The 141585-nt window shown below is 47.2% G+C and overlaps 6 protein-coding genes across 24 annotated transcripts; 3 read left to right on the plus strand and 3 right to left on the minus strand.

The window, feature by feature from the left end:
- The first annotated feature begins 2340 nt into the window (after nucleotides 1-2340).
- On the plus strand, nucleotides 2341-5387 carry PGAM2 (phosphoglycerate mutase 2). The gene is made up of 3 exons (XM_032758221.2): nucleotides 2341-2986; nucleotides 3090-3270; nucleotides 5184-5387. The coding sequence occupies exons 1-3, from the start codon at nucleotides 2573-2575 to the stop codon at nucleotides 5348-5350; spliced, it is 762 nt and encodes a 253-aa protein (XP_032614112.1). The 5' UTR covers nucleotides 2341-2572; the 3' UTR covers nucleotides 5351-5387.
- A 1006-nt stretch (nucleotides 5388-6393) lies between these two features.
- On the minus strand, nucleotides 6394-23649 carry DBNL (drebrin like). 4 transcript variants are annotated; one of them, XM_032758217.2, is made up of 13 exons: nucleotides 23486-23649; nucleotides 18083-18138; nucleotides 16186-16298; nucleotides 15184-15258; nucleotides 11194-11340; nucleotides 10285-10362; nucleotides 9864-10015; nucleotides 9664-9715; nucleotides 9161-9266; nucleotides 8656-8751; nucleotides 8447-8562; nucleotides 7956-8061; nucleotides 6394-7333 (listed from the first exon to the last, which is right to left on the minus strand). In XM_032758217.2, exons 1-13 carry the CDS (start codon nucleotides 23566-23568, stop codon nucleotides 7194-7196), a joined length of 1320 nt encoding a protein of 439 aa, XP_032614108.1. In that variant the 5' UTR covers nucleotides 23569-23649; the 3' UTR covers nucleotides 6394-7193. The 4 variants fall into 4 exon arrangements, with proteins under 4 accessions (XP_032614108.1, XP_032614109.1, XP_032614110.1 ...); XM_032758218.2 differs by having other exon boundaries at nucleotides 9664-9712; nucleotides 23486-23648; XM_032758219.2 differs by having other exon boundaries at nucleotides 9161-9242; nucleotides 23486-23648.
- A 6173-nt stretch (nucleotides 23650-29822) lies between these two features.
- On the minus strand, nucleotides 29823-61713 carry UBE2D4 (ubiquitin conjugating enzyme E2 D4 (putative)). 6 transcript variants are annotated; one of them, XM_058445392.1, is made up of 8 exons: nucleotides 61593-61690; nucleotides 49718-49781; nucleotides 45087-45118; nucleotides 44913-44990; nucleotides 38807-38912; nucleotides 36849-36942; nucleotides 34824-34865; nucleotides 29823-31686 (listed from the first exon to the last, which is right to left on the minus strand). In XM_058445392.1, exons 1-8 carry the CDS (start codon nucleotides 61614-61616, stop codon nucleotides 31653-31655), a joined length of 474 nt encoding a protein of 157 aa, XP_058301375.1. In that variant the 5' UTR covers nucleotides 61617-61690; the 3' UTR covers nucleotides 29823-31652. The 6 variants fall into 6 exon arrangements, with proteins under 6 accessions (XP_058301375.1, XP_058301376.1, XP_032614127.1 ...); XM_058445393.1 differs by lacking the exon at nucleotides 61593-61690 and adding an exon at nucleotides 61256-61343; XM_032758236.2 differs by having other exon boundaries at nucleotides 29823-34865; nucleotides 61593-61713.
- Nucleotides 61443-113827, plus strand: URGCP (upregulator of cell proliferation). Of its 11 annotated transcripts, none has more exons than XM_058445352.1 (8): nucleotides 61443-62015; nucleotides 77589-77710; nucleotides 81164-81395; nucleotides 99530-99556; nucleotides 99861-99931; nucleotides 105369-105419; nucleotides 105628-105666; nucleotides 108072-113826. In XM_058445352.1, exons 3-8 carry the CDS (start codon nucleotides 81322-81324, stop codon nucleotides 110663-110665), a joined length of 2856 nt encoding a protein of 951 aa, XP_058301335.1. In that variant the 5' UTR covers nucleotides 61443-62015; nucleotides 77589-77710; nucleotides 81164-81321; the 3' UTR covers nucleotides 110666-113826. The 11 variants fall into 11 exon arrangements, with proteins under 11 accessions (XP_058301335.1, XP_058301331.1, XP_058301358.1 ...); XM_058445348.1 differs by having other exon boundaries at nucleotides 77593-77710; XM_058445358.1 differs by lacking the exon at nucleotides 61443-62015 and adding an exon at nucleotides 68461-68478 and having other exon boundaries at nucleotides 77593-77710.
- Nucleotides 68047-69657, minus strand: LOC116812501 (tubulin gamma-1 chain-like). Its single transcript, XM_032758231.2, is given in 2 exon segments — nucleotides 68047-69554; nucleotides 69557-69657. Coding segments are annotated over 2 exon segments (1353 nt in total). The 5' UTR covers nucleotides 69576-69657; the 3' UTR covers nucleotides 68047-68220.
- Nucleotides 113828-117765: 3938 nt separating the features above from the next.
- MRPS24 (mitochondrial ribosomal protein S24) lies at nucleotides 117766-120768 on the plus strand. The gene is made up of 4 exons (XM_032758235.2): nucleotides 117766-117852; nucleotides 117933-118001; nucleotides 118259-118370; nucleotides 120344-120768. The coding sequence occupies exons 1-4, from the start codon at nucleotides 117814-117816 to the stop codon at nucleotides 120625-120627; spliced, it is 504 nt and encodes a 167-aa protein (XP_032614126.2). The 5' UTR covers nucleotides 117766-117813; the 3' UTR covers nucleotides 120628-120768.
- The last annotated feature ends 20817 nt before the right edge of the window (nucleotides 120769-141585 follow it).

A 141585-nucleotide genomic window follows, 5' to 3' on the forward strand; every position in this document is an offset into this window, starting at 1 on the left:
AGGATTGGTGGCTGTCAGTGGGAGAGACATGGGAAGATGCTCCCTCCACCTTCCTGGGACCACCTTGTTGACTCAGCAGCCGTCCTTGCCGCCCACCATGCCATGCCTTCCTGGATGGAGGCCCCAAGGGTGGCTTTTGGTTTTCCTACCCCTGTACCCCTCCAAGAAAGCTCTGGCACAGTGCAGAGGCCAGCAACTACTTGTCAAATGAATCAAAGGAGAGTCAAGCCGGAGCCAAGGGTCAGAAGCAGGGGCTTGCTTTCCCGAAGCCCAGCTCTTCTCTGGGCTCCCCTTTCCTTTTTGACACCTCCTGCTTGGTTGGCAGTGAGGTCTCCCAGGTCTAGGGGATCCTTGCCACCGCTTCTGCACCCAGCCCTGGCTAAGCGGCCTTGTTCTCATCAAAGCTGTTGAGATCTGCAGGATACTCAGCTTCTACTTCCACTCCTACACAGCTGCAAGTGACTTGAAAATATGACCATGCTTCAAAGTCTCCAGTGATTCCCACTGTGTTGGGACATAAAGCCCACCTCTCTGCCATGTGCCTCTGATGGTCGCTGCCCCAGCTTGTTTGCTTTCTATAGGGCTTGGGTCTTTGCCAACCGCTCTACCTGGACTGCTCTCCTTGTAGGACTCATCATAGCTGAGGCCTTTGCACTCTGCTCTTTCCACTCACATGTCACCTCACGGCTGTCCCTGGCCTCTCCTTTCCCATCTCTCCCAGTACATTATGGTCCTTATTCCTAGCATCTGGTGCTATCTACGGTAGGCATGTTTAGCTGCTGGTACGATCCCTTCTCCACTGAAATATGGACTTCATGTCTGTTCCCTGTGGGACTGCCAGAGCCTGGTCCTCAGTCATGTTTAGTTGGGCTAGTGAGTCGAAGGGACAAAAGAAGATGAGGAGACGTGGCTTCAGTCAGGACCAGTGTGGAATAGTGAGACCTGTGCATGGCACTGCTAGGAGGGATGGGTTCCACCTGCCAGCCCTGGGGGTCCTGGCAGCCGACAGGACTTTGCCCACTGGGACTTGTGTGCCAACCTCTGGGTACAGAGCCTTAGCTTCACAGGCCCCAAGCCAGGAGCCCCTCCCCAGGTGGGCCAGGAGGGATGGAGGGAGGCCTGTCGAGGGTTTCTTGCACACTCAGATCCAAGTCTCAGAGTGGTGGTCCCTCTGCTGGCCTCTCACCCACCCTCTCCTGTTATTAGAAGTGTCGCAGGTGACAGTGTGGTCACTGGGGTGGGAGGAAGTGGGAGGCCCTGAATGGGGCCCATGCCCAAGGGTCTGGCCACGGCCCCTTCATTAGGGCCCCAACTGTGACTTTATTGCTTATAGTTTCTTCCCTGCCCTGGTGGCCCTCATCCCCAAACCTGAATGCAGAAGTCTTGGTCCTGGACTCAACTCCATGCCACCCTTCAGCCCACATTGTGGGTTCCTGCTAAGCTGAGCATTTACCTAACAATCAAGACTTCTGACAGTCCTCAGTCCTACCCCCAACCCCTCTTGGATTTCTCTTTTTCTTTTTTTTTTTTTTTTTTTTTTTGAGACGGAGTCTTGCTCTTTCACCCAGGCTGGAGTGCAGTGGCGCGATCTCGGCTCACTGCAGGCTCCGCCCCCCGGGGTTCACGCCATTCTCCTGCCTCAGCCTCCCTTGTAGCTGGGACTACAGGCGCCCGCCACCTCGCCTGGCTAATTTTTTTTTGTATTTTCAGTAGAGACTGGGTTTCACCGTGTTAGCCAGGAGGGTCTCGATCTCCTGACCTCGTGATCCGCCCGCCTCGGCCTCCCAAAGTGCTGGGATTACAGGCGTGAGCCACCGCGCCCGGCCGGATTTCTCTTTTTCAAGGTGGTTTCAGCTAGGAGGGTGAGCGTGGCTTGGGCGAGGGCAGATAGGGCGGGAGCATGTGGCAAGTATGGATGAGACCTTGACAAAGAGACCCCAGAGGAAAGACAGGGACCCTTTCCCCTTTTGTCCTGGAAACCTGGCTCAGCCCCAGCCCTTGCCCATTCTGCTGCTGCTGCCTGGTACCTCCCACAAGGCCAGACTCCTCTCCGCAAAGCTGTGGCCTGCACCAGCTCCTCTGGCTCTCCTCCTCTGCCTGCTGAGGGCCCCCTCCCAGCCTGGCTGTCAATCACAGGAGAAAGGGGTTGGGATTTTGTTTGTGCCTCTGTCTGAGCAGAGAATGGCTGATGAGGCCACTGAGCCTTGCCCTGGAGAGCCCCTCTGTCCCTGCTACTCCCATCTCCCCTGGCCCAGACTTCTGCCCTTCATGCCCATCCCTGACCAGCAGCCCCACTCAGCCTGGGCTCTGGGTGCCAGCTGGTTACAGACATGCCACCTGAACCCAGGCCAGGAGCTGGTGGATGCGTGGGGCTATTTTAAGCACAGCTTCTTGGCCTGCACACTCCCCTGGCCCCCAGCCCCCAGCAGCTCAGCTACTGGTCACCTGCCACCGCCTGGAATGCTGATCGGCAGTTGGCTGGGGTGGGGGCTGGGAAGACACTATTATAAAGCTGGGAGTGTTGGGAAGCAGCCGTCCCCGTCCAGAGTCCTCTGTGGTCCCTGCTGCCACCATGGCCACTCACCGCCTCGTGATGGTCCGGCACGGCGAGAGCACATGGAACCAGGAGAACCGTTTCTGTGGCTGGTTTGATGCAGAGCTGAGTGAAAAGGGGACCGAGGAGGCCAAGCGGGGAGCCAAGGCCATCAAGGACGCCAAGATGGAGTTTGACATCTGCTACACGTCGGTGCTGAAGCGGGCCATCCGCACCCTCTGGGCCATCCTGGATGGCACGGACCAGATGTGGCTGCCTGTGGTGCGCACTTGGCGCCTCAATGAGCGGCATTACGGGGGCCTCACAGGCCTCAACAAGGCAGAAACGGCCGCCAAGCACGGGGAGGAACAGGTGAAGATCTGGAGGCGCTCCTTTGACATCCCGCCGCCCCCAATGGACGAGAAGCACCCCTACTACAACTCCATTAGCAAGGTGGGCTGCCTCTGCTGGGAAGGCCTCTGGGAAGCTGCAGGGTGGGGAGTTGGGTGGGGGCCCACTGGCTTGGGAGGGAAAGCAGCGTGCCTGTGTCCCCCAGGAGCGTCGGTACGCAGGCCTGAAGCCCGGGGAACTGCCCACCTGCGAGAGCCTCAAGGACACCATTGCCCGGGCCCTGCCCTTCTGGAACGAGGAGATTGTTCCCCAGATAAAGGCCGGCAAGCGAGTGCTCATTGCAGCCCACGGGAACAGCCTGCGGGGCATTGTCAAGCACCTGGAAGGTGAGGCCGCCTTCGGGAGCCTGGGCAGGGTGGGTGGGCAGCAGTCCCAGCTGGCTTATCTCAGCAAAGGCTCTCGCCCATGGACCAGGCTGCTTTCTAGGTGTGGGGCTCCACATCATTCACTGAAAAAGGAGGGCTGAGAAGCCATTTTTTAGTTTTGTGAAATGTTCCCCATTTCTGTGTAACTGGGACACACTCCACAGGAGCTGACCGCACTCGAAGCTCACTGTGTCCCGAGGCGGGGCAGGCTCCAAAGGTGGCATCTGCCCAGGGACACCCAGCTAGGAAACGGAGGGGCTGGGCTTAGAGCATCTGGCTCCAAATCTCAGCTTACTGTGGGGCCCTGGACAAGCCACCTCCATCTCTGGGCCTCTCCCTTTTCCGGGGTGGTGGGGAGCTCCCCCTGGTACTGACTGCCTCTTGATGTAGGCTTGGACCCCTCGCAGGGCCCTCCCCCATCAGGTCCTCAGAATCCCTGCATGAGCTTCACCACCTACCTCCCTCTGGTGCCCCTCTCTGGGCAAAAGAAAGACCAATCAAAAGAGGGGTGCAAGACTATGGAGTGGCCAGACTCTGGGCTTGCAGCTGGGCTCCCACTGAAGAGCAAGGGCTGACAAATGGGCCTAGGATGCAGGGGCACAGTGAGGCTTCACCTAGAGTGACTGGCACCTCCACGCCACCTCCCACCTTAGTATTCTGACACCAGGGCAGTCTCAATTAGCATCTGAATGACCTTAAAGCTTGTTGAGTCCTGGAAAGGCTAGAACGGTGTGCCCCAGACCTCCTGCTCTTAGGGCCTATGGGCGGCTGGCCAGAGCACCCAGACCAGCAGGCCCTGGAGACCCAGCCAGCCCCAAGCCTGTCCACTCCAAACATGGACACCTGGCACCTGGCATTGGGGCCAGGCAGAGGGAAGGACCACCTGCCTCCTCTTCCTTCTGGAGATTTCATGCAGCCCCATGACCCTCCCACAGCCTGGTTTGGGGAAAGGGGACGCACTTTTGGTGGTGAATTTGAGGGATTTCAGTGGGAGTCCCTGACTCCCCAGAGAACATTTTCTTAAACCCTCCTGCACGGAGCGGGGGTGGAGTGGCGCGAATATCAAAGGTCGAGCTGCTATTCCCAGCTCAGGGGCTGCAGGAGGCAGGCAGGGTCAGGTTTCGACCAGGCTCGGCCTCCCTGTCCCTCCTCCAGCTCCATTCTGCACTTGCTCCTCTGTTCAGGATGTCTAGAATTTAGAGCACTTTAGAAACCAAAGGGTGCCGGGCACAGTGGCTCACTCCTCTAATCCTAGCACTTTGGGAGGCTGAGGTGGGCGGATCACTTGAGGTCAGGAGTTTGAGACCAGCCTGACCAACATGGTGAAACCCATCTCTACTAAAAATACAAAATTAGCCGGGTGTGGTGGCACTCACCTGTAATCCCAGCTACTTGGGAGGCTGAGGCAGGAGAATCGCTTCAACCCAGAAGGTGGAGGTTGCAGTGAGCCATAATCGTGCCATTGCATTCCAGCCTGGGCAAGAGGAGCAAAACTCCATCTCAAAAAAAAAAAAAAAAGAAAAGAAAAAGAAAAAAAGAAACCAAAGGGTGAGTGTCCTTCCTGACCCTCAACTTCAGTCTGGCTGGAGTCACACTGGGCTGAGGGAACTGTGGACAGCACCACCACAGATCACAGCCACTTGGGTGGGGCTGAAGTCCCCATTTGTTTCACCACTGGGCTATTTCTGTAGGCTGCTTGGTCTAACTCAGTTACGCCTTGACCTTCGGCAACATTTCTGTGGCCTCGTTCTCAGGGCTGGGAAGGAATTGGTGCCAGGGGAACTGGCTCTGTGGCCCATAAAGGTCACATAGTGTCTGCTGTGTGAACAGGCTGGGGACAGAGGGGCTAAGGACACCTATTCCTTCCGGCATAGGGATGTCAGATCAGGCGATCATGGAGCTGAACCTGCCCACGGGGATCCCCATTGTGTATGAGCTGAACAAGGAGCTGAAGCCCACCAAGCCCATGCAGTTCCTGGGTGATGAGGAAACGGTGCGGAAGGCCATGGAGGCTGTGGCTGCCCAGGGCAAGGCCAAGTGAGGGGTGGGCTTGGGCAATAAAGGCACCTTCCCCCACAGCCTGGAGTCCAGCGCAGCCGTGCATGCCAGGCTCACCCCACCATCAGCTGTGGGGACTCCAGAACCAGGGATGCAGCCACCCACCCTCCCTGACTCCATACCTGTGTCACCAGGGGCAGGAGCCTAGTACCCACCCCTAGTCATCAGGACACTGAGCCAGGGCTGCAACCACTCCATGAGTTTGCAGTCAGGACAAGCCTGTGGTGACCCTGAAGCTTCAGAGCCACTTAGTAACCATGCTCTAGAATTGGCGTGCTTGGGGCCAGTTAGAAGAGGCCAAGTGACCCGGCTCTCCCCATGGGGAGAAAGGACCACAGCCAGGACACCGCTTCCCGGACAGCTTCCTGCAGAGGGCAGGTGGTCTTCTGCTGTCCTTGCAAACCCCGGGTGGCACTTTGAGCCCTGCCTCTTGGGTGGGGACAGGCAAGCCCACAGAGGGCCTCAAAGCTGGCAACAGCCCAAACCTGGGTCTTCCATGGGAGTGGAGGGGAAGTTCCCTCTTCATAGGAGAGGCACCAGGAAGCCCTGGAGAAAAGGGGAGAGGCCTGAGCACAGGAAGGCCAGGAGCAAGGTTGGGCTCCATGCAGCCTTCACCCCAGGCACTAGCAGGTGACGCCTCGAGTCAACCATGTCTGCCTAGCAGCTCTGGGGCACAGGAGGAGGGACCTAATTCCCTGGATGCTCAGTGGGTGCCAGGTACCTCATGCCACACAGTGGGCCATCCCATGTAGGCAGAGGCTCCCTGAAGCTGGGAGCAGGGCAGCCCTTGGCCTCTCCCAGAGGAAATGGAACGCAGGAAGGCTCCAATTTCAGTCCCATGTTAACATTTAGCCCCTTCCTGGTGGCTGATCATCATCAGCTGCAGTCTCAGGGTGAGGGTGCTCATCCCAGACACAGAGCAGAGGCAGACACCGGGCAGGTGGCGGGGTGCTATTCCCACATGGGAGCATTCAGGCTACAGCAGAGCAGGTAAGAGCTGCGAGCCTGTGTAGACCAAACTGGGAATTCGTGGTCCAAAAGCATATTTGTTCTTCAGAGACATGGATGAGCTGGGACAGAAAATAGGGGAAGACAACAGGCCAAGGCCACTCTGTGTTACTTTTCCTGAAGTCAGAATCAGTTGAGGCACACACTGGGGCCTGCAGGCATCGAGTGAGCCGTGTGGAGGAACATGTTGTGTCTGCTGTTTTCGAATACCCAGGGTGGGAGCTTGGCCATCCGCATCCCCACTTCCCATAGCCCAGGCAGAGGGACAGAGAAATGGAGTGGGGAGCACAGAGTAGGCTCCAACAAGACAACTTCCCTGCTGCCAAACCACCATGATCCACTCTGACTTTGGTCACAAACTCTGCTAAAAACAATTCTCTATGTTCACTGTTCCCAAGGGTCATTCTAAACAGTGGTGGCCACCACCCCTTAGAAGCAAGAGAAAAAGAAAAAAGGCAAATAAATGCAGAAGGCAGCTGGAGCCTCCCAGATGCCCCTGCTCAGGACCCTTCCCCACAGCTTGGCAGTGGCCACTCAGGGCTTGGCCACAGGCAGGGCTTGGCTCAGTATCCTGTCGGGGCAAGAGCCAAGCTGTCTGGGAGGGTCAGGGGGATGCAGGAAGGATGTGTGGGAATCACCAGGCCATTGCTGCATTTGGGATGACAGGCTGAGTCTGCCAAGCCGGAGGGAGCCCTGAGGCCTCATCCTCACTGGGGGTCCCATTCCTGGAAGAGTGCCGAATGTCAACTCCCAGGCCTCCTCTTCCAGCAATAAGGAAGCCATGTCTGAGAGGGGAAGGGCAAGATGTGCCCTCAGCCTCACTCAATGAGCTCCACGTAGTTGGCAGGGAACATGCCAAAATGGCCATCGGGCCCATAGCCACGCCACCAGCCTTCGTCGATCACCTCGATGCCTGTGATGAGGTTCTCGGGGTCAAAGGAGATCTCTGTGTCGTCAGCTGCAAAGAAGACGAGCCCAGATGCATATCAGGGGCTCCCTCCCACATCCCACCTGCTCGGGCAGCCCACGGCAGCCCCACCCTGCTGCAGCACAGCTTGCTGAAGCTCTGGTTCCTCCTCAGAAATATCCCTGCCACCCTGCTAAGCCTTGGCCAACAATGCACCCTGTCCCAGTGCTGCTCCAGTGACCACACCCCCAGGGCATACCCTCCTACAGAGCATTCCCGAAAAAGGCTAGAGTAGACACCAGCCTGCTCTGTGGGGAGCTTCCACCGCATTCTCCACGGCCTCCACCTAGGGACGCCTGGTGAACCAGCATCCAGGCCTGGCCCACCTCCCTGCTCAGACCCCATGTTCTGTGACAAGGATGGCAATTGGGATTCACATCGGTGGCCAGCAAATAGCTACGAGGAACACATGGGGAGGCCTGGGCTGTGCAGGACACTCCAGTGCCACAGTTGCCCCCACTCCAGAGGTGCTTCTACCCCTAAACGCACCGCCCACCCTCCTGTCTTCTCTTCCTGATACCCCCTGGTGCCATCTTCCCATAAAACCCCAGACCCTCTTGTCTCCTAACCTCAGGACCCTGTGGTCTGTGCCAGCCAGGCTGGGGCACCTTACCTGCCTGGTAGTCATACAGGGCACGGGCACAGAGCCCTTGCCCACTGAGCCCCTGGCCCTGAATGTGGTGGTCAATGTGCTCAGAGCTGGCACCTTGCTGCTGCACCTGCCCAGGGATGACAAAGGTGTTACCCCAGACTCAGCCCTTAATACCCAATCACTGTTCTGTCCCACATGGCTCAGGTCAAGCTGGGAGTATGCAGAGGGCAAGCAGTCTACAGGCTCGTGGGCTGCTGCTGTCCCCGCCCTACCAGAGTACAGAAGCCGCAGGACAGTGCACAAATCCCTCAGCCAGAGACTGCAAGGTCCTCTTCCCACCCAGCACCTCCTATAGAGTGGGGCTTGCCCTGACAATTTATAACACAGGGCTGCTCCAAAAATGCATGTGCTTTAAAACCTGTTGCATGCCCCCAGAAAACTCAGATGGCCCATGATAAGTGTTCCTGAGTATGCAGCCCCTTCCTGGCCCCAGCCCCACTGTAGGAACCCACCAGTGGGGGCTCCTCGTAGAAGGTCTCCTGCTCTGGGGGTTCCTCATACACAGCCTCCTCTTCTGCCTGCACCAGACATGGAGGAGTGCTGGGCACCGGCTCCTCAGCAGGGAGATCTGCACCAGGGAACACAGCAGGTTCTCACTCCCACACATCCCCCTTCTCCACTGCTGTCCCCCAGGGTCCCCATGGGGTGACAAGTGCCTTGCCTGCCCTGGGCCTTGAGACGGCAGCAGCTGGCTCTCTGCCAAAGTGGGTCTCTGGTTGGGTGAGCTGCTTCTGCAGGAAGGGGCTCCTCAGCTTGCCTGCAAACCCGGGTAAATATATACATCACTTCAGAAACACCACCTGCTGTGCACGTGCACAAGTGCGCACACACACACACACACACACGCACACGCACCCCACAGAACCCTCCACCCTCGTGTGCTTGAGGCAGTCTCATGGGGTTTGCTCTGGCTAGTGCAGGAACAGAGACCTCAGGGCCATGTGCTATGTGGTGACCTGGTAGACAGCGCAGCCCAATATCTTTTGGAGGCCAAACTGGTGACCAGTGTGGTCACTGATGAGGTCAACGGCCCCAGGTGTCCCTTCTCCTCACTCACCCCTGTCACCGATAACATCTGTCACTAGCCTTGGGGGAGCCCACATAGGACCCCAGGCTCCCCGTCAGCCTGCTGCTGCCTCATGGCCAGGCCCAAAGGGAGATCTCACCAGGCTGAGGACTGGAGATGGAGGTGGTGGACATGGCCCTCTCCTTCTGCTTGAAAATCTCCCTCGGATGCACGGCAGACTCCTGGAGGGAAGCACATGTTGACCCCTGCAGTGGGCAAAACTTTCACCACCTCTCCCCAGATCACAGCCCCTCCAGCTGTTGGCCCAGTAGCCCCTCAAAGGTGAGTGTGGGGCCAGGAGGCAAAACATGTTCTCAGGTGAGAAGTCATTTAAAAATAAAAAGTAACTTTAAAAAAGGAAGTAAAACACAGAAGCCGAGGGGCTCACAGGGCCTCCCCCAGGACCAGGTGTGGTCCAAGCCCGAAGCTTCCACCTTTGGCTTTCTTCTATACTGCCACCTCTTGAGGTGCCCAGACTCCAACCTGCCCCAGCTGACTGCAGGGCAGCCTCTGCCCAGGTCTGGGCTGGGCCCTCAAACCGAGATCAGGGACTTCTGTGTGTGGCCAGGACAGGTCCAAACAAGTAGAGCACCCCCATCTTACCTGCTCATCTCGGTTCCTTGAAACCACTTCTTGCTGCTGCTCCCACGTCCTGCTGGGAAGGGCCGGGTGGGGCACAGCTGAGGCACAGCCACAGCTTCTCATGCCACACCCCTTAGTCCTCCTCGCCTCCATGGGATGGAGCGGGTGCCCAGCAATGCCTCGGGGTGGGTCCCCCAGGCCAGCTTCTACCTCTGGCTCACCTCTGGGGGCTGGCCTCGCCACCCTGCTCCTGATAGCGCTGCTCCCGGCGTGCAGCCTCACGCAGCTCACGCTCCCGGCGCTCCTGCTCCAGCTGCCGCTGCGCCTCCTCAGCCCGCCGCTTTTCCTCCAGCCGACGGTTCTCCTCCTCCTTCTGCAGGGAGAGCCACTGCCCGCTCAGCCCTGTGCTGACACTTCAGCCTAATCCCCTGCCCAGGACTGGGTTTTAGGCACATGGCCAAAGGCAGGCACCAGAGCCAGTCGCTCATTAGCCTTGTGGCTTAACCTACCCGAGCCTCAGTGTGACCATCTGTAATGGGCACCAAGGAGAGTGGATGCTGCACGAGCTCGCTTGTGAGGAAAGCTGAGCTACAGCAAGCAGAACACTCCCACGTGCCCAGCACGCCCTGGGGCAGCACTCACCTCTGCTTTGGCCCAGAAGCTGTCTTTACCAACCCTTTTAATCTCAGACACAGCATTGGTCTTCTGGTACACAGAGCCCTGTAGGGGACAGCACTCATTACAGACCTGGACCCAGGTGGAAGGCCAGGCCCACAGGCACCAGAGGAGAGAATATGCTAAACTTGTGACAGCACAGGTGAGTGCTGCTAGGACTGGACCCAGCAGGGGCAGCAGAGCACTGCCCAGTGACCCTCAAGGAGACACACACCAAGATGACCTGAAAGAAGCCCAGGACACTGCCCCAAGGTGGATGCTCAATCCCAGACAACACTAGAGGGGTCTCTGGTGGTCTCTGGCCCTCATGGATGGGGGCCAGGGCAAGAAAGGCCCCCATACCCCACCTGCAAACTCCTAGCTGACTAGCACAAGAGCATCCAAGGAATCACGTCCAACCGCACATATGCGGACGCAGCTCCCAGCCATCAGCTCCACACAGCACTGGGGCCACGGGCCCACAGGTATCTCCTGTGACTCCAAGGGGCCTGCTCTGGTTTCAGGCTCCGCCTTGATGCCTCCTTTAGTTCCTCCATAGCGGCTACCTCCAGGGGCAGCCCAGGATGTGCCAGTGCCATGACCTTGAGGGCAGCCAGACTATCATAGCCATGCATCCTGCAGAGCCTCCACTCTGACCACAGAGGCTGGGCTCCAGAGGAAGGCTCCAGAACAGCTAGTCCAACTCCTAGGCAAGGTCAGAGGGCTATTCCTGCTCATCTGGTCAGTGGACAATCACCACAGCTCAGGGGTTACCATCTGCAGAAACTAAGCAGGCATGGGCCCAGCCAGCCCGGGTGCTGGGAATTGCATATTCCTGGCCCCCTGCCCTCAGGCCCTGAGTAACAAAAGGGCTGGCGATGGGCAGGCAGCACTCACCACTGGGGCCTGGGGTCCCGCGTCCTGGAAGCGGCCACTCTCCTTGTGAAAGCTGTAGTTGGCACCTGAAGCCTTGGCCACCTTCTCCATGATGCACTCTGGCTCCACATCCTCCTCGGCCCGTGCGTTGATGGTCACGTGGGCCCCCTGCAGCAGGAGCAGCACTTGAAAGAAGGGCTTTGCAAGCCCAGGAGATGGGCCAAACTCCTGTCAGTCCACACAGCACGGGCCACTACTACACCACACAGGACTGGAATCAGGAAACCAGAAGGCACCTGTCTGGCTGCTGAAAACTGAGGCACGAGTTCCCCTCAAGGGCTCAAACAAACCAACTTGGAGCAAACCCCTCATTCTTGTCCCAGTTCACGTGAGACCCTTGCCCTCCACTGTGCTATCCAGTGGTTCCTTCTGTAGCTGTTCCCTGCTGTATATCAGTAGACAGCCCAGGCATGATTTGCATCAAAGGCCTTCCTTCTAATCAATGAAAACTAGTTTTAAATGCCATCTGGAAGCCACAAAAGACCCTGAATAGCTAAAGCAATCCGAAGCAAAAAGTACAAAGCTGGAGGCTTCACGCCACCTGATTTCAAATTAAACTACAAAACTATAGTAAGCAAAACAGCATGGTACTGGCATAAACACAGACACATAGAACAATGGAAACTAACAGAGCACCCACACACACTTATAGCCAACTCATTTTTAACAAAGGTGACAGGAACATACACTGGGGAAAGGACGGTCTCTTTCATAAACAGGGCTAGGAAAATTGGATATCCATATGCAGAAGAATGAAACTAAATCTTCGTCTTTCACCATATTAAAAAAAAACTCAAAATGGATTAAAAAGACTTAAATGTAAGACCTGAAACTATGAAACTACTCAAATAAAACATTGGAGAGATGCCCCTGGACACTGGTCTGGGCAAAGATTTTTTTTGGGTTAAGACCTCAAAAGCCCAGGCAACAAAAGCAAAAATCAACCAGTTGGACTAAATCAAGCTAAAAGGCTTCTGCACAGCAAATGAAACAATCAACAAAGTAAACAGACAACCTACAGAATGGGAGAAAATAACTTCAAACTATCCATCTGACAAGGAATTAGCAACCAGAATATATAAGGAACTCAAACAACTCAATAGCAAAAAAATAATAATCTGATTTTAAAATGGGCAAAAGACCTTAACAGATATTTCTCGAAAGATGATATACACATGGCTAACTACATATGAGAAAATGCTCAACATCACTAACCATCATCAGGGAAATGCAAACCAAAACCATGATGGGCTATCATCTCACCACAGTTAGAATGGCTACTATAAAAAACATAAAAAATAAATGCTAGCAAGGATGTGGAGAAAGGGAAATTCTTATACACTGTTGGTAGGAATGTAAAGTAGTACAGCCATTATAAAAATAGTATGGTTTTTTGGGGTTTTTTTTGAGACAGAGTCTTACTCTGTTGCCCAGGCTGGAGTGCAAGGGCACAATCTTGGCTCACTGCAACCTCCACCTCCCAGGTTCAAGAGATTCTCTGCCTCAGCCTCCTGAGTAGCTGGGATTACAGGTGCCTGCCACCACACCTGGCTAATTGTTGTATTTTTTTAGTAGAGACGGGGTTTCACCATGTTGGCCAGGCTGGTCTCGAACTCCTGACCTCAGATAATCTGCCCACCTTGGTCTCCCAAAGTGCTGGGATTACAGGCTTGAGCCATCGCGCCCAGACAACAGTATGGTTTTTAAAACAGTATTTGTCCTACTAAAAGCAGAACTACCATATGATCTAGCAATCCAACTGCTGGGGATATATCCAACTCTGAAGTTCAGCACTATTAACAATAGCCAAGATACGGAATCAACCAAAATGTCCATCAATGGATGAAAGGGTAAAGAAAATTTAGTATATAAACATGAGGGAATATTATTCAGCCATAAAACAGAATGACATCCTGTCATTTGCAGCAACATGGATGGAACTGGAGGTCATAATGTTAAGGGAAATAAGCCAGGCACAGAAGACAAGTATTGCATGTTCTCACTCATATGTGGGAGCTAAAAAAGTGGGTATCATGGAGGGAGAGAGTAGAATGGTGGTTACCAGGAGTTGGGAAGGGCATGGGGGAGAGAAAATGAAGAGAAGTTGCTTAACAGATACAAAAGTACAGTTAAATAGAAGGAATAAATTCTAGTATTCAGTAGTACAGAAGGGAAATTATAGTTAACAATAATTTTGTGTATTTCAAATTAGCTAGAAGAGAAAAACTGTAATGTTCCCAACACAAAGAACAGATAAATGTTTGAGGTGATGAACGTGCTAATTACCCTGATTCATCATATACATTGTATACAGGTATCAAAATATGACATGTATGCAAAAAATATGTACAACTATTATATATCAACTATTATATATAAACTCTGGGCCGGGCACGGTGGCTCTCGCCTGTAATCCCAGCACTTTGGGAAGCTGAGGAGGGCAGATAACTTGAGGTCAGGGATTCCAGACCAGCCTGGCCAACATGGGGAAACCCATCTCTACTAAAAATACAAAACTTAGCCGGGCATGATGGCAGGCACCTGTAATCCCAACTACTCAGGAGGCTGAGGCAGGAAAATCACTTGAACCTGGGAGGCAGAGGTTGCAGTGAGCCGAGATCATGCCACTGCATTCCAGCCTGGGTGACAGAGTGAGACTCTGTCTCAAAACAAACAAAAAACAAAACAACAACAAAAAAAACTCTGATAAAAGAATGCCATGCATGTTTTCTACAAAAAGTAAGCCAATGATTTCTTCATGAGAAGCCAGACCCATGACCTCATTCACTGTTACTATACAGGTTAAGCATCCCTAACCTAAAATTCCAAAATCCGAACTGCTCCAATGAACACTTCCTTTAAGCATTATGTCAGCACTCAAAAAATCTCAGATTCTGGGCCGGGCGTGGTGGCTCATGCCTGAAATCCTAGCACTTTGGGAGGCCAAGGTGGGCAGATCATGAGGTCAGGAGATCGAGACCATCCTGGCTAACATGGTGAAACCCTGTCTCTACTAAAAATACAAAAAATTAGCTGGGCGTGGTGGCGGGCACCTGTAGTCCCAGCTAATCGGGAGGCTGAGGCAGAATGGTGTGAACCCGGGAGGCGGAGCTTGCAGCGAGCCGAGATCGCGCCACTGTACTCCGTCCTGGGCAACAGAGCGAGACTCTGTCTCAAAAAAAAGAAAAAAAAAAAAAAAATTTCAGATTCTGGAGAATTTCGGATTTTGGATGCTGAACTGCAAATATTCCCAAATCTGAAGAAATCCAAAACATTCCTGGTCCTAAACATTTCAAATAAAGGATACTCAAACCTGTATACTCGAAAAGCTGGGAATTCTCTTATCAGCTCCTAGATGGAAACTGAGGTATAGCTGAAGAAATGTTGGCAGAACGAGAAATCAAAATTCTGAGTCTCCTTTGCCAGAGAAATGCAACCAGAGAAATGCAAAAAGTTACCCGACAAGTGACCAACAAATGCTTTTGTTACAAATAGTTTTTAAAATTTAAAAAGGTTCTATTATAGGACTGACATAAATCCACATAGAGGGGGCTGGAAAGGAATGCATCAAAAGGGCACGTGTGTGCTAAGATGGTGGGCACTCTCCCCTTCCTCCAAATCCTGACGCTATTACTAAGCTGTTTAGAGGGATCATAAAACAAAACAGAACCAGGGCCCACCCCTCTCACGGCACCAGCTCCGGCATGGTCCTTTATCCTGCCCCACTGAGGCAGGCCCGTAGGTGGCCCTGGCAACATCCTGACCTCCCATGCACTCACTGACCCAGAGTGAAGCAGCCTCTGGTCATGCCTTGAAGGGCAGGCAGACAGCATTAGCTATGAGCACACTCCCAACTCCAGTTCTGATTCCCACTTGCTCGCACCCAGGAACCTGGGAGACCTCAAGCCTGTGAGGCCTGTTCCCAGTGAAGCGGGCCTCGCCTGGCCTTACCTTCAGGAAGTTGGCCATGGTGCTGACGTGGCTGGCGCAGGCTCCCTTCCGCACGTCATTCACGCCCTCGCCTGTCTGCAACACAAGTATGCCCAGATTGACCCAGGCCTCCCCCAAAGCCACTTCCCTCCCCTGGGGACCCGACATCTACCCTGTGTCCCAGAAAAGAGAAAACTGCAACCCCCAAAACAGAACCTATTCTTCTGACTGCATCACATGGGTGAGGTAAGTTCCCATGCCTCCAAGGGGCTCATGGACGCTCCCTGGGCAGGATGGCTACCGGCTTTCGCTGTGGGGGCATTTCATGAATTTTCTTTTTTTCTTTTTTTTTGGAGATGGACTCTTGCTCTGTGGCCCAGGCTGGAGTACAGTGGCGCAATCTTGGCTCACTGAAACTTCTGCCTCCTGGGTTCAAGCAATTCTCCTGCCTCAGCCTCCCGAGTAGCTGGCACTACAGGTGCATGCTGCCATGCCCAGCTAATTTTTTGTATTTTAGTAGAGACGGGGTTTCACCATGTTGCCCAGGCTGGTCTCAAACTCCTGAGCTCAGGCAATCCACCCACCTCGGCCTCCCAAAGTTCTAGGATGACAGGTGTGAGCCACAGCACCCAGCCTTCAAGAGTTTTCTTGATCCCCACCAAGGGATCAAGAAGGCCCTGTCCCTGTACTCCCAGGCTGCTAAACACTCCCTCAGGCTCCCTACTCCATCAGAACCACCACCCTCAAGAGCACGGAGCAAGGACTCCCTGTGACTGCTTTTAATCCATTTTGTAGGAAGAACCCTAGGCTTGGAGGGTGAATTCTGCAGAGCAAAGCCACAGTTATTCTTTGGGCCACAATGAATCTGTCAACTATTCTGCTCATTCACCAGCTCAGAGCTGTTCTATTGATCTACTACTAAGTCATGCCAGTAAAACACTTTGTTCCTGAAGTCAAGTCAAAACAGGAAAGAAGACAATGGGGTTTCCTGGGTCACACCTAGATGAAACGGGCTCCACATACCCAGTTGATGAGGACAAATTTGGGCAGTCCGGAGTTGGGGTCCTTCACTCTGCAGAAGGCGTACATCACCTTCCCACTGTTGAGCTCCTCCACCATCTCCTCCAGGCCACCCTCTGCAGCAGAGTCACAATGAAGGTCAGGGGTGGCCCTGACATTCCCTATTGGCCCTGGTCCCACCAGGAAGGGAGGCCGGGCTGCCTCTAAACCAGGGCTTCTCACCTCTACCTGTATCAGAATCTTTCTAGGGGTATGTTTAAAATCAGAGTCCTGGGAACCACCCTCACTAAACTGATTGATGAGAGCTGGGTGGGACCTAGGAGTCTGCGATTCTGACAAGTACCTCAGGTAATTTTTTTTACCCACACTCGTTTAAAAACCACTTCTCTAAACCCAGAGGTAATTCTGGAAATAAAAACAGGGTCATTTCCACAGCAAACCAGCCACCAGACTTCCAAATGGAGGATGTCTACGTCAAAATTTTATTGTTGCCGCAACCTTGCAAAGGGGCCCGAATAGCAGGGCCTGTAGAGTCACCACTGCCTGCACCTGTGTCTGCTCAAGCTCCAGGGCCACCCAGACAGCCAGACCAGATTGAACATCCTGCAGTGGCATAACTGGCTCAGCCCTCAGACTCCAGAAGAGAGGGTGATGGGGACAGGGGGAGCGCAGGAGTGGGCAGCTCTAAACGATTCTCCCTGACACTGAGGCTTAGCCCCCACAAGCTTTCCCAGGTTATAAGGAGGAAGAGCTGATCAGGTATTTCAGCTACAGGGCTCCATATGAGTGGAGGCGGTCATGAGCCCCAAGCTGGGGACAGCAAATTGTTGCGTTTGTGGCAGAGCCCTCTCCTGTGCCACTGGGGATGATGACAGGAGACTCTCGAGTTGTTGATCCCTGCAACTCCCAGCCACCTGTCACACCACATGTCTACTGTTCAATGGCAATCCTTCTAGAAAGGGGACACCTCCCAAAAAGGTTGTGAAAGGAAGGGGCTTTCTACCAACAACAGACATCAAACCGTGGAGAACACACTCCGAGTGCTCACTGAACAATGAAGCCATGTCCAGCTCAGGACAGAGGGACGGGTCAGGCAAGTTCTGGAGGAGGAGCAGTCAGGGTGTCAGCTGGGGGGCCCACAGGTCACACTCTGACCAAGACTACCCTGACAACCTCTGCTCTGTGCTGGCCAAGAGCCTGTCCTTCCTGTAGAGACCCCCAGAGCCTCCCCCGTGACTATCTGCAGTGATACTGCCTCTTCCAGTGAGGACGGGGCCCCTGCAAGCACTCGGCACAAGACCAGGGCAGGACAAAGGGAGAAGAGGGTATGTCTGTGGACTTTCTTTCCACCAGCACCAGTTCTGGGACTGGTGAGCTTCCCGCCGCAGCTCCCTACACAAGCTGCCCACAAGCTGGAGAGGCCTGTTTCCCTCTCAGCTCTCCCCAAGTAGACAAAGAGAAAGCACTCCCCTGCACCCAGAGGGATGGAGAGCCAAGGAGGAATGTTTTCACTTACACATATCTGAAACCTAAGGCCTGCCAGAAGTGGCCAGTGAGCACTGGAAGCCCCATGTGGCTCAGTGGACCAAGAGAGCTGAGTGCGCTGACCCTCCGTCCTGCCCGTTGTTGGCTCATGTCCTGATCAAGGGGCCAGGGAACCCCCAACGGAGTTAATATAGGGTGGGTCTGCAGGAGGCAGGTCCGGCCCATTTTCCACCCTCAGTGGAGGAAGGTGTTGAGCCACTGGCAGAGGCCACCTGTGTGATAGAGTCCCCTTCTTTCTGTGCAATAGCTGAAATGCCAGCTGAGATGGACTGCTGATGGTCACAATCCTTTCTCCTTTGCACACGTCACCCTCCTACCTCCTGGTGTCCCCGAGTCCATTTGGAGTCATACTCACCCCCTGTGCCAGCCACGCGGATGTCATTGCTGTTGCCTTCATAGGTAAAGAGAGCCCTGAAACGAAACACAAGTGAGCTCTGTAGCCAGCACCTTGAGTTCCATCTCTCCTCACCGCACCCACCATGACTTTCCACTATATCCTAAAGAGCTTGGGCCGACAGTAACACTGTGGGTGGGCACGGGCCCATTCTCACTTTGCTCTGACCCGCTAGGCAGGTTCTCAGTAGGCAACTGTGCAGCCTTCTCAGCTCTGCAGCTGGGAGGACACTGGCCTGACTTAACATGGGGTGGGAGTTGTGAGGGACAAAGCCATGGAGATGGGAGCACACAACTACTATGAGGAAAACATGAGCTGTGGAATTTCCCAACGACTGCTATACATTCGTGTGTCAAATACTCACCTGGCCACCAGGTATACGGATTTGAAGAGACAAAACATATCTACATGTTCCTGAACCCAGAGCACCCAAAAGGAGAAGTCGGAGAAATACACGCACTGGGCCCCTTGGAAGGCTGCCTACCACTCCTGTGCACATCTGCCCTGGCTCCAGTGAAGCCTGGTGGGTAGGGCAGCAGGTCCTTCCAGGCTTGAGACTTTTTGGTAAACACAGACTACTACAGGTTGTGTTTACCAGAAACCACAAGGGAATGACACAACATGAAATCACACAGTTAAAACCATGAACCTGCCAAGCTCCTCACGGACAGGTACCCATGAGCAAGTTTTCTATCTAGCAGAGCCTTATCTCTCCAGGAGTGACATGGGGCCATGGCTTTCTTTTCCTGTAAGATTAATTATTCATAAGAACTTTGGGCCGGGCGCAGTGGCTCACGCCTGTGATCCCAGCACTCTGGGAGGCTGAGGCGGGCGGATGCGGATCATGAGGTCAGGAGATTGAGACCATTCTGGCTAACACAGTGAAATCCCATCTACTAAAAATACAAAAAATCAGCCAGGCATGGTGGCAGGGGCCCATAGTCCCAGCTACTCAGGAGGTTGAGGCAGGAGAATGGCGTGAACCTGGGAGGCGGGACTTGCAGTGAGCCAGGATCGTGCCACTGCACTCCAGCCTGGGCAACAGAGTGAGACTCTGTCTCAAAAAAAAGAAAAGAACTCTGGGCCAGGTGTGGTGGCTCATGCCTATAATCCCAGGACTTTGGGAGGCTGAGGCAGGAGGGTCGCTTGAGCCCAGGAGTTTGAGACCAGCCTGGGCAACATGGTGGGACCTTGTCTCTACCAAAAATACAAAAATCAGCCAGGCGTGGTGGCACATGCCTGTAGTCCCAACTACTCGGGAGGCTGAGGTGGGAGGATTACTTAAGCCTGGGAGGTTGAGGCTACAGTGAGCCATGATGATGCCATTGTACTCCAGCCCAAACAACAGAGTGAAACCCCAACTCTTAAAAACAAAAACAAAACTCTGGTAAAGATTCATTCTGGCTTGCTAATAGCATGAACCTTGCAGCAACTCAACATCCCCAGCAAGGCTGCTGGACATGGGTTGGAGGCACTGACCCACTGGACTGTAAGTCAAAGGCAAAACCCAGTCCAGTGTGTGTCATCTCCCCAGGCTCTAAAGCACAGGCCTGCTGAGGCAGGCCAGACGGAAGCTCCAGGGATAAACAGTCGGACAGGAACCAAATCAGCTTCAACTTGGCTTCCCCAGGGCTTTGCCAATGCCACTGGGCAGAGATGCTTATGCCTGAGAAAAATGGAAGAAGTTAGACCCAGGCCCAGTGGATCTGGTTGGTAGGGAGGAGACAGGCCTCCGGGAAAAGGCACTGCTTACCAGGAGGGGAGACAGAATACAGGACAGAAACACTGAATGAGAAACACTCAGAGAAAAGGAACTAGAGAAAAGAACACAGAGAAACAAGAGAAAGATTTGGGAGGTGGCACACTGCCAGCATGAGCTGGGGGAACTCCCTGGAGGAAAGAAGCCCATTACTCTTGATGGGCACAAAGCCCTGGCTGCCAGAAGATAGCAAGCTGGCACAAGCAGCAGGTAACAGAAGATGGCAGCTCAACCCAGCTCTTGCAAGAAGGGACTCAGCCAGCTGCGATGGCTCACGCCTGCAATCCCAGCACTTTGGGAGGCCGAGGCGGGCGGATCACCTGAGGTTAGGAGTTTGAGACCAGCCCGGCCAACATGGGAAACCCCGTCTCTACTAAAAATACAAAATTAGCCGGGTGTGGTGGTGGGTGCCTGTAATCCCAGCTACTTGGGACGCTGAGGCAGGAAAATCACTTGAACCCGGGAGGCAGAGGTTGCAGTGAGCCGAGATCATGCCACTTCATTCTAGCCTGGGCGACAGAGCAAGACTCTGTCTTAAAAAAAAAAAAAAAAAAAAAAAAAGAAGGGACTCAGCAGCTAATATAGTAAGAGCCAAGCTCAATGCCTGCCACCTATCTCTCTGACTTGATCCTTCTCTACCCCAGGCCACCTTTAAGAATGTTCCCAGCGCAGAGGCTCATTCCCAGTTCAGAGGCCTTTTGAAAGAAGGGCGAAGGAAGTTTCAAATCAACATGAAAAAACATGGTGCACTGGCCTTTGAACAGCAAGGAATATGGAGTGTCAAGCACCTTATAATTCAATCATGCCTTTGAAAATAAGTACTGAGAGCCTACTGCTTACTAGTTACAGGAATGCAGCTATGAACAATCCCTAAAAGGTCCTGCCCATGAAACTTATTTTCTAATGGGAGAAAAAACACACACTTAACACTAACGTACTATTAGATGCCAAGATATGGAGTAAGCAGGGGCGGGAGACAGATCCAAGACAGAGAGCTGATGTCATGGCTGCTCCCCACTCTATCTGCCCTCCCCAATGCCAGCACTGTGTGTGTGAAACCTCTTATGACCCACCAAACTAGAGACCACCTCTTCTTCCTCTGACATCTCTACCACTTTTTCTGTATGACTCTCGGTCCATCCTTCATCTAAGCATCTGCCACACATAACAGCTGTGCCTCAGGCACCAAGGACAGAGAAAGAGCCCACCCCACCCCTTCTAGTAAGAGATAAAGGTGACAAGAAAACCCATAAGGATTTCCAGCATATTTTGTGTCTGGCATCTGTCTGAAGGAAGTCAAACAGAAAGATGGGAAAAAGTGCCTACAAACAAGGAGCTAGAAATCAAGGAAGGCCTCTCTGAGAAGGCAACCTCGGGGCCAAAAAGTGAAGGCTGGGGAGCCACCTGGGACGATGTGGAAAAAGTGTGCTCCATGCAGAGGAAGCAGCAGAGCAAGGACTCTGAAGAGGAACCAGCTTGTAAGTTTGAGGAAGAGAAAGACGGCCAGAGTGGTGACAAACAGGTGTGGCCACAGTGTGGTAAATGAAAGGGGTGGTAGGTCCTGGTCATGCAGGGCATCAGCAGGGCAAGGAGTCTAGGCTTTATTCAACATGAAACAGGAAGCCACTGTAGAGTTATAGACACGGAAGTGACATGGTCCAGATATTTTTCCGCAGTGTGCGGGAATCTGCCACACAGATCTGCTGAGTAACTACCTTAATGGCTGTGACGATGAGGGTGGAGGTCAGTGGGTTATGCTGCTGAGTGACACAACCTGTAGTGCTGCAAGAGCCTGGAGGTAGGAAGGGAGCATGGCATGGCTGTCTGGGCAGATGAGTCCAGTGAGATGGGTGGGTTCTGACTTCATAAGGGGAAAGAGGAGGCTCCACAACCCTCATGAGGAACAGAGAGTAGATGGGGTGGGTAAGCACCAGGCCAGGAGTGGTAGCAGACAGCTCTGGTAAGCAGCCCAAGGAAAGGCTAGGAACATAGGAGGTCTGAAGAGGGAAGCCCAAACTGCCAGGTGGGCTGGGAGGCATCATCCCAAACCAGTGATGGTTCCTGAGAAGACTGATGATGAAGAGAGACCTGGAAGGGAGCTAGATCAGGAGTGCCAGGAAGCTCCTAGGTAAGTCTGCCAGGGTAAACAGAGCGATCAAGAACATGTTAAGAAGCAAAATCTTTAATTGGGCAGGGCTGGAGAGGGGCAAAGATTCTTCTGGGTTCTAAAGCTAAGTGGTATGATGTGGACATGAAAATGGGACACTCATTGCAGAGATACTATTGACTGGGTTTTAAGTAACAGGAGAGGTCTAAGAGAAACACGAACAGGAATAGGAGACAGGCAAAACAAGGGGCTGACATCTAGAAACTGTCCTGAGAAAAATAACACTGACTGACATGTGGGTAAATCTGAGGGATTATAAAGCAGACAGAAAACCCTACCAAGGAAGTGACGAGACATCCTTCTTTAGATGCCTCCCAAAAAGAAGATGTGCTGTTTGGCATAAGTGCCATCCAGGGCACCGAGACCTGACAGGAGAGTCTACAGAGACCCCACAGAACCAAGCAACTGGTGTTCTAAAGCTCTTCCCCTAATGGCTGAGGGCTGAGGAAAAGGCAAAGCCATAACATCCTCAGGATCACAACAGTACATTGCATAAAAGCCGCTCTGTGCTGGGCACTAGGGAGAGCAGAGGAGATGAGAAAGCACTTACACAAGTGGAGATGGCCCCCACACAAGAGGAAGACAGTTGGGAGGGCCTCAGTGCTGACCACAGGGTAGCCCCACCACGACTCAGCCTCCAAGACCCAGTTTCTATTCCCCAAAGTTGGTCACCTTAGCCCACCATACTCAGCATATTTCTCAGAACTGGGATTTCTCAAACTAGTCAGTGAAAACAATTTAAGCAAAGGAGAAAGTGAGGATATCTTGGGTGTTGGAGGGGAAAATGAGACCTTTTCCCAAATAGATAGCGAGCATCCTACTTTCGTACATCTTCCCATGGCTCAGGCACAGAAAAGAGTACACTTTTTGGAGAAACGAAAGTTCTGAAGTCCACGTTCACAGAGAGCCAAGAACCCAGATCCCCGAGCTCCTCGTCTGAAGCCCCCAGGGCAGGGCTTACATTCACAGCCCGGCTGCCAGGCCGCTCTCAAATGCCCATCCCTGAACACAGCGTTTGCAAAAAAACGGGCGTGGCTTCCGCCTTCTCAGAGAGGGCTGTGCAGGACCCCCTTCTCCAGAGAAGTCCCAGGACTGGAAAGAAGAACCTGGCGAAGCTAGCAAGCACGACCAGGCTGAGGATCCAACATGGAAGCCCGCGGAGCCCACAGTGGGTGGCGAGCGGCAGGGGGAGGGGCGGGGACTCACTGGGTCCCCCCAAGCCGGGTTTAACCTGTCCACAATCGGCGGGGCAAGGGGTCACGAGGGTGAGACAGCAATTCTGCTGCGGTGTGGAAGGGCAGACAGGTAAGCCCTAGGCCACTTGCCTGGGCGCCACTCCGCGCTCGCGCTCCCGCTCCTCCCGAGTCCCCGGCTCTCCCCAGACAGACCCACCCCTGAGGCAGCCCCTGGCCCGACCCTGGCCCATCTCGCCGCCCACCAGTCGATCGGGGACTTCTCGGTGACCACCCGCACGTAGGCCTCCTGCAGCGCTGGCCCGTTCCGGCTCAGGTTCGCCGCCATGGCCCGCCCCGCAGTCTCCGCGCCGCTGCTGTAGCTTCCGGGCCGGGCCTCCCCTTTGACAGCCGACAAGCCTCGCCTCCGACAACCGGAAGCCCCGCCCCCACGGCAGGAAGCGGAAATGGCAGGGGCCAGCTGCACCCGCGGGTCCTAGCGAGCCGTCCGGCCAGCTGGTCTAGCATCCGGGTCCCGCGAATGCCGAAGGACAAGCGGGAGAACGGAGGACCTGGCCTTTTGTTTGTCCTCAGGGCGGGATCCTGGGGCGCAGACTAGCCCGTCTTCTAGTCCCACCCAAAAGCCAGCTCGACTTGGAAGCCTGGCCGCGGGGACCCAGTCCAGCCCCCGCTAGCTGCTCTCACAGCACCTTGCTCATTCTTTTCTAAATCTTGTTATGTCGATGCGCTTATTTGAGAGATCTTGGGTTCACCGCAGTCTCCCTCCAGACGAGGTCTTCAGCCTGTTTGTGGACCCTCAACAGTTTGATCTGTGAAACATGCATAAATGTGTGAATACACGAATAAATGAGTGCTAAGTGACGATCATACCGCTACAAACCTAACTGAAAGTGCCTTTGTGCTTCCTCACTCTCACCTGAGTTTTTCCCTCTGCAGTTTGGTCGAGGCCAGGACAGTGGAGGCATGAAAAGAACCTGTCTTGTGCTTCACCTGCACATCTGGCTGGTCGCCCCTAGAAGGTGTCAGTAATTCCTCAATCTGCTCCCCTCCTCCTGGGAGCACCAGTTTTTCCATCCACAAATCTGCGTACGCTTGACTGAACTAGCTTCTTATCTGCATGATAGAGAAACATGCCAAAGCGCAAGGCAGCTCACAGCTTCTTTCCTCCCATGGAGAATAATTCCCCTGCCTCCTTAAAATATAAATCCTGCCGGGCGCGGTGGCTCACGCCTGTAATCCCAGCACTTTGGGAGGCCGAGGCGGGCGGATCACAAGGTCAGGAGATCGACAGCATCCTGGCTAACACGGTGAAACCCTGTCTCTACTAAAAATAGAAAAAATTAGCAGGGCGTGGCCGCGTGCGCCTGTAGTCCCAGCTACTAGGGAGGCTGAGGCAGGAGAATGGCGTGAACCCAGGAGGCGGAGATTGCACTGAGCCAACATAGCGCCACTGCACTCCAGCCTGGGTGGCAGAGCAGGGCTCTGTCTCAAAAAAACAAAAACAAAAACAAAATACATATATATATATGTATATATCCACAGTCCCTTAAGTCCAGATGTGCTTTGGAATTCAATCTAAGATTTCAGAAAAGTTATACCACGTATGTCCTGTATACGCTGTAAGCCCTTATCACAGGATCTGGAGAGGAACTGGTAATCAGACATGTTCATGCTTTTGCTGTGATATGTGTGAATAATCAGCTAAGCAGAATATAAGAAGACTCTAAATATCCTCATGGCAATTAAGGTCAGTTTTTGCTACCAAATGAACTACCAAAATCTTAAGGTGTTTGAGTCTGGATGGTGCAGATAAGGACTTGTGGACCTAATTTGGACAAAAACATGGTTCATTTGTTATGCCCATTTTTCTTTCTGTTCACATCATTGTTGCTTGTTGTCTTGTTTTGTGCTGCTATAACAAAGTACCACAGACTATGTAATTTACATAGAACAGAAATTTATTTTCTCACAGTTCTGGAGGCTGGGAAATCCAAGGTCATGGCACTAGTATCTGGTGAGGGGTTTCTTGCTGCATCATAACATGGTGAAAGGGCAAAGAGGATGAGAGAGAGACTAAAAGGGGCCAAACTCATTTTTTTTTTTTTTGAGATGGAGTCTCACTCTGTAGCCAGGCTGGAGTGCAGTGACCATGAACTCGGCTCACTGCAACCTCTGCCCCCCAAGTTCAAGCAATTCTCCTGTCTTGGCCTCCCAAGTAGCTGGGACTACAGGCACGTGCCACCATGCCCAGCTAATTTTTGTATTTTTAGTAGAGACGGGGTTTCACCATGTTGGCCAGGATGGTCTTGATCTCTTGACCTCGTGATCTGCCCACCTTGGCCTCCCAAAGTGCTGGGATTACAGGTGTGAGCCACCCCGCCGGGCCCCAAACTCAGTCTTTTCTAATGAACCTGAGGCAGGAGAATACGGGCTAGAAGCAGGGAACCGAATGCCAATTCACACTAACCTCCTAGAACCAAATCAAAAGGAAAACCCCATAACCCCTGTTATGACCAAGTAACAAAAGGACCAGAGGCTGCTACTTTCTTTGCAACCCCCCCACCACCTTTTTCTGCATGGTAGATGAAAAATTGAAAGTACCTCTGATTGGTCCCTTCCCACAACCAATCAGGCTGGTCATGGGCCAAGTCTTCATTTGCATAGGAGTATAACTTTGTAACTTCACTTCAGCCTTTCTGTAATCAATCAGAGGTTTGCATAGGGTGTAACTTTGAAACTTCGCTTCAGCCTCTGATAGGTCCCCTCCCTCAACCAATCAGACTGATTGTGGGCACTACTTCATTTACAAGGGTGTACACCAAGTAACCAATGGGAAACCTCCAAAAAATTCTGTAACCCCCAAAAAATTCTGTAACCAGGCTCTTGAGCCACTTGCTCAAGCCAGTCTCACCCTGTGGAGTGTACCTTCATTTTCGATAAATCTCTGCTTTTGTTGCTTCATTCTTTCCTTGCTTTCTTTGTGCATTTTGTCCAATTCTTTGTTCATGACACCAAGAACCTGGACACCCTTCATGGGTAACAAACCCACTTCCAAAATAATGGCATTAATCCATTCATGAGAGCCTAAGCACCTCCCACCTCCCACCACTCAACACCATCACGTTGGAGATCAAGCCTCTAAGACATGAACTTTGGTGGATACATTTGAACAACAGCACTTGTCTTACAGGCAGAAGCTCTGACATTTCTGAGAGGAAAAGTTACTTCATCCTGACCTGGAGAAGTCTCAAGTTCTGACAAAATATCCCTTCTCCTCAGCAGTCCAGTCTGCAGCCTTCACCCCTCCTTTGAATTCGTCCTGGATCTTCTTTTCAATCTTTTCTCTTTTCCACAGTGCAGGTCTCCCTACTTCTCTACTTTGACTTCACTACTGTTTACATTAGAAAAAGTGAATTTACATAAATAGAGGCTCTCCAGATCTCCTAATTTTCAGTCTTTCCCCCCCTTACTTCAGTAACATCTCTGCTTGTTTTTCCTTCAGACCAGACCCTCAGGTGACTTTCTGCCCCCTCATCCCTCTGCCCCCAGTCTCCACATTACAGAGGAGTTTGGCCATCAGTCTTATGGTACTTCTACCGCCTTCTCTTTGGTGAACATATCTTTTTTTCTCTTCTTTGTCTGGGAATACTCCTATTTAATTACCTTCTAGTCGTCAGGTTCCTTCACCCAGTTGGCCACCAGTCCCAGGTGGAAGCCCTAGAAGGTCTGGGAGCACTTTTCAAATTTTAGTCTACCTGAGGAGAAGCTACCCTTACCTGAAACCAGGTTGGGCAGGCCAAAGAAGCAGGTCTCTGTGTTCTGGAATTAGATCAGCTGAGCGAGGTGACCAGGCTCCATGTAGAGAAGACTATAAGGAGGAGTCTCTGGTGGTGAGAAGTTTGAGGGAGCATGATACTGCTTCCTGTTGTAGTATATGGAAACCTGTTTCAGCTTGATAGGCCAGGGAAAGCCTCAGAGGAGGTAACTAACCCTGGAGCAGAGACTGAGTTCTGAGGTAGGAGCCAGCTTAATTGGTCTGAGAAGTGGGACACAGGGAGAAGGAGAGGCCAAGGGAAGGGCTTTGGGTTTTATTCTATGTGTAATGGAAACCCTGATGGGTTTTAAAGAGGAGAGGATGTGGCCTGCCATATGTAGACCACCTCACCCTTATCCCTCTCATGCTCCCATTTTTCTTGTTTAAGTTTCCTGTTGGCTGTCCTGTAACCATTCCATGGGTTCTTCTTTCCTGTTGCTCAGATACAGCTGATCTATCAAGATCAGGGAAACAGTATAATACACATAGAGCCAGCTAAATTGGAGACTAGAGTTTTATTATTACTCAAATCAGCCTCCCCCAAAATTTGGAGGCTAAGATTTTTAAAGAATAGTTTGGCAGGCAGGGGGCTAGGGAATGGGTGCTGCTAATTGGTTTGGGGTGCAGTCACAGGGCTGTGGAAAATGGTCTTCATGTGCTGTCTGCTTCTGGGTGGGGCCACAGGAGTCTAACTGGGGTCATCCAGTTATCAGAGATGCAAAAACCTGAAAAGGCATCTCAAAAGGCCAATCTTAGGTTCCACAACAGTGATGTTATTTACAGGAGTTATTGGGGAAGTTGTAAATCTTGTGACCTTTGGAATAATGGCAGTAATCATTTAACTACAAATTTAGGCCCCTCTCATCCTTCTAACCTGGTGGCCTTTCATTAGTGTTACAGAGGCATTTTAGGTTTGTGTGTTTTTTGTTTGTTTGTTTTGAGATGGAGTTTTGCTCTGGTTGCCCAGGCTGGAGTATAATGGCACAATCTTGGCTCACTGCAGCCTCCGCCTTCTGGATTCAAGCGATTCTCCTGCCTCAGCCTCCTGAGTAGCTGGGATTACAGGCATGCACCACCACACCTGGCTAATTTTGTATTTTTAGTAGAGATGGGGTTTCTCCATGTTGATCAGCTGGTCTTGAACTCCTGAACTCGTGATCTGCCTGCCTTGACCTCCCAAAGTGCTGGGATTACAGGCGTGAGCCACCGTGCCCGACACTAATTTTTTTTTTTTTTGGAGACAGAGTCTTATTCTGTCACCAAGGCTGGAGTGCAGTGGCACAATTTTGGCTCTGCCCGCCCCCTCTCCGGGTTCAAGCAATTCTCCTACCTCAGCCTCCCGAGTAGCTGGGATTACAGGTGCACGCCAACACACCCAGCTAATTTTTGTATCTTTTTCTTTTTTTTTTTTTTTTTTTTGAGCCAGAGTCTTGCTCTGTCACCCAGGCTGGAGTGAAGTGGCACAATCTTGGCTCACTGCAACCTCTGCCTCCAAGATTCAAGAGATTTTCCTGCCTCAGCCTCCCGAATAGCTGGGACTACAGGCACATGCCACCACACCCAGCTAATTTTTTGTATTTTTAGTAGAGATGGGGTTTCACTGTGTTGCCCAGGCTGGTGTCAAACACCTGAGCTCAGGTGATCCACCTGCCATGGCCTCCCAAAGTGCTGGGATTACAAGTGTGAGCCACCACGCCTGGCCCGTTAATTTTTGTATTTTTAGTAGAGATGGGGGTGTTGCTATGTTGGCCAGGCTGGTCTTGAACTCATGACCTCAAGTGATCTGCCCGCCTTGGCCTCCCAAAGTGCTGAGATTACAGGTGTGAGCCACTTCGCTCAGCCTCTTCTTAATTTCTTCACTGACCCAGTGATCTTTCAAGACGGTGTTACTTAATTTTCACATATTTGTACAGTTTCCAGAGTTCCTTGTGTTACTTACTTCTAGTGCTTTTTTAATTTAGAAAGAACAGAAATTTGTTTCTCACAGTTCTGAAGGCCGCAACATACTGCTTTTTATTCCATTGTGGTCTAATAAGATACTTGATAGGATTTTGATTTTTAAATATTTGTTGAGATTTATTTTGTGGCCTAACATATGGGCTATCCTGGAGAATGTTCCATGTGCTGATGAGAATATGTATTCTGCAGCTGTTGAATGAAATAGTCTGTAAATGTCTCTTAGATTCATTTGGTCTATAGCGTATTTTAAGTCTGATGCCTCTATGTTGATTTTCTAGACCACAATCTGTCCAATGCTGAAAGTGAGTGCTGAAGTCCCCAACTTATTGTACTGGGGTCTCTTTATCTCTAGTAATATTTACTTTATGGTCGGGCACGGTGGCTCAAGCCTGTAATCCCAGCACTTTGGGAGGCCGAGGCGGGCGGATCACGAGGTCAGGAGATCGAGACCACGGTGAAACCCCGTCTCTACTAAAAATACAAAAAATTAGCCGGGCGTGATGGCGGGCGCCTGTAGTAGGCAAAGAGAAACTGAACCGAAGGGAGTTCTGGCAAGCCGAATGACCATGATCCACTGCACTCACCTGGGGACAGACGATCTCACTCTGCAGCTGTTAGATGAAATGTTCTGTACATATCCATTAGGTTCATTTGGTCTATAGTGCCGATTGAGTCTGATATTTCTCTGTTGATTTGTCTAGATGATCTGTTCAATGCTGAAAGTGGGCTGTTGAAGTCTCCAGCTATTATTGTATTGGGGTGTATCTCTCTCTTTAGTTCTAACAATATTTTCTTTATATATCTATATATCTGGGTGCTCCAGTGTTGAATGCATATATATTTACAATTGTTATATCCTCTTGCTGAATTGATCCCTTTATCATTATATAATGACCTTTTCTCTTTTTGTTTTTTGACTTAAAGTCTATTTTGTCTGATATTAAGTATAGCTAGTCCTGCATGCTTTTAGTTTACATTTGAGTGGAATATCTTTTTTCATCCCTTCACTTAGTCTATATGCATCTTTTTAGTGAGTTTCTTAAAGGCAGCATATAGCTGGATCTTGTTTTTGTTAAATTCATTTTACAAAATCTATTTTAGAGACCAGGTCTTGTTTTGTCACCCAGGTTGTAGTGCAGTGGCAATCATAACTCAACTGCAGCCTTCAACTCCTGAACTCAAACAACCCTCCTGTCTTAGCCTCCCAAGTAGCTAGGACTACAGGGACACGCCACCAGGCCCAGCTAATTTTTTTTTTTTTTTTTTTTTTTTAGAGATAGTGGTCTTGCTATGTTGCCCAGGCTGGTATTGAACTCAAGCGATATCCTCCTGCCTCAGCTTCCCAAAGCATGGGGATTACAGTTGTGAGTCACCATGCCTCACCTGGATCTTGTTTTTCTAACACACTCAGCAAGGGTATGTGTGTGTGTGTATATATATATTTTTTTAATTGTATTTTTTTGGAGATAGAGTCTCACTCTGTCACCCAAGCTGGAGTGCAGTGGCATGATCTCGGCTCACTGCAACCTCCACCTCCCGGGTTCAAGTGATTCTCCTGCCTCAGCCTCCTGAGTAGCTGAGATTACAGGCATGTGCCACCATGCCCGGCTAAACAAGGCTATATATTTTAATTGGGAAGTTTGAACTCTTTACATTCAAGGTTGTTATTGATGAGTGAGGACTTATTCCTGTCATTTTAATTGGTTTCTGATATTTTGTATGTCCTTTGTTATTTTCTTCTTCTTGAAAAATTTTTTTCCTTTCCTTTTTTTAATAAGAGACAGGGTCTCACTATGTTGCCTTGGCTGGTCTCAAACTCTTGACCTTAGGCAGTTCTCCCACCTCAGCCTTCCAAAGTGCTGGGATTACAGGGATGAGCCACTATGCCTGGTCCCTTTCTTATCTTTTGCGATTTGGTGGTTTTCTGTGATGATAATGCTTGATTTCTTTCTCATTCGTGTATCTAGTCTATCAGTGACTTTTATACTTTCACATGGTTTCTTTCTATAATTCCCTTTTCCTCCTACCATATCTTGTATACCGTAAGTGCTAGTCAATGCTTTGATGCCACTTAACATAACTGGAAAGTGACTGTGATGATTGGCTAGCAGCAAGTCTTTCTCAGAAGACCAGCCTTTTGAGCCATTGTGGGTGGGCTGGGGGACAGCAGGGTTGAGAGACCGGCTATAAGTGGCAGCTCTGCTGTTGCCCTCCAACATGGAGCCCAGCTGAGCACCTGCCTTCAAGGGGAGCTCTGATGCAGGCAGCTGGATGCCTGAAAGCACACCTGTCTGGGGGCAAGGGAGAAGATGAGAAGGACAGGAAGGAAATAGATGTATTTTTAAGGAAATCATTGACTTCTGATGGGGTGTTTTGCAGATTTTTTATAGCTTTTTGTTTTTGTTTTTGTTTTAGAAAGTTTCTCTGTCATCAGGCAAAGACCAGTGGGAACAGGAAAACTAGAAAACTGGTCAAGGGAGAACAAGTCCCTTTTCCTCTCACCAGTGAACAGCAGGTGAGGAAGCAGACTCTGGGAGGAACACTGTTCAAGATGGCTTGCTGCCTGCATGGCATGAGGCTGCTGTCTTGTGGGTGCTGGCAGCCACAATCTCCATTTTTCTGAAGACCACCATTTATGGCTAGATCCAGTAGAGGTCCAGAACTTTCCCGACACTGCTGGAGAGGAAGTGTGTGTCACTGTCAGAGAAGACAGCCATGCGGAATGGAAGCACGGGAAGAAGCGGTGGGGAGGGGAGGAGAGATAAGTGGCTCTATGCTAATCTTAGAGTTCCTTCTCTGCCCTTTTGGGTACCAGAGACAGACCCTAGGAAAGGAATTCTGCAGACAGTCTTGGAAGCACCTTCTCTGGCACTTAAGGCTTTTTCCTGAATTTCAGAGACAGAAACATACCCATCCTTGAGCAACTGCAGTGAGGCAGTGTGGAATTCTAGGGTGTTGATAGCTGTGAGCTACCAGGCCTGTTGGACATTTGCATTCTGACATTTTAATTCCTTGTCCAAAGATTTTGACCCTTTGCCATGTTCTTGGAACTCCTGGATCTTTCTGGAGTCTGACAGAGGATCAAAATCTCAGCTCCACTCAGCAAACACAGACGCTTCTGGGGGAGAGCTAATGGTCATTTGTTCATAATGGACCAATTGTTCAAGATCAAGCACCTTTCTGATCGCTGTTGTCCACAGAGAAAAAACACATTACTCCACAGTTAGCTTCTCGGATTTGCTGTCTAGTTGTCAACCTGAGACCTTCCTTGGAAGCATGGCTTCTGCACAAGTGGGTTACATTGACTGTACCACAGTGGCTCTTAAAACAAGGTTTTTGACTTAAGGAGCCTGTTCTCCAGGCTGACCTGAACCCCTCAAAGACATGGCAAGCAAGTGACATTTCTGCCCAGGGGATTTGCTGAGAGATCTGGAAGGTACAAAGCCACTGTAGGCTTCAATGGGTGAGTGAATTTTTACCACGAACCCCAAAGGGCTGATTTGACTTTCTCTGTTATATATATCCAACAGAGAGAGCAGGCTTGGGGAAATTTTGTCTGGACTCAGAAAATTCATCAGTTTCTTGGGAATCATCAGCTATTACACTTGAAAGACCAGAGTATGGTTATTCCCCAACACCAAATTGGGCCTTAATTTTCCCATCTGACCTGTCTCTAACATGTGAATCAGTCCCACCTTCCCTGACCACATGAGTAAAGTGTTCTGTGATGCTTGGCTATAGATGCAGTGTGACAACTGCCTGAAGCACATGATCTCAGGCACCAGATGGCACTGCTGCTCAGTAGAGCCATATGCTAACGGCCTTCCTAGGGCACACTGGTAACAGCATTCTCCCCAACTATTAAGATTTATTGTTTTGTTTAAGCAAAGACCAAAGAAGCAGTGAAGATACAAGAATTAAAACGGCAATCCTTGCTGGGCGCAGTGGCTCACGCCTGTAATCCCAGCACTTTGGGAGGCCAACGTGGGCAGGTCACTTGAGGCCAGGAGTTCGAGACCAGCCTGGCCAACATGGTGAAACACCGTCTCTACTAAAAATACAAAAATTAGCCCAGCATGGTGGCGCATGCCTGTAATTCCGGCTACTCAGGAGGCTGAGGCAGGAGAATCGCTTGAACCTGGGAGGCAGAGGTTGCAGTGAGCCAAGATCGCATCACTGCACTCCAGCCTGGGAGACAGAGCAAGACTCTGTGTTGGGGAAAAAAAAAAAAAAAAAAAAGGCAATCCTCACCATGGTGAGATGCAGCCACACTCAAAGGACCCCAAAAAGGGCCTTATGGTAGCAGGAGGATCCTAAATTTGGACCCTCACAAAGGGAATGCAGACCAAGTTAAAAGTGCTTCTTCCTTTGCTAAGGAAGTGATTATGTGAATAACCTCAGTATTCTCAGTGGGAAAGTATCTGGCAATAAATTTGTAGCCACAACTTGGAAGTTTCTGGAAGAAATCAACCTCCCACAGCCACCTTTGGCTGACTGCTTGTGTTAGGTCTGTAGACTTCCTTTCAATCAGCCTGCAAAAGCCCCATCTGGCCATTCGGTCACAGTTTTACTGCTTCTTCACCTCTTGTTCCTATTCACCTACACATCACTTCCTGGAAGTGGACCAGCTTTATAACCAACCTAGAAAGATCAGGTTGAATTTGGCTTTAGAGATCTGAAGCTCCTCAATTTTCTTCCCTCTGTGGAAGTTTTATTAGAATAATCTCTTCTCTTTGCTGTCCTCTTCCTAACTAACCTAATCTCAAGGCTCAAAGCTTTAAAGGCAAATCTTACAATGTGTTGCATCAGAAAGTCAAGGCAGAAAGCCGATCACCGAACAGGCTATTTTAAGTTATTTTAAGGCTCCAAATAACTGTTAAAAGTATGTATCTTCTGTTCTGCCTAAAAGAAAGAGGCTGAAATGTCAATTATCATTTAGAGTTCTGAATGAATTGCATTTTTATTTACATTTAAGAGTCTCTCTCCCTCTTTGTGTTCTAGTCTGTGAATGGCTCACACTTGGACTTAGTGTAGGCTCCTATGGGAGGAGCGGATGGTAGTGAGAATCCTCATCAAATGGAGTAACATGACCCAAATCTCTAGAGGTTTCATAATTTTGCTCTTGCTTCTAAAAACATAATCATCTCTTATGGGGTGTTATGTGCTTTGTATCCTGAAATTTTCCACTTGCTGCTTCTTAGTGTGAGGCAAGAAATGCCAGCATGTGGCACTGCAGGAGGAGACTGGTGGAAGCCGCAGGGCTAGGCCTTCACTTCCCAGTGACACTGTTCCCAATTCCCTCCAGGATAAGCTGAGACTCCTCAGGATGTGGTTCTGCAGCAGATGAGGTGCGAAGAAAGCCTGCTCTGCCCTGGGCACCCAGGATGGCACTGAGTTCTAAAAGGCAAAGGGTATGTGGCGAGGGGCCAGGCTGAGGCCCTGGTGTGGTACCATCATGGGCAGCAGCACCATTTGAGGCCAGGTAGGAGAGACGTGCAGGGCCTGGCCCCCCAAGAGACCAGCAGACAAACTGAGGCGGCAGAGAGGGAGATTCCAGTGTCACCAGGAAGACTGCAGATCATAACAACAATGGCTGCTGATTTGGCATCAAAGAGGTGGCACTGTCAAAGCCATAATTGCTGCAAATGGCACCAACATGCTGCAGCTGGAGAGAGTGGGTGACCAACACTTGTTTGAAGAACAGATGACACTCTTTGAATGGCTCAGCCAACAGCCCAAAGTTTTAAGGGAAGACCTCTCTGCCAGCTTCTCTTGGACAATGTCTCATGCAAAACCTCCGAGGCACTTACATAGCATATTTTTGTGTCCACTCTCTTGCTAGTCTGTTGTACCTGGAATAAAAAAGCAGAGGGAGTGACACCCTCACTTGAAATGGTCACTTCCCTTCAATGTGGTGCAGAGAACAGGACTGATGTGGGGAATGCTGCTGCTGCTGCTTGTCAAACATCTACGGCTGATGGGTGAGTGGAATAAAGGCTTTCCCCGGAGCAGGAGCACATCAGACATGGCTGTAAACCCCCAGCTGGGTGAACCCCTCATGTGTAAACCCCAAACTGTTGATTCTCCATAACTATCTGCAGTGGAAGATTTAATAATGCAACAGACTTCCTCTCTTTCTTTCTCTTGTCCTACAATATGGATGCAGGGAGGACAGAGAAGAGACACACAAAGGTCAGTTTGTACTAGTTACAGGCTGTCCAGCACACAAACTCCAGAACAAGGGCTTGGGAATCTGCCTACCAGGGTGTGCATCGGTACCATCCTCAGCAGCTGTTCTGCCCCTCTGTGCCCTGGCTTTTTTGATTGCTTGCCATGGGGAAAGTATCTGCCTTGTGTGCTTGTGGGGAAACTAGAGAATTCTATATGTAAAGCACATGGAGCAGGCCGGGCATCCATTGAAGACTATGCAGGTGTGTGCACTTACTCTCATCATTGTAATGAGACTTGACGCTATGAGACTATAAATTAGAGAGATTTATAGTTACAAGAGGCACTGAAAAAAAATCACTTTTGGTATGTCTAAAATATCTCATAATAAGTGTTAAAATAAACAAAAGTTAAACCCCAATTAAAAATGTTGACTGTTATTGAGAAAACTCCAATGAGGGAAATAATAAGATCTATAAAAGTCTTAAGAAAAATATAATTTGAAAAAAACATGTGGCTGAGTGTGGTGGCTCACGCCTATAATCCCAGCACTTTGGGTGGCCTAGGTGGGCAGATTGCTCGAGTCCAGGAGTTTAACACCAGCCTGGGCAACATGGCAAAACCCTGTCTCTACAAAAAATTAGCCAGGTGTGGTGGCACACGCCTGTAGTCCCAGCTACTCAGGAGGCTGAGGCAGGAGGATAGGTTGAGCCCGGAAGATTAAGGCTGCAGTAAGCTGTGATCACACCACTGCGCTGCAGCCTGGGCAACAGAATGAGACCTTGCCTCAAAAAAAAAAAAAAAAAAAAAGGAAAAAACATACTCTATTCTCTATTCTAATCTCTTCAGACAGAAAAGAAGTAATGAGTAGTGAACTGAAGAATGCACTCACTGAAGATGTCTTTTAAAAGGGCTAGCAATACCTTCCCTGAAGGTCCACAACTGAGATTCACACCACTCACAGGACTGCTGTGGCCCCTGCCACACCTGGACCTCTCTCACAGTGCTGTCAGCACTCAGAGACTAACACTTGGCGATGACTCCTTGTGCCTGCCCCACCAACTACAGACACCCTCATGCTACAGTGCACGTGGTTGTGCCTGGCCTAGGCGGTCGGAATTTTACAATTCTGGGTCTGTTAATTGGTGTTTAAACAGAGAGCTGGCAATGAAGGTCTAACACACTGCTGACTTCTGAGCTGAGCCAGCGAACTGACCACAGCAGTGTTTCCCACCTTGACTGCCCTCAGCCTCACCTTTGGTATAGCCAAGGAGACATCTCCTTGTCTTAGGCTATAAACCCTAGAATTTAAATCAGAATTTTTCTTGTTGTCAGATTCTTCTGAGTCTGTTCTTGGCTGACCACTGATTTTGCTGGCCTCGAGGACAGGGCTTGGCAATGTTTTCATATATCGTAGCAGCAGCTAATGAGTTATCCAGGAAGGTGAACCGCTTTTATCTCCTTCTCCCTCCTTAGACTCAAAGGACATGTTAGTGAGAGAGCCAGGAGTCCAAGCCCAGGGCACACCCACTGTGCACATGGCTCAGCATGGGCAGGAAGATGTCTGTGGGAACCTGTAGCCCAGAAGCACCAGCTCAGAGCACAGGTACCGCATGGAGCTGCCTGCGGCAGCCATGGTGCAAAGGCAACCCAAAGAGGACACGTACTTCTCTCTGTCGGCCTTGTAGGTGTGGGCTATCTCTGGCACCAGAGGGTCATCAGGGTTGGGGTCGCAGAGCAGCGAGCAGATGGACAAGAGAACTGGGAAGAAAAGAAAAGGTTGGTCAGCTATAGCCACGAGGCTGCTGGGTCACTCCTGGGTAAACTTCCCTGAACTTGCACTCTGTATTTTGACCAAGCAGTTGTCTTCCCTTCAACAGCCCAATCTAAATTGCTTGATGCACCACTTGCCCTGTCCCACGTATCAGCCAAGGCGGTCCTCACTGTGTGGCCTCAGGCATACTGTGCTAGGATACTTCCCTCCTGGGTGCATCCTGGTTCTCATTTCCCTTCTCCACTGAAGCACCCCATCTTAGTCTCCAACTGCCCTCCATCCTTGTCTGCACCCTACATCATGCACCGCTGGCATTTAGTCCTAGGAGTCCTGTTTACTGTTAAGGAAACAAGAATTCAGAGCATTCAAGTAACTTGTCCAAGGTCACAGACTTGGAACACCCAATAAATGGATAAAAATGAGATTCTGGGCCAGGTGTGGTGGCTCACGCCTGTAATCCCAGCACTTTGGGAGGCCGAGGCAGGAGGATCACCTGAGGTCGGGAGTTCAAGACCAGCCTGACCAACATGGAGAAACCCTGTCTCTACTAAAAAAATACAAAATTAGCCAGGCATAGTGGTGCATGCCTGTAATCCCAGCTACTTGGGAGGCTGAGGCAGGAGAATCTCTTGAACCTGGGAGGTGGAGATTGCAGTGAGCTGAGATCAGGCCATTGCACTCCAGCCTGGGCAACAAGAGCGAAATTCGATCTCAAAAAAAAAAAATAAAGAGATTCTGAACCAGGTCTGTCTAACTGCAAAGCAGATGCATCCTTCTGTGTGCCAGCACCGTCTCTAGGATGTGCACTTAGTGTGGCTCTCAGCAACCCTAGGGGAAGGGAATCACCCACTAGAGCTGTAGTGAGGAGCAGAAGGAACTGTGGTGCCTGGATTCTTGGGGTCACAGAGAGAAATGCAAACTTTCATTCCTGGCTTTGCTTTCGACTCACCATATGATTCCAAACAAACTGGATTCAATGAGTCCATCAAAGTTCTGACCACGGGTCCCCACACATAAAGCTACAAATGACAGGGGCAGGTTTGCCTTTCTTAAGATACTTGGCTGGGCACAGTGGCTCATGCCTATAATCCCAGTGCTTTGGGAGGCCACAATGGGAGGATTGCTTGAGGCTAGGAGTTTGAGAATGGCCTAGGCAACAAAGTGAGACCCTGTCTCCTCTACAGAAAAATTTAAAAATTAGGCCAGGCTCTGTTTCTCTTGGGTTGATTTTTCACCATCCTACCCACGCTCCACCTGCCAGGATACTGCACCATGTACATTCAGGTCACTCGTGCACACATAGCCCATGCACAGCCCATCTTAGTTCAGAAGGAATATCTGCATTTCCAAGCTCAGTTTAGACTGGTTTCTTCAACTTCAACCACAGTCATGTGCTCAACATCATTTATTTTGTGAAGGGAGGATTTCTCCACCAACTTCGAGGCCCCCGGGGGCATGCCCTGTATCTTCCTTCAGGGCTGACTCACAGTCCGTTTTGTGCTTATTAGATGAATAAATGAGGGAACAGAGAAGGTAATGTAACATTTGCCTTTCTTATTTTTAGATTAAAAAAATATAAGTAGAATCAGTATTTTCTTCTTGCACCCATGTGACAGTCTTGAGCACACCAGGGCAATTGACTGCCGAGAAGCGCCAGGGAGCGGGGCACAAAGTTCTGCTGGTGCTGCCTTGTAGGGGTGTAAGGATATCCACTTACAGGCACAGCAGTGGACAGGGCTATGTGACCTGGGAAAGGTGACTGCTCTCTCTGAGCCTCCATTTCCACTCAGTCAGTGCTGGGGTAAAAACATGTGTAAGAGAGCATACAGAGCATGCCATCAGCATCTCTACCTTTTGACACAGTCAACGCTGGAGACCACTGAGACCGCAGGATATCGAGGCAGATGCTGCCATTGCTGTTGATATTAGGGTGATAAATTTTGGTTGTGAAAGCAACCTGCAAAGACAAGAGATCCCAAATCAGACAAACCACAGGGACGTCTGGGAAATGAACCAAGTAAAGCAGAAGCAGCCGCTGCTGGGCTGTACCTGGAGTGTGCTACATACCTGGCCCCACAGTGCAGGCTAAGCCAGACCCCCACTCCCAAACTCTAATGGGATATGGAAGTGAGTGATCACCTAGAAGTTCCCTGACCCATTCCCTGCTGGATTCTCATTCTGAACATAGGGGGATTGATACCATCTCCCTGAAAGCAGTATGCTCTGAGGAGTAACAAGGGTGGTGGAAAGGACTCAAAAGCCCAGAAGTTTTATGCAAAAAGCAGTGATGTTTTGTTGATGTATCAGCAGAAAAGCTCAGGCCCAAAGACTTCATGACTAAAACACCAAAAGCAATGGCAACAAAAGCCAAAATAGACAAATGGGATCTAACTAAACTAAAGAGCTTCTGCACAACAAAAGAAACTATCATCAGAGTGAACAGGCAACCAACAGAATAGGAGAAAAATTTTGCAATCTACCTATCTGACAAAGGGCTAATATCCAGAATCTACAAAGAACTTAAACATATTTATAAGAAAAAATCAAACAACTCCATCAAAAAGTGGGCAAAGGATATGAACAGACACTTCTCAAAAGAAGACATTTATGCAGCCAACAGACACATAAAAAATGCTCATCATCACTGGTCATCAGAGAAATGCAAATCAAAACCACAATGAGATACTATCTCACAGCAGTTAGAATGGCGATCATTAAAAAGTCAGGAAACAACAGATGCTGGAGAGGATGTGGGGAAATAGGAATGCTTTTACACTGGTGGTGGGAGTGTAAATTAGTTCAACCATTGTGGAAGACAGTGTGGCAATTCCTCAAGGTATTCCTTGAGGAATCCTGCACGTTGTGCACATGTACCCTAGAACTTAAAGTATAATAATAAAAAAAAAAGTTCTAGAAATGGTATTTCAAATGGTATGCCATTTGATTCAGTAGTGATCCCATTACTGGGTATGTACCTAAAGGATTATAAATCGTGCTACTATAAAGACACACGCACACGTATGTTTATTGCGGCACTATTCACAATAGCAAAGACTTGGAACCAACCCAAATGTCCATCAATGATAGATTGGATTAAGAAAATGTGGCATATATACACCATGGAATACTGTGCAGCCACAAAAAAGGATGAGTTCATGTCCTTTGCAGAGACATGGATGAAGCTGGAAACCATCATTCTCAGCGAACTATCACAAGGACAGAAAACCAAACACTGGGCCGGGCACGGTGGCTCACACCTGTAATCCCAGCACTTTGGGAGGCCAAGATGGGCGGATCACCTGAGGTCAGGAGTTCGAGACCAGTCTCAACATGGAGAAACCCCATCTCTACTAAAAATACAAAATTAGCCAGGCATGGTGGTGCAGGCCTGTAATCCCAGCTACTCGGGAGGCTGAGGCAGAATTGCTTGAACCTGGGAGGTGGAGGTTGTGGTGAGCCGAGATTGCGCCATTGCACTCCATCCTGGGCAACAAGAGAAAACTCCATCTCAAAAAAAAAAAAAAAAAAAGAAAGAAAACCAAACACTGCATGTTCTCACTCATAGGTTGTAATTGAACAATGAGAACACAGGGACACAGGGTGGGGAACATCACACACCAGGGCCTGTCGGGGGGTGGGGGGCTGAGGCAGGGATAGCATTAGGAGAAATACGTAATGTAAATGATGAGTTGATGGGTGCAGCAAACCAACATGGCACATGTATACCTACATAACAAACCTGCACATTGTGCACATGTACCCTAGAACTTAAAGTATAATAATAAAAAAAAAAAGAAAAAGAAAAGCTCAGGCCGTGGACCCTCTGCCAGGCCACAAACCCTCCTCACCTTTCTATTTCACCCTTTGTAAGACCCCCCTTCTCAGAATTTAGCCCTAAAATACCCTTGTGCACTTCAAATATGTAAGGATACCCACTGTAACAAAAGATGTGAAACCTAGGCCGGGCGCGGTGGCTCACGCTTGTAATCCCAGCACTTCGGGAGGCCGAGGCGGGCGGATCACGAGGTCAGGAGATCGAGACCACGGTGAAACCCTGTCTCTACTAAAAATACAAAAAATTAGCCGGGCGTGGTGGCGGGCACCTGTAGTCCCAGCTACTTGGAGAGGCTGAGGCAGGAGAATGGCGTGAACCCAGGAGGCGGAGCTTGCAGTGAGCCGAGATCGCGCCACTGCACTCCAGCCTGGGTGACAGAGCAAGACTCCGTCTCAAAAAAAAAAAAAAAAAAAAAAAAAAAAAAAAAAAAAGATGTGAAACCTAAATGTCTTCAGATTGATTACTGGTTAAATTAATGTTATATATAAGCAACAGAATATTACACCTGTTTAAAAAGAATGAGGTGAATTTTTAAAACATGAATGTGATCATATGGAACAATTTCCAAGATACATTGCTATGGGAAAAGCAAGATGCAGATTTATGGAAAGGTCTGTTCCATTCATGGGAGAAACAAGGAAGCACAAACAAGTGCTTATCCAGGTTGAGATTACTCTTGGAAGAGAAATGAAAAGACAAATAGGACTCAGTACCTTGTGGAAAAAAAAGGTGGGGGGGCCAGGCGTGGCTAGAGAGACAAAGTTTAAAGAAGATCCTATTTTCTACTGTATACTCTCCTACATTGGACTTTTTTTTTTTTCTTTATTAAACCACAGCCACACATTACTTCTTCAAATGACCTTGGACCTCAGAGCCTTCACTGTAAGTAGGTACATGGTACTTCTCCCAGGGATGTTGTGGGACCCATGAAGAGTCCGCTCTCTGTGATGTGCAAGGTGCTCTGAGTCAGGTGCAGCTTCCACTGCTATAGGAGCCTAAGAATCTGCCTCACCTACACTCCCTCTAGGTGAGCAGTGACCCCAACGCAGGGGCTGGGGCAAAGGAACATAGGATTTTGCCAGCCGGGCGCGGTGGTCATGCCTGTAATCCCAGCACTTTGGGAGGCTGAGGTGGGTGGATCACAAGGTCAGGAGTTCGAGACCAGCCTGGCCAATATGGTGAAACCTCGTCTCTACTAAAAATACAAAAACATTAGCTGGGCATGGTGGCACATGCCTGTAATCCCAGCTACTTGGGAGGCTGAGGCAGGAGAATTGCTTGAATCCGGGAGGCAGAGGTTGCAGTGAGCCGAGATCACGCCACTGCACTCCAGCCTGGGTGACAGAGCGAGATTCTGTCTCAAAAAAAAAAAAAAGGATTTTGCCTCTTCTGCTAGCTCTGAGAACTCACTGGTATTTCTTAGGCTAGATGGAGGATGCACAAACATCCTTTATATCATTATCTACAATTTTTTGCATGTTTGATATAGATTTTAATAGTTGTTTTAAACTTACTTTTGAATATGAGAAGAGAGTTGTGTGCATGTGAGCTTGAACATCTATTACCATATAATTTTTCCCAGGAAGGGTCAAACTTCAAAATCATCTCAGACTTAAGTATCTGCCTCAATAGCTCCAATAAAGATGATGCAATCTTGCCAGATTCCTCCTATTGTCAGAAAATTTGTGCCAAAACATAAATCCAGTTGCTCCTGTTCCCCTGTGGAAGGAGATTTTTAAAAGACAGAAGCACTTTCTTCTCTCATAGAGTGCCACTGTCACCTTTCAGCTCACATCTCTCCTTGTTAAAATAATCCCAACTCACCCACAGAGCTTACTTCTTAGTTTTTTAATAATAACCACTGTTGGCTGGGCGTGGTGGCTCACACCTGTAATCCCAGCACTTTGAGAGGCTGCGGCGGGCAGATCACCTGAGGTCAGGAGTTCGAGACCAGCCTGCCCAACATGGCAAAACCCCATCTTTACTAAAAATACAGAAAATTAGCTGGCGTGGTGGCAGGTGCCTGTAATCTCAGCTACTTAGGAGCCTGCGGCAGGAGAATCGCTTGAACCTGAGTGGCGGAGGTTGCAGTGAGCTGAGATTGTGCCACTGCACTTCATCCTGGGTGACAAGAGCAAAACCGTGTCTCAAAAAAAAATAATAATAATTTAAAAAATAATAATAATCACTGTTTCTCCTTTGTCCTTGGGCAATTAGGTATCCTGAAAACGCCCAACATTCAGGACTACATTGGTATCTGTTTAAGGAAAATCCTCAGCTGCTCACCCGGTAATGAAAGAGATAAGCTAGAAAATTACTACTTGATAAGACTCTGCCACAGTCTCTCCAGAGGGGAAGGGAGAAGGGGTGGATCACAGCACCATGAAGCATGCTTATGATTTTTCAACCAAACTCCCTTGAACAGCAGTTGTACTCCAACGTGGTGAAGCTATTTTAGCATCTATCATTGCCCTGCTCAGCACACCCCACTCCTCTGCCAAAAGCTTAAAAGGTCTCTGGGATCCTAAACATATTTAACCAAGATTTAAAATGCTCAGGCACCAGGTAGCCTCCGGTGGCGATGTCTGGACAGAGCTGCAGCTGGTGAGCACAGAAGGGGCTTCTTCACACTGACTCAGATAAACAACATGCAAAACAGCAGCTAAGCCTCTGACTCAAATTGAGCCATCAAGGCCAAGTCAAGGTAGTAAGACACAGCCACATCACAACCCCTCAGCTAAGGTGTCTGATGCAGATGCAGGACTTTCGAGTAAGTCTTGACAAAATGCACAATCTGGCCAAGCGTGGTGGCTCACACTTGGAATCCCAGCACTTTGGGAGGCGGAGGTGGGTGGATCACCTAAGGCCAGGAGTTCAAGACCAGCTTGGCCAACATTGTGAAACCCTGTCTCTACTAGAAATAACACAAAAATTAGCCACGTTTGGCGGCTAGTTCCTGTAGTCCCAGCTACTTAGGAGGTTGAAGCAGAAGAATCACTTGAACCCAGCCTCTTCTCCACAAGGCAGCAGAGTGATTGTGTCAGTGTGGTGATCCCCACAACGGCATGCAGACCCTACTCCTGGGGCCATCCGTACCCCTCTGGCCTCCTTCCCAACTCCTCACATGCTCACTCCCTTGGGGCAGTTCCCTGGGGACCTGTCCACTCCCTTGCTGAGCTCCTGCAGTTCCCCCTTCTCAGTGTGATCTCTCCACCATCCTGGCTCCTGCTGCCAACCACTGCTTGTGCTACTTCCCAGTGCTGAGTGGCTCACGTGCTAAATGCCCTGTCTCCTCCACAGGACTGTGAGCCTCAGGGCAGGCTCGGCCACCCATGCAGAGCCCAGGTGAGAAGGAGTATGAGGTCCAAGGGTCCAGGGAGTGAGATGACCTGCAGTGCACAAGACATGCTAGGGCAGGGTGGTCGAGGCAGCTCCCTGGGCTTCTCCTTCGCTTTGGTGGCATTGCTCTCTAAAGCTCCACTGATGGGATGGTGTGTGCATGAAGGGCAAAGGAGGCTTGCTATTCTTTTAACTTAATAAAGGAAAGTGAAGGTGTGACTCACCAGTCCTAAACCAGGGTGTGTCCACCTTGGCACTATTGACACTTGTGGCTGATCATTCTCTGTCATGGGAAGGGAGGCTGTCCTATGCACTGTAAGGAATCCCTGGAATACCCTGGCCTTTGCCCACTAGATACCAGCAGTACCCCCTCACCACAGTTTTGATAACCCAAAATATCCTAAGATGTTGCCCAAATGTCCCTGGGGCAGTAGCAAAATCACTCCGGCTGAGAACCCCTGTCCTAAGTCTAAGGGACTGCAGAGAAGGGAGCCAGAGCCTGGAGACATGACCAGACTCAGCTACAGTCACAAGGAGAAGCATTCAAACTGTGGCCTCAGTAAGGCCAGCACCAGCTCACCCCACTGACCCTTGACCACAACAGGTGCTAATTCCCCAAATCCAGTAATTAAAGTCCTGGGAAACTGTCACCACAGGATGGAGCGGTGGGCCCTCAGAGAAGCCCCATGTACAGCTCTTTTTTACCTATACCTGACTTGAAGGGCCCCTTGTCACATGCTGTCTTTCATCCAAACATCAGGGGAGTTGTGAGGGGGACCTCACCTTTGGGGGCTTGAACGGGTAATCCGTAGGAAAGTGGATGGTCAGGAAGAAAACACCTCCTTGGTAAGGACTGTCATTCTGGAAGGATGAGACACAGAAAGAGATCAGTGCATGTGCTAAGCCCAAAGTGCAAGAAGCAAAACTGGAGTGGTGCGCTCAGCAGCTACTACCTACCGGGCCCATGATGGTGGCCTGCCAGTGGAACACTACAAAACAAAAGAGAGATGGGCATGTAAGAGACCCCCCAAGAAACATGTCTATTCTACTGAAAACGCACTGCTAAATTACAGGGCACTGTCCACACGGGATGCACTCACTTCTGACACCAACTGCAAGACTGGGGTTCCCCAAATCACCCAAGATGCGATAACTGCCTAGGACTCCCAGAGCTCACTGAAAGCGGTTGTGCTCAAGATTGCCGGTTATCACAGGGAAACAGCATAGGTTAACATCAAGAGGGTCCAAACGTAGAGCTTCCATTCTTCTCTCTCCGTGGAGTCAGGATGTGTTACTCTCCTGGCATTGCTGTATGGCAACACACACAGAGCACCTGATCAGGGATGCTCATCGGAGCCTCCTTATTCAGAATTCTTATTGGAGCTCCACCCTGAGAGCATGACTGACTGATTTGAATGCCCATAGGGCTGATCTCAGGCTCCAGTCTCCAGTTCCTCCAGGCATGATCTAAGCTCTCACCTTATTTTATTTTTTAGTTTTTTGAGATGGTCTCACTCTGCCACCCAGGCTGGTGGGCAGTGGCAAGATTATAGCTCACTTCAGTCTCAAACTCCTGGGCTCAAGCTATCCTTCTGCCTCAACCTTCCAAGGAGCTGGGACAACAGGTATGTGCCACCACATCTGGATAACTTTTTACTTTTATTTTTTCATTTTTGTAGAGATGGGGTCTTGCTATGTTGCCCGGGCTAGGCTCTCACCTTAAATCACATGGCTGGTCTACTTGGTGTGGCCATTCCTCACCCTAAATCACATTGTTTGTGAGCATCAAAGCTTCCAGCCAAACAAAGACATTCCTATCAGGTATGATATCTTAGAGATTGCTCCCTACGTGTTAAGGATGAAGGCCAGATGTTTTGGGGACAAGATTAAATTCTTTTTGTTGTTATTGTTTGGTAGAGATGGGGTTTCACCATGTTGCCCAGGCTGGGCTCAAGAAATCTGCTAGCCTCAGCCTCCCAAAGTGCTGGGATTACAGGCATGAGACACTGTGCTTAGCCAAGATTAAATTCTTTACTACACAAATGCCAGTAACTACAATTCAGTCAGTTTTTTGCACAGAATTAAGCCTTGGCTAGGCTTCAGCCATTTTCCTTATTGCTCTTTATAAACCCTTCTATTCCTTGGTTCTTCTCCTGATTCATTGTGAAGCCCTCTTCAAAGTCTCTTTCAGGAGCCAACTGCCCATGGCCCTGGAGCCTCATGGGTGCTGCCTCCATCTGAGTCCTCTCCTGCCCAACCTCTGGGCAGTGTCCTGTGCTCTAGGCACTCAGTAACAAGGTCACAATGAGCCCCTCTCATGCATCCCTTCCAGGTCGCCACCATTTGGCGAGAGTTTAGAGCCCCCTCCTGCTGCACATCACACCCTATGCCCTCTCCAGCGTCTCAGGTGACTTTCACTGCTCTACCCATTCCCAGAACAGCTCCTGTGTATCAGCAAGGCTAGCCTAGTGTGGCCCAAACACTCACATTCAAGGCTCCCAAGTCATACTAATGGTCCCAGGGATATTGACTCTAGGGCCTTGGTGGAAAATGCCTACTCACCCACAGGAGTGGATTGCTGGGATCATCTGAAGGGCTTGTTATTATCAAGAGAATTCTGTCTCATATGGATTCATAGTGGATATGGAATTAGCCCAAAGTTTCAGACCTGGTCCTGTCCTGGGTTTCCTGTCACCTGTTTAAGTACCCCACAGGCTCTACCCAACAGGAGGCCCAGGAAAGCACCAAGGTTTGGGGTGGGAGCACAAGTGCAGGGACTAAAGCAGAAGTTTCCCAAGCCCCTAGAGGTGTTCAAAAGTAGTCAAGGTGGCCCTTGAGCCCTTTTCAATATTTCAAAGAAATGGTGCTGAAAAGAACACCTTTACCTGTAATAAGGCTGCCTGAGTTAATGAAAATATCACTTTTTTTTGCTTTTGACTGTTTTTATTCCAATTCATGCTAATCATTAGTTGAAAGTAGACATATCTTTGCCTAAAATCTTTGCCTAATATTAACGTGAATGGAATTCTTTATTAAATAAAAGTGTTTTTGATAATATATTTCAGAATGGAAGGTTAGAATCATCTGGTCTTGTTCACTTTAATCCTGAGGGCTGCTGGGACACTAAGCAGGGCTTGAGGGCAGAGTCAGAAGAGAAGGTCCCAAAAGCAAGAGGACGAGAAAGGCTATACGTGAGGGATGCTGGAAATGGCTGTGAGCCCATGAGGTGGGTGTGAAATGGCCCAAAAGGCTAGCTTCCAATGCTGTCTGAACCTCATCCACTGAGGTCTGACTGTGGTGGCTGGCCTTGATGCTAGCCTCTCTTAGCACTGGGCTCTGGTGCAAGGTAAATTTGAGCTGAGCTGAGCATCAAGGAGCTGCCTCTAGACAGGTAAGGCTAAACAAGAACTAGTTCAAGCTTACAGCGACCCCAGTTTAATCTGATATTATCTTAAGTGACAGGTAAGAGGGGAAGCATGCTATGGAGACCTGGGGTACTTGTGAGGACAACATGAGGTAAACACTGATTAGTGGGGAGCAGAGTGATGAGCAGGTACCAGGAGACAGTGGAGCAGAGTCGTTCTTGTTTCTTACACTCTGCATAGGCAGCTGGGAAACATTTCTGCTCTGCTCCAAAAATGAGATTTAAACTCCCACATAAAGCCTTTAGAGTCCTCCATTTTCAGTGGCTCCATCTACCTACCGCTAGCTCCTCTAAACTCAGTCCCCTCCCAGGACATGCAGGCACACATATGATGCCATGCCCTCCTTTTTTCCAGCTTTGTGAAATTTCTTTTTTTATTGTAGTTAAAAATATATAATAAAATATGCAATTTAAACAACTTTTTTTTATTATACTTTAGGTTTTAGGGTACATGTGCACAACATGCAGGTTTGTTACATATGTATCCATGTGCCATGTTGTTTTGCTGCACCCACTAACTCGTCATTTAGCATTAGGTTTATCTCCTAATGCTGTCCCTCCCCCCTCCCCTCACCCCACAACAGTCCCCGGTGTGTGATGTTCCCCTTCCTGTGTCCATGAGTTCTCATTGTTCAATTCCCACCTATGAGTGAGAACATGTTAAACAACTTTTAAGTGTACAATTCTGTGGCATTAAATGCCTTCACAATGCTGTAGAACCATCCCCCCCATCCATTTCTAAAGCTTTCCATCACCCCCAACAAATTCTGTATCCATGAAACAATATTTCTCCCATTCCCCCCACCACCACAATCAGCCTCAGGTAATCTCTCATATACTGTCTGTCTCTATGAATTTGCCTAGTCTAGATATTTCATGTAAGTGGAATCATACATTCATTCTTTTCTTTCTGGCTTATTTCACTTAGGATGTTTTCATGTTGTAATGTGTATCAGAACCATATTTTGTTTATCTATTGTCCACTGATGGGCACTTGGGTTGTTACCAGCTTCTGAAAATCATGAATAATGGTGCTGTGAACATTGGCATACACATTCTGTCTCAGTCTGTTTTTGATTCTTTGGTATATGTACCTCTGACACCACTCTCCTTGAACACATAGTATCTCCCCTCCCCACCTATTTTCCTAGGGCTGCAGTTACTGAAGCCTCACAGGGAAGGATTGGTGTCCCAGAGCCCAAGAAGCCCACAGAGTGGAGGCAAGGTGGGTGGGCAGAGGACAGACCTGGAAACCCTAGTGCTGGGCAGCTCAGCCTCGGCCAGCACCTGTGAGGGACGGCAGAGGCCTGGAACAGGCAGTGCTGCTTCTCCCTCTCTCTCCCGAGAAGCTGCCCAGAGCTGCTTCTTCAGTCTCCGCCAGGGAAGAGTGGAAGTGGGAGAAAATAATAGGGATTGCCCTTCCCCTTGGCAGAGGCAAGTGGCCACTGCCCTACCCTGCCCTGCCCCTCCTCCTCCGCTGCCCTGCTCTGCTCCCAGGAGCTGCAGCAGCACCAGGTCCTCTAGACCAACTCCAACAATATTTACACCAGCACCCAAGTTTGACTTGGCCAAGGGCACTTTCCAGCAGCTGATGTGACTCCTCAGGCCAAGCTGGCTTTCTCATGCGCCAGAAGAGGGAAGCAGTGTCTATGGGACATGAGAGGCAATGCAGGTTCTACTTTGAGTATAAGCTGACCAGCCAAGCTGCTGTGAACTCATGGCCTAGACCTCAAATGAAAAAATCATTCACGAGCAAATGAAGGGAAAATAACTGATTGGTTTTCTTAAATACTGCTTGGCTGATAATTTGGTTGTTTGGTTTTGTTTGTTTGTTTGTTTTTTAGACGGAGTCCGTTGCCCAGGCTGGAGTGCAGTGGCTCACTGCAAGCTCTGCCTCCTGGGTTCAAGAGATTCTCCTGCCTCAGCCTCCCAAGTAGCTGGGATTACAGGCACGTGCCAGCATGCCCGGCTAATTTTTGTACTTTTAGTAGAGACGGGGGTTTCGCCATGTTAGCCAGCTAGTTTTGAACTCCTGACCTCAGGTGATCCACCACCTTGGCTTCCCAAAGTGCTGGGATTACAGGCATGAGCCACCGCACCTGGCCTAAATTTGGGGGTCTTAATTACAATGCTCCTACAACATGAAGCCCCCCAAAATACTTACAGTCATCACCCACAGGTCCCGCAGAACACTGGGCAGGAGGATCCCTCTGCAAGTCGGTTAATTCCTAGAACATGAGAGAGTGGGTCAGAGCTGCTGTATGCTGGGGATGCTGCCTCTACACACCAATCTTGGTAGCTGGAAGGAATTCTCCTGGTGGGAGAAGGCTCCTAGGCCTCAGGAGGGGGTTAGAGATACGGTGGGTCATAGGACTCTACTCCCTGCTATAAAGATACCAGAGAAGTAGGTATGATCATTTCCATTTTATACATTAGGAAATTGATTGTAAAGTGATGAAGTTACCTACTCAAGGTACAGAGCTGGAAGAGGGCAGGGCAAGAAGTCAGCCACATGTAGCTCTGCCTTATCCCCAAGCCTAGCTTCCTACCTCCTCAGGTAGAGGACATCCCCAGGCCCCCAGGTGCTAAGGATATGGAAGAAAAGCAGCCCAGGAGAGAGTTCTGGGAGAAGGATAGGTGCCAGGTTTTACTGCTAGGCTAATGAATTAATGCACAGAAGCAGCACCAAGGAAGTGCTAATCTCTCTACCTCCCCAACCACCATTCCAATCACCCTAGTCACCACTGGTTATGTGGCAAGTCCTAGGGCTCTGAATGTGGAGACTTTGGCATGTGAGCCAAAGTCTAACACTGCACCAGTGGGGATCAGGGATTATACCACAACTAGATTCCCTTTATGGGACACCAACCCTGAACTAAGCCAAACACTGTCCTATCTACACAAACTCTCCTGATTTCACCATATGTCTCTGACATGCTGATCATTTCAGTAACCACCTCTCTGGCCATCCTGCATTTATCCCCTTCACTTCAAATTTAATCAGCCAAGATGGAAGTATTAACATCACAGAAGCCAGCAAATGCTACAAATCAGGGCCATGTTTTCTCCCCGAGGGTTGATCTTTAAACATCTACCAGTATACCACTGGCCAATTCTCGATTAGTATCTAATATATCTGAACCCATTTCCTCATAAGTAAAATGAATTATACTTGGGAAGCACTCAGGAAGCAGCATTAGGAGTGGCCAAAAGAGAACTTAACTTGGGGAACAACTGAGGTCATACAAGGGGACCGAGGACAGGCTCAGAAATGCAAGAGCTACAGAAATCTCTGTGGAACAGTTCCTTTTTGCTTACCTCTCTGCTATGTGCCCCTCAGAGAGCACCTCCACTATCACTGTGCAGGGGAATTTTTTATATTCGTTGCAATACTGCATGGATAAATTAGCTCTATGACAGAACTGCTAAGGCAAATCCTGAAGAGGTTATATGAACAGCCAGGGGCAGGAAAAGCCAGCAGTACAGACCAATTCCCCTCCACCTCCCAAGGTTTTCCCACACCTCTATGCTTTTGCACTGCCTATATGCAGAATCCATGTTCCCCCTTTAGAGGTGTGATGAACAGTTACACCAGCACTTAATGATCCCTGAAAGGCCACGTGTGGATCCCTATTGATAGGCTCCAACCAGCACCCAGGAGTTTCGAATGCTAACTGGCATTTCAAGGAATAATGGTGTGACTTGAAAGAAACTAGTCCACTCACACATCGAATTCCTGTGCTCACCTCAGGGTTAGAATACTCAGGTCTGAGTCCGAGCTCCGTCACTGAGGAAATCACTTTCACCTCTTTGGGCCTCAGTGTAATTATCTGTTAAGTTGTAACCATGCTTGCCTGCCAACTTGCCGGCACTATTGTGTGGCTACAAATTTTGCATGTAAGTTTTTAATGTATATAATGTAAGCAAGAGCACCCAGTAAATATCAAGACAATAGTGGTATAGAGAATGCCACAATTAGTATTATAAAAAGGGAGAGGAATAAGTAGAATATATATATATTTCTAGAAGAATACTTCGACACTGGTTGCCCCTCCAGGAGGGGAATTGGATGGCTAGGGACAGTCTTGGTTGGGAGACTTTTCCCTGTATATCCTGTGCACCTTTTGAACCATGGGAATTTATTACCAAATCATTAAATATATAAATATTTTATTAAGTGGAAAGGATTAAGTAGGTTAAGTTTATATAGTAATTACTATTACAAGTAACAATGATAAAAGTGAGAAGTTCTGAAAAAGAGAAAGTAAGTTAAAGTATTGAATAATAGTAGAGAAGAGTTAAGCAAACCATGGTACACAATCAATTATTCCTTTACTGTGTTTCGTCACCTCCAAGACTCCATACTTTGTAAGACACAATTTTACTTTACATACAATTAGGAAAAAAAAAACATGCTGGCAAATAAACTAACACAAATGCTTTCTTCGCACATAAACTTTAATTGTATTTAAAAATTACTTTTATCAGGCTGTGTACAGTGGTTCACGCCTGTAATCCCAGCACTTTGGGAGGCCGAGGTAGGCAGATTGCTTGAGGTCAGGAGTTCGAGACCAGCTTGGCCAACATGGTGAAACCCTGTCTCTACTACAAATACAAAACTTAGCTGGGCTTGGTGGCACGTGCCTACAACCAGCTATTCAGGAGGCTGAGGCATAAGACCCGCTTTAGAGGGTGATGCCATGGGCAGGGCAGAGCATCTGGGGTCTTTTGGGAGCCTCCAATCCCCAACAGTTTTGCAGAACACTGGTATCTATGGACTCTAAAATGGAATTCATTTAAAGAAACCCACAGACCATTAATGGACAAAAACATGAATCAATATGTATTGTGGCATTCCAGTCCTAGCACTGTGGGAGAGCATCAAGTACCACGTTTTTGAAGACCATGGCCTATCATCATTATGCATTCAAGATCTGAGTTTGAATAACCTCATTAAGACTTAGATCTTCTTCAAAAGCTTCAAGTCTCATCTGCATTAAAGCTCTCCATTGAACCCTCTCACGAAAGTACAAGGTTAAAGGGACTAAAATCCATTAATACATTCCATTTTACATCTCTTCTTCTGACTTCTCTTCAATTTCCTTGGCCTCTGGGACTTTTTATATTGCTTATGTTCCTTTAGAGCCAAAGTGACAGTGCTTTCCAAAAAAAAAAAATATGTATTCTGTGGCCATAAGTTTACATTGATAGAGAAGCATAAATTTAGCATGATGAATTTAGAATTAGGTCTTTTATGGTACTCTGTAAAAAGCTGAATTAACAATAGAAAATGAGGATGAAGCAGTAAAAATATTTTGGGTTAGATTACACTCTCCGAAGCTATGTGGTTTAGAGAAAAGGGCCCCCAACCTAAAAGTTAATAGTTCTTATTCTGTCTCTGCCTGGTACTAGGTAACTGAGAAAGTCACTTAACCTCTCTGAACCTTAACTTCATTATCTATAAAGTGTAGCTGATATTTTCCCCTCCCTATCTCACAGGGTTGTTGTGAGGAGCAAATGAAACAATGCACATAAAAAGACATATAAAATGTATAATACGGACAAACGGTCCTGCTACATAGTTGCAAGTCATTCCCTCAGATCTTGGGCCTAGGAAGGTAGGTGATTTAAGCTCAGTGAAAGCATGTACCATGTCCAGGCTGGATACATGGTAACAAGGCTATGTTACATTTTTTTTTTCTCTGAGTTGAGTACCTAAAATACCACATGGGCTAATTCTAAGAAGGAGCATCACTATATATTTCCCTAAAATTATAGCTTAGCATTGTTAATGCTCTAGAGCATTTATGCGTTGTAACATATTAGTGATTTGTGAAAGATTTTTACTAAAACGTGACCAGCATTTTTCTTTAAATGAAAGAATGTAGAATATTTCACAGTGCATCCCACGTGATGAGAAAAAAATTTTTTTAGTTATATGTACATAGGTGTGTGTGTGAATGTGTGTGTACTTGGTCATTAAATAAAATGTACTTTTTCTTCTTGTGGGAAAAAAAAAAAAAAGAATTGCTTTAGCCTGGGAGGTAGAGGTTGCAGTGAGCCGAGATTGCGCCTGTGTGACAGAGTGAGACTCTGTTTCAAAAAATTAAAAAACTAAAATTACTTTTATCAAAAGAATTATTTTAGGCTGAAACATAGCTTTGTGTGTTTCTTGTTAAGTATCATTCATGCATACAAAAAAAAAAAAAAAAGGAAAAACAAGTGAAATAAACAAACTGGTTTGTTCAGGTATTCCTAAAGTTTCTTCCCATTCAGAGCCCAACACTGAGTCACTGATGTCTACACAATATCATCCTCTGTGTCTTCCAAAACAATGGTAATATGGCAGTTCTTAGAGTCCTCTATTACTATTTCTGGAGTTTTCTTTCAAGCCATTAATACTTATTCTGCAAAGGCCCATGATACACAATCTATTTGCACGTATTCCAGCAAAAAAAATAAAAAAGACCCAGCCTCACCAACTTGAGGGTAGGTGGTACCTTCCTTTCTGGGGCTATGAAGAATTTGGTTGCTTGACATGGAATTAGGAAATTCCAGTCCTTCCTCCAACAACAAATATTTGCTCCACTATTATGAAATTTACTCTTCATTGTCCTGTTTCTGTGCCTGTGTTCACAAAAGCTTTTCTTTTCAGTGCTAAATCACACTATCTTTTTGAAAATATTTTTAAAACAATTAAACCCAACAAATATAGTACCAGCAATGCACTTACCTCATAACGAACTGCCATGATCCAGTTTACTCATACAGATAGTGGCAACTAAGTGAAGGTAAACTGGCTGACAGCTATCGTAAGAAGCATCCCAATTTCAGAGATGTGAACATTTGAAAAAATATTCATTTGAAGTAGATGAATATGGTATTATCTTACTTCCAAGTTCTCTTTATTTTTTATTTTTATTTTTAGAGACAGGGTCTCACTCTATTGCCCAGGCTGGAGTACACTGGCACCATCTTGGCTCACTGCAACCTCTGCCTACTGGGTTCAAGCAATTCTGATGCCTCACCCTCTAGAGTAGCTGGGATTGATTACAGGAACACACCACCATGCCCAGCTAATTTTTGTATTTGTAGTAGAGATGAGTTTCACCATGTTGGCCAGGCTGGTCTCGAACTCCTGACCTCAAGCGATCCTCCTGCCTCAGCCTCCCAAAGTGCTGGGATTACAGGCATGAGCCACCACGCCCAGCCCCAAGTTTCTTTAAACAGCAATTACTACCTTTATAATCAGAAGTTAACTAAACTTTTTTTTGAGAAACTAAACCAAGTATTATGCAGCCACTGAAAATTAGGTTTTAAAGACTACAGAATAGCAGGAGAAAATGTCATGATACAACATTAGAGGAAAAGGGCAAGAAAAAAGCAGAGTATAAAATTTGATGCACTACATGACGACAACAATTTGAAACATATACACATCAAAGGCACTGAAAAGAAATCCACAAAAATGTTAACTACAATTACATGAATGGGTAGAATATATATATATATATATATATATATATACACACATATATATACACACATATATATACACACACATATATATATACACATATATATACACACACATACACACACACACACACACACACACACACACACACACACTTATATTTCTAGAAGACTACTTTAACATTTGTTGCTCCCCAGGAGGGGAAGTGGATGGCACACATTCCAGCAAGAAAAAGTGACCCACTTTAGATGACTAGAGACGAGTTTTTTAAAAACTGAATTTTGGGGGTATTTTCCAAATTTTCTTTAATTCTCTTTTTTTTCTTTTTATTACTTTTTTGAGACAGGATTTCGCTCTGTCACCCAGGCTGGAGTGCAGTGGCGCCATCTTGGTTCACTGCAACCTCCATCTCCTGGGTTCAAGCAATTCTTATGCCTCAGCCTCCCGAGTAGCTGGGATTACAGGCACCTACTACTATGCCCGGCTAATGTTTGTATATTTAGGAGAGACAGGGTTTTGCCATGTTGGCCAGGCTTGTCTCAAACTCCTGGCCTCAAGTGATCCATCCGCCTCAGCCTCCCAAAGTGCTGAGATCACAGGCGTGAGCCACCCTGCTCAGCCAGGTGCTTTCCAAATTTTCTTTAAAGCACATCTATCGCAAAATATATGTGTTCAATATGTATTGATATAGTTTGGATCTGTGTTCCCACCCAAAACTCTTGTCAAATTGTAATCTCCAATGTTGAGGGTGGGGCCTGGTGGGAAGTGATTGGTTTAGTACCATCCACTTGGTATTCTCCTCTTCTCACAAGATCTGGTTGTCTCAAAGTGTGTCACGGGCCGGGCACAGTGGCTCACTTTGTGCCTGTAATCCCAGCACTTTGGGAGGCCGAGGCAGCTGGATCACGAGGTCAAGAGATCAAGACTATCCTGGCTAACATGGTGAAACCCCGTCTCTACTAAAAATACAAAAAATTAGCCGGGTGTGGTGGCAGGTACCTGTAGTTCCAGCTACTTGGGGAGGTTGAGGCTGGAGAGTGGTGTGAACCTGGGAGGCAGAGCTTGCAGTGAGCTGAGGTCGTGCCATTGCACTCCAGCCCGGGCAACAGAGCAAGACTCCGTCTCAAAAAAAAAAAAAAAAAAAAAAGTGTGTCATGGCCGGGCACAGTGGCTCATGCCTGTAATCCCAGCACTTTGGGAGGCCCAAGTGGGTGGATCGCTTGAGCTCAGGAGTTCAAGACCAGCCTGGCAACATGGCAAAACCCCGTCTCTACTAAAAATACAAAAAAAAGTAGCCAGGTGTGGTGGCACACACTACTCCAGAGGCTGACACATGAGAATCAGTTGAACCAGGGAGACGGAGGCTGCAGTGAGCAGAAATTGCACCACTGCACTCCAGCCTGGGTGACAGAGTGAGACCTTGTCTCAAAAATAAATAAATAAATAAAAGCGTGGAGCACTTCCCCTTGTTCTCTCTCTTGCTCCTGTTCTGGCCATGTGACATGTCTGCTCTGCCGCCCCGTTTGCCTTCCACAGTGAGTGTGAGGTTCCCCTCCTCTGAAGCAGAGCAGACACTAGTGCCATGCTTCTTGTACAGCCTGTGGAACTGTGAGCCAATTAAAACTTTCTTCCTAAATTACCTCATCTCAGGTTTTTTGTTTTGTTTTGTTTTGTTTGTTTGTTTTTTAAGATAGGGTCTTACTCTGGCACCCAGGTTGGAGTGCAGTGGCACGATATTGGCTCACTGCAACCTCCACCTCCCAGGCTCAAGCGATCTTTCCACCTCAGCCACCTGAGTAGCTGGGACCATAGGCACATGCCACCAACCATGCCTGTCTAATTTTTTCTATTTTTGGTAGAGCTGGGGTTTTGCCATGTTGCCCAGGCTGGTCTTGAACTCCTGAGCTCAGGCCATCCACCTGCCTTAGCCTCCCAAAGTGCTAGGATTACAGGCATGAGCCACCTCATCCAGCCTTCAGGTATTTCTTTTTTTCTTTTTTTTTCTTTTGAGACAGAGTCTCACTCTATCACCCAGGCTGGAGTGCAGTGGCATGCTCTCAGCTCACTGCAACCTCTGCCTCCCGGGTTCAAGCAAGTCTCCTGCCTCAGCCTCCCAAGTAGCCAGGATTACAGGCGCCTGCCACCACACCCGGCTAATTTTGGTATTTTTAGTGGATATGGGGTTTCACCATGTTGACCAGGACCTGACCTCAGATGATCTGCCGCCTCAGCCTCCCAAAATGCTGGGATTACAGACATGAGCCACTGCACCTGGCCAGGTATTTCCTAATAGCAATGCAAGAATGGACTAATACACATATCAAAGAGAAAAAAAAACAACATTGAAAAATTGAAATGCTGCCACATATAACCCTGTCCTGGTTGAGAACAGTGGCTCACACCTGTAATCCCAGCACTTTGGGAGGCTGAGGTGGGAGGATTACATGAGCCTAGGAGTTTGAGACCAGCCTGGGCAACATGGTGAAATCCACTCTCTACAAAAATTTTTAAATTAGCCAGATGTGGTGGCAGGCACCTGTAATCCCAGCTACTGGGAAAGCTAAGTGGGAGGACTGCTTGAGCCCAGGAGGTCAAGGTTGCAGTGAGCTATGATTGAGCCACTGCACTCCAGCCTAGGTAACAGAGCAAGACCCTGTCTCAAAAAGCTAACTAACTAACTAACTAACTAACTAAAAAGTGCATCTAAAAACATTCAATTCAGAACATTCAATTTGAAACATTCATTTGAAAACATTTTTTTAAAGGGTTGAAGTTGGTTAGAAAGGGCTGTGGATTGGAAACTAAGGGGGCAGCTAGTAGACACCACACACCTGGCTCAGGCTCGCATACTGCTGGCTACCTGCTCAGCACCCATCCGCCTTCCTCCTTTCTGAAGGACTCCTGTTCAGTTCTGGTCAACTCACGTCAGCTCCAGGTCTAAGAGTAACCAGACTCCATGCCACTCACTGGTTTCGGAATGAGCATGAGACATAATTCATAACAAGGCAAAGGGAAAAAAAGATCTGCTGGGCTTTCTGAGAACATTCTCATCAGTTCTTCTGGAAGCAATTGTCTCTATTCCTCCCAGATGTCCAGCAGGCTGTGTGTCCCAGAGCCATTCAGCCCAGAGTGACACAGGAACAGACCAGGAGAGGGGGACTGAGTTGCTCCCAAAGTTCTGCCACAGGGACCTCCAATTCCATGCACAAGGGCAGCTCAGCCTCTGTCACTTGTACCAAGACATCCTAACTAGTGGTGGCCCAATGGTGCCATCTCACCACTGCAGGCTTGACACACTTTTAAAGTTGTATTTCCTACAGTTCTGTTGTTTTTCCCCAGGACTTGCTACATAATTTGCAGGGCCTTGTGAATGTGAAAACGTAGGGTCTCAAGTTCAATAATTATTAAGAATTTCCTGACGGTGACAGCAGAGCATAAAACCAAAGGCAGAGCCCATCCAAGCCTGCGGCCCTGTGAGAGTGAATGCGTCACACACACACGAAGCCAGCCCTGACCTTGATTCTTGTTTTGTTTTTGTTTTAAGACAGGGTCTCACTCTGGTTGCCCAGGCTGGAGTGCAGTGGTGAGGCTCACTGCAGCCTTGACCTCCTGGGCTCAGGTGATTCTCCCACCTTAGCCTCCTGAGTAGCTGGGATTACAGGTGTGTGTCACCATGCTCAGCTATTTTTTTTTTATTTTTTATTTTTTTTTTTAGATGGAGTCTTGCTCTGTCACCCAGGCTGGAGTGCAGTGGCTCAATCTCAGCTCACTGCAACCTCCACTCCTGGGTTCAAGCAATTCTCCTGCCTCAGCTTCCCAAGTAGATGGGATTACAGGCATGCACCACCATGCCCAGCTAATTTTTTTTGTATTTTTATTACAGAAGAGGTTTCAGTACATTGGCCAGGCTGGTCTCAAACTCCTAACCTTAAATGATACACCCGCCTTGGCCTCCCAAAGTGCTGTGATTACAGGCATGAGCCACTTTGCCCGGCCATTTTTTTATTTTTAGTAGAGATGGAATTTTGCTGTGTTGCCCAGTTGGTCTCCAACTCCTGGACTCAAGCAATCCACCCGCCTTGGCCTCCCAGAGTGGTGGGATATAGGCATGAGCCACTGCACCCAGCCTGTCCTTGATTCTTATCAAGGAAAAGTTCTCCCTGGCCTTATGATTTCAATTACCTTGGATCTATAGTTGACATTTCATGCTCAAAGTCCAAACTTGTTTTTCCAAACCCTCCCTTTTATAAATCTTATCAGCCTACACATTTGAATATGTAGGCTCAAACCTTTACTCCTTCATCTCTCCTATCCTCCTCCCTGCCTTCAAAACTTCTGATTCCCCATCCTAGACAATGACACCACCATCCACTAAGTGACCCATTTTGTACACCTCCTTGTTTCACTTTCACCACATCCTCTCCTCAAGTCCTGTCAATTCCACTTCTGCAATGTGGTCCAGGCACTGCTCTGGCCTAGCATCCATTCCATGGTCATTAATCTGGACAAAGCCTCTGCCGAACCTTCACAACAGCCTCTAGTCTCCCTCTGTCCCACTTCAGGCCACACTGCCGCCAGAAAGATCTTTTTAGAACACAGATCTCAGCATGTCATTCACCTGCTTCAAAGTCCTAGGATGACAGATGACCCCTTTCAGAGAATAACTCATCAAAATTATCTCTCTTTTGGATAGCTATTTATTTAAAAAAAAAAAAAGAGTCATACTCTCAGAGATCCTGTAATTCCACCTCTGGCAATCAAACCCAGTAATGTGAATTAAGGAAAAGGCTCATTGTACAATGATGGTTGATCTGGTTTGGATATTCCGCCCCCCCCCCCCCCCCCCAAATCTCATGCTGAAATGTGATCGCCAGTGTTGGAGGTGGGGCCTGGTGGGAGGTGTCTGGGTCATGGTGGTGGATTCCTCACGAATGGCTTGGTGGTCCCCCCACAATAATAAGTGAGTGCTCACTCTATTAGTTCATGCGAGATCTGGGTGTTTAAAAGAGCTGGCATCTCTCTTGCTCCCAGGTGCCACGCCTGCTTCTCCTTTGCTTTCTGCCATGATTGCAAGCTTCCTGAGGCCTCACCAGAAGCAGATGCTGGCACCATGCTTCTTGTACAGCCTGCAGAACTGAGAGCCAAATAAACCTCTTTTCTTTATTAATTATCCAGCCTCAGATATTCCCTTATAGCAACACAAAACAGACTAATACAAAGTTCATAACAGCAAATACTTAGTGAAGAATTTTGAACAATAACAGCAGCTAACTCATATTGAGTGCTTGGTATACAGCAAGCATGTGCTAAACACATTTCATAGCATTTAATTCTCAAAACAACTCTGTAAACATGTAGGACTGGGAGGCTAGGAATGATTAAGTGCCTTGCCCAAGGTCCCACTATAAGTGACCTCACATTCTCTAACCCAGGTCTGTCTGACACCCAAGTCCATACTTTTACCTACTACAGGTAATGACTAGATAAGTTACTAGTCAGGTACTTGTGGAAAGCTAATGTTAAAAATTAGTTATAGGACTGGGCATGGTGTCTCACGTTGTAATCCCACCACTTTAGGAGGCAGAGGCAAGAGGATCCCTTAAGCCCAGGATTATGAGACCAGCCTGGGCAACATAGTGAGACACTGTCTCTACAAAAAATAAACAACCGGCTGGCATGGTGGCATGTAGTCCCAGCTACCCAGGAAGCTGAGGAGGGAGGATCACTTGAACCTAGAAGGTTGAGGCTGCAGTGAGCCATGATTGTGCCACAGTACTCCAGCCTGGGCGACAGAGCAAGACTGTCTCAAAAAAAAAAAAATTATAAATACTACTTCACAACATGCTTACATTTACTATCATGTGAATGAGTGGAATACAAAATGCAGTATAATTGTTTTAAATATAGAAACAAAACTGAAGGTACGTACGCTAAAATGTTAACAAATAGCAAAGTGATAGAATTAGAAATACTTCTTTCTTCTACTGTTGTGCGTTTTCCAAATTCTAGTGAATGCATTAAACCCTTATGGACTCCCTCTTACCTGCAGGATAAAAACCAGTTACTTCAGCACTGCCCCTAAGGACCACCCGAGTCCACACCATCTGCCCTTCAGCTTCCGCGCTACCCTGTCAGTCCTCCAAGCCTCGTGGTCTCCCCGTTGCCGGGAAAGCCTTTTTCCCTCTTCCCCACCTGCCGAGTTCCTACTCATCCCTTAGGACCCACCTTCATCCTGGATACCGTTCTAGATACCCATCCAGCCCTTCTGGATACCCTACAAGAGCAACCCGCTGTCCAGGAGCCTGCAGGTGGCCCCACGGCGCCCCGCCCGCGTGACGCAGCCCACGTGGCCACGGCCCGGCCCCGCCCCGCGCTCGCGCAATCGCCTTCTCAGGCTGCGTTAGCTTTTCAGGCTGCGCGGGAGGCTGTTCTGCCTCCCTCCTAGGCAGGTGTATCCGCGACTCGCGGAGCCTCCGTCACCTTTCACTTCACGGCAGCGGCGCCCAGCCCACACCTCGACGCTTCAGACACCCAAAGAGTTGGAGGGTGGGAAAGTGCGTACCTTCTGGATCCGCTTTAGCGCCATCCTACCCCGCTGCCGGGGACCCGGGCGGCCCGGCCGGGGCTGCCTGAGGCGGCCCACTGCCGGGTCAGCAGCCACCGAGCTGCACGCTGGGAGCCGCCGCCTGCGCTTGCGCGCGCGGGGAACTGTGGGGCTGTCGTCGCCGCGTGCCGAGCGTCCTGGCGCGGCCGAGGGGAAGCCGCGGGTCTGCCCGAGTTACGCTGGCCACCGGCACCTGGTCCTGTGGCTTCGACCACTAGTCAGCAAGGCCCCGGAGAGGCCAGCGAAGAGGAGGGGCTCGTTGGCTTTACGGAGACGCGCGGAGCACCCTCAAGGTGCCACACGCTCGCTTGCTCTCTGTTCCTACATCCTGGGCGTCTTCCCAGGCGTCTGTAACTCCTGAGAATAGTGGTTCTTAACTCTGTAAGTATATATACCCTTGTACGCCTTATGGCTGGATGCTTTACAGCCATTTCCATGTAGATGTCTGTGCACATGTGCACACGCAAAACTCTCCGCAGTTTTGGAGATCTCCGTGTTCAGTCCTACCTCATATGATCTTGCACGGTCAACGTTCAGAACCAAGGCCTTAGACCATGCATCTCCCAAACTTAATTATCTGACTCCTTCCTGTTTTCCCAAGACTTGGCAGGCGTCTAGGTCAGAGTTGTTCAAACTGAGGGTTATGAACTAGTGTGTCACGAAATCAATTTAATAGGTTGCAACCAACATTTTTTTGGGAAAAAAAAAAAAAAAGCCAGACGAGGTGGCTCACGCCTATAATCCCAGCACTTTGGGAGGCTGAGGCAGGCGGATCACTCGAGTTCAGGAGTTCGAGACCAGCCTGGCCAACATGGTGAAACCCTGTCTCTACTAAAAATACAGAAATTAGCTGGGCGTAGTGACGTATGCCTGTAATCCCAGCTACTTGAGAGGCTGAGGCACGAGAATCACTTGAACCCAGGAGGCAGAGGTTGCAGTGAGCTGAGATCACACTGTTGCACTCCAGCCTGGGTGACAGAGTGAGACTCTATCTCAAAAATAAAAATAAAATAAAAAAATATATCAGTGCATTTCACATAGTAAAGGTAAGAATTGTGGAAGTTTTGTTGGTGTGTATATGTAAATGATACTTAATCTTCAGACTGAGACATGTTCGAGCATGAAAGTAGCTGTTAATATAATTACTCTGGGACCAAAGCTGTAATCTAGGATTGTCTCCAGCCAGCCAAGACACATGGTCACCTCTATGTTTGTACTCAGTCAGCATATAAAATGTATTATAGACATTTCAATGGTTGCCCAGCTTTGTCCCTGGCTTTCACGCTCCCATTTCCCCAATCTGTCCTCCACACAACTTCATGAACTGTCTGAAATACAAAGCTTACTACACTGCATCCTTACCCAGAACTCTTCAGGGAAGCCCCGTGGCCTACAGCATCACATTCACTGTCATCCAGGGGCCTTCAAAATCCAGGATCCTTGGCCAGGCACAGTGACTCATGCCTGTAATCCCAGCACTTTGGGAGGTCGAGGTGGGTGGATCCCTTAGTCCAGGAGTTCTAGACCATCCTGGGCAACATGGTGAAACCCTGTCTCTACAAAAAAATACAAAACTTAGCTGGGCATGGTGGTGTGCACCTGTAGTCCCAGCCACTCGGGAGGCTGAGGTGGGAGGATCACTTGAGCCCAGGAGATCAAGGCTGCAGTGAGTTGTGATGGCACCACTGCACTCCAGGCTGGGAGACAAAGCAAGACCCTGTCTCAAAAAAACAAAAACTCAAAACAAAATCAAGTACCCTCCAGCTTACCTTCTCCTTCCTACCTCCAGCCCACCTGACTATCAAGTGTTTCCATCACCGCAGCATCTACATTCCTTGACTAGAGCATTCACCTTCCAAAGCCAGCTCAATCATCACCCATTGAACAGCCTAAGTCAAGCACTTCCCCTTGGTGTCAAACACTTACAACAGAAATTTTTGTTAGTCCATGGGCCATCCATCCTCCTACATTATTGACATGGCCTTCCCTCCCCGTAAAACAAGTGATTCTAGATTTTATAAATGTTTATATATTTGTGTAAGAATATACAAATGGTTATTTATGTGCTAGGAATATATATGCTGGTTTTGAAGTGTCAAATCTCAAAAAGTATTACTTTTGGATGGTAGGTTTACTAATGTGTTAATCTCTAAAATTTCTACAGAGAATTTGCATCATTTGTATAATTCAGGAAAAAAGAAACATAGGATAGAAAATGAAAAATTCAGTTTCTATTCCCTGTTGGTAGTTTAGTGCATAGTTTTCTAAACTTTTTAGTATGCTTATATGTAATGTTTCATTTTTAACGTTAAAATAATTTTAGATGTACAGAAATGTTGCAAGAATAATACACAATTGGTTAGGTGCAGTGGCTTATGCCTGTAATCACAGCACTTTGGGAGGTCAAGGTGGGTGGATTGCTTGAGGCCAGGAGTTTGAGCTCAGCCTGGCCAACATGGTGAGACCCCATCTCTACAAAAAATACAAAATTTAGCCAGGTGTGGTGGCATGCACCTGTAGTCCCAGCTACTTGGGAGGCTCAGGCACAATAATTGGTTGAACCCAGGAGGCAGAGGTTGCAGTGAGCTGAGATTGCACCACTGCACTTCAATCTGGGCAACGGTGAGACTGTGTCTCAAAAAAATAATAATAATACATAAAAGATTTTTAAATGGATAAATTTGACTACATGAAAGTTTAAAACTTTTGTGCTTCAAGCAATACCAACTAGAAAACAAAAAGACAACAGACAGAATGCGAGAAAATGTTTGAAATAATAGTATCTCACTACAGTCTAAGATGCAGAATATGTTAAGAACATTTAGAACTCAGTAAAAAAGATAAATAACGCAATTAAAAACTGGGCAAAAGATGTGAATAGAAATTTCTTCAAAGAAGAAACTCAACTGGGCAATAAGCACATGTAAAAAAATCAGGCTGGACGTGGTGGCTCAGGCCTGTAATCTCAACACTTTGGGAAGCTGCAGTTGGAGGATTGCTTGAGGCCAGGAGTTGGAGACCAGATTGGGCAACATAGCGAACCCCTGACTCTACAGAAAAATTTAAAAGTTAGCCGGATATGGTGGTGTGCATCTGAGGGCCCAGCTACTCGGGAGGTTGAGGTATGATTATTGCTTGATTCCAGGAATTTGAGGCTGCAGGGAGCTATGATTGAGCCACTGTACTCCAGCCCAGGAGACAGAGCAAGACCCTGTCTCCTTGGGGAAAAAAAAAAAAAAAAGGCTGGGCAGTGGCTCACGCCTGTAATCCCAGCACTTTGGGAGGCCGAAGAGGGCGGATCATGAGGTCAGGAGTTTGAGACCAACCTGGCCAATATGGTGAAACCCCATTCTACTAAAAATACAAAAATCAGCTGGGCATGGTAGTACATGCCTGTAATCTCAGCTACTTGGGAGGCTGAGGCAGGAGAATCGCTTGAACCTGGGAGACAGAGGTTGCAATGAGCCGAGATTGTACCACTGCACTCCAGCAGCCTGGGCAACAGAGCGAGACTCCTTCGAAAGAGAAAGAAAGAGAGAGAGAGAGAGAGAGGGAAGGAGGGAGGGAAAGAAAAAGAAAGAAAGAAAAGAAAGAAAGAGAAAAGAAAGGAAAGAAGGAAGGAAGAAAGGAAAGGAAAGGATGAAGGAAGGAAGGAAAAGAAAGAAAGAAAGAAAGGAAAGAAAGAAAGAGAAAGAAAGAAAGAAAGGAAAGAAAGAAAAAGAAAGGGCCTGGTGTGGTGGCTTACATCTATAATCCCAGCAGTTTGGGTGACTGTGGTGGGAGGATCACCCGACCCAGGAGTTCAGGACCAGCTTGGGCAACATGGCAAGACCCCATCTCTACAAGAAAAATTTTTTTTTTCTTCACCAAAAGCAGATACTTGAAAAAATTTTAAGAATTAGTAGAGCACGGTGGCGCATGCCTGTAGTCCCAGCTCTGATTGCTTGGGCCTAGGAGGTTGAGGTTGCTGTGAGCCCCATTCACGCTACTGCATTCCAGCCTGGGAAACAGAGCAAGACCCTGTCTTAAAATAATAATCATAAGTCATAAGGGAAGTGCAAATCACAGCTATAATGAGCTACCACTTCACACCCTCTAGGATGGCTGTAATTAAAGGGACAGACAACAAGTGTTGACAAAGATGTGGAGAAGTTGGAACCCTCACACATTCTGGTGCGACTATAAAATGTTGCAGTCATTTTTGGAAAACAGTTTAGCAGTTCCTCAGAAAGTTAAGTGATACCAAGTACGGTGGCTCACGCCTGTAATCCCAGCACTTTGGGAGGCCAAGACAGGTGGATCACCTGAGGTCAGGAGTTCGAGACCAGCCTGGTCAACATGGTGAAACCTTGTCTCTACTAAAAATATAAAAATTATCCAAGTGTGATGGTGCACACCTGTAATCCCAGGTATTCGGGAGGCTGAGGCAGAATCGCTTGAACCCAGGAGGTGGAGGTTGCCAGGAGCCGAGATCGCACCACTGCACTCCAGCCTAGGTGACAGAGCGAGACCCCCTCTCAAACAAACAAACAAAAACAGAAATTAGCTGGGCATGGTGGCCTGCACCTGTAATCCCAGCTACTTAGGAAGCGAAGGCAGGAGAATAGCTTGAACCTGGGAGGTAGAGGTTGCAGTGAGCCAAGATCATGCCACTGCATTCCAACCTGGGTGACAGAGTGAGACTCCATCTCAAAAAAAAAAAAAAAAAGAAAAAGAAAAAGAAAACCTTGTGCTTTTATTTCAATGCTCAATTATTTACAGAAAAACACCTGCCACCACGCCTGGCTACAAACCCTTTTGAATTTAGTGTTCATACACAGAATTTCTTTTGCAAGAAACCTTCCACAACTTGTTTAAACCTTTAGCTTTATCTTATTTAAAATAATTCTTTAACCCTAGACAAAAATTTCCATGTCCATTCCTTCTTAGAACATTTTACTGAGATTTTATGATTAATGATTATTTGCTAAGTTTAAGAGCCTTACCAAGTCCCTTGCCAAGTCCTGGGCTTTGCCAAGTTGTAAAGTAGGCAAGTTAAACAGTTCTCAAAGTCCAAAGAAGCAGTTTATAACTGTAAAATATTTAGCAAACCTAATATCTGTCCCATATAATTTAGACCACCTGTCTACATTTTCACAACATTTGCATTTTACCAGTAATCTTTAAGACTGTTTTTATTTCTCAAGGATTAAAGTCACACGAACTAAAAGGTATTACAGCTTTTATTTTCCCTTCAAAAATATTTGATCAAAGCACTTATTTTCCTTTAGGTCAGTTAATTAGAGCTCTCTGTCTCTCTTTTTTTTTTTTTTTTTTTTTTTGAGACGGAGTCTCGCTGTTTAGCCCAGGCTGGAGTGCAGTGGCGGGATCTCAGCTCGCTGCAAGCTCCGCCTCCTGGGTTCATGCCATTCTCCTGCCTCAGCCTCCTGAGCAGCCGGGACTACAGGCGCCTGCCACCACGCCTGGCTAATTTTTTTTGTATATTTAATAAAGACGGGGTTTCACTGTGTTAGCCAGATGGTCTCGATCTCCTGACCTCGTGATCTGCCCGCCTCGGTTTCCCAAAGTGCTGGGATTACAGGTGTGAGCCACTGCGCCCGGCCTAGAGCTCTCTTTATTTTATAGACATCACACACAACACATATAACTGCATAGACAAACAGAAGCAGATCCAGTAGCTACAAGATTTTCTGTTCGCCAATCTCCTAATTGGACTATTGGCCTCTAGTGGGGCCCTTTAAGAGCAGGGCTAGAAAAGCATGCAGTTTTCAGGGCCCAATAAACGGGGATAGCTGGAAGACAAAAACAGACTTTGAGGGGGACCTATCTGCTTTTAATTGCTGAGTTTTCAAGAGAACAACAGAAATTTCTCCCAAAATGGCATGCATGGCACCTTTTCTGTTCTTCTCAAGGAGTCCTAGGCCATCAGAAATTATTTTAGGGCCTCATGTGTGCATTAAGGGTAGCAAGACAAAACGGAGAAAAGGAATTCAGTCAACTGAGAAAAAATCTTTTTCCAGAAAAAGAAGATCCAAAAAGAGAAAAACATAAAGGTTTTAAAAATATCCACTTTTTTTGTTGTTTTTGAGACAGACTCTCGCTCTGTTGCCCAGGCCAGTGTGCAATGGTGCAATCTTGGCTTACTGCAACCTCCACCTCCCAGGTTCAAGCAATTCACCTGCCTCAGCCTACTGAGTAGCTAGGACTACAGGCAAGTGCCACCACACCCAGCTAATTTTTTTTTGTATTTTTAGAAGGGACAGGGTTTCACCATGTTGGCCAGGCTAGTCTTGAACTCATGACCTCAGGTGATCTGCCCACCTTAGCCTCCCAAAGTGCTGGGATTGCCAGTGTGTCAGTGCACTCCCCCCAGATATCCATTTTTTTAAAAAAATTTATATCCACTGCTTTATTAAAGATACATAGTCTCATAAGAGGAGAAGTAATGTGTTCGCAGGCTAACAGAAAATGCATGTATATGAGAAAGAGATGTGTGAGGTCCCTGATCTGTGCTCTAAGGGAGTGGTCAGTCAGGCAGGGCCTTGGCCAACCAGTAAGGCAGATGAGGGTCCCTGTCCTGGGGGACTCACTGCTCCTGGGTGCCCCAGGAGATGTAGTCTGGCCATGTAGCCACATGATACTCATCCATGAGCTGCTGCACAATCTCCCTAGATGTGTCCATCTCATCAAAGTTGTCCTTGAACATGTCCTCCTTGCGGAACGGCTCCAGGAAGACCTCCCACTTCCACAGCTTGTCATATTGGCGACAGGTTCTCTCGAAGAGTGAGGAGATGCTGGTGTGGTTGGCCATCATGAGCCCACTGACCCAGTGGGCCAAGGGCAGGTAAGGAGACTTCCTCGACAGGGCCACCTGGATGCTGGTGGGGCCCCACAGGATGAAGTTGGCCAACTTCCATTCCTGGATCCTCTGCAGGCTCTTGTGGACCTGGGTGGGGTCCACCTCTCCTTGGATGGTGTTGACGATGGCGATGTAGGAGTGGTTGGTCTGGCAGTCTCGGCCTGTGGACACCGTCACGTTCTTAGGCTGCAGCAGCCACCTCATGACATCCAGGACCATGGTCTTCCTCATGCTGGCCACTGACTGGTCCATAATCAGCAGGGTGTAGCCAGTCATGAGAAAGTGGAGCCATGGGGTGGGAATGAGTGAGGCGATGAGGCCGATGAGGTCATTGTTCATGTGGCCGGGGTAGCGCACGGTGATGGTGCTGGCCGAGATGATGGTGGACACCAGCTGGTTGGTCTGAGAGAAGGATGGGTTCTGGATGTGCAGGCGGTCTGTGGCAATCCGGTTCAGGGCTGTGTTGTGTAGCACCACCACACAGTCTGCGTTCTGCATCAGCCTCTTGAGTGTGAGGAGTGAATTATAAAGCTGGACCACCACGTTGCTCATCTCGTCCTGGTTGGGAAACACTGAGTACGTCTGCACCAGCTTCTTAGGATACCTGTCATTCAGCCATTCTGAGAGGTAGGAGCCCAGGCCAGAGCCTGTCCCCCCAGCAATGGAGCAACACAGCACAAAGCCATCTAGATTGTCACTACCATCTGCCTCCTGGTCTGTGATGTTAAAAATGTTCTCGTGGATCTTCTCTCTCTGGGAGAATCTGCTGGCCCAGATGTTGCCAGCTCTTCCTCCATGCTCCGACAGGTAGATGTTCTCTGGGTTGTAGAGCTTGGCATAGGGAGAGTAGAGGATGGAGTGGATCACCTGGGGCTCCAGGTCCAGCAGCATGGCCCAGGGGATGTAGTGCTCATCGTCTGCCTGGTAGAAAAAGATGTCCTTGCGGTCAGTGCCCTCAGTGGTGAACTCCTCCATGGTGCCCTCGGGGCTGATACCATGCTCAGTGCACAGCTGTTTCCAGAACTCGAACTCAATCTGATTGCTGCACTGGCCCAATTGTGGGTGATGATTTCCCTCGGCATCGCTCCTCAGGCACCGGCATTGCAGCCGCTCCCACCCGCAACGCTGCTGCATGCCAGCCCCCCAGATATCCACTTTTAATTAAGCTGAATACTCTTCAAGAAAATCTTATTTTGGGGTCTGGGTGCGGTGGCTCATGTCTGTAATCCTAGCACTTTGGGAGGCCGAAGTGGGTGGATCACTTGAGGTCAGGAGTTCAAGACCAGCCTGGCCAACATGATGAAACCCTATCTCTACTAAAAATACAAAAATTAGCTGGAAATCACTTGAACCCAGGAGGCGGAGGTTGCAGTGAGCCAAGATCGTGCCACTGCACTGTAGCCTGGGCAACACAGCAAGACTCCATCTAAAAAAGAAAGAAAGAAAATCCTTTTTTTCTTTTTTTTTTTTTCGAGCTCTATTGCCCAGGCTGGAGTGCAGCAGTGTGACCTCCACTTGCTGAAACCTCTGCTTTTTGGGTTCAAGTGATTCTCCTGTGTCAGCCTCCTGAGTAGCTGGGATTACAGGCACCCACCACCATGCCCAACTAATTTTTGTATTTTTAGTAGAGACAGGATTTTGCCATGTTGCCCAGGATGGTCTAGAACTCCTGACCTCAAGTGATCCACTTGCCTCAGCCTCCCAAAGTGCTGGGATTACAGGCGTGAGCCACTGCACCCAGCTGTGTTTTTTTTGTTTGTTCTGTTTTTTGAGACGGTCTTGCTCTGTCGCCCAGGCTGGAGTACAGGGCACAATCATGGCTCACTGCAACCTCAACCTCCTGGATTCAAGCAATCCTCCCTCCTCAGCTTCCTGGGTAGCTGGGACTACATGCCACCATGCCCGGGCAATTTTTTATTTTTTGTAGAGACAGGGTCTCACTATGTTGCTGGAATATAGGCATGAGCCACCACACCTGGCCAAGAAAATCCTTTTAAATCCTTTATTACCCAACATTAGCCATGCCAAGCAGCCAATATTTCTGGCTTTTGAACATTACTAAAGGTAACCTCCCAGGTGTTCAGAGAAAGGAAAATTTAAGGTGGTCCATGAAGGGGAAGAGAATCAACAAATGATAAAGGTCACAAAGATATCAAACCAGAAAGGACTCACTCCCTAAGCCAGGATTGAACCCGGGCTGCCACTGTAAAATGGCAGAAGCTAAAACAAAGCACTGCCGTGTGGTTACAGGTCACACTTCCAAGAACGTAAAACCAGATGGAGGCCTGCAGCAAAGTTTGCCACTGGCCAGTTTGCTGGGCTTGCTTCAACAGCAGGCCTATGGAGTCCTAGACCCACATCCCATCCCAAGGTACCCCTCTTTCTGACAGAACTATACGGAGAGACATGCAGAGCACACCAGATTGGCTACAGCTTAAGACCACCCTCACAAATCCTTTTTTATTAATTAAAACTTTACAGATAATATAAACAGTGATCCTTATCATTCCCTTTCTGGTTTGTATAGGGAGAGAGAGGTCAAAATCCTGACTGGTTAAAAACAAAAACCAAAAAACAAAAAAAAACTCCTACCCTTTTGCTGACATGTCAGGTTTCTGGGCTCCCTCCCTGCCGAGCTCAATCCCAAGCCAACCAGTTTAAGGTTTAGGAAATTAACTTCTCCCAGTTTGGAGGATACATCCCAGGAGAGCGTCCCGCAGCATGGGGACACAATCACCCATCTGTAAACAGAGGACAGAGGAGGAGAAAGGAATAAGAAGGCATTTATTTAAAGGAGCCCCAGGACTCAGGATGCATTTGAAAGATGTATGGCTACTCATCTAGAAACGGGAGCAAGGCGTCCCTGGTTCCCTTCTCTTCCTAGCAAATACCCAGGGTACATTAGGAAGAGAAAGCAAGGCATCCCTCTTTCTTTTGTCCTTATATCCCTGAGTCCTGGCAACCATGACAGGATGCCTCCCATGGGTGTCAAAGTGGCTTTCACCCATGTTAAGTGGGGAGTGGGGGGTAGGGAGTGGGATTATCTGCTCTTACCCGTATATGCCCTATCTCCTCTGCTGTCAATAGTCTTTGCATTCCTACACCTCATTTATGCCATGGATACTAGCATGACCTTTATCCATGAAATGAGGCTTGGCTTAATCGGCAGAAATTAGTCATGCTTACCTGCACTGTGCCTTTTCACTTCTGTTGTCATCTGCCTCTGGATCCCTCAGATCCAGTTTTCTTTCCTAGGGCTTCGACCCAAAGCTTGGAATTGAGTTTGGGTCAAAATAACTGCCTCAGGTTGTTGCATGGACTCCTTATCATAAGCTGAATGCTAAGGTCAAGCTGTGGAATTGAGTCCTTCTCCAACAAGGGAGAGAAAAGGGTGTCTTCTGAGTTGGGATCCTGGCCGAGTAAAACGTCGTCTAAAAGGAAAAAAGCCTCTAGTGTAGAGAAGCCACCTCTACTTGCAGGGCCATTTTATTAGGTTGGTGCAAAAGCAATGACAGTCCTCGCCATTCTAAGTAATAGCAACAACTGCAACTACTTTTGCACCAGCCTACTCCTGGCCTGGTGGAGGAAACGAAAGGAAAAACAGCTTAAATGCAGGGCTGTGTTAACTGCTGACAGGATGGAGAAAAGAAAAAGATGCCCGGGAAACAAACCTCTTATTCTTATGCAAATGAGTTTCTCCAACAGGGAGAGAAACTTTTTTTTTGAGGTGGAGTTTCACTCTTGTTGCCCAGGCTGCAGTGCAGTGGCGCAATCTCGGCTCACTCCAACCTCCACCTCCCAGGTTCAAGTGATTCTCCTGCCTTAGCCTCCCAAGTAGCTGAGATTACAGGTGCATGCCACCATGCCCAGCTAATTTTTGTATTTTTATTAGAGACGGGGTTTCACCATGTTGGCCAGGCTAGTCTCAAACTCCTGACCTCAGGTGATCTGCCTGCCTCGATCTCCCAAAGTGCTGGGATTACAGGCGTGAGCCATTGCACCCGGCAAAGAAACTTTTAATTGCTGTTTCTACCCTGGGGTTTGGACTGAGCTGGACCCCTCAGCCAGAGGAGGGGAAGACTCCATGGTATGTAGTGTGGAACACTGGACAGACAGCTGCATGCGGCCCTTGGGCCATGAGCCCCAGCCTCAGCTGGGAGGGTCAGGGAGGCACCACTTGCCTGTCCGTCCCACACATGCATCTGCAGCCATTGGGGTGGGGGTGGAATACCCCCAATATTGTAAAAGATAAGTGCCATTACAGTCCTGCAAAAAGAAGGAAAATGCCATAGAAAAGGCTGAGTTGGACCAAGGCTGACATTCCTGGTCCCTGAGAGCGATGGGGTGAGGGGGTGCAGTTTCCTCTATCCTCAGAAGAAGCCCGAGGACAAGAAGGCTCAGAAAGGAAAGGGAAACAGATTTTTTTGGTGTACATTTTACTCACCCCTCCTCATGTCCCTGTATGGGCCACCAAAATGATGCAGGATTTTTTGCTCCTTAGCTCTGCTAAAATCCGGGTTCTTGTCTCACAACTAGGAAAAATTAGGCACACAGACACCTGTGAAAAGTGAGGAGAGCAGAATTTATTAAAAGAAAGCTCTCAGCAAAAAAGAGAGGGTCCTGCCAACAGGCTCCCACCTCACCGATTGAATACCAGACCAACACACATGAGCTGAAGAGGCCAGGCTCCTCTCCCAGCATAAGGTGTGAATTCCTGGTGGCTCCACCCCCATTCTTCCAGTGCGCATACGAGCCATTAGTCTGAGCCACTCCACATTGATTTGCCTTACTGCACATGTGTTAAGGGACAGAATTTTTCACCATGGGCATGTTTAAACAAGTACCCTGTGCACCATGACCTGTGCGGCATATGGCTGTCTCCTGTCTCTATCTGTAGTATCAGTAAAGAGATAGAAAACCTACAAAGAAACCGAAAAATAATTCAGGAGCTGAAAAGTATAATAACAAATAAAAAATGCACTGGAGGGATTCAAAGCAAATTTGAACAGAGAAAAGAATCTGTGAACTTGGAGATAGGACAATGGAAATTACCAAATCTGAGGAACAAAACCATCTGGGGATGCAGTCCAGTAGGTCTCAGCCTTATTTTACTCAGCCTGTATTCAAGATGGAGTTGTTGTGGTTCAAATGCCTCTAACACAAGTGAGATGAACTCAGAGAGGAGACCCACACTGACACATAATTAAACTCTCTCTCTTTTATCTTTTATTTTTTTGAGACACTTTCATCCTGCCGCCCAGGCTGGAGTACAGTGGTATGATCTTGGCTCACTGCAACCTCCATCTCCCAGGCTCAAGAGATGCTCTCACCTCAGGCACCCAAGTAGTTAGGACTACAGGCATGCATTAGCATGCCCGGCTAGAATTTTTTTTGAGGGTGGTTAGAGATGGGGTTTTACCATGTTGCCTAGGCTGGTCTCAAGCTCCTGGACTCAAGTAATCCACCCTCCTCAGCCTCCCAAAGTGCTGGGATTACAGGTGTGAGCCACCACACCCAGCCATAATTAAACTTTCAAAAGCCAGCCTGGCAAAACCCGTCTCTACAAAACATACAAAAATTAGCCAGGTGTGGTGGCAAGCACCTGTAGTACCAGCTACTCAGGGGGCTGAGGCCAAAGGATTGCTTGAGCCCAAGAAATCAGCTTGAACTAATATCACGCCACTGCACTCCAGCCTGAGTGACAGAGCAAGACAGTCTCTATAAAAAAACAAATAAAATAGGCCAGGTGCAGTGGCTCATGCCTATAATACCAGGACTTTGGTAGGCCAAGGCAGGTGGATCACTTGAGGGTAGGAGTTCAAGACCAGCCTGGCCAACATGGTAAAAACCTGTTTCTACTAAAAATACAAAAATTAGCTGGGCGTGGTGATGTGCACCTGTAGTCCCAGCTACTTGGAAGGCTGAGGCAGGAGAATCACTTGAACCAGGGAGGCGGAGGTTGCAGTGAGCCAAGATCATGCCACCGTACTCCAGCCTGGGCAACAGAGCGAGATTCCATCTCAAAAATAAATAAATAAATGAAATAAAATAAAACTTTCAAAAGCCAAAAACAGAGAATCTTGAAAGTGTGAAGAGAGAAGTGATTCATCATATTTAAGGGCTCTTTAATAAGACTATCAGCAGATTTCTCACCAGAAACTTTTAAGGCTAGCAGGCAGCGGAGTGATATATTTAAAGTGCTTAAAGAAAATAACTGTCGGGGCCAGGCGCGGTGGTTCACGCCTGTAATCCCAGCACTTTGGGAGGCCAAGGCAGGCAGATCACAAGGTCAGGAGATCAAGACCATCCTGGCTAACACGGTGAAACCCCGTCTCTACTAAAAATACACACAAAAAATAATAACTGGGTGTGGTGGCAGGCGCCTGTAGTCCCAGCAACTCGGGAGGCTGAGGCAGGAGAATGGCATGATCACAGGAGGCAGAACTTGCAGTGAGCCGAGTTCGCACCACTGCACTCCAGCCTGGGCAACAGAGCGAGACTCCGTCTCAAAAAAAAAAAAAAAAAAAAAGAAAACTGTCAACCAAGAATCTTATATCTGGCAAATTATCCTTCAAAAGTATGGGAGAGGCTGGGCGGGATGGCTCACACCTGTAATCCCAGCACTTTGGGAGGCCGAGGTGGGTGGATCACTTGAGGTCAGGAGTTGGAGACCAGTCTGGCCAACATGGTGAAACCCTGTCTTTACTAAAAATACAAAAATTAGCTGGGCATGGTGGCGCACGGCTGTAATCCCAGCTACACGGGAGGCTGAGGCAGGAGAATCTCTTGAACCCGGGAGGTGGAGGTTGCGGTGAGCTGAGATCATGCCACTACATTCCAGCCTGGGCAACAGAGTGAGACTGTCTCAAAAAAAAAAAAAAAATTGAAGGAGAAATTAAGACATTCACAGAAACAAAAGCCAAGCGAATTCATTACCAATAGACTGGTCCTGCAGGAAATGCTGAAGGGAGTCATACAAATTGCTATAAAATATTAAAGAATAAATACATAAAAGGAAAGACATTCTATGTTGATGGGTTGAATTGGAAGACAATATTGTTAAGATGTCACTATTACCCAAAGTGATCTGCAGATACAATGTAATCCCTATCAAAATCTCACTGATGGTTTTGCAGAAATGGAAAAACCCATCCTAAAGTTCATATGGAATCTGAAGGGATCCTGAATAGCCAAAACAGTTTTAAAAAGGAACAAAGCTAGGCCGGGCGCGGTGGCTCACGCTTGTAATCCCAGCACTTTGGGAGGCCGAGGGGGGCGGATCACGAGGTCAGGAGATCGAGACCACGGTGAAACCCCATCTCTACTAAAAGTGGTGGGGGGCCTGTAGTCCAGTATCGAGGGTGAGGCAGAGAATGGGTGAACCTGGAGGAGTTGCAGTGAGCGGTTGCTGATCCAGCCTGGGCAACAGGGAGATCCGTCTCAAAAAAAAAAAAAAAATAAGTGAGGATTAATTCCTGTTTCAGGCTGGAATGCAGTGGTGCAATCTCGGCTCACTGCAACCTCCATCTCCTGGGTTCAAGCAATTCTCCTGCCTTAGCCTCCCGAGTAGCTGGGACTACAGGCGTGCGCCACCACGCCTGGCTAATTTTTTGTAGTTTTAGTAGAGACAGGGTTTCACCATGTTGGCCAGGCTGGTCTGGAACTCCTGACCCCAGGTAATCCACCAGCCTCGGTTTCCCAAAGTGCTGGGATTACAGGCATGAGCAACCACACCCGGCCTATATTACTTTAATTTTTATTATTTCCCTCCTTTTGCTAGCTTTGGATATAGTTTGCTCTTCATTTTCTTTTTCTTTAAGGTATAGAGCTAAGTTATTGATTTGAGATCTTTCTTTGTTTTAAATATAGGCATTAAACTATAAATTTCCCTCTTAGAACTGACTGCACTGCATCCCATAAGTTTTGGTATATTTTATTTTTTTTCAAGATATTTTCTAATTTCCTGTGTTTTTTTCTTTTGGTCCATTGGTTGCTTAAGGGTGTTCTTTAATTTCCACACATTTGTCAATTTTCTAGTTTTCTTCCTGTTCTGAGGTCTAGTTTCTAGTTTCATTCCATTATGATCAAAAAAGATACTTTATATGATTTTATTATTTTATGATGTATTAAGGCTTGTTTTGTGACCTAACATATGGTCTATCTTGGAGAGTGTTCCATGTGCATTTGAGAAGAATATGTATTTTGCTGTTGTTCAGTAGTGTTGTGCATATGTCTGTTAGGTCCTATTTATTTATTTGAGACAGAGTTTCACTCTTGTTGCCCAGGATGGAGTGCAATGATGCGATCTCGGCTCACTGCAACTTCCACCTCCCAGGTTCAAGCAATTTTCCTGCCTCAGCCTCCCAAGTAGCTGGGATTACAGGCATCCGCCACCACGCCTGGCTAATTTTTTGTATTTTTAGTAGAAACGGGTTTCATCATTTTGGCCAGGCAGGTCTTAAACACCTGACCTCAGGTGATCCACCCTCCTCAGCCTCCCAAAGTGCTGGGATTACAGGCGTGAGCCACAGTGCCTGGCCCTATTTATTTGAGATGGAGTCTCGCTCTGTCACCCAGGCTGGAATCAGTGGCATGATCTCAGCTCTCTGCAACCTCCACCTCCTGGGTTCACACAATACTCCTGCCTCAGCTTCCTGAGTAGCTGGGATTATAGGTGTGCACCACCACAACCAGCTAATTTTTGTATTTTTAGCAGAGACGAGGTTTTACCATGTTGGCCATACTGGTCTTGAACTCCTGACCTCAAGTGATCCACCTGCCTTGGCTTCACAAAGTGCTGGGATTGCAGGTGTGAGCTACTGTGCCTGGCTGGTCCAGTTTATTTATAGTGCTGTTCAGGCTGTCTATTTTCTTATGGTTCTCCTGTCTGATTGTACTATTATTGAAAGTGGGGTATTGAAGTTTCCAACTTTTATTATAGAAGTTTGTATTTTTTCTCTTTAATTCTGTCAATGTTAGCTTCATATTTTTTGGGAACCTTTTGTTTGGTGCATACATGTTTATCATTGTTATGTCTTCTTAGTGAATTGACTCATCAATATGTAATGTTCTTTTTATTTATTTATTTTTATGAGAAAGAATCCTGCTGTGTCATCCAGGCTGGAGTGCAGTGGTGAAATCTTGGCTCACTGCGGCTTCAGCCTCCCAGGCTCAAGAGATCCTCCCATCTCAGCCTCCTGAATAGCTGGGACTACAGGTATGTACTACCACACCTGGCTAATTGTGTTTATTATTTGTAAAGACAAGGTCTTACTATGTTTCCCAGGCTGATCTCAAACTCCTGGGCTCAAGTGATCCTCCTGCCTTAGCCTCTAAAAGTGTGGGGATTAAAGGTGTGAGCCACCATGTTGGGACTTGTCGAAAAAAGATTTTAGTGTAAATTTTTAATAAAAAGATGGGACCAGGCATGGTGGCTCACATCTGTAATACCAGCACTATGGGAGGTGAGGCAGGTTATTGCTTCATCCCAGAAGTTTGAGACCAGCCTGGACAACATGGGGAAACCCTGTCTCTACAAAAAAAAAAAAAAAATTAGCCAGACATGGTGGCACATGCCTATAGTCCCAGCTACTTAGGAGTTTGAGATGGGAGAATCACTTTGAGCTGGGAAGTTGAGGCTGCAGTGGGTCATGACTACATCACTGCACTCCAGCCTGGGCAACAGAGTGAGACTGTGTCTCATAAATAAATAAACAAACAAATAAATAGACTAGTTGTCACTATGTTGCCCAGGCTGGTCTTGAACTCCTGGCCTCAAGTGATCTTTCTGCCTTGGCCTCCCAAAGTGCTGAGATTATAGGTGTGAGCCACAATGCCCAGCCTACAATTTCCTTATATGTCTCTTGTAACAGGGTGTCTTTTATTTTTTTGAGATAGAGTTTGGCTCTTGTTGCCCAGGCTGGAGTGCAATGGCACGATCTTGGTTAACCACAACCTCTGCCTCCCGGGTTCAAGCGATTCTCCTGCCTCAGCTTCCCGAGTAGTTGGGATTACAGGCAAGCGCCACCACGCCCAGCTAATTTTGTATTTTTAGTAGAAACGGGGTTTCTCCATGTTGGCCAGGCTGGTCTTGAACTCCTGGCCTCAAGTGATCCACCCACCTCAGCCTCCGACTGGGATTACAGGCATGAGGCACAGCACCGGCCAATTTTATTTATTATTATTTTTTAAATTATTTTTTATTTTTATTTTTGAGACAGTCTGTCACCCAGGCTAGAGTGCAGTGGCTGCAGTCACTGCAGCCTCCACCTCCTGGGTTCAAGCAATTCTCCTGCCTCAGCCTCCTAAGTAGCTGGGACTACAGGCACACGCCACCACACCCAGCTAATTTTTGTATTTTTAGTAGAGATGGGGTTTCACCATGTTGGCCAGGCTGTCTCAAACTTCTGACCTCAAGTGATCCACCCGCCTCGGCCTCCCAAAGTGCTGAGATTACAGGCATGAGCCACTGTAACTGGCCTAAAATACTGGTTTTTAACCTATGAAATTGGCAATGATTTTGAAAAATTGTAAAAGTTATACAGTGTTTTGGAAAACTAGGACTATCAGGTGATTTTGCTGGGAAGGCAGTCTGTACATATGTGTGTATATGTTGTGTATGTGTATATTTGTGCATCTGTATATATGTGTGCAGGTATATGTATACATATGTGTGTATGTGTATTATGTATTTAAGTATATGTGTATTAGTGTTTTTGTATGTGTGTAGGTATACACATACACAGAGTATGTATGTATCGGAAGAGCCTTAAAATACTGATATCCTATTGATCTAGAAATTCAACTCTTCAAAATTTGGCATAAGGAAATAATCATTGATGTTTATGGGATGCTTTGGCTATAAGGATATTTATTACTCACATTCCTTATAATAATGAAATACTGGTAACAATATTTATGTCCAACAGTAGGGTTTGGTTAAACATGATGGTCTAACCATACAGTGGGATGCTAAAATTCATGTTAAGTGTATGGGCCACGGGAAGGTTTCCCCTTGCCCTCTGAAGATTTACTGAAAAATCAACTCAGAAAAAGCAGATTAATTGAAGAAAAGGCATACAAATTTTATGAATGTGTACACAGGGAGAATTACAGAATGATTTCCCACCACCCAACAGGGTTCAGAAGCTTGTAGACCATCTTGGCAAAACAACTTACAGGAGGGGAGAAAGAGGAATTCTTTCGAGGGGCAATAAAGGATTACTAGGGAGAAGGAATGGATCAGGGCACAGAGATTAACTTGTACACTATCCTATGAAAGGGTCTTTTCAGGTGTGGTTACATTCTTGGTCTTACAGGGAGGGCAAGAAAAACAGTTGTTCTCCTTGGAAGGTCTGGACTTTAGGCAGATAAAGACATCTTGTGTTTTGGGAGAAACCAGTGGGGAGGGAGATCAGAGAGACCTTGAGGCTTCTTCAGTTCAGCTTGTTGAAGTGCCATATTTGGGGGTTATCGGTTTCTGAACCAGATTTTATGTCAGTAAACATGTATTGCTTATGTTTAAAAGAATGCTTATTTTAGGCCAGGCATGGTGGCTCACACCTGTAACCCCAGCACTTTGGGAGGCTGAGGCAGGCAGATCACCTGAGGTTGGGAGTTTGAGACCAGCCTGACCAACATGGGGAAACCCTGTCTCTACTAAAAATAAAAGAATTAGCCAGGTGTGGTAGTGGGCGCCTGTAGTCCCAGCTACTGGGAGGCTGAGGCAGAATTGCTTGAACCCGGGAAGTGGAGGTTGCAGTGAGCCAAGATCTCGCCATTGCACTCTGGCCTGGGCGACAAGGCAAGATCCTGTCTCAAACAAACAAGCTCTTTTAGTCTGATCTCCATCATTTCATTACTCCCTTGAATCAGGCATTTAGGATTTAGGATTTCCCACGCCTCAAACTCTTCCTAACCCTGGTCCTCCTGGATTTGTCCTTATTTTGGGTGTCACAAGTTCCCGTGGCTTTACTTATCAGCTCCCATTTACAGAGCATTAATTATCTTCTGAACTCAAGGCAGCAGTTATGAATTTCTTTACTGAAGAGGACAAGGAGGCTCAGAAACATTGACTGGATTCTCCCAGGAGGAAAAGAGACCATGCATCACGCAATGTTTACTAACATTTAAAAATAGTTACAAATGGTTACAAATATTAAATCATTTAATCTTCACAGAGAGGAAGGGACTTATTTTTAGCCTTATTTTTCAAATAAGGAACTGTGGCCCTGGAAAGGTTCTATCTTGCAGGGGCTCCTGGATCTGGTAATTGGTGGAGCCCAAGATTCCAACACAGGTATTCTGGCTTCAGAGCTAAGGTTTTAATCACTGCTTTGCTGTCTTGTATTCTTAATAGTAGTAAACATTTTTAAATAGTGATTGTTAATGATATTTTATTTTTAACTTTAATTTTATTTTTAAAAATGAAACAGGGCGGGGCGGGCAGGGGGTCGTCTCAATATGTTGCCCAGGCTGATCTCGAACTCCTGGGCTCAGTCGATCCTCCTGCCTCGGCCTCCCAAAGTGGTGGGATTATAGACGTGAGCCACTGCGTTCGAACAGTGATATTTAACATAACACTAAAAATGTTATCAACAATGGTTTACATTGTCCAGAGCTTTTTATTAAGCATTTTCACTTAGATCATTTTTGGAAACTCATTTTGCAGAGACAAGAACTGAAGCTGAAAAATCTACCTGCCTAAGGACTCGTAACTTGTAAGAGTAGTTGTGAAACCTCACTGGAGGAACTGCAGATTCATTATTTTTACTTAATAACACACTATAAAGAATAATAAAAGTGCTTCGCATTGCCTAGAGCTTCATAATGCCACTTTACACACATTTTACAACGGGTACCGTCCCAGAGAGGCCAGCAACTCGTCCAACACAGCACTGCAAGTAAGAAGTAGGAAAGTTATTGTTTTGCTTAATAATAACGCCTTACGCTTCGGGGCTAAAGAAAAGGCTTTTCTTACAGAAATTAAACTCCAATTACAGAAAAGTGTGTTCAGTAAGGCCCTGGGGCAGGTTCGTGGCCCGGGGGCAGGTTATCCTGCAGCTTTTGGCACCGCAGGCACCGCCCGGCGAGTTCTGGCCTCCGGGCACCTGGGCAGGTGGGCGTTGGGCGGGCTGCGGGCTGACCTGGGCCGCCCCGCCCCCACCCCGCCCTGGCCGTCCCGGGGCTGCTCCGAGAGGACCCAGGGCCCACCTCACCCCACCTCCATCCCTGGAGCGCGTCCCGGAGCGGGCGGGCGGCCGGCGGGCCAGGCCCCTCCCCGGCGCCGAGCCGCGGCCGCGCGGAGGAAGCGGAGGAGGCGGGAGCGGAGACCTCGCTGCGCTCATGGCGTCGCCCGGGTGAGTGCCGCCTCGCAGGCCCCGCGCCTCCGCGGCTGCCGGCAGGAACGGGAGCGGGACCCGGAGTGGCTCTGGCCTGCGGCCTCCGGTCTGGGACGCGGCCCGGACCCGGCCAGGGGCGCCCCTGCCCGCCGGGCCCACAAGGCCCACGGCCCGCTCGCGCCGACCTTGGGCGGACGCGGCCGCGGGCGCCGGCGGAGGACAGCGGCCCCCCGGGATTCGGGGGTCCGGGTACGCGGGCTAGGGGATCCGGGGAGGGCGCGAGGCCCGGAGGTGCCTGGGGCGCGGCGGGAGCGAGGGCCCGGCGAGCGGCTGGGGAACCGGGGTGCGGGTCCTCGCCGCGGCCCGGGGCAACCCGCGGAGGCCTGGAAATGCTTCACTCCGGCGCCTGGTATCGATGTTCCTGGGTTTTAAACTTGCTCGCATTGGGAGTGGACGCTTGTTTGCCGCGTCGTTGAGACGTACCCAGAATGTCAGGATCCGGGCAGATGCAGACCCTTTGCTGACAGCCGAAGAGCCGCTCCGGGATCTCCTTGGTCGGAGCCGTTGCCTACTGGCCTGCCTTGGGGTGGCTGCGCTTATTCTGATATTACCTCTTTTCAACTTTTTTGATTTAAATGTTATTCCTTTTAGGAAATGATGGTGACACATATAGTTTGTAATTTTTGAGAAAAAATTCTCACTTGGCAAACTAAAACCTCAGTAATTCATTATTTTTTTGTTTTGATAATTTTACTAGTACTGAAATCTGGGAATGACAGTCCAACACTTTCATTTTACAGAGAAAGAAATTAGGCTCAAGGTCATCGCTTTAGTTGTTAAAATTCTTCTTTGACTGTTACTCATCATTCAGAGGGTCTTGGATCTAGTGGCTGTGATAGCCATTCAGAACAGTTCCCAAAGAGCTCTTTACAGGCTTTACAGGTGTGTGTTCGGTGGTGGGGGTGGGGAGGGGACGGTGCTAAGGGGCCGGGATCATGGATTTCGTGCCTCCTCCAGATGAGGTCTGAGCCATGCCCTGGGGTGATTTGGCTCAGTACAGTGGGCCTGAATGAAGCAAGCTGAATTTGAACCCCGCCAGCTATCTTTCTAGGCTTTGGGGCAGTGGTCACTTCCGGGACCAGGCCTTTTCATTGCCAGCTGACTACCCAGCACTTTGAGCTCGTAAATAGAGTAAGCAGGGAACCATCCCTGGGAAGGCCAGGCTGATTGACCTAGGGGTTCAAGGTCCTGCAGCATTCCTTTCCCACTTGTCAGGAAAGGGTGGGGCAGAGCCTCCTGGAGGCAATGTTGAGGGTGGCTGAACCTGTGTGGGGCTGCCCTGAACGAAGCTTTAAAAAAAAAAATGGTGCATTTGGTGCCCAAGTACACTACTTTGTAGAGACGGGTCAGAGGTGGACTTAATGCTTTACTGGTGTTTCTATGAGCCAATAGGGCTTAAACTGTGTCCCTGTAGTTGGTGACATTTGATATTTGCGGTTCTGATTATTTGTGTGACCCCCATGAGTCTGCAGTTTGTAATCTATAATTTTCTGAGGGGTATCCATTGCAAAAAGATTTTCATTTCCAACTACCCTAGATACAGCTCCTCAAGTTTCTTTAACCTGGATTGCCTGTGTGAAGTCTATATTTTTCAGATTGTTACTGATGGATAATTTGAAAAACAATAAATAAAGATCAAGTGTAATTGGCTTTACATAGGCCACCGATCTTAAAATCTTAAAAAGATTTTAAATAGTCACTTATTCTTATCAGAGAGACAGCTTTACAGAAACAACTAGCATCCCTCCTCCCTCCCATCTGAGTTTGGGGCGTACCCTGACAGATGTTTTCCTTTGCATTTACATACTAAGTTTGTTCCTTGCTCTGTTTTTACGTAAATGCTATCATACTGTTCTGCAGCTTGCTTTATTTGCCCAACAATATGCCTTGAAATTCTTTCCATGCCAGAACAAGGAACAGATCCACATACATTTGTTTTTTGTTTTTGATTTACCTACATTTTCTCTTTTTTTTTTTTTTTTTTAAATAACGATGGGGCTCTCATTATGTTGCCTATGTTGATCTTGAACTCCTGGGATCAAGCCATCCTCCTGTCTCGGCCTCCCAAATTGCTGGAATTATAAGCACATTACACAGTGCCCAGTCTGCCTACATTTTGACAGACATATAATATTCCATGGCATGATTACATTATTCAGTTAAGGATGTTCCCGGTTTTCTCTAAGATAATGCTGCCCATCTGTGTCTCACTCTGGACATATAGAGTACATGCAAAGACTTGGACTGCTTGAGCAGAGAGCCTGCTTTTGTTTTTTGTTCTTCCTGCCTGTTGTAACTTGATGTGCCAAATGATCCTCTTAAATGACTGTACCACCTTCCCTGCCACCACTGGATTTTAAGGATTCTCTGTACCTCCCAACACATGATGACATCATACATGAAAAGTTTTGCCTGTCTGATGGAATAATTGAGTCAAGAAATAGGAGGCTACTGGCATCTTTGCTTACCCTGTCTTTAAAAATAGAAACTTCATCCCTGACCTCTGTATTCCCTTAGAAAGATTCAGTTCTTTTCTTTGATCCAGTGGATAACAGCAAGTGAGTAACAGTTGATCTCCATAAGTAAACTCTCACTCCTCAGCGCTTTGTTTCAGAAAATATGGTCCCTGTCTGGCCAGGAGAAATGGAGTAAGACCTGCTCTAGAAGGGAGGACCTCGGACACAGAATGGGTGGAAGGACCTGTGGGTTCTGAGTGGGGCTGTGGAGAATGCTTGACTGTATAGAGGTGGGACTCATGGTAGTGGATGAGGTGACTGAGTGATCAAAACCCAGGAATGTGTGGCTAATTGGGGTAGAGGAGAAGCCATCACTGGACGACAAACCCAAGGCCAGTTGTTCCTCTGTGGACCGAGTCCTTGCCTGAGGAAGGAGGGCACACACACCTTGGCACCTGCCCCTCTTCTTCCCCCCTCCTCCTCCCTCTCCACCATCTTCTCCTCCCCCTTCCCTTCCCCTCCTCCTCCCTCCCCTCCTCCCTTCTCTCGTCCTTCTCCGTTCCTCCCCTCCACTCCTCTTCTTTCCTCTCGCCTACTCCTCTCGCCTCCCCTGTGACCTCCTCAGTTCCTTTCCCCAGCCCACTGTTCCTTTAAACATTCAGCTGGAGACCTCATCCACCCTCCTGGCTGCTCCTCTCAGGAACGTCTCGGCTCCTGGGAATTCTCAAGGACTCATCTACCTTGGAAGCTGAAAGCACCCCCGTTAACATCCATTGGCTGTCAAAAGTACCTGACTTGACTTTTAACCTTTTGTCTTTGCTGTCCAGGAAGATTCTCTCCCACCACTGTCATTTTGTGGGAAGGGAAAGGCTCAGCTTTCCCATTGGAGGCCCGGCCTGGTCTGAATGGGCCAGGCCACAGCCCCAGAGCTCACAGGCCTTCTACACTGGGTGAAAGATGGGTCCTCTGACCACACTGGGGGAAGGGGAAAGGGGGCCCCGTAAACCACGCTGAGAAGGAAGCATTAAGAACTCAAACAAGATGTATCTTTGCTCTTGGGAGAAGTCCAGCAGGACCCTTATCTTGCTCAGTAGCTGCTGTGACTTCTGCAGAAGGGACTTAGCTTTGCCAGCAGGACTGAGACTTTGTATTGGCTCTCTGCTCACGGATGTGGGATTGCCCAAAAAGCCAGCAGCCACCCAGAGTGTTCCCTATGCTGGACATACGGGAGAACTAGCAGGGATAGAAAAGGCCAGAAGTGTCCCTGGTTCTTTAGGACAGCTCTCCAAACTTCACTCACCCGCCCATGGGTGGTAGAGTGCACCAGGACTTCATGGGATGCAACAGCCATGCCGTTGACCTCTCCATGGGGATGGACTGAAGAGCCCACCCCAGCTCAGGGGAGGGCCTCTCATCCAGAACCACAAGTGGCAGGGACTTTCCAGTCCTAGGGAATGTTCTTTTAAATTTAGATCCTGCCCACCCCCAACGAGTGTGCTGTCAGGCCCTATTCTAAATGCTGTTGCGTATTTTAAGTTATTTAATCTTCACGGCAACCTATTCAGTAGGTACTGTTATTTCTATTATAGAGAGGAGGGCTCCTAGGCCTGGCTAAGTAGTTTAAGATAAAATGCAAAATGACCCAATTCAGGATGATTATCATTGGTTTAAATTTGGTTGCTGAGGCACAAACAGTGTTGGATTCTGTAGTTTTTCTTGTGATTACAGAGCACATGCAGTATCTTCCAGAACCCTTTGATAAAGCTGAAGGAAGGATGGGCTCACATGGCCCACATGAGTAAGAAGCTGTGTTGACAGAGTGGACAATACCTTTAATTATAGCTTAACAAAAAATGCCTGAAAATGGCATAACTTAGAAGGATCTCTTCCTTTAAAGGATTCAATGCCGGGTGCAGTGGCTTACGCCTGTAATCCCAGCACTTTGGAAGGCTAAGGCAGAAGATGGCTTGAGCCCAGGAGTTTGAGGCAGCAGTGAGCCATAATCACACCACTGCACTCAAGCCTGGGCAACACAGTGAGACCCTGTCTCCTGTCTTTAAAAAAAAAGAGACAGAGACCTACCTGTATTCTAGGAGCATCCTTCTCACTGTAGGTCAGATGTGGTGGTTCTGTTTTAAATTCACTGAATTGTGACTTTTTTTCTTTTTCTTTTGTTTTTTTTTTTTTTCTTGAGTCAGGATCTCACTGTCGCCCAGACTGGAGTGCTGGAGTGCAGTGGTCGGCTCATTGCAACCTCCGCCTCCTGGGTTCAAGCGATTCTCCTGCCTCAGCCTCCTGAGTAGCTGGGATTGCAGGCGTGCACCACCATGCCTGGCTAATTTTTGTATTTTTAGTAGAGATGGGGTTTCACCATGTTGCCCAGGTTGGTCTCGAACCCCTGACCTCAAGTGATCCGTCTGCCTTGGCCTCCCCAAGGTGCTGGAAATACAGGCATGAGCCACCGTGCCCGGCCGACTTTTTTTTTCCTTTCTTTCTTTTTGAGACAGAGTTTTGCTCAGTCTCCCAGGTTGGAGTGCAATGGCAACAACATGGCTCACTGCAGCCTCAATCTGCTGCGCTCGAGTATTCCTCCTGCCTCGGCCTCCTGAGTAGCTGGGACTACAGGCGCATGCCACCACACCTGGCTATTGTGGATTTTAAGAAATTTTTTTTGTAGAGACGGGGTCTTACTATGTTGCCCAGGTTGTTCTTGAACTCCTGGGCTCCAGCGATCCTCCCATCTCAGCCTCCCGAAGTGCTGAGATTATAGGCGTGAGCCACCACACTTAGCCCATTGTGACTTTTTTAAGTCTCTAATACTTCCTTTTAGGGCATTAAAAACTTAATCTTAGATCCAGTTAGTATTCATTTGGGTGAATAAAGTAGTAGGGACCTACCTTAATTTTTTTTCCAGGTTTTTGTGATTGAATAAGTTCCAGATACTCAAAGCGACCTAGATCAGTGATGAAATTTTTGACTGCATTTGGACCTATTTCTGGGATCTCCTTTTACTGATTTCTCTGTATATTCATGAACAACCTTAAATTATTTTAGACTAATTATTATGTTCTATTATCTGGGAAGTTTTGTCCTTCATTGTTCTTTTTCAGAATTTTCCTGATTGTTATTTCATAAATATTTTTTCACAGAATCAACTGGTTTTGAACCTCAATTTACTTATAGGTTAATTTTGAGAGAATTAACTTTTAAAATTATATTAAAGGCCAGGCATGGTAGTTCATGCTTATAATCCTGGCATTTTGGGGGGGCTGAGGCAGATGGATCACATGATCTCAGGATTTGAGACTGGCCTGGGCAACATAGTGAGATCTCATCTCTTAAAAAAAAAAAAAAAGGCCGGGCGCGGTGGCTCAAGCCTGTAATCCCAGCACTTTGGGAGGCCGAGGCGGGTGGATCACGAGGTCAGGAGATCGAGACCATCCTGGCTAACACGGTGAAACCCCGTCTCTACTAAAAAAAAAAAAATACAAAAAAATTAGCCGGGCGTGTTGGTGGGCGCCTGTGGTCCCAGCTACTTGGGAGGCTGAGGCAGGAGAATGGTGTGAACCCAGGAGGTGGAGGTTGCGGTGAGCCAAGATCGCGCCACCGCACTCCAGCCTGGGGGACAGAGAAAGACTCCGTCTCAAAAAAAAAAAAAAAAAAAAATTAAGCCTTTCTAAGACAGAATATACCTTTAAAAACTTTTTTTATTATATATATAAATATAAATATATTTTTATTATAATAAGGCATATATTATAAATATATATTTATATAATTTTTTATAAATATATATTTTTATATAAATATATGTGTGTATATATATATATATACTTTTTGAGACAGAGTCTTACTGTGTTGCCCAGGCTGGAGTGCAGTGGTATAGTCTCGGCTCACTGTAACCTCCGCCTCCCGGGTTCAAGCGATTCTCCTGCCTCAGCCTCCCAAGTAGCTGGGATTACAGGCATGCGCCACCACACCTGGCTGATTTTCGTACTTTTAGTGGAAACAGCGTTTCACCACGTTGGCCAGGCTAGTCTCGAACTCCTGACTTCAGGTAATCTGCCTGCCTCGGCCTCCCAAGAGCTGGATTACAGGCATGAGCCACCACACCCAGCCTTTTTTTCCTTTCCTCTCTGAAAATCCAGGAATAGATTTCTTTTAAATTAAAATTAATTAATTAATTAATTTATTTATTTATTTATTTTGAGACAGGGTCTTCTTGCTCTGTCACCGAGGCTGCAGTACACTGCAGCCTCAAACTCCTGGGCTCAAGTGATCCACCTTAGCCTCCTGAATAACTGGACTTAAGGCACATGCTACCAGACCCAGTTAATTTTTAAATTTTCTGTAGAGTGGGGTTTCACTGCGTTGCTTAGGCTGGTCTTCAACTTCTGGCTTGGAACTCCTGACCTCAAGTGATACTCTCACCCTGACCTCCCAAAGTCCTGGGATTATTGGCATGAGCCACTGTGCCCAGCCCTTTTCAGTTCTTCAAGTCTTATTCAATATTTTAAAATTCTTCTCAAGTAGGTGTTGCACATTTGTAACATACTATTTTTCTAGTTGCTACTACAAATCGGAGCTCTCTCCTTCCATGTTTCTAACCTATTTGTATAATAGGAAGGCAGTTATTGATTTTAACTTTGTATGTCCCCAGCTTACTGGGTTCTCTCATTGTTTATGATAATTTTCAGGTTGATCTCTTGGGTTTTCCAGGTCTACCTGCACCATCATTTCTTTGCATTATGGAGAAAATGCAAGTTGATTCTGTCTTTGTTGTGAGTACACTGTGGTGTCAGGTGGAGGTTGTAGAGCATGTATCTTTAGGGAAGTTGCCGACAGTGGTCTCTCCTATACACGATGAAGGATTGCCTTTATTAGCTCTCCAAACCCCTTCCAGCTCACACGCCTGCTTAGCATATCCAAGGGTAGGGGTCTTGGGCCAGTCTGTCAGTGCCAATTTGCTCACGATCCCCTCAAGTCTTGCTTTACCCACAGACCTCCCTATCTGACACAGGAGCAACTGATTGAACCTGGAAAACTTGAACTTATTTTGGCTTGTGTCTGTAGACACTTTGTCCAGTCTGTTGCAGTCCTTCACAGATGCTTTTGAGAGTCCAGCCACATGCCATTGCTGCTGGTGCCATTGCCCCGGTCTGAGCCTTTGTTGTTGTTGTTTTCCTGAATATAAGGCTAGCTAATTGAGCGTTTGTTATCTGTTGTCTGTTCTCAGCCTGGCAGCCAGTAACATAGACAGGCCTGCCACCCTGCACCCAGGGCCCTTTCATGGCTACTCCATCCTCTAGAATAAGAACAGCCAGAACCTTTTTTTAAAAAATCTTTTTTATTTTTATTTTTTTTTCTCTTCCTTTTCCTCCCCAAAGCCTTAGTCTTTTGTGGCCTATAAAGTTCAGTCTTCTCTAGCTTCTCCTGCTACCTTCTCCTACTCACTGATCACTCTCTTGCTCAAGCCACTCGGGCCTCCCTGTTGGTCCCTGGGTACGTTAGGGCCTTTGCCCCGGCTATGCCTGCAGCAGTCTTCCCCTGGTAGTCATATAGCTCCTGCCTTCACCTCCTTCCAAACTAGTACTAACACGGCCCTTTCTCCAGCCAACATGCTCTTTCCTCCCCACCACCATTCTCAGCACACCTGACCTAGGCCTGTGCCTTGTTTTCTCTGTAGCACTTAACATCTTCTAGCATGGCCTTTTAAAATATTTATTTATTTATTTATTTATGTATTTATTTATTTATTTATTTATTTATTTTGAGACAGAGTCTCATTCTGTTGCCCAGGTTGGAGTTCAGTGACAGGATCACGGCTCACTGCAGCCTCAGCCTCCCCAGTAGCTGGGGCTACAAGTCCTACACTTCTTAAATATAGGGGATATTGTTGATTACCAGTATCCCCTTGCCTTGTTGAATTGTAAACCAAGAGCAGAACCTTTGTGTCTTCAATAATGTATCCTAAATTCCTAGAAAGGTTCCTAGCAATAAATACGTGGATAAATCCAAGAGAACAATAAATATGTGGATAAATATACAATGAATAATAAATAATAAGTCCACAATAAATATGTAGATAGAACAATAAATATGTGGATAAATCTACAATAAATAATAAATAATAATAAGTCCACAATAAATATGTAGATAAATCCAAGAGAACTTTGCTTAAGATGTATGTAAGTCTCCTTGGATCCTTGTAGCACATCTGAGGTATGTGTGTCAGGGATGATCAGCCTCATTTTATAGATTAGTATATGTGTGTTTGTAGTGTTTTTTGTTTGTTTAGTGTTTGTGCAGTGAGTGTTCCCCTCTCTCTCCAACCTAATGGTAATAATGTAAGGTCTTGGAGGATTAAGGCTGTGTTTTAAAGCCCTATTTTCCATTGTATGGGGAACCTTACACATTACTAACCTTTTTGTCTTCTAGTTCTTTGACACTATAGTATGTAATAAATTGTAGTTAACAATATTCACCCTACAGAATTGCAGAGCACCAGAACTCATTCCTCCTATCTAGCTGTAATTTTGTATCTTTTTTTTTTTTTTTTTTTTTGAGACAGAGTCTCACTCTGTCGCCCAGGCTGGAGTTCCGTGGCGCAATCTTGGCTCACTGCAATCTCCGCCTCCCGAGTCAAGCAGTTCTCCTACCTCAGCCTCCTAAGTAGCTGGGATTACAGGCATGTGCCACCACGCCCAGCTAATTTTTGTATTTTTAGCAGAGACAGGGTTTCACCATGTTGGTCAGGCTGGTCTCAAACTCCTGACCACGTGAGCCACCGCGCCTGGTGTAATTTTGTATCTTAACCAACCTCTCCCTATCCTCCCCTCTCCCATGCATTCCAGTCTCTAATAATCACAATTCTACTCTATATTTCCATTCACTCAATTTTTTTTCTTAGCTCTCACATGTGAATGAGAACATGCAATATCTGTCTTTTTGTTCCTGACTTGAGATTCTCCAGGCTCATCTGTGTTGCCACACAGGATATGATTCCATTCCTTTTATGGCTAAATAGTATTCCTGTACGTGTATACCACATGTTCTTTATCAGTTTGTATGTTGACAGACAGTTACATTGATTCCCTATCTTGGCTATTGTGAATAGTGCTATATTAAACATGGGTGCAGATATTCCTTTGACACACAAATTTCCTTTCTTTTGGACAAATAGTAGTGGGATTGCTGAATCACATGCTAGTTTTATTTTTAGTTTTTGAGAAACCTCCATAAAGGTTTTCCATAAAGGTTGTACTAACTTACATTCCCACAGTGTATAAGAATTTCCTTTACTCCATATCCTTACCAGCATTGGTTTTTGTTTGTTTGTTTGTTTGTTTTTTGAGACAGAGTCTTGCCGTGTCATCCAGGCTGGAGCGCAGTGCCATGATCTCACCTCACTGCAACCTCTGCCTCCTGGGTTCAAGTGATTCTCATGCCTCAGCCTCCTGAGTAGCTGGGACTACAGGTGTGCGCCACCACGCCCAGCTAATTTTTATATTTTTATAGAGACAGGATTTTGCCATGCCGGCAAGGCTGGTCTTGAACTCCTGGACTCAAACAATCCACCCACCTTGGCCTCCGGAAGTACTGAGATTACAGGTGTGAGCCACTGAGCCTGGCCTGGTTTTTTGATAATAGCCACTCTAACTGGGAATATCATATCTCTTTTTTTAAGATTTTGATTTGCATTGCCTTGATGATTAGGGATGTTGAGCATTTTTTCATTTATTTCTTGGCCATATATATGTCTTTTGAGAGATGCCTGTTTGATCCTTTGCCTACTTTTCAGTCGAATTATTATTTTTTGCTACTGAGTTATTTGAGTTCCTTGTATACTCTAGATATCAGTCCTTATTGGATGAATAACATACAAATATTTTCCCCCATTCTACAGGTTGTCTCTTCACTCTGTTGGCTGTTTCCTTTGCTGTGCAGAAGCCTTTTAGTTTGACATAGTCCCTTCGTCTATGTTTTTCTTTGTTTAAATTTGAGACAGAGTCTTTCTCTGTCACCCAGGCTGAAGTGCAGTGGTGTGATCACAGCTTGCTCAGCTTCAACCTCCCAGCCTCAAGCAATTTCCCCACCTCAGCCTCTCAAGTAGCTGGGACCACAGGCGTGAGCCACCATGGTTGGCTGATTTTTCCAATTTTTTGTAGAGATGAAGTCTCCTTCTGTTGCCTAGGCTTGTTCTCAAACTCCTAGCTCAAGCAATCCTCCTGCCTCAGCCTTCCAAAGTGCCATAATTACATTCATGAGCCACCAAGCCCGGCCCCAGAGTTCTCTTTATTGATTTCTAGTTTTATTCCCTTGTGATCTAAGAAGACACTTGATATGATTTTGATTTTTAAAAAATTTTTTGGCCAGGCACAGTGGCTCATGCCTGTAACCACAGCACTTTGGGAGACCAAGACAGGTAGATTGCTTGAGTCCAGGAGTTTGACACCAGCCTGGGCAACATAGCAAAACCCCATCTCTAAAAAAAAATAATAATAAAAAAATAATAATTAGCTGGGCATGGTGGCATGCACCTGTAGTTAGTTCCAGCTACTCGGGAGGCTGAGGTGGGAGGATTGCTTGAGCCCTGGTGGTGGAGGTTACAGTGAGCTCAGATGGTACTACTGCACATCAGCCTGGGCAACAGAACAAGAGTGTCTCAAAAAATTAAATTAAAATTTAAAAAATTTGTTGATTTGTGGCCACTACATGGATTTATCCTGGAGAGTGTTCTGTGTGCTGGTGAGAAGAATATATATTTTGAAGCTTTTGGATGAAATGTTCTGTAAATGCCTGGGTCTATTTGGTCTATAGTGCAGTTAAGTCTGATATTGCTTTGTTGATTTTCTGCCTAGATGATTTGCGGTGCTAAAAATGGGTATTGAATTCTCCAACTATTATTGTATTGGCATTTCTCTCTTTAGCTCTAATATTTGTTTTATGTATCTGGGTGCTACAGTATTAGATGCATATATATTTACAATTGTTATATCCTCTTGCTGAATTGATCCCTTTATCATTATATAATGACCTTCTTTGTCTTTGTTTTTTCATGTAAAGTCTATTTTGTCTAAGTATAGCTACTCCTGCATACTTTTGGTTTCCATTTGCATGGAATATTTTTTTTGCATCCCTTTACTTTCTCTTCTTTTTGTGTGAGATGGAGTCTCACTGTCACCCAGGCTGGAGTGCAGTGGTGCGATCTCAGCTTAGTGCAACCTCTGCCTCCTGTGTTCAAGCAATTCTCCTGCCTCAGCCTCTCAGGTAGCTGGGATTACAGGCATGCGCCACCACGCCCATCTAATTTTTGTATTTTTAGTAGAGATGGGGTTTCACCATGTTGGCCAGGCTGGTCTTGAACTCCTGACCTCAAGTGATCCTCCCACCTTGGTCTCCCAAAGTGCTGGGATTATAGGCATGAGCCACTACACCCAGCCTTTTTGTTCTTTTACTTTCAGTATGTGTCTTTATAGGTGAAGTGAGTTTCTTGTAGACAACATAGAGTTGGGTCTCATTTTAATCCATTTAGTTGGAGCATAATGGTACAGTCACTGCCTACTGTAGCCTGGATGTCCCAGGCTCAAGCAATCCTCCTACCTCAGCCTCCCGAGTAGCTGGGACTACAGGTGCATGCACCATGCCCAGCTAATTTTTTTTATTTTATTTTACTTTAAAAAAATACATATTTTTTTCGAGACAGAATCATGCTCTATCTCCTAGGCTCAAGTGCAACAGTGCAGTCATGGTTCACTGCAGCCTTGAACTTCCAGGGCTCAGGTGATCCTCTCACCTCAGCCTCCTGAGTAGCTAGGACTACAGGTACCTGCCTGCCACCACACCTGACTTTTTTATTATTATTATTTTTGGAGAGATAACATCTTACTATGTTGTCCAGGCCACTCTCAAACTCCTGGAATGAAGGGATCCTCCCACATTGGCCTCCCAAAATGCTGGGATTATAGGTGTGAACCATCATACCTAGCTTTATTTTATTTTTTTGTAGAGATAGGGGTCTCGTTCACTTGCCCAGGCTGGAATGTCCGGTTTTACTTTCCTGTTTTTTCTTGGTGGCAGATACCATTTGTTTGCTTTCAGATATAACATTCTCCCTTAAACACTTCTTGTAGGCCGAGTCTAGTGGTGATGCATTCCCTCAGTTTTTATTTGTCTGGGAAACACTTTATTTCTCCTTTTCTTCTTCAGGGAGTTTTAATTTTTCCTAAACATGTGGTCACTCTCTAGAGGTGGGACACCTCCATCCCATTTTTGGCTCAGATCTTCTCGTGTTTTGAATTGTGTCCCTCTAGAAGGAATGCTGAAGTCCTAACCCCCAGTGCCTGTGATTGTGATCTTTTTTGGAGATAGGGTGTGATTTCTAAAAAATTATATGTGATTAGTTAAAATGAGTTCACAGTGGATTAGGGTGGGTTCACATATAATAAGACTGATACTCGTACAAGAAGTGGAGAAGAGACCCAGAGGGGAGAAAGCCATGTGAATACAGAGGTGGAAGCTGGTGTAGCTGTCAAGCCACACGTACACTGTATTAGTTTCCTGTGGTTCCTGTCAAAGGTACCACAAACTGGTGAGTTAAAAAAAAAAAAATTGGGGCCGTTCGCGGTGGCTCATGCCTGTAATCCCAGTACTTTGGGAGGCCGAGGTGGCAGATCGTGAGGTCAGGAGGCTGAGGCAGGAGAATCACTTGAACCTGGGAGGCAGAGGTTGCAGTGAGCCAAGATTGCGCCACGGCACTCCAGCCTAGGCAACAGAGTGAGACTCCGTCTCAAAAAAAAAAAAAAAAAATTGCCTGGGCGCAGTGGCTCACACCTGTATTCCCCACACTTTGGGAAGCCAAGGCAGGAGGATTGCATCAGCCCAGGAGTTTGAGACCAGCCTGGGCTACATAGCGAAACCCATTCTCTATAAAAAATACAAAAAATAGGCTGGGCATAGTGGCTCATACCTGTAATCCCAGCACTTTGGGAGGCCAAGCAGGCCTGATCATGAGATCAGGAGTTTGAGACCAGCCTGGCCAACATGGTGAAACCTCATCTCTACTAAAAATACAAAAATTAGCTGGGCATGGTGGCACATGCCTGTAATCCCAGCTACTCAGATGGCTGAGGCAGGAGAATTGCTTGAACCCGGGGTCGTAGGTTGCAGTGAGCCGAGATCATGCCACTGCACCGAAGCCTGGGAGACAGAGCAAGACTCTGTCTCGGGGAGAAAAAAATACAAAAAGTAGCCAGGCGTGGTAGTGCATGCTGTAATCCCAGCTACTCGGATGGCTGAGGCATAAGAATCCCAAGTATGAAACTGCGTTGCAAGAAAGCAGTGGGCAAGTCAGCAAGAAGGGAGCTGACTGTGAGGAGACAAAGGCTTGCTGTGGATTTTATGGAATGGTGCTTATGCTGTTTTCTGGAGAGAGCTATGTGCAGTACTGATAACGCCAAGGTTGCAGTGAGCTAATTGGCATTTTTCTATCAGTCGAGGGTCTGATGATAGCTGGTCACAGGAAGATTGTGACTTATTTACGTAGGAGGATTATGTGTCCTGGACCATAAAGAAAGGCAGACTTATTACAGCTTATGTGCTTTCTCTGCTTTCCCTTGGTCCCACCAGCCTGACTCCTTTTCCCTAATTAGGACTCCACATTTAAAAATATATTGTTGATTATAATACAGTGAGTAATTGTACCTGTATTTGTCTAGTGCTCACCTTGTTCAGAATTGTTTTCCTATGCCATCTTGTTTTATGGGTACCACCCAGCAGAGGAACCAGTTTTTAGTGATTGATCTGGAGCAAAACTTGGGTTCTGCCCACGTGGTTTGCCCTATCTATTCTGGGCATGGATGGACTGTCCAGGGAGTGCCATATTCTGAGGTAGGTCAACAGAAAAACAAAGATGTCAGTTCCCCTAGTTGGTAATTTCTTATGTGCTGAACACCTAGGTCTGCTAAATCAGAATCTCCAGGTTTTAGCAGAAAAGCTCCTAAGATAATTCTGCTGGGCAGTTAGAAAAAAGGAAATGAAAAAGGAAAAATGAGAAGACAAGGAAAGTTAACCCTGCACTGTCTTCTGTGGCTAGACGGTCAGCAAGACAGATGGCCTCCAGAATGAGCAATGGGCCATCAGCAGACCTGCCGGAAGTAGGGTTCAGCCACGTGCCATTTATGGCATGGCTTGCCCTGGTGTTGGTCAGGGGCTTGATTCTTTCTGCCAGACAACAAACCAGCCCGTCCACTGGCTAACTTAGTGAGAAGGAGCTGTGGACACCCTGGACCCTGAGGGTGGTGATCAGGTCACCCCTGCCCTGGAGAGATGTCTATGTGGGGTAGTGCCCAGAGGAGGGAAGGTGAGCAACTGCTGCAGGTGGCCCCTAGGCAGTGTCTGACACCGCACCCTAGGGGCTTGAGGACCTTAGCTGTTTCTTGTGTTCTGACTGTTTTCTGAATACCAAGAGAATATTTACCTTTTAAAAATTGCTTCCATGGCTGGGCACAGTGGTTCACGCCTGTAATCCCAGCACCTTGGGAGGCCAAGGCGGGTGGATCACAAGGTCAGGAGATCGAGACCATCCTGGCTAATATGGTGAAACCTCATCTCTACTAAAAAATACAAAAAATTAGCCGGGCGTGGTGGCGGGCGCCTGTAGCCCCAGCTACTCAGGAGGCTGAGGCAGGAGAATGGCGTGAACCCAGGAGGCAGAGCTTGCAGTGAGTTGAGATTACGCCACTGCACTCCAGCCAGGGCAACAGAGCGAGACTCTGTCTCAAAAAAAAAAAGAAAAAATTGCTTCCAGTGACTGGGCGTGGTGGCTCACACCTGTAATCCCAGCACTTTGGGAGGCTGAGGTGGGTGGATCACTTGAGGTCAAGAGTTCAAGACCAGCCTGACCAATATGGTGAAACCCTGTCTCTACTAAAAATACAAAAATTAGCCAGGCGTGGTGGCACATGCCTGTAATCCCAGCTACTTGGGAGGCTGAGGCAGGAGAATTGCATGAACCCAGAAGATGGAGGTTGCAGTGAGCCAAGATCACGCCACTGCACTCCAACCTGGGTGACAAAGCAAGATTCCGTCTCAAAAAAAAAAAAATTGCTTCCAGTAATAAAAGTAGAATGTTTTTCAGCATTGTGAAGGATATGGGGAAAGGGTCATAAGTTAATAGGGAAGTAGGGTGTGTACAGTAAATATGCTAATTAAGGGCCAGGGTGGGCCCCAGAAGAAGATGAAACTAAATAGCCATTGGTCATCAGGGAGTAAATGGGGGCGTGTGAATGCGCTACTCTTCTGTTAACAGAATGGGCTAGAGCAATGGGAGTAGATTAAGAGGAGGAGAGGACAGATTAACATAGGGTATAATTTTCAAACATATGACAGGAAAGAATTTTTATGATACTCTATTGTATTTTATATGTATCTTATTTTTGGAATAAAAAATATAGTGATATTAGTAATTTTCAAAAACCGCATTGCAGAGAGCTCCCTTGCCCCTGAGTAGGGCCGTTGGAAGTGCTGTTCTCTGTCGTCTTGGTCCGACTCCGACTGATGCACAGACAGGAAATTTAGCAAGGCTTAGAAGAGGGCTGGAGCCCGAGTTGACAGATTGGCTGGTGTTATAATTTTTAAAATTACTGGCCACATGGCACAGTGGCTCATTATTTTTTGTGAGATGAGGTTTTGCCATGTTGCCCAGGCTAGTCTTGAACTCCTGGGCTCAAGTGATCCCCTTGCTTTGGCCTCCCAGGTGCTGGAATTACAGGCATGAGTCACGGCGCCCTGCTCTAAAATGATACTATTCTGATTGCAGCATCCCCCTCCACGTTTCATGTTTTGATGTGAGCAAGAGAGCCTTCTCTTTCTGCCCATGTATTTATTATCCATGTAGACTCAGTAATTGCTGGTTTTCGATGGTTTTAAATCAGTTACTGTGTTTATGTTTGTGCTCACATTGTCCTAGATTTGACCAGTGAGTTCCTCAGGCTGGCGCCTGTGCCCATTACATTTTCGAGCATTTCCTTACTTTCTGAAATAAGATGCTCAGGCTCCTCCTGTTCTTTCCTTGCCCCAGCCATCATTCAGGATCTCCAAAGAGTCTGTTTCTTTTAGCGGGGAAGGTATTAAAGGGTGCTAGGCATGCCCATTGCCACAACAGTGTCTTTGCTTCCTGGACCTTTCCATGGACAGTTAGGAAATAGATGCATGTGTACGCTCGTATACACACAGAGATATGTGTGCACACCTACATCTACACACTTACACACATATGCACATAAGCATGCATATAGAAATCACAGTTCACATGAGTGCCTCCAGTTCCATTGCGCCTCTGCAAGTGCTGCTGTAACTCTCCATTCTATGTTTGTATGCCCTTTCTTCAACAGTTAGTTAGCACCCTGGCTCCTGGCAGAATCAATACATTTATTTATTTGCTCACTCTATGATACATCTAAAATAGTTTATTCTTTTTTTTATTTTTATTTTTTGAGACGGAGTTTTGTTCTTGTCACCCAGGCTGGAGTGCAGTGGTGCGATCTCGGCTCACTGCAACTCTGCCTCCTGTGTTCAAGTGATTCTCCTGCCTTAGCCTCCCAAGTAGCTGGGATTACAGGTGCCTGCCACCACACCTGGCTAATTTTTATATTTTTAGTAGAGACAGTGTTTCACCATGTTGGCCAGGCCAGTCTTGAACTCCTGACCTCAAGTAATCCGCCCACCTCAGCCTTCCAAAGTGCTGGAATTGCAGGCGTGAGCCACCACACCAGGCCTAAAATAGTTTATTCTTAATTAGACTACACTTATCATAGCTACTTAAAATAATTCAGGATCACCCTTTCAGGACTGCAGTGTTAACTTCAGATGAACATCCTTCTAGAGTTCTGTATATATACCTATAGATAAACATACACAATTTTATTAAATTGTAATCATACTGTGTATACTTTTCTGTAGCCTGACTTTCCCCCGCCTAATTAATATAACAGCTTTCCCTAATATCTCATCCAGCATCTTTTTGTCCACAAAAGAAATCCATAGCGTATTTTTTAATGGCTGCAGAATTCGACCATAATTCCATTATTGCACTTTGATTTTAAAAGGCATCAGTTTTTCGCTATTATATATAAAGCTGGCATCAACATCTTTGTAACTAAATCTTAATTATTTCCTTAGGATAGAAGTGGAATTACTGGGCAAAGGGTATGTATATTTTTCTGTCTTTCTGAATGACTATATTTGTGCTCTGGCCAGCAGTTTTGGAGAGTGCTGGTTTTCTAGACCAGTGTTTCTCAACTGTGGGTGCATATCAGAATCATTGAGGGCACTTTTAAAAGCAGTGATACCCAGGACCAGCTCCCAGAGATTCTGGTTTCATGGATCTGGGGTGTGACCCAGGGTTTATAGTTTTTAAAAGCTCTCCAAGAGATTTTATATGCGGCCAGTTTGATAGGTGAAAGTGGTATTCCATTATTTTAATTATAATTTTCTTCTGAAATTGTTTCAGGCATTCAGATTTGGGAGAAGTAGCCCCAGAAATAAAAGCATCAGAGAGACGAACAGCTGTGGCCATTGCAGGTAAAGTTGGATGAATTGGATGTGGGCCCACTCTGGAGCTGAAGTACTTCTCCTGTCCTCTTGGAATTCTGGGTTCCAGTGCCTCCCTGGACTTGGGATTGTGCATCTCAAAAATAAATAAGCTTAAGGCTTTTATTTTTCCTTTTACAACAAGATTCCATCTAAGGGTCTTTTAAGCATTCCTCATATATTCAAAATAGTGTTTTTTGTTTGTTTTTTTATGGGCAACACTTTATTCTAGAAAATGGAGTAAGTGTTCCCAGGATTCAGTTAAACAGGTGATTGTGACACAATTTAACAGAAACACATTACCCCAATTTTAGCATAACTGCCATTGTGGGTCATAGTTAAGGTGACTGTATAGTTTATCTTCTAAAGTGGGCACTTCTGAGAATGAAAGGGATGTAATGTTGGGAAAACAGGTATAAATTGGGATCGTCCCAGAGCACACTGGGGCTTGTAGTCTTCCTAGTTATGGTCCATACAGGCTGGTTTTTCTTTCTCTGAGGATTTGGGGGTGGGGCTGTAATGCCACCCTTTGTAAATTCACCTTTAAGGTATGGTGGCCACACTCCAGATATCTTTAGTTCTCTTACTAACTCATTTTATTTTGTTTTATATTTTCTTTTCTTTTATTATTTTATTTGATATTTTATTTTTTGAGAGCAAGTTTTGCTTTTGTTGCCCAGGCTGGAATGCAGTGGCACGATCTCGGCTCACTGCAGCTTCCACCTCCTGGGTTCAAGTGATTCTCCTGCCTCAGCCTCCCAAGTAGCTGGGATTACAGGCATGCGCCACCATGCATGGCTAATTTTTTGTATTTTTAGTAGAGATGAGTTTCACCATGTTGGCCAGGCTGGTCTTGAACTCCCGACCTCAGGTGATCCACCTGCCTCAGCCTCCCAAAGTGCTGGGATTACAGGCGTGAGCCACTGTGCCCAGCCAGTAACTCATTTTAGATATATTTTTCATAAATTAGGTTCTTAAAATGAATGTGCTAAAAAAAAAAACTATGTTTTAACTGCCAAAAAAAAAAAATGTGTTCTATTGGATATTAATAGAGTTATGCAAAAACAAAAATCCACAAAAATATGCAAATAAGTTTTGGTTAATAAAGTTTTATTTTAGGCTGGATACAGTGGCTCACACCTGTAATCCCAGTACTTTGGGAGGCCAAGGCAAGGGGATCGCTTGAACCCAGGAGTTTGAGACCAACCTGCGCAACATAGTGAGACACCGTCTCTATGGAAAAAATCACTATTTTATTCATTCAAACAAATATTTTTTGAGTACTTACCATGTACTAACATTGTTGTAAGCATTGGGATATTGTAAACAATAGTAAATGAAAAGGCTCAAAGCCCTTCATGGAACTTAAATTCTGGAAGGTAGGCACCATGGGGATTATTGGCCAGTTGGTCGAAGCTTATAGCAGAATTGGGATCAAGCAGTAATTGCCCAAAGCCCTTTAGTTTCTCCACATCTAGAATTATGCTATTCAACACAGTAGCCACTAGGCACACTGTTTAAAATTAAACAGAATTAAAACTTTAGCTCGTAAGTACTCTAGCTGTATTTGCTCAGCAGCCTGCATGGTGAGTGGCTGCAGCTTGGACATTGCAGATGGAGAACTTCATCTTGGGAGGTTCCCTTGGAGAGCGTTGTTCTAGACAAATGGGAAAGAAAGCATGGGGATGGGGCGAGGAGAGGGAATGGCCTTATTGGATGCCTATTGTGAGCTAGGTTGTCTTAATTACTTTTAACAATGACCTCTAAGATATTTATCAATCCCTGTTACATTTGAGGAAGCCAAGGCACAGAGACACTCTGGTTCTTCCCCAAACTTTGATCTCTGTGTCTCTCTATACTGAATAAACCTCCAGTGGTTATTCTTTATAGTCCTTCTTCATGAGTTATGTGAGTTCCTCTTGAGCATATGCTTCATTTTAAAGACTTAAAGCAAGGTTTTAAGCCTATAGGATTAAAAACAAGTTGTATTAAAGTATACTATACAGGCCAGGTGCAGTGGCTCATGCCTGTTATCCCAGCACTTTGGGAGGCTGAGACAGGCAGATCACTTGAGGCCAGGAGTTTGAGACCACCCTGACCAACGTGATGAAACCCCGTCTCTACTAAAAATACAAAAATTAGCTGGGTGAGATGGTGGGCGCCTGTAGTCTTAGCTACTCGGGAGGCTGAGGCAGGAGAATCGCTTGAACCTGGGAGGTGGAGGTTGCTGTGAGCCGGGATCGTACCACTGTACTCCAGCCTGGGCGACAGAGCAAGACTGTCTTTAAAAAAAAAAAAAAAAAAATTGTATACTATACATTCAGAAAAATACTCCAATTAATAGCTTGAGAAATATTCACAAACATGAACTTACCTATGCAAGCCAGAAACCAGATCGAGAAGCTGAAGAAAACCCATGCCCCCAAAGGTCCCTTCCAGTTACTTCACTTCTCGTCTGTCATTATCTGGACTTCTAAAAGGATAGATTAGCTTTGCCTGGTTTATACTTTATGTAGTCACATGATATAATTTATTTATCTTAATTCTGAAGATTCTACTTCATAGCTCATTCTATTTTTGTCTCACTCTATCACTCAAGCCGGAGTACAGTGGTGGCCATCGTAGCTCACTGCAGCCTTGACCTCCTGGCCTCAAGGGATTCTCCTGCCTCAGCCTCCCAAGTAGCTAGGACTACAGGTGTGAGCCACTGCACCCAATTAATTTTTTAAAAAAATTTTTGTAGAGACGGGGGTCTTGCTATTGTGCCCAGGCTGGTCTCTAACTCCTGAACTCAAGCGATCCTCCTGCATTGTCCTCCCAAATTGCTGTGATTACAGATATGAGCCACCCCACCTGGCCTGAAAATGGTTTTAATGGCCTTACTTGGAGTTCTCCAACAATGGGCTCATAACAGTTCTTCCTGGGCTCACCATGGTGGTAGGGCCTGGCCTGTCCTCTGTCCCTGTGTTCCGTGTGAGCCCAGTACTCCCAGAGTCAGAGTTTATCTCATCCTTAGGTCACTTCCTGCCCAATGTGAAAGTGTAGTGGAGACGTTGGCTCATGGAGCCGAGCCCTCAGTGGCCCCCCATGTTTGCTGTTTTGTGTCTTTGCCTGGAGCCCTGCTGCTTCCTCTTCCACCTGCCCCACAATCTGCTGATGGCTACAGAACATCAGGCTCTCTCCCAACCCTAGTCAGTGGTTTCCTTAGTTTGGTAACCCTCAGTCTTTGGCTACTTTGTGCATCCTTGACCTCATCCACCTATGAAATCCACATCAGAGCTATTTCCCACCCTGAACCAAGCAAGGCCCTATTTTCTCTGGGTCTGGAGGTTACTCCTGACTCCGGCTTAAAACTACTCTCAGAACCACCCTAACCCTATCTCTGGCATCTTTAGACTTTCCCATTCTCTTCTCTAACCATTTTCTCTCCTCATAGGGCATTTTGAGTTCCTTGGAAAATTTGTTCTGATGGCTTTTCCTCACTTGAATAATGTAATCTTTGGACTGCTTGGCATTGTGGTTGATGTGTGTGGATCTTGTGCCTTCTCTGATCTTCTCATGCTTCCTGGGCCCCATTTTATTTTTCTCTTTTTCTCTTTCCTGCTTTTCACATGTCCATCTCCCAGAGATATCATCAAAGAAGACGGTTTGAAATGTTAGGTTTATCTACCTGATTACATGGAAATCATGAGAAAACATAAATCTGAAAATATCCGACTCTTGATTCATAAGCTCTTAAAAATATAAATTTTGGGGCTGGGCATGGTGGCTCACGCCTGTAATCCCAGCACTTTGTGAGGCCAAGGCAGGTGGATCACAAGGTCAGGAGATGGAGACCATCCTGGCTAACACAGTGAAACCCCGTCTCTACGAAAAATAAAAAAAAAATTAGCTGGGTGTGGTGGCGGGCGCCTGTAGTCCCAGATACTCGGGAGGCTGAGGCAGGAGAATGGCGTGAACCCGGGAGGCACAGCTTGCACTGAGCTGAGACCGCGCCACTGCACTCCAGCCTGGGCAACACAGCGAGACTCCGTCTCAAAAAAAAAAAAAATATATATATATATATATATAAAAAATTTTGGAACCTAGGTGTTACTTTTTCTTGGATCAAAGTCAAAATAGTCAAAACAGGCACTGAGAAGTCTTGCTCCCTCCTTCCTAAGCCTCCTGTTTGCTCCTTTATATTGTGTGCTTGCAAGCAAATCTAGAGTTTTAGGTCTTTGTTCATACATAAATATCTGACTAGCACTACATTAAACACATTTTGTAATTAAGATGTTAATGTTGATGGACATTTCATGATGTTTGGAGACTTTGGACAAATAACAGTTCACCTGTAAGTCACAACTCTTCCCCACTGTCTCTCCCCCCGCACCTCACCTCTGTGTATTTGTGCTCTGATGTACATTTTAATTTTAAGTGATTACAAAAATTCCTTATGCTGGAATAAAAATAACCTTGATAGGAGGTGCTGAATTTTTAAATAGTCAAGGAATTTCTGTCAACTTACATTTTAAATAGTTTCTAAAATCAAAGGTTAATCTATGTAAGTTTTATGGTTATTCATGTTTTATTTTCCCAAAGTTTAGAAAATTCTATAAAGATATATCCTAGAGCAAATCTGTGTCTTGTGTGTAGCTATTAGTACCTTGTGATGTATTTTTTGCTGGCAAAACATTACACTTACATAGGAAAAACTGAAATCAATAATAGCACTAAAACATCAGCCACCATATTGTCACTTGACATTTTTTGTTGTTGTTTGGTGTTTTTTTTCTTTTTGAGACAGGGTCTTGCTCTGATGCCCGAGCTGGAATGCAGTGGTGCAATCACAGCTCACTGCAGCCTTGATCTCCCAGGCTCAAGTAATCCTCCTGCCTCAGCTGGGACCACAGGCTCGTGGCATCATGCCCACCTAATTTTTGTTTGTTTGTTTTTGAGATAGCCTCACTCTGTCGCCCAGGCTGTAGTGCAGTGGCATGATCTCGGCTCACTGCAACCCCTGCCTCCTGGGTTCAAGCAATTCTTTTGTCTCAGCCTCCCAAGTAATTCCAAGCTGGAATTACAGGCATGCGCCACCACGCCCGGCTAATTTTTGTATTTTTAGTAGAGATGGTTTTTCGCATGTTAGGCAGGCTGGCTGGTCTCAAACTCCTGACCTCAAGTGATTTTCCTGCCTTGGGCTCCCAAAGTGCTGGGATTACAGGCATGGGCCACCATGCCTGGCCTAATTTTTTTAAAAAAGTCTTTGTAGACACAAGGTCTTGCTTTGTTGCCCAGGCTGGTCTCAAAACTCCTGGACTCAAGCACTCCTCCTGTTCAGCCTCCCAAAGTGCTGGGGTTACAGGCATGAGCACTTGAAATTTTTGACAGAAAGGTTCTAACTTGCTGATGAAACTAAATGTATTTGGTTTCTTTTTTCTTCTAGATTTGGAATGGAGAGAAATGGAAGGAGATGATTGCGAGTTCCGTTATGGAGGTAGAAACTACAGGATTTGGCAACAGATTGGATTGAGGAGGGGGGAGTGGGTAAAGTGACAGATAACCAGGATTTTATATTTAGTACAGTTGGGAGAAGTTGCCATCTTGGTGAGAAAGAAGGGTTCTAGGTTTAGCTTCAATTAATTTGTGTCAGCCAAGGGTGCATTATTTGATTGACACTTCATTTTCCATTGCTTTTTCCATAGATGGTACAAATGAAGCTCAGGACAATGATTTTCCAACAGGTAAGCATTTTCTCTGCCTTTTCTCTTTGTTCTATGAAAGGCGGTTATCATCTAGGCCAGAGGTTCCCACACCTGACTGTATCAAATCACCTGGGGAGGCAGAGCACTCAGGTTTAGGATGCCCTACTTCATTAACCCTTTATACATTGTTAACGATGTTGCCTAAAAACAAACAAACAAACAAACAAAAAACCCTGGGAAGCTTGCTAACCACATAGAGTAACCAGGACCCCCACCCACCCAACATACTCACTGCCTGTAATAAGTTAGCATGTTTGGAGGTGAAACCCAGAGATGTTTCATTTTTTAACAAGTTCCTGAAGTGATTCATTCTAATGTACAGCCCAGTTTGGAAATGATTTATCTGGTCCAACGCCTTCATTTGCAGATCAGGATCCTGGGCCCAGAGCTTCCAAACAACCTGCCAAGGGCCACACACTGGGCAGGAGTGTTTTCTTTGTCTTTTCCCCATTGCCTTTTACTACCATGCTACTTAAAAAATAAAAAGTTATTCCGTGTCTGGACAAGAAAAACAGTGTTACTAGTTTCATTCACGCAAAGCTAGGAAACCTGAGTAACACCTATTTTGCCACAGTGTGACTCTTCCCATGTAGTTCTTTTGTTTTTGTAACAAGTTCACAGGTCCCCTAATGTTCTGTGGGGCAGTCCTGTGGCCACAATGCCTGTGGAACTCTCTGAGCAGAGTGTCCAGCACTGTGAGTCCTGCTGGTCGTATGGGAAGTGGTCTTGAATCCATCACTTGACCTTCTTGGGAAACAGGCAGAGGGCTGGGTCACCCAGTGTTTCCTTTCATGGTTTATCTAAGCATCAAAGCAGCATCATACACGTTGCTTCCTCTCTCGAGAAAGGAACTGGAATAAAAGGCTGCAGGGCAGTGGAATTTGTATTTGTTTCATGCATTAACATTTAAAGTGACTCAGCGCGGTGCCTCACTCCCACCACGTTGGGAGGCTGAGGCAGGCAGATCACTTGAGCCAGAGAGTTCAAGACCAGCCTGAGCAATATGGCAAAATCCTGTCTCTACAAAACATACAAAAACTAGCCAAGTGTCTTGTGCACCTGTAGTCCCAGCTCCTCAGAAGCTGAGATGAGTGGATCACTTGAGCCTGGGAGGTCAAGGCTGCAATGAGCTGTGATCACACCATTGCCTTCCAGCCTGGGTGACAGAGTGAGACACTGTCTCAAACAATAACAACAACAACAACAAATTTTAAGACAACTAATTATACGCAGCGTGAACATTAGTAAGGTGCTGGGCCAAGACCTGGGATGGTGGATAGAATCTTCAGAGGTAGCAATACTGTTCCAAGCATCTAGCTTATAAGATTTTATATTGTATAAGGTGATATTTGAGTATCTGCACAAGTAAGTGCTCACTTACTAACAGTCTGCACTGAATATTTTAATACATTTAAAATTAAAAACTGCATTAAAGCCAGGCACCATGGCTCACACCTGTAATCCCAGCACTTTGAGAGGCCTAGGCAGGTGGATTGCTTGCGTTTGGGTTTGAGACCACCCTGGGCAACATGGCAAAAACCCATCTCTACAAAAAAATACAAGGATGAGCTGGGTGTGGTGGCACACACCAGTAGTTCCAGCTACTTGGGAGGCAGAGGTGGGAAGATCTCTTGAGTGCAGGAGGTTGAGGCTACAGTGAACTGAAATCATGCCACTGCACTACAGCCTGGGTAACAGAGTAAGACCCTGTCTAAAAAAAAAAAAGAAAGGGGAGAGGAAAAAAAAAAACCAAACCTCCATTATTGATTTCAGGTTTGCAAAATGGTTGTTTAGCTATAATTGCTGACTCTTTATGCTTAGTGATTTCTTTCTAGTTCCTTTAAAATATTCTCTTACTTGTAGAGAGAAAAAAACAAAAAAATTAACTAGAAAGCCAGAGAGCGATTCAGTGATTATGACTCCTGTAGGAACTTCCCGGTGACTCTGAGTAGCCCACAGAAGTGACACATTGGGGAGATGAGGCCTGCATTCAGCTTCTAGGAGTCATATGCTGCTTACTGTAGCCAATTAATTTTGATCTCAGTGTTAGATCTTACAGGTTTCTAGAAAGACCAGAAATCTGGCTTTTGTAAGAACTCTTCCAGTTGTTAAATGTAGCTTCTCTATTTCTGTCCTTTCTTTTGTTTAATGTTGCATATATCTGTGGTTAGGTTGGTACCTATTGTACCTTGATGTCAGGGTTCCAGTCTTGCCTTGATCTCAGGTCAGCCTTGAGCACACCCTGAGCCTCCTGTGCCTGCACTCTGCTCTCTGAAGGGGGTGATCACTCTCCCCATCCTGCTGGGCTCTCCCTCACCAGCTCTTCCCTGGCCCCTAGCTCAGAAACACAGGGTGAGCACTTATGTCTTCATTTCTTTCCACAGTGGAGAGAAGCAGGCTTCAAGAAATGCTGTCACTTTTGGGCCTAGAGATGTACCAGGTCCAGAAACTCAGCCTCCAGGACTCTCTGCAGATCAGTTTTGACAGTATGAAGAACTGGGCCCCTCAGGTTCCCAAAGACTTGCCCTGGAATTTCCTCAGGAAGCTGCAGGCCCTCAATGCTGATGCCAGGAATACCACCATGGTGCTGGACGTGCTCCCAGACGCCAGACCTGTGGAGAAGGAGAGCCAGATGGAAGAGGAGATCATCTACTGGGACCCAGCTGATGACCTTGCTGCCGACATTTATTCCTTTTCTGAGCTGCCCACTCCTGATACACCAGTGAACCCCTTAGACCTTCTCTGTGCCCTGCTGCTCTCCTCAGACAGTTTCCTGCAACAAGAAATAGTGTTGAAAATGGCCCTCTGCCAGTTTGCACTCCCGCTCGTGTTGCCTGACTCGGAGAACCACTACCATACATTTCTGCTGTGGGCCATGCGGGGCATTGTGAGGACATGGTGGTCCCAGCCCCCAAGGGGCGTGGGGAGCTTCCGGGAAGACAGCGTGGTCTTGTCCAGGGCGCCCGCCTTCGCCTTTGTGCGCATGGACGTCAGTAGCAACTCCAAGTCCCAGCTTCTCAACGCCGTCCTCAGCCCAGGCCACAGGCAGTGGGACTGCTTCTGGCATCGGGACCTCAACTTGGGCACCAATGCCCGGGAGATTTCAGATGGGTTGGTAGAAATTTCCTGGTTTTTTCCCAGCGGAAGGGAGGACTTGGACATTTTCCCAGAACCTGTGGCCTTTCTGAACCTGAGAGGTGACATCGGGTCTCACTGGCTGCAGTTTAAGCTCTTGACAGAAATCTCCTCCGCTGTGTTTATATTGACTGACAATATCAGTAAGAAGGAATACAAATTGCTGTACTCCATGAAGGAGTCAACCACAAAATACTACTTCATCCTGAGTCCCTACCGTGGGAAGCGCAACACAAACCTGAGATTTCTGAATAAGTTAATTCCTGTGCTGAAAATAGACCACTCGCATGTCCTGGTAAAGGTCAGCAGCACTGACAGCGACAGCTTCGTGAAGAGGATCCGGGCCATCGTTGGGAATGTGCTGCGGGCACCCTGCAGGCGGGTATCTGTGGAGGACATGGCGCACGCAGCCCGCAAGCTGGGCCTAAAGGTTGACGAGGACTGTGAGGAGTGTCAGAAAGCGAAAGACCGGATGGAGAGGATTACCAGGAAAATCAAAGACTCGGATGCCTACAGAAGGGACGAGCTGAGGCTGCAAGGGGACCCCTGGAGAAAGGCAGCCCAAGTGGAAAAGGAGTTCTGCCAGCTCCAGTGGGCCGTGGACCCCCCTGAGAAGCACAGGGCTGAGCTGAGGCGGCGGCTGCTAGAACTTCGAATGCAGCAGAATGGCCACGATCCCTCCTCGGGGGTGCAGGAGTTCATCTCTGGGATCAGCAGCCCCTCCTTGAGTGAGAAGCAGTACTTCCTGAGGTGGATGGAGTGGGGCCTGGCACGGGTGGCCCAGCCACGACTGAGACAGCCTCCAGAGACGCTTCTCACCCTGAGACCAAAGCACGGGGGTGCCACAGACTTGGGAGAGCCGCTCTGGCCTGAGCCCCTAGGGGTGGAACACTTCTTGCGGGAGATGGGACAGTTTTATGAGGCTGAGAGCTGTCTTGTGGAGGCAGGGAGGCTGCCGGCAGGCCAGAGGCGTTTTGCCCACTTCCCAGGCTTGGCCTCGGAGCTGCTGCTGACAGGGCTGCCTCTGGAGCTAATCGATGGGAGCACCCTGAGCATGCCCGTCCGCTGGGTCACGGGGCTCCTGAAGGAGCTGCACGTCCGACTGGAGAGACGGTCAAGGCTGGTGGTTCTGTCAACCCTCGGGGTGCCAGGCACGGGCAAGTCCACACTCCTCAACACCATGTTTGGGCTGCGGTTTGCCACAGGGAAGAGCTGCGGTCCTCGAGGGGCCTTCATGCAGCTCATCACAGTGGCTGAGGGCTTCAGCCAGGACCTGGGCTGTGACCACATCCTGGTGATAGACTCCGGGGGCTTGATAGGTGGGGCCTTGACGTCAGCTGGGGACAGGTTTGAACTGGAGGCTTCCTTGGCCACTCTGCTCATGGGACTGAGCAATGTCACCGTGATCAGCCTAGCAGAAACCAAGGACATTCCAGCAGCTATTCTGCATGCATTTCTGAGGTTAGAAAAAATGGGGCACATGCCCAACTACCAGTTTGTATACCAGAACCTTCATGATGTATCTGTTCCCGGCCCCAGGCCCAGAGACAAGAGACAGCTCCTAGATCCACCTGGTGACCTGAGCAGGGCTGCAGCCCAGATGGAGAAACAGGGCGACGGCTTCCGGGCACTGGCAGGCCTGGCCTTCTGCGACCCTGAGAAGCAGCACATCTGGCATATCCCTGGCCTGTGGCACGGAGCACCTCCCATGGCCGCAGTGAGCTTGGCCTACAGTGAAGCCATATTTGAATTGAAGAGATGCCTACTCGAAAACATCAGGAATGGCCTGTCGAACCAAAACAAAAACATCCAGCAGCTCATTGAGCTGGTGAGACGGCTGTGAGTGTGCAGAGAAACCCAGTTCAGGTGTAGGAGGCTGCTGTGGGCAGCCCTGTCTGATGGGGCATCTGTGTGGGGCTGTGCCCTGGTGCCTGAGAATGGCTGGTGCCCAATCGACATGAGAAGACAAGCAAAAGACAGAGGGTTTGGAGTCTCCTCAACAGTGTTAAGAGAGGAAGTGACCTCACAGACCAGCTCAGAGATGTTAGCAGGAATATCACAGCCCCCAGGGTAGGGAGACAAGCAGCAGTTTGTTCTGTCTCAGCTCCTGTCAAGAATCCTGCGGGGTGGGCCCTCTGTATAGCTGCTCTCTGTCACTGGCACCTGGAGTGGGAGCAGCATCCTCAGTCACTGCAGGCCCAGGCGGGCAGGTGGTCCCAGGACAGAGGTGGGGAAGTTGTCCTGAGGAAGCAGAAGTAGGCCTTGCTCCCGCCCAACCCAAGGGCCTCCAGTGGACCAGCATTTGAGATGTGAGTGCCCGTGGTGTGCAAGGCACTCCCATGGCACTGTATTTATTGACTGATCTGTGAAGGCTTCCCTGACCCCTGCCCAGGAAGAGTTCATTGGTCGCTCTGTTGTGCCCCACAGCACTTTGTTATACCTCTGCCACACACTTCACGCAGCGCGTTGTAACTCATGTGTTTACATGTCTGTCCCCCAGACTGTGAGCTCCTTGAGGGCAGGGACTGTACATTCTCCAGCTCTGTGTCCCCAGGGCCTGGCACATTGTAGACGCTTAATAAATGTCTGTTGAATGAATGAATGCACAAGTGATAGTAATGGGCAGGTTCTGCCTCTATGTGCCTTAATTCTCCTGTTTCTCAAAGAGGATAGCAGCATCTGTCTGAGGAGGGGGTACGGTACAGGCAGTATCTGGAATGGTAGATAGTTCAGAGATGCACCACTTTAAAAAGCCATCCTGTTCCCTGTCTTTAAGGCAGGAGCCATTCTTCAGGCTGTTACTGGGGATTAAAACTAAATACCTTCACAGTAACTCTGAGGTCTTTCCACTGTCACCCCATTTCACAGTTGAGGAAAAGGAAGTCTAGAGCAGGTAATCCCCTGCCCCAGAGCTCACACCTGGATGGGCAGAGCTGGAGCGGATGAAGGGTGGTGCTGTCACACCCAGCCCTGCATCTCTTCCTCTCATCCTCTCTAGACTCCCACGGCTTCTGGGCTCACCCCTGGGCAGCCATGTCAGTGCCAGCGCCTCCTCTGACATCTTCCCCAACCTCATCCACAGCCCATTTGCCACCATTCGAACCAGAGGCTTGGCCAAGGACTTCAGACTTCTGCCCTATCAGTTCTCCCGCTGGAGTCCTTGTCTGCGCTGGCCCTTCCCAGAGGCCAGTGTCGCCTCACTGGGCCTCAGAACCCCACCTGAGCCCTTTCACCAGCTCTAGGAAGCTCTACTTGATCCTCTGGGCCTTGCTTAGACCTTGGACCCTCTTTCTATTTGTGTTTCTTGACTTCAGAGAAACGAGGCCCTTCCCCAAGAGCTCCCATCATGTTTCTTGTCCTCCTTTCACTAGACACAGCAAGGGAGCCTTTAGCTCTCGGGAGCTCACCAGCCTTCTAGACTGGAATCCTTTCTTGAACAAAAGGCTTCCTGGTCCCTCTTCTGGAGATGCCTGGCAGCCTGCCTGCTGTGGGTTTCTGGATTCCCCAGATGCTCCACCTGCTGCTCCTGGGACATCCAAACTGTTGCCGCCTGTGTTCCAGGAGCCTGGTTCTCTGCAAACCTGGTCTCTTGGTAATAAGTTTAGGAAAACCTTTCCCTTTTTTCATTTTCCTGCTCTGTTGCCTGGGTTGGAGTGCAGTGGCACGATCTCACTGCAACCTCCACCTCCTGGGTTCCAGTGATTCTCAGCCTCCCAAGTAGCTGGGACTACAGGTGCCCACCATCACAAAAATACAAATAATTTTTGTATTTTTAGTACAGACAGGGTTTCACCACGTTGGCCAGGCTGGTCTCGAACTCCTGGCCTCAAGTGATCCACCTGCCTCAGCCTCCCAAAGTGCTGGGATTACAGGAGTGAGCCACCGCACCCGGCCTCCTCCCACCCTTTTTGAAGGGTTGATGTTTCAAGTCTGTGAACTGTGGATGGGCCTTGCCTTTAGCCCTCCAGTCAGTGCTGCTCTTAGGATTCCAATGAACACAACACCCAGGACTTCCCTTTCATATCTGGAGCTCAAAATGCTCACCTTCAGGTCCGAGAAGCCCCAGAACTTGTCATGGGGCTACTGGACAGTCATGTCCTTGGAGCCAAGCTTAGTAGAGAGAGAGCCACCCAGAAAGGTGGACAGGGCAGCAGGCTGCTCACCAGAGCATGGCCGTGTGCTCACAAGGGGTCCTGTTTGATGAAGGTGTCAAACCAAGCAAGTACCATCTTGGAGGAAATGTTCCTGAAGAGTGTTGGGACAAGGAACAAGCATGTCTTCACCTCTCTTGTGAGATGGGGTGTAGCTTGCTTCAGCACGTTGGATGTCCAGCCTGGTTTTGAACCTCAGCCTTACTTCCTACTAATTATATGACCCTTTAGCAAAGTTACTTGGCTTCTCCAAGCCTTAGTTCCCCCTACTACTAGCACCTGTGTAGGAATGGAAGGTGCTTACACAGTGCCTGCCCTGTGGCGGAAAAGCCAGTCTGTGCATGAGATAAGTGAGGCATCCATCTCTGTGCCTACACCATTCTGCACACCCATGAGGTTTGTGGAGAGGAAACTGCCTTCTGCATCAGCCTCAAACATTTTAACATGTCAGATCAGAATTCATCTTTTAATCAATCAATGGTACCTTAAGATAATTTTTTTACATACCTTAATGGTATGTAAAACAGCATCTTCTCATCAATATTATCTTAATTTACTGAAAAAGCACCTAGCAGAACTGGTGGTGGCGTGCAGTTTATACAATATAAACCTGACCTGGTAGCTACCCCAACTCCTCAGGTGTGGTGTATTAGCCCAGTAAAAGGGAAACTCCTCTTTCTGAGTCACTAATAAAATGATTTGGCCATAAACCTATCCTGATTTCTTCTAAGACTCCAACAAAATTTCACCAGAGTGCAGCTTTATGAGCACTGATGAGTCAGGGCTGCACAAGAGCCAAGATGACCTTGGTCCTGTCATTTTGTCAACCACACCCTCACCCCGCCACATACACACTTTGGAGGCCATGGCTTCTTCCATGCTGCTGTCTGCCTGGGGGCCCCTTCTGCCTGTCTCTGGCCCTGGCTGACTGGCGGGCACATCTCTCAGAACAGCCTCTGGTGCCAGTCGCACCTCCATTCGTGCCCACCCAAGGGTTCAGGGGCCTTTCTGTGCCTTTCTTGGTCCTTAGCACATTTTCATTGTCTCCTCATCTGAGCCCATTATATCTAGATCTAGCAGTTTCTGGAAGCCAGGGAGTGGCAGTCTCAGGGGCTGGAGCTCATAAGCCCATCCCTCGGTCTTCTCTTTCTTGAGTCCGCAACCCCTCTATCCCAAGCACCAGTTTGGCTTCTTCAAGTTCTGACTTTTAGCCCAGGGTTCTGGTGTGGCACTGGGCATTTCTAATTGCCCACAGCTCTGATAACAGGAGAGTGGATTCCTTGGGACCCCAAAGCTGACGTCAGTAATTATAGCTGGGGACCTCACCCACCAAACCCAGCCCTTGTGCCTCAATAGAAGAAGAATGGAGGTGGGGGGATGGAGCAGGAGCTCACAGGGAAAATGGCTGAGCTGTCTTGGCGATCTGGTTTGACACGCCTCTCTGCTTTACTCATAGGGTTTCAGTTGTTTGACCTATTTATCAGAATAGAGCTGAGAGCCTCTGGGATTTTTCCTGGTGAACGAGTTATTAGGAAAAAAAGAATCACAAGGAATAATGTAAAAAACATAGGTTTACAAAGTGTAAAGTGTCAGCAGTTCTGAGTTAGGATAAGTCAGCTGTAAAGAGAACCACCGTGAGTGGAGTGATATCGGCTCACCCTCCAGTCAACAGGAAGGGAGATGTCACCCCACCGCCCCCAGGCTGGATTCTGAAACTCTTCGGGCTCTGCAAGTACACGGGGGCTGACGGCTCCCTTTTACACAGCGTCTCTCCATGGCCCAGCCAGTGCTGTATCCCCTGAGCACTCTGGGTGAGCCCATGGTGGCTGTGCTGCACCCAACTGGACAGATCATCTCAAAGAAGTCCTGACCTCCCAGCAGACCCCTCCTCCCTTCTGCCATTGTGACCAAGAGTGGTAGGCGTGGACTATGGCTACGTTCCTTAGAGAGCTGCCATAATCTTCCAGGAGCATCCAACAGCACTTTCCCCGAAAGGGGGCTCTGCAAATACACATTTTGGGAGTCTCCCAAATAAACTGAGTGAGTTCAGGACACTTGTTCTCAGCCCCAACTGCAAATTGAAATCATCTAAGGGGCATTTTAAAAGTGTGAGTGCCTGCCCTCTCCCCACAGAGGTGGTGTGGAACCCAGGAGGCTCTGTCATGCAATTGCAAATCACTGCTTTGAGAGCATAGGAGCAACTTCTGGTTCTTGGTTATCACGTACAGAACAAAGGCTCATGTCAGAGAAGAAGCAGTTTTACATCCCTGTCTCTGCATTAGGCTCCAGGAAGGGTGCAGATGGGTCTTTCACATGCGGTCATATGCTCCTGGCCTTTCCATGTCCAGGCAGTCCTTGAGGGCCAGTCGGGAGCTGTCTGCAGCAAGCCACAGAAACCCAGGCCATTCCCTGATCCTAACATGGTCTGAACCCTCACCCCCAGGAAGTGATACTGAAAGAACACATGCTTTGGAGCAAAAAGGCCTGCTACCATTTACTACTTCTGTAACCTCAGGTGAGTCTTGTGAGCCTCCATCTTCTGCTCTGTGAAGCCTGGCAATACTGCCTCCTTTATGGAATTAATAGGAGAAGGAAAGTGCATCAAAACAACAACAAATGGAAGTTACAGAAAAATAAAACATCCCCAGTCAGATTTTTCTGCTGATTATTTAAAACAATATAATATTCATACTGATGTATAAAAGTCATTTTAAGTAATTTTAATCATGTAAAGACCGACATGACCCCTTTCCCCCAATCAATATAAACAAAGCTAATAAAGGATAGATAACAAGATATTTGAACCCCAGAAATGTCTGCCACTGAAATGGCCATTGTGATGCTTCGAAAGATCTAGATCGGTTTGGAATTCCAGAGAGAGACCTCAGGCATAAGGGAGAATGGCTTGAATAGAGGAAAGCATAAATTTGATCATTTGATTGCCTGCTGCCTTATGGGCAAAACTTGATTCCCAACCACAGCCTTCGTGATGCGGCCCCTGCCCACCTTGGGCCCCAATAGGTGTTGTGCCATTGCCACCTCTGCCTCTGATCAGCCCAAGGATCTTGTTTCCCTTTCTCCTTCCCCTTTCCTCTGATTAGGGTGGTGTTGCTATGAGTTCTCACAGAACCCTCAATAGCTGGCTCATCTCCCTAACGGGATATGTGGCTATCAGGGACTCGTTAAAAACAACAACAAAACCCACAACTGCACCCTCCCTCTGCCAGGCACATCACACTGTACTTTTCACAACCACCATTATTGTCCCCAGTTTACAGTTGAGAGAAACCGAGGCTCAGGAGGTTCAGTCACTTGCCCAAATTACACAGCCAGGAAGCACTGGGCCCAGGATTTGGACTCAGGCAATTCAGATGCCAGATCCCATGTTCCTCACCACCTTGGAGCAAATTAATGAAACTTAACAATTACAAAATTATTGAACATTATGAAAACTTTAAAAAATGTCAGTTGAAAAGGATTTCTTAGGAAATGTTGAAAGTTCTTACATTTGCAAAGTATGCATTGGAGGGCATCTCATCCCTGTTCTGTCCCTTTATTCATTATGCATAACAGTTGGGGGCCACAGTTTCTAAAAAGTAAGAATAAAACATTTCTGGTGAAGTGGACATGGAAGGCCTTGTCCTTTTATTACGGTTTTTTTGAGAACCCACCTTCATGTGATCAGAGGAATCTTGGTCATGGGAAATGGATTGGACTGAAGTCAAGAGACTTGTGTCTTGGTCCCTCTCTCCCTCTCCTCAGTGTGGTCATGGGCAACTCGTTTCCACCGTTCTTCCATTTCCCCTTCCCATGGATAATAATCCAGTCCTTCCCCTGACAGGAAACCGCAGCAGTATGCAAGTACTGTACCATTAAGAGGAATGATGTAGACCCAGAACGGCCAAAATATTGGCAATTTCACATCACTCAACCAAACACAACTCATCATTTATTAAATATTCTCTTGATCCTAATAGCTCTATAAGGTAGTACTATTATTAAGGCCCATTTTATAGATAATACAACTGAGTCTTAACTGTACAAAAATTGTTATACATGGGTCTGACTCCAGAGCCCGTGTTTTTTCCATGACCGTGGTGATTTCTAAAATAAAATATCCCGCATTGCTATTTTACCGTTTGACATTAATAATTACTGGATACCAATAACAGTGGCGACGCACTGGTTTCAGCATTATAGGCCCTGCGATATTCTCATGAATTTCCTTGCCCTCCGGCCCTTTCCCCGTACTTAAAATTTTCCTTCCTCAGGGGCCAGTCACCACTGTGGTCACATGTGGCAAACCCATTCTTGCATAACTGCGTACGTAAGTCATCCTTGAAGAATTGGGTGACGTTTTAACCAAAAGATGTTTCTTCTTTATTTGCAGATAAAAGTCTGGAGGGTTTTTCTGTTTTGTTTTTTTACGAATATTATTTGGAGGCATAACTAGGACCTGGGGAAACGCTCGGCTCCTCTTCGAGGCCCGAGGGTGCAGGTTGGGCAGGGCGGGGTCCGGTGGGCCGCACACCCATCACCCGTACTAGCGTGAGGTTGTTGAAGAGGAAATCTCACGTTTCGCATCCTCAAATTTCTGGATCTGAAACCCTATGCAAGCAGCAACCGCGGCAGAGCGAACAGCGGCGGGATGAGCATTCACAAGGCTGAGCATTCACAGGGCTGCGGGGAAGGCGGGAGTAACAGCTCGCAGCATACCGCGGCCCCGCCCCGCAGAGGCCCTGCCCCGCCCCCGCCAGAGTACGAGCTCCGACTTGGTCTCGTCCGTGGCCGTCCCCACCCCTTAGCGCTGTGGTACGTCCCGCGCTCTGCTTGGCCTAAGATGGCGGCCTCCGTGTGCAGCGGGTTGCTGGGGCCACGGGTGAGTGGGGAGACTCGGCAGGTCCCGGCGAGTCGGAGGTGGTGTCCCTAGTTTCCGCCTCACGCGCCCTCCCTCCACAGGTGCTGTCCTGGAGCCGAGAGCTGCCTTGCGCTTGGCGCGCCCTGCATACCTCCGCGGTCTGCGCCAAGGTGAGCACCGCCGGGGCGGGGGCCTGGGGGCCGGGCGTCCGGGGGTCCGGGGGGCGGGGGTCCGGGGGGCCGGGAGGCGGGGGAAGCGGTGCGGGCTGAAGGGGGCGTGTCGCTGGGGTCCGAGGCGGGGCTAGGGTCGGGGCTTAGGGATCAGGGGGTTGGGGCCGGGGAACAGTGCCAGCTGACTGGGGGGACATGGCGCGAAGTAGGGGTCTGGATCGGGGGTCTCGTGGAGTCACGGCCCCTTTTGCTCCTAGAACCGGGCGGCCCGAGTACGCGTAAGCAAGGGGGACAAGCCGGTGACCTACGAGGAGGCACACGCGCCGCACTACATCGCCCACCGTAAAGGCTGGCTGTCGCTGCACACAGGTGAGCGGACCCCAGGCCTCCAAAAGGAGCACTCAATCCGACTGTCCTGTAAACAAAATGAACACGTGTCACAGGTTTCTTTTAACTCAGGAAGTAATGCCAGGGTCAGAAATCTATGAAACCAACTCAAGGGAGACATAAAAAAGCAGAGACATATAGATCAGGATGTTGAAACAAATTTGAAGATGGATGCAAAACTGACTTTTTCCATGGCAGGCAGGGACTCAGTTGATCCTCCACTGAACAGAAATTATTTGCATGTCTACAGACAAGAATTATTTTGCATTCCTGTCAGTTATCTGTAATTTACAGAGCTGTAAAATAGCTCAGAGTCAAGGAAAGGAGTGAAACCGTTACAGAATCTGATAACCCTGAAGAGTGTGCTCTAAGGAATGCAGTTTTCCACTGAAGCACAAATTTTTCTCTGTAAATATATACAGACAACCCTCGTTATTCATGAATTCCATATTTTCAGATTCTTCTACTGACTAAAATTTATTTGTAAGCCCCAAATCAACACTCTGGGCACTCTCAAGGTCACTCTGAGATGTGGTTAGAGCTGCCACCCCAGGTGCATGTCCCGAGCTGAGGTCGACAAAGCTCTGCCTAGTTTCAGCCCTCATACTGTAAAAGGTGTCCTTTTAATGGTCTAGAATCTTTTTTTTTTTAATTTGCATTTTTGTGCTTTTTGTTAGTGATTTTGCTGTTTAAGATGGCCTTGCAATGCTGAAGTGCTATCCAGTGTTCCTAAGCGGGAGAAGGCTGTGACGTGCCTTAGGGAGAACATACGTGATTAGAGAATCTTTCTTCAGTCATGAGTTGCTGAGTTGCTCTTGGCCCTGAATTCAATGTTAATGAATCTACCATATATATTAAACAAGGTGTCTTTAAACAGAAACACAAAGGAAACTAGGTTATGTATTGATTTGTTAACAAAAATACGGTGCCCAGAGGCTGGAAGGAATCTAACCCTGTTTCCCCTAGGAGCAATGGTTCAGTATTCACTAACTCAGTGTTGGCAGTGACTTTATAGAACATAACTATTGTGAACAATTGATAACCAACTGTGTTTTGTTTAGTACAGGGGTTCTTGGATGTTTGAGATGCATCTAGAGAACTTACTTAAAATACACATGCTTGCCTGGCATGGGGGCTCACGCCTGTAATAATCCCAGCACTTTGGGAGGCCGAGGAGGGTGGATCACAAGGTCAGGAGTTCAATACCAACCTAGCCAAGATGGTGAAACCCCATCTCTACTAAAAATACAAAAAAATTAGCTGGGCGTAGTGGCAGACGCCTGCAATCCCAGCTACTCAGGAGGCTGAGGCAGAGGATTGCTTGAACCCAAGAGGCGGAGGTTGCAGTGAGCCGAGATCACGCCACTGCACTCCAGCCTGGGCGACAGAGTGAGGATCCATCTCAAAAAAAAAAAAAAGATGCTTATCTCCCACTCTTTCAGGTTCTGGTCTGAGGTTTGGATGTAGGTGTGCAGAGTCTTAATGGACATTGTAAGGGCTGCAGGGGATCCAGGGTTCACACAGAATCCACTGGTGGAAGCCCTGGCCGTAGCTCATGAGAGGACTCATGTCCCTAATCTCAAAAATAGCTGGTAGCCTCATCTTTCTGGCCCATGGGATGACCAGTGTTTTTATAAGGCAGCCAAGAAAGCAGGAAAGGGGCTAGATGTGGTGCCATCATCTGAGTTTTGTACCCTGATTCAGGCCTTCATCTTCTTTTTGTAAAATAAGAATAATGATAATACCTACTAAACTGAATTGGCTTGGGAATTAATGGCATAACATACTTTGAACTTTAAAGTGTTATTTTTCTTATTCCATTAGCAGAAGAAAAGAGAAGAGGTAGGGGGTGAAGGGTGGGATTGTGCTCAGCGCTTTTGGATGTTGACTCTGGAGTTATGGCAGGGCCCTGGGCCAATGAGGCTGACTCTTCTGTTATGCCCTTCCCTCTTCAGGTAACCTGGATGGAGAGGACCATGCTGCAGAGCGAACAGTGGAGGATGTTTTCCTTCGCAAGTTCATGTGGGGTACCTTCCCAGGCTGCCTGGCAGACCAGCTGGTTTTAAAGCGCCGGGGTAACCAGTTGGAGATCTGTGCCCTGGTCCTGAGGCAGTTGTCTCCACACAAGTACTACTTCCTCGTGGGCTACAGTGAAACTTTGCTGTCCTACTTTTACAAATGTCCTGTGCGACTCCACCTCCAAACTGTGCCCTCAAAGGTTGTGTATAAGTACCTCTAGAACAATCCCCTTTTTTCCATCAAGCTGTAGCCTGCAGAGAATGGAAACGTGGGAAACGAATGGTATGTGGGGGAAATGCGTCCCCTCCGAGGATCGAGGCATGGTCTCTCAGCTGCTATTGAATAAAGACCTTCTATCTTGTCTTGCCTCTCTGTTTTTACTCTTGGATGAGGGAACTAGAGTAGCGTTTCTTTGCCGATGCTCCAGGGTTTGCAGGAAGACTGACGCCAGTTGTTTGAAGTTTAATTCATAGCTACAGTTTGGTGAGTACCTGTGCCAATCAATCACTGTCAAACACTTTACCTAAAGTTCTTTGTTTTTCCTCAAGGTGGAAAGACCCATTCAGTGTTACTTTTTAAGAATCAAAGTAGGCCGGGCGCGGTGGCTCACGCCTGTAATCCCAGCACTTTGGGAGGCCGAGGCGGGCAGATCACGAGGTCAGGAGATCGAGACCATCCTGGCTAACAAGGTGAAACCCCGTTTCTATTAAAAATACAAAAAATTAGCTGGGCATGATGGCAGGCGTGTGTAGCCCCAGCTATTCGGGAGGCTGAGGCAGGAGAATGGTGCGAACCCGAGAGGCGGAGCTTGCAGTGAGCCGAGATTGTGCCACTGCACTCCAGCCCGGGTGACAGAGCGAGACTCCATCTCAAAAAAAAGAAAAAGAAAAAACAATATGAACATATACCAAATTGACCATGAAGCTCTCTTATAATTCCGCTCCAGAGAGAATTACTGTGAACAGCTTTTATATTTTATCCCCAGATGTACTTTTTTCAAGGAATACTTTTATGCACACTCATCTATACTAAACTCTTATTGAGTGCCTACTCTGGGCCAGGCACTCTTCTAACTGCCTGGGACCCATTAGTGAGCAAAACATTTCATTCCAAGATCACTGTCTTTGTGACACATCCTAGTGAAGGGGCAGGGAGCATGAGGCAGCATTAAATGGTCCAAGCAGGTGAAGGAGGAAGACATGCAGGTAAATGGAGGAAGAGCATTTCAGAAAGTTGCATTCACAAAAGCCAGCACCGGAAGTAGGGCAGGTGTTGCTGATCCTGACCTTGACTCTCATCTTGACCATGTCTCTGATATCTTTAACCTGACCCTGAGCCTCAGCCTAACACACCCTTACCCTGAACTTGATAATGGCCCTGACTCTAACCGTGACGTTGTTGCTGACCTTTACCCTGACCTTGACACACAGCCTGACCTTCACCCTCACTCTCACCTAGACCCTCCCTGGTCGTGTGTCTCACTCCAAGTCTGACCCTGACTTTGACTCTGATGGTCACTTTGAACTTCACTCTGAACCTGACCCTGACTCAGAACATACTAACACTACCCTGACTCACCATGACTGTGTTAGTCCATTTTCACGCTGCTGATAAAGGCATACCTGAGACTGAGGTTTAATGGACTTAGAGTTCCACATAGCTGGGGAGGCCTCATAATCATGGTGGAAAGCAAAAGGCATGTCTTACGTAGCAGCAGGCAAGAGAGAATAATAACCAAGCCAAAGGGTTTTCCCCTTATAAAACCATCAGATCTCATGAGACTTATTCACTACCATGAGAACAGTATGGGGGAAACCGCCCCCCATGATTCAGTTATCTCCCACTGGGTCCCTCCCACAACATGTGGGAATCATGGGAGCTACAATTCCAGATGAGATTTGGGTGGGGACACGGCCAAACCATATCATTCTGTTGGGAACAGGCCCCCAAATCTGGCCATAAACTGGCCCCCAAACTGGCCATAAACAAAATCTCTGCAGCACTGTGACATGCTCGTGATGGCTATGACACTGACACTGAAGGTTGTAGGTTTACCGGAATGAGGGCAAGGAACACCTGGCCCACTCAGGGCGGAAAACCGCTTAAGGCGTTCCTAAACCACAAATAATAGCATGAGTGATCTGTGCCTTAAGGACATGTTCCTGCTGGAGATAACTAGCCAGAGTCCATCCCTTTGTTTCCCGTTTCATTTAATCTATAGAAACAATGCTTATCACTGGCTTGCTGTCAATAAATACTTTTTATTTATTGCAGGTAAAACTCTGTTCGTGGCTGTCAGCTCTGAAAGCTGTCAGTCCCCTGATTTCCCACTCCACACTCTATATTTCTGTGTGTGTGTCTTTAAGTCCTCTAATGCCGCTGAGTTAGGGTCTCCACGACCGAGCTGGTCTTGGCAAGTGATGCCCATACGTGGGGCTCGAAACCTGGGTTGGAGGGTCGCTGGAATGACGGTTGGAGAACGTGGAACTAAGCTGGAGGACACTTGAGTACTCTTAAGCAATCCCCATGATGAGTAAGAAGGGGAGCTCAGAAGCATCAGGGTAACAATGGGACAAGTGTGGGCTCTGGTTCATTCCACCTTGGAACCTTTTCACACTGATGATGAAGAGGAAGTAGAGTACAACGAAGTAACAGAAGAGGTGACAGAGCAGGTTTGTTTGCCAGCTAAAGTTAAAGTGGCAAAGGCGGAAGAGGTTCATCCCTACCCTTCTCCACTCCCTCATTATTTTGAAGAAAAAGAGTGGCCTGACCCTCCAGATCTTTCTTTTCCGGAGGACACTGGGTGAAAAGTAGTTGCCCCAGTGACTGTTCAAACAGTGCCTCAAGTGACCGCTCTCAGTTCTATTCAGGCAGGAATTCAGCAAGCTAGATGAGAGGGTGATATAGATGCTGGGCAGTTCCCTGTTAGAATACACCCACCTAATCAACAGGGTGTGGGCGGCAAGCCACCCGGGCGCCGAGGCAAGAGACTGAGGGCATGAGCTGTTCCAGTATAATAAAATATAAAACAAGAATAGTCATACCAGATATAGATCTTAGATATGATTATATATTAATATCATTAATCATTAGTTGGTAGTAATTACTCTTTATCCCAATATTATAATAATCCCTGCTCTATAATCATAACCTAGGAAAAACCAGACCATACAGAGATAGGAGCTGAGGGGACATAGTGAGGTGTGACCAGAAGACAGGAGCGCGAGCCTTCTGTTATGCCTGGACAGGGCCACCAGAGGGCTCCTTGGTCTAGCGGTGACGCCAGCATCTGGGAAGATGCCCGTTGCCAGGCGGACCGTGGTCTAGCGGTAGCAAAAGGTGTCAAGGAACAACACCCACTACTTAGACCAGGAAAGGGAGTCACCTTTTCCCTGGGGGAGTTTAGAGAAGACTCTGCTCCTCCACCTCTTGTGGAGGGCCTGACACCAGTCAGGCTTTCCTGCAGTTATCCAGAGGCCTAACCGTCTCCCTGTGATGCTGTGCTTCAGTGGTCATGCTCTTAGTCCACCTTCATGTTCCATCCTGTACACCTGCCTCTGCTTTCTAGATAGCAGTAGTAAATTAGTGAAAGTACTAAAAGTCTCTGATATGTAGACATAATGGCGTAAGCGGTCTTTCTCTTTGTCTTTTCTCTCTCTCTCTGCCTCGGCTGCCAGGCAGGGAAGGGCCCCCTGTCCAGTGGAGATGTGACCCACGTGACCTTACCTATCATTGGAGAAGACTCACATTCTTTACCCTGCCCCTTTTGCTTTGTATACAATAAATAACAGCAAAGCCAGACATTCGGGGCCACTACCCGTCTCTGCACATTGGTGGTAGTGGTCCCCTTGGCCCAGCTGCCTCTTCTTTTATCTCTTTGTCTTGTGTCTTTATTTCTACACTCTCTCATTGCCATGCATGGGGAGAGACCCACCGACCCTGTGGGGCTGGACCCTACAACAGGGAAATATTATAGTACGTTTGAGTCTTTTCCTTTTGAATTACTCAAAGAGTTTAAACAAGCTATGAATCAGTATGAACCAGGTCTACGTCTGAAGTGTAAAAAAGGAAAGTATTGGGCCAATCAGCGTTTTTTGAGAAGGACGGAAACGTGATTTTGGGAAATGCCATGAGGGGCCCATCCCGGGACCCATTGCAAACTGGGGCATTTCCGGCTCAGGCCATTCCTTCACCCATGTACATTGTCTGTCCCCTGCCACAGCTGGTATTGCTGTAGTAGATTTATGCTGCACAAAATCTGTCAGTCTTCTGCCTGGGGAACCCCTGCAAAAAGTTCCAACAGGGGTCTGTGGACCCTTGCTAGCAGGGATGATAGGATTACTTCTAGGTAGATCTAGTTTAAATTTAAAAGGAGTGCAAGTACATACAGGAGTCATTGATTCAGATTACAATGGGGAAATTCAAATTGTTCTATCTACTTCTGTTCCCTGGAAAGCAGAGCCAGGAGAGCGCATAGCACAGCTCCTGATTGTGCCGTATATCAAAATGGGGAAAAGTAAAATTAAACAAACAGGAGGATTTGGAAGCACAAATAAACAAGGCAAAGCAGCTTATTGGGTGAATCAAATTACTGATAAATGTCCTACCTGTGAAATAACTACTCAGGGAAAGAAATTTAAAGGTTTGGTAGATACAGGAGTGGACATTTCCATCATTCCTCTACAGCACTGGCCATCTGCATGGTCAATTCAACCTGCTCAATTGAACATAGTTGGAGTTGGTAAAGCCCCTGAAGTATATCAAAGTAGTTATATTTTGCATTGTGAAGGGCCTGATGGACAACCTGGGACTATTCAACCAATTATAACTTCCGCACCTATAAATTTATGGGGGAGAGATTTATTACAACAACGGGGAGCACAAGTTCTAATTCCAGAGCAATTATACAGCCCTCAAAGTCAACATATGATGCATGAAATGGGGTATGTCCCTGGTATGGGACTAGGAAAAAATTTGCAAGGTTTGAAGGAACTGCTTCAAGTGGAAAGACAAAGTTCCTGCCAAGGTTTGGGATATCATTTTTTTTTTTTTTTTTATGATTTAATTCTTCAGCTAAAACAGCGGAAGAGGTGATTTATTATATGGTTGTTACACTCGGCCACGAATAAACACAGAAATAGTCCAGAATGTCACAGGTCCAGGGCAGAGGACCAACATGGGCATTTTGTTTATGAGCAAGGTGGGTTTCAGAGGTGACTGGCGATCAGAGGGCGATGAAGTTCTAGATCCATTGAGACAAGCTCTAGACAGTAGCATGCAGTCCCACAACTTGTACCAGCATCCCCAGCGTCTGGCATTCCATGTTTCTGCTCCTGTGGCCTCCACGGTGCAACAAGCTAGCAGTTTACTTGGACCTCTGCCTCATCTTTCTTCTTTTGCGCTTCAGCCTGCGCATTCGCTTCTTCCTCCACTTGGCTCTCCTGGTGCAGAGGTTGCCAAGAAAATGGCGCTAAGGCCGAGAGAGGGATATAATTTTTGATGGAGGACATTGTTAAGCCTCCAGAACCTATACCTTAAAAATGGTTAACAGATAAGCCAATTTGGATAGAACAATGGCCGCTAAGTAAAGAGAAACTGGAGGCTTTGGAGGACTTAGTTACTGAACAATTGGAAAAAGGACACAGAGCTCCAACATTTTCCTCTTGGAATTCTCCAGTTTTCATAATTAAGAAAAAATCAGGTAAATGGAGAATGTTAACCGACTTTAGAGCCATTAATTCAGTTATACAACCTATGGGGACATTGCAGCCAGCACTGCCTTCTCCTACTATGATTCCAAAAAATTGGCCTTTAATAGTCATAGATTTAAAAGACTGTTTACTATCCCCTTAGCTGAGCAAGACTGTGAATAGTTTGCAGTTACAATTCCTGTGTACACAACCTACAGTCTGCTAAGAGTTTTCATTGGAAAGTGTTGCCACAGGGCATGTTAAACAGTCCAACAATTTGCCAGATGTATGTGGGGCAAGCAATTGAACCTACTTGTAAAAAATTTTCACAGGGTTACATTATTCATTATATGGATGATATACTTTGTGCTGCCCCCACTCGAGAAATATTACTCCAATGTTATGATCACTTACAAAATGTGATTTCTCATGCTGGTTTAATTATAGCTCCTGACAAAATTTAGACTACGACTCCTTACTCCTACTTTGGGACCTTAGTAAATGACACTACAATAGTGCCACAGAAAGTAATCATACGTAGGGCTCAAATGAAAACATTAAATGACTTTCAAAAATTACTGTGGGGCATTAATTGGATACAACCTGCTCTAGGCATTCCTACCTATGCCACGAGTAATCTATTTTCTATCCAATGATGCCCAACTTGCCAAGTGGTACATTCCTCATCTTTTACAGGAGGAGTTAATCCTTGAGGGCTGGAACCTAACTCTCTTTGGCAAATGGATGTCACACATGTTCTCTCATTTGGGAGACTAGCTTATGTACATGTATGTGTGGACACCTTTTCTCACTTTGTCTGGGCTACATGCCAATCAGGAGAGTCTTCTGCCTGTGTTAAACGTCACCTTTTGCAGTGTTTTGCGGTGATGGGCATTCCAGCTTCTACTAAAACAGACAATGCCCCAGGCTATACTAGCCAAGCTCTAGCTACATTTTTCTCTGTATGGAATATTAAACACTTTATTGGTATCCCATATAATTCTCAAGGACAAGCCATAGTGGAAAGAATGAATCTCTCCCTGAAACAGCAGTTGCAAAAGCAAAAGGGGGAAAACAGGGACTACAGGACACCTCATATACAATTGAATCTAGCATTATTGACTTTAAATTTTTTGAGCCTGCCTAAAGGTCAGGTGCTATCAGCAGCTGAACAGCATCTACAGAAACCAGCTGCAAAGACAGAAGCAGAACAACTGGTTTAGTGGAGAGATCTGATTACAAAAGTTGGGAAATAGGTAAAATAATAACTTGGGGTAGACGTTATGCTTGTGTTTCTCCAGGACTGAATCAACAGCCAATTTGGATACTATCAAGACAGCTGAAACCTTATCATGAGCCAGATGCTGAGGAAGAGATTCCGAGAGGATCCCAAGGACTCCCCAGTTGCAGCCATGTCAAGATAAGGAGGACCCCAGCTGTCACAAGCAACACCCATTGAGCACAGCCACCAACCAGAGGCAGATCAAGAAGCTGTCACAGATGGTGGAAGAAAACCTGAGGAAAATGGGACAACCAGTCACAATGAGTAATTTAATGGTAGCTATGATAGCAGTGATCACCACTGCCATGAGTATTCCTTCAACAAGGGCTGACACAGAGAACAATTATACTTATTAGGCATATTTATCAATCTTGGCTAGCAATAATACCTGGATGTAATCACTCTGTGACACATTTACACATGCTTTCTAGTCTCAATATTTACCATAATGAATCTGCTCCTATAATTGAGGCATACCTCCCTCAAAAACCTATTTGTAAACATAATTGGACCTGGCCAGAAATAATGAACGTGCTTGTTTAGGAAGATTGCATTGCAGAACAGGCAGAGGTGCTGTGCAACGATTCCTATGGAATCATTATTGATTGGTCCCTAAGGGGATGTTTAGCTTGAATTATACCTCTCAGTCTGCGTGCCATGGCCACACTATGTTCAGCTGGTCTAAATAAAACCGTCAGATGGTAGAAATGGTAAGAAATACGGCAAGAGTTCCTATTGTCTGGAAACCTGGCGGTATAGTGGCACCTCAACCTCAAATGATACGGCCCACACTAGAAGCTAAACATAAGGATTTGTGGAAACTATTAATGGCTCTTAATAAGATCAAAATTTAAGAAAGAATAAAAGAACATCTAGAAGGACACTCTACAAACTTCTCTTTGGATATTGCAAAATTAAAAGAACAAATATTTAAAGCATCCCAGGCACACCTGAACTTAATGCCAGGAACTGGAGTACTTGAAGGAACTGCAGAGGATTAGCAGCTATTAACCCATTAAAATGGGTAAAAACACTTGGAGGCTTTATGATTTCAATAATGAATGTGCTATTAATCTGGGTTTTTGTCTTTGTGTAGTCTGCAGATGCAGATCCTGACTCCTGCGAGAAGTAGCTCACTGTGATAAAGCCGCCTTTGCTTTTGTCATCTTGCAAAAACCAAAAGGGGGAACATGTTGGGAATAGGCCCCCAAATCTGGCCATAAACTGGCCCCAATACTGGCCATAAACAAAATCTCTGCAGCACTGTGACATGCTTGTGATGGCTATGATGCCCATGCTGAAGGTTGTGGGTTTACTGAAATGAGGACAAGGAACACCTGGCCCACCCAGGGCAGAAAACCGCTTAAGGGGTTCCTAAACCACAAACAATAGCATGAGTGATCTGTGCCTTAAGGACATGTTCCTGCTGCAGATAACTAGCCAGAGCCCATCCCTTTGTTTCAGCCCATCCCTTTGTTTCCCATTTTAATCTATAATCTATAGAAACAATGCTTATCATTGGCTTGCTGTCAATAAATATGTGGGTAAAACTCTGTTCATGGCTCTCAGCTCTGAAGGCTGCCAGCCCCCTGATTTCCCACTCCACACTGTATATTTCTGTGTGTGTGTCTTTAATTCCTCTAGTGCCGCTGAGTTAGGGCCTCCATGACTGAGCTGGTCTCGGCATCATTCCACCCCCAACTCCTCCCAAATCTCATGTCCTCACATTTCAAAATCAATGATGCCTTCTCAAAAGTCCCCCAAAGTCTTATTTCAGCATTAACTCAAAAGTCCACAGTCCAAAGTCTCAACTGAGACAAGGCAAGTCCCTTCCAGCTATAAGCCTGTAAAATAAAAAGTAAATTAGTTACTTCCTAGAATGTACCTCATACAATGGGGGCACAGACATTGGATAAATACAGCCATTCCAAATGGGAGAAATTGGCCAAAACACAGGGGCTAAAGGCCTCATGCAAGTCTGAAATCAAGGGACAGTCAAATATTAAAGCTCCAGAATGATCATTGAGCACAGCTTTTCCAAGCACACAGTGCAAGATGTTGGTGGATCTACCATTCTGGGGTCTGGAGGATGGTGGCCCTTTACTCACAGCTCCACTAGGCAGTGCCCCACTGGGGACTCCGTTTGGGGGCTCCAATCCCACATTTCCAATCCACACTGCCCTAGCAGAGGCTCTCCATGAAGGCACTACCCCTGTAGCCAACTTCTGCCTGGACATTCAGGCATTTCCATACGTTCTCTGAAATCTAGGCAGAGGTTCCCAAACCTCAATTCTTGACTTCTGTGCACCTGCAGGCTCAATACCACATGAAAGCTGCCAAGGTTTGGAGCTTACATGTTTTGAAGTCATGTCCCAGGCTGTACCTTGATCCCTTTTAGCCATGGCTAGAACAGCTGGGATGCAGGGCACCAAGTCCCTGTGCTGCACATAGCAGGGGGGCCCTGGGCCCTGCCCACAAAATCATTTTTTTTCCCTAGGCCTCTGGACCTGTGATGGAAGGAGCTGCTGCAAAGGTCTCTGACATGCCCTGGGGATGTTTCCCCCATTGTCTTGGCAATGAACATTTGGCTCCTAGTTACTTATGCAAATTTCTGCAGCTGGCTTGAATTTCTCCTCAGAAAATGGGTTTTTCAGCTGGGTGTGGTGGCTCATGCCTGTAATCCCAGCATTTTGGGAGGCCAAGGCAGGTGGATCACCTGAGGTCAGGAGTTCAAGACCAGCCTGGCCAACATGGTGAAAACTCATCTCTACTAAAAATATAAAAATTAACTAGGTGTGGTGGCAGGCACCTGCAATCCCAGCTACTTGGGAGGCTGAGGCAGGAGAATTGGTTGAGCCTGGGAGGCAGTGTTTGCAGTGAGCTGAGATCGCACCATTGCACTCCAGCCTGGGTGACAAGAGAGAAACTCCATCTCAAAAAAAAAAAAAAAAAAAAGGCCTGGTGTGGTGGCTTATGCCTGTAATCCCAGCACTTTGGGAGACTGAGGCAGTCAGATCACTTGAGGGCAGAGGCTCGGGACCAGCCTGGTCAACATAGTGAAACCCCATCTCTACTAAAAATACAAAAATTAGCTGTGTGTGGTAGCGAGCACTTGTAATTCCAGCTACTCGGGAGGCTGAGGCAGGAAAATTACTTGAACCTGGGACGCAGAGGTTGCAATGAGCCGAGATGGTGCCACTGCACTCCATCCTGGGTGACAGAGCAAGACTCTGTCTCAAAAAAAAAGGTGGAGGGTTATTTTCTATCCTATTACATTATCAGGCCTCAAATTTTCTCAATTTTTATGCTCTGTTTCTCTTTTAAAATTGAATGCTTATAACAGCCCTAAGTCACCTTTAAATGCTTTGATGCTTAGAAATTTCTTCCGCTGGATACCCTAAATCATCTCCCTCAAGTTCAAAGTTCCACAAATCTCTAGGACCGGGACAAAATGCCTCCAGTCTCTTCGCTAAAACATAACAAGAGTCACATTTACTCCAGCTCCCAACAAGTTCCTCATCTCCATCTGAGACCACCTCAGCCTGGATTTCATTGTCCATATCATTATCAGCATTTTGGTCAAAGCCATTCAACAAGTCTCTATGAAGTTCCAAACTTTCTCACGTTTTCCTTTGTCTGAGCCCTCCAAACTGTTCCAACCTGTGCCTGTTACCCGGTTCCAAAGTCATTTCCACATTTTCGGGTATCTTTACAGCAGCACCCCACTGTACTGGTACCAATGTACTATATGAGTCTGTTTTCACACTGCTGATAAAGACATACCCAAGACTGGGTAATTTATAAAGAAAAAGAGGTTTAAGAGACTTACAGTTCCACATGGCTGGGGAGGCCTCACAATCATGCTGGAAGGCAAAAGGCACGTCTTACACAGCAACAGGCAAGAGAGAATAATAACGAAGTGAAAGGGATTTCCCCTTATAAACCCATCAGATCTCGTGAGACTTATTCACTACCATGAGAACAGTATGGGGGAAACTGCCCCCATGATTCAATTATCTCCCACCTGGTCCCTCCCACAACATGTGGGAATTATGGCAGCTACAATTCAAGATGAGATTTGGCTGGGGACACAGCCAAACCATATTAGTGATTGACCCTGACCTCATCCTAACTCTAGTACTCAAACTCACTTTGACTCTGACCATGACTCTCACCTAGATGCCTATCATGACATTGACCATGAACCTGGAAGTCATGTAAATCTGAATCCCACTCATCCCTAACCCAGACTCTGGGGACCTTGACCCTATCTCTCACGCTGATCTAACCCTGCCCTTGACCTGATTCTCACACTCAACAATGCTGACACTCGTTGTCATTCAGGCCCTAGGACTTCCCCTGGACCCTGACCCTGGCCTGAACCACATTCTCAACCTGACTATAATCCATGTGTAGATCATGACTGATTTTGACCCTCAACCAGATCCTGAACTCAGCTTGACCCTGAACTCATCTCACCTTTTTCCTGACTCTCACCTTCTGCTTAATCAGACCCTAACCTTCACGCTGACCCAACCCTACGCACGAGTTGATCATTAGTCTGACCCTTCTAATCTTCATCCTGACATGAATGTGTTCTGACCCTTACCCTCACTCTGACCTTGACTGTGAGCTCCACTCTATCACTGATACTGAACCTCATTAGAACTTGATCATGACCCTGGCTCTCACCATGCCACGACTCTGATCTTGATTTTTGCCTTGAACCTGATGATTTTCCTCACTCTGAATAGGACCCTTACTCTGACCCTCACTTCCTCTCCTCTCACCCTGACCCTGATCCTCACAATAATTCTGACCCTGATGTCAAACTGACATAATTTGACACTGACTTTGACCCTGAGCCTAACACTCACCTGGTTCTTACTTTCATACTGACCTTGATTCTCTCACATAGACCCCGACCATGAACCTGAACCTGACATGAAATTGCATACTCACTCTCACCCTCGGACCCTCAACTTGAGCCTGACCCTCACCCTCACCCTGTACCTAACATTAATCTGGTTCTAACCCTAACTCTTACCCTCACCCAAATTTGTTCCTGCACTTGCAATGTGAGTTTTGTGGTTCAGAAGTCAGCCATGGGCCTCACTGGACTAAAATCAAGGGGTTGGCAGGGATGCATTCCTTTCTAGAGGCTCTAGGGGATAATCGGTTTCCTCACCATTTCCAGCTTCTAGTGGCTGCCTACATTCTTTGGTCTGTGGCCCCTGCCTCCATTTTCAAAGCTAGCAGTAGCAGGTCAAATCCTCACTTTACATCACTCTGAAGATTCTTCTCTGGCGTTTCTCTACCACTTTTAAGGATTTGGGAATTTTTTTTTTTTTTTTGATAGCTTTGCTCTGTTGCCCAGGCTGGAGTGCAGTGGCATGATTTTGGCTCACTGCATCCTCTGCCTCTTGGGTTCAAACAATTCTCCTGCTTCAGCCTTCCAAGTAGCTGGGATTACAGATGCACACCACCACTGCACTCCAGCCTGGGCAACAGAGCAAGACTCCATCTCAAACAACAACAAAAAATTAGCCTGTTGTCGTGGCGTGCACCTGTAGTCCCAGCTACTCAGGAGGCTGAGGTGGGAGGATTGCTTGCTTGAGCCTGGGAGGTCGAGGTTGCAGTGAGTTGCAGTGAACTGCACTCCATCCTGGGCAACAGAGTGAGACTTAATTAGGCTGGGCATGGTGGCTCACGCCTGTAATACCAGCATTTTGAGAGGCCAAGGGGGATGGATCACTTGAGCCCAGGAGTTCGAGATCAGCCTGGCTAACATGGTGAAACCCTGTCTCTACTAAAAATACAAAAATTAGCTGGGCATGGTGGTGCCCCTTTGTAATCCCAGCTACTTTGGAGGCCAAGGCAGGAGGATCACTTGGACCTGGGAGGTGGAGGTTGCAGCGAGCCGAGATTGAACCACTGCATTCCAGCCTGAGGGACAGAGTGAGACTCCGTCTCAAAAAAATTTTTTTAATTAAAAATTTTGGTTTTAAAAAAAGAGACAGGGTCTCATTATGTTGCCCAGGCTGGTCTTGAACTCTTGAGCTCAAGTGATCCTCTTGCCCCTGTCTCGCTAGGATTACAGGCATGAGCCACCACTCCCAGCCAAAAAGAAGTCTTGAGATAGGGTGATTGTTCTGGATTATCTGGGTGAGTTCACTGTAATCACAAGGGCCCTATATTAGTTGGGGTTCTCCAGAGAATAAAAAACAAGAAGATGTGTATCTATGTACCAACTTGAGAGATATACTTTAAGAAATTTGCTTAGGCCAGGCATGGTGGCTCACCCTTGTAATCCCAGCACTTTGGGAGGCCGAGGTGGGTGGATCACCTGATGTCAGGAGTTCATGACCAGCCTGGCCAACATGGTGAAACCCCATCTCTACTAAAAATACAAAAAGTAGCCAGGTGTGGTGGCAGGCATCTGTAATCCCAGCTACTTGGGAGGCTGAGGCAGGAGAATTGCTCAAACTCAGGAGGTGGAAGTTGCTGTGAGCGAAGACCACACCATTGCACTTCAGCCTGGGCAACAAGAGTGAAAACTGTCGAAAGAAAAGAAAAGAAAAGAACAGAACAGAAAATAAAATAAAAGAAAAGAAATTTGCTTACATGATTGTGGAGACTTTGTGCTTCCAAAATCTGATAGGGCAGGCTGGAGACCCAGGGAAGAGCTGCAGTTTGAGTCCAGAAACAGGCTGCTGGCAGAATTCCTTCTAGGCAGAGGAAGGTTGGTCAGTCTTTTTTATGTTCAGGCCTTCAACTGCTCACTCAAATTATGGGAAATAATTTCCTTTACTCAGAGTTCACTGATTTGAATGTTATTCTAATAAAAAAATACTTTCACAGAAACATCCAGAATTCCAGAATAATGTTTCTTTTTTTGTCTTTTCTTCTTCTTCTTTTTTTTTTTTTTGACAGAATCTTGCTCTGTCACCAGGCTGGAGTGCAATAGTTAGTGTGATCTCCACTCACTGCAACCTCTCCCTCCCAGATTCAAGCAATTCTCATGCCTCAGCCACCCCAGTAGTTGGGAGTACAGGTGTGCACCACCATGCCCAGCTAATTTTTGTATTTTTAGTAGAGACAGGGTTTCACCATGTTGGCCAGGCTGGTTTTGAACTCTTAGCCTCAAGTGATTTGCTCACTTTAGCCTCCCAAAGTGCTGGGATTGCAGGCGTGAGCCACCATGCCTGGCCAGAATAACATTTCATGAAATATCTGGGCCCAATGGCCCAGGTAAGTTGATACACAAATATTAATTACCACAAGTCCTAAGGGAAAGAGGAGTAAGGATGATCAGAGTTAGAGAAGATGTGACTAGGATAAAAATAGTGATAGAGAGGGAGAGAATGGATGGAGGAGGAGAGAATGGAATTTGAAGATGCCTCCCTGCTGGCATCGAAGATGGAGTAAGGGAAATGAGCCATGAAATGCAAGAGGCTTTTAGAAGCTGGAAAAGGCAAGGAAAGAAATTCTCTCCTAGGGCCTCTAGAAGGAATATAGCCCTGCTGATCCATTTTAGACCTATCTTGGGTAGTAACTATTTAGGGCTGGTGGTGCAGGAGGTAAAGGAATTTACCAGGACTGTTGTAGATAAAGACAGATTTATTAGAGAAGGTATGAAAATACTTGCAAGATTGCAATAGGCAGTACAGCAGAGAAGGGGCTGCCTCTAAAGAGGCTGGGGCTGAAGGCAAGTTTTTTTTTTGTTTTTTTGGTTTTTTTTGAGATGGAGTCTCACTCTGTTGCTCAGGCTGGAGTGCAGTGGCATGATCTCAGCTCACTGAAACCTCCACCTCCTGGGTTCAAGCAATTCTCCTGTGTCAGCCTCCCAAGAAGCTGGGACTACAGGCGCCTGCCACCATATCCAGCTAATTTTTGTATTTTTAGTAGAGATGGGGTTTCTCCATATTGGTAAGGCTGGTCTTGAAGTCGTGACCTCAGGTGATCCACCCTCCTTAGCCTCCCAAAATGCTAGGATTACAGGCATGAGCCACCCTGCCAGCCTTGGAAGGGAGTTTTATAGGGTTGTGCTGGAGAGGGCTGCATGCAGAATGAGGTCATTGTGCCCTGGGGATGAGGTCATTGTGCCCATGGAATGAGGTAGAGGTCATTGTAATTAGCCATCTCTCAGAGCAATTGTTTCTTGTTCTTCCCCATCTAGAGCCCTCCCCAACCCAGGGCCCCTTCCTCCTGGTTGCTTAGGTACCTTCTCAGGACTCCACACTTCTGATCTCCACAGCTGTAAGATAATAAATGTGTATCGTTTAGGCCATCAAGTTTTTCACTCCTGTAGTTCAGCAAGCAGGAGGGAGTGGCATCCAGTGGCCTCTTCACTTCTGTAGCTCAGTGAGCAGAAAGGAGTGGCATCCAGCGGCCTCTTCACTTCCATAGCTCAGTGAGTGGGAAGGAATGTTACAGCTCTTTTACTCCTGCCACCCATAGCTAGGTGAGCAAGTGCGTTACAGCCCATTAGCTCCTGTGGTTCAGCGAGTTCTGAGTTCTTGTCCTGCAACCAAGAGGAATAAGGTATGGGGACACTGGAGAGTGAGTAAGGCAGAGTAGAATTTTATTGAGCAACAGAAAGAAAGCTCTCAGCAGTGAGAGGGCACCCAAAATCAGGCTGCTGTCTGTGAGGCTGAGTCCAGGGGTTTTATGAGCTTAGAATGGGGGAATGCATGCTGATTGGTCCATGGGTAGGCTTGGAAGATGAATCATTCATTTGGTTAAAAGACATCATTAAGAAGGAACCAATCAGGAGAGAATGGGTAAGATGGAGATAGAAGCTTTCACTCTGGTTGTGGACTCTACCCAGACCTGGCAGCTCAGTTTTCAGGCTTCAGACAGTCCTTGGCCTGAAGGTCGAGTTTCACCGGGACCTGTCCCTGTCTGCCTAGGAATTTGTCTGTCTCCTGTCGCTATCAATAATGTGTTACAGCAGCAGTAGGAAACTAATATACTACTCAACCTTTAGATGTCAGCTTAAAAATCATTTCTGTTTAAATTTGTAAAACAAATGTTAACTGAGTCCTACTCAGCAACACACACTGGGCTTATAGCAACCATGTTCTGAGATGGATCTCCATTGTCTGTGACTCCCTCCTGTAGATTTCTTTGCAGCACTAATCACAAGTGCTAATGGAAGAGTGATCTGATGGCTTTCTGTTTAATGTCTGTATCCCTGTTCCCCTAGACAATAGGCTCTTTGAGGATGGTCACCATAGTCCAACTTTCCAGGAGACCTGAAGGAAGTGGCTAAATGTGGGGCTTTGGGTCCTGGGTCAGCAAGAGAAAGGTGGTGGGTGAGGACTCACTTGGATTCTCATTTGTCCAGGCTTTGTCATGGAGGGAGCAGAAGGGAAGGAGCAAGGGAAAACCTGCCCAGGCCACTAGCCCCGCTGGACCTATGAAGTCAGTGTGGGTGTCATTGTGTAACAACTGGCTCTCCAGGATGGGGGCAGGGAAGCCATCTGCCAATTTCTGTGGTGTAAATACTCCTGACATGGCTGAATTCCAGACACCAGTGATGTTCCTGAAAGTGGAGTTGGGAAGTATAGAGTGTGTTCTCGGATGCTAACCAATTCTTCAGATTCTCTGATACGAACTGGGTGTCCAACAATTTAAGAAATAAAAATGAAATCCGAAGCCCCCCAGCCAACTGAATGAACTCTCTCTTGGCCAAGGAGACCCCAGAGAAACCTTGAAAACAGTTCCAGGCCATGACAGGATGGGAGGTTGGACACATCTTGTTATACCCCTCCCTAACCACAATTAGGCTTTTTCCCCTAAGGGCTAAACAGAACAATCAACCCATTGCCTGCTGCTACCCCTTCTTTTGTGGTTTTGGCACAACCACCACCAATTGTGAAGTGGTTTTGGCCAGTCTACAGAGGATGTGTAGTAAGGGTTTTTACGTCCTCTGTTTCACTTTTTTATGTCAGAATGCTGAAAAACTCAACCTTCAGATCATGTTAACACCACCATTTTTGAACATGGGTTTCTTATAAAGGCATGAAGCTCAATTGCACGTGTGCATGGTTCTACGTTCATAAATATTCATGACTCCTTCTATAGCTTATTGAATATGTATATTTGGCCACACCATTCAGCATAAATCCCTGTCTCATTCTTCTACCTTCGAAGTGTCTGTTTCCAGCTTCTGGACCGATGCCATGCTCCCCAGCCTCTCAGAATGACTACCCTGGAGGCTGCAACCCTTTGTGAGAAATAAAGCTCTCCTTTCCACATTTATCAATCTCATTATTCTTCTTTGGTTGACAAATTCATTTCAATTCTGATACTAATCATGCAGATTAGCATTAGACCCCATGAGTTAAATGGCTCAGTCCCACAGAAATGCCCCCACTTCAGACACTCAGGCCACCCATACCTCTGTCTGGCTGACTACAAATTGGGGGTTCCTACAACACCCTCATTATATTTGATAATTTTCTAAAATGGCTCACAGAACTCAGGAAAACACTTTTACTTACATTTACTGGTTTATTATATTTAAAAAGATTTTTTTTTTTTTAGAGATTGGGTGTCAGGATATTTCCCAGACTGGTCTCAAACTCCTGGCCTCAAATGATCCTCCCACCTCAGCCTCCTAAATGTTGGGATTATAGGCATGAGCCACTGTGCCTGGCCTACCAGTTTATTATAAAGGACAGAAGTTGGTTGTGTTTTGTTTTGTCTCACTGTGTGATGTTACCCAGACTGGAGTGCAATCATGGCTCACTGCAGCCTCAACCTCCTGAGCTCAAGTCATCCTCCCAGCTTAGCCTCCCAAGTAGCTGGGACTACAGCCACATGCCACCACACCTGGCTATTTTTTTTTTTTTTTGTATTTTTTGTAGAGATGGGGGTCTCACCATGTTGGCCAGGCTGGTCTTGAACTCCTGGGGTCAACAGATCCTCCCATCTCAGCCTCCCAAAATGTTGTGATTACAGGCATGAGCCACTGCACCCTGCCTACTAGTTTATTATAAAGGATACAACTTGGGAACAGACAAATTGAAAGCATGCATAGGGAATGCTATGTGGGGAGGGGTATGAAGCTTCCATGCCCTCTCTGGAGGCACCACCCTCGTATCCTCAGTGTGTTTGCCAATCCAGAAGCTCTTGGAGTCTCATTGTTCAAGAGCTTTTACCGAGCTCAATCTCTAGCTCCCCCTCCTCCTTCCCAGCAGTCAGTGGGTACAGCTGAAAGTTCCCACCCTCTAATCACTTGGTCTTTCTGGTGACCAGCCCCTTCGTGAGGCTATAAGTGGGGCTCATCTCATTAGCATAAACTCAGGTTATCAAAAAGGACTCATAAATAACAAAAGGCATTCTATCACTCAGGAAATTCTAAGTGTTTTAGGAGCTCTGTGCTAGCGTACAAAGACCAAATGTATAAATATTTTTGTATTACACCATAGGAAAAGATATGCTGCAGCACGTTACTGCAATACGCATGAAAAAATATCCCTCAAGAAGATAGTCACATTCAAATTAAATTAAAATAATTATGGAAACTGACCAGGTGGTTGAAATAAAAACAAGTTAAATGTGATTGGTATTATTTTATTTTATTTTCTGAGACAGGGTCTTGCCCTGTTGCCCAGGCTGGAGTGCAGTGGTGTGATCTCTCACTGCAACCTCCGCCTCATGGGCTCAAGCAATCCTCCCATCTCAGCCTCCCAAGTAGCTGAGACTATAGGCATACGCCATCACGCCCAGTTAACTTTTGTATTTTTTATAGAGATGGGGTTTCGCCATGTTGCCCAGGCTGGAGATGTGATTGGTTTTAAATAGATATTACTTTTGTTTTAAAAATAATTTAATTGTAAGTTTTACAGTTGAATCGTTAATAACAGGTTAACTGCAAGAAATAAAAATAAAATTCTAAGCCCCCAAGTGATTGAATGGATCCTTTCTTGGCCAAGGGGACCCCAGAGAAACCTTGGAAGACTGAATTAATGGCCACAACGGGAAGGGAGATCAGAAATACCTCATTATGCCCCCTCCCTTACTAATAGCTATTAGGTTTTCTTCTGTAAGGACTAAACAGAAACTATCTCTTTCAAATACTACTAGCTTATCTTCCCAGGTACATAAGAAAGACAAGATAAAAGTAATCAATTCTTCATTCCTCCCTGAGCCCACCTGCTTCATCTGTTCCCTTTGGCTTCAAATGTTCACCTTATCTTATGTAAAATGTATATTTATTGGGTACTAACAAAAGCCTCACAAACATGTAATTATTTGTCTCACTGCTGCCTCCCCAGCCTTTTTTTTTTTTTTTTTTTTCTGAGGCAAGGTCTCGCTCTGTTACCCAGGTTGTAGTGCAGTGGCTCACTGAAACCTCTGCTCCTCCGGGCTCAAGCTATTCTCCCACCTCAGCCTCCCAAGTAGCTGTGACCACAGGTGTCCACTACCACGCCCAGCTAAGTTTCTTTTCTTTTCTTTTTTTGTTGTAGAGACGGAGTTTTGCTAGGTTGCCTAGGCTGGTCTTGAACTCTTGGGCTCAAGTGATCAGTCCATCTCAGCCTCCTTAAGTGTTGGGATTATAGGCGTGAGCCACCACGCCTAGCACCCCCCAACCTTTTTAAAGGAAAATGTATAAATAATAAACCTCTTTGGGAAAATACAGTCACAAAAGCTTCTGTGACTCCTGTTTTCCCAGGCATACCCTCTACTTGGCTGAATAAACTTCGATGATTCACGACTTAGGTCTAAATCACTCATTTTGGTGGTCAACTGTCAGCTCACAACATTCCTTAAAACTTAACAATTTGCTCTTGTGAGCCGGTATAAGCTAGCCTCAGCACTCCACTCCACGAAATTATTTACTTTCATCATCTGTCCATATGACAAGCAATGAAATGTCTGGCAAAGATTTCCAAATATAAGCAAACATTTTATATGTATATATATTTTTAAAAAATATATTTTAATATCCATTTATATACTTATATACTACAATATATATTTATAATATAAGTATTATAAATATATGTATTTATAACAATATAATATATAATATGATATTTATATTATAAATATATATATATATATATTTTTTTTTAAGATGGAGTCTTGCTCTGTCACCCAGGCTGGAGTGCAGTGGTGCAATCTCGGCTCACTGGAACCTCCACCTCCCGGGTTCAAGCGATTCTCCTGCCTCAGTCTCTTGAGTAGCTGGGATTACAGATGTTCATCACCATGCCCAGCTAATTTTTTGTATTTTTAGTAGAGACGGAGTTTCACCATGTTGGCCAGGCTAGTCTCCAACTCCTAGGCTCAAGTGATCTGCCTGCCTCGGCCTTCCAAAGTGCTGGGATTACAGGTATGAGCCACTGCGCCTGACCACAAACACATATTTACTTTATTTTATTTATTTATTTTTTGAGATGACTCTGTTGCCCAGGCTGCAGTGCAGTGGCACTATCTCAGCTCACTGCGACCCCCGCCTCCCAAGCCCAAGTAATCCTCCCACCTCAGCCTCCCAAGTAGCTGGGACTACAGTCACACATCACCGGGCCTGGCTAATTTTTGTATTTTGTGTAGAGACAGGGTTTCACCATGTTGCCCAGGATGGTCTCAAATTTCTGGACTCAAGCAATCAGCCCACCTTGGTCTCCCAAAGTGTTGGAATTACAGACACAAGCCACCATGCCCGGCCTGCAAATATATATTAAAATAGATTCTAGGCTTGCGTTTGAAAAGAGGAGTAAGAGCAGACCTCACCAGCCCATCTGGCCTCTTGTTTCCAGTGGTCAGCATCTCAGAAGTGAGCAGAGGCCTTTCTCCCATGCCTCCTCCTGGATGTCCCATGGGCACCACCTCTACATGCTAGTTTCATGCACAAGCTACCCTGGTGAACAGACCACATTTGGAAATGCATATGTTTCTCTTTGCTTTCTGGCCCAGAGCCCATTGGGTAAGCTGAGTTTTTGGTGTCCCCATAAAGGACGGTGACAACAGTGACAGAAGCTCATTCACTGTCAGTGGCAGCCTTGTCTTTAGGGCCTCAGGGTCTGTCTTTCCTTTATCTTGCCTGGCTCAGAAGATGCCCAAAATGGTTTATCAGTGAGTCCAAAAGCATGGCCCCAGCCCCTAGGTGGGCTTCCTGGACCCTGCTTTGGGTCATGGGCCTAGATCTTCCTACCCTCAATCCGCTGCCTTTTCACCCAGAGCACAGTTG

This window comes from Hylobates moloch, unplaced genomic scaffold (genome assembly GCF_009828535.3).
Source record: "Hylobates moloch isolate HMO894 unplaced genomic scaffold, HMol_V3 SCAFFOLD_1, whole genome shotgun sequence".
NCBI lineage: Eukaryota > Metazoa > Chordata > Mammalia > Primates > Hylobatidae > Hylobates > Hylobates moloch.

Coding starts and splice junctions, on each gene's coding strand:
- PGAM2 (XM_032758221.2), top strand. CDS start 2,573: ATGGCCACTCACCGCCTCGTGATGGTCCGGCACGGCGAGAGCACATGG. Junction 2,987..3,089: donor ACTACAACTCCATTAGCAAG/GTGGGCTGCCTC, acceptor TGTGTCCCCCAG/GAGCGTCGGTACGCAGGCCT. Junction 3,271..5,183: donor CATTGTCAAGCACCTGGAAG/GTGAGGCCGCCT, acceptor CTTCCGGCATAG/GGATGTCAGATCAGGCGATC.
- DBNL (XM_032758217.2), bottom strand. CDS start 23,568: ATGGCGGCGAACCTGAGCCGGAACGGGCCAGCGCTGCAGGAGGCCTAC. Junction 15,259..16,185: donor AATTTGTCCTCATCAACTGG/GTATGTGGAGCC, acceptor CTTGTGTTGCAG/ACAGGCGAGGGCGTGAATGA. Junction 10,363..11,193: donor CGGGACCCCAGGCCCCAGTG/GTGAGTGCTGCC, acceptor TGTCCCCTACAG/GGCTCTGTGTACCAGAAGAC.
- UBE2D4 (XM_058445392.1), bottom strand. CDS start 61,616: ATGGCGCTAAAGCGGATCCAGAAG. Junction 49,782..61,592: donor CGCTAAAGCGGATCCAGAAG/GTACGCACTTTC, acceptor CTCATGTTCTAG/GAATTAACCGACTTGCAGAG. Junction 34,866..36,848: donor TACAAGGCCGACAGAGAGAA/GTACGTGTCCTC, acceptor TTTTTATTCCAG/GTACAACAGACTAGCAAGAG.
- URGCP (XM_058445352.1), top strand. CDS start 81,322: ATGCCACTTTACACACATTTTACAACGGGTACCGTCCCAGAGAGGCCA. Junction 81,396..99,529: donor CGTCCAACACAGCACTGCAA/GTAAGAAGTAGG, acceptor TTATTTCCTTAG/GATAGAAGTGGAATTACTGG. Junction 105,420..105,627: donor TTGCGAGTTCCGTTATGGAG/GTAGAAACTACA, acceptor CTTTTTCCATAG/ATGGTACAAATGAAGCTCAG.
- MRPS24 (XM_032758235.2), top strand. CDS start 117,814: ATGGCGGCCTCCGTGTGCAGCGGGTTGCTGGGGCCACGG. Junction 117,853..117,932: donor GCGGGTTGCTGGGGCCACGG/GTGAGTGGGGAG, acceptor CTCCCTCCACAG/GTGCTGTCCTGGAGCCGAGA. Junction 118,002..118,258: donor CCTCCGCGGTCTGCGCCAAG/GTGAGCACCGCC, acceptor TTTTGCTCCTAG/AACCGGGCGGCCCGAGTACG.